Raw genomic sequence first — 139246 nt, forward strand, 5'->3', positions numbered from 1 at the left:
CCAGGACTAGGCACCCCCCTCAGGAACTTCACCATGGCGTTTTTGATCCAAGTGTTTTTTGTTTGTTTGTTTGTTTGTTTTTTTGAGACAGAGTCTCGCTCTGTCGCCCACGCTGGAGTGCAGTGACGCAATCTCGGCTCACTGCAAGCTCCGCCTCCTGGGTTCACCCCATTCTCCTGCCTCAGTCTTTCCGAGTAGCTGGGACTACAGGTGCCCGCCACCACGCCTGGCTAATTTTTTTGTATTTTTCAGTAGAGACGGGGTTTCACCGTGGTCTCGATCTCCTGACCTCGTGATCCGCCCGCCTCGGCCTCCCAAAGTGCTGGGATTACAAGCGTGAGCCACCGCGCCCGGCCAGCAACCTGTTTTTTTCTACCAAACTACGGTTCTGGACCACCTGTTCATAATCTCTTCTGCATGCATGCACACAGAAATAAATCAGTACAGCCCCACTGGGACCACTATCTGTAGCAAAAATCAGTCCTTTCACCTACATTGCACTCTCCCACCCTGGGATTTTTTTTTTTCTTTTAGCATTAATTTTTGTTTCGGGGTACTCAATGTGGGTTTGTTATACAGCTAAAATTGTGTCACAGGGATTTGGTGTGTAGATTATTTTGTCCCTGAGGTACTACCCATAGCACCAAACAGGTATGTTTTCTGATCCTCTGAGTCCTCGCACCCTCAGTGTCTGTTGTTCTTTGTGTTCATGTGTTCTTATTATTTAGCTCTTACTTATAAATAATAGCATGCATTTGGTTTTCTTTTTCTGCATTAGTTTTCTTTTTGGTTTGGTTTGTTTTTTGTTTTTGTTTTTTGTTTTTGTTTTTGTTTTGAGACGGAGTCTTGCTCTGTTGCCCAGGCTGGAGTGCAGTGGCACCGTCTTGGCTCACTGCAAGCTCCACCTCCCAGGTTGATGCCATTCTCCTGCCTCAGCCTCTCCGAGTAGCTGGGACTACAGGCGCCCGCCACCATGCCCGGCTAATTTTTTGTATTTTTAGTAGAGACGGGGTTTCACTGTGGTCTCGATCTCCTGACCTCCTGATCCGCCCGCCTCGGCCTCCCAAAGTGCTGGGATTACAAGCGTGAGCCACCGCGCCAGGCTGTTTTTGTTTTTTGGTTTTTTTTTTTTTTTGAGACCGAGTCTCGCTCTTTCACCCAGGCTGGAGTGCAGTGGCTCGATCTTGACTCACTGCAGGCTCCGCCCCCCGGGGTTCACGCCATTCTCCTGCCTCAGCCTCCCACTAGCTGGGACTACAGGCGCCCCCCACCTCGCCCGGCTAATTTTTTGTATTTTTAGTAGAGAGGAGGTTTCACCGTGTTAGCCAGGATGGTCTCGGTCTCCTGACTTCGTGATCCGCCTGCCTCGGCCTCCCAAAGTGCTGGGATTACAGGCTTGAACCACTGCGCCCGGCCTGTTTTTGTTTTTTGAGACAGAGTTTCACTCTTGTTGCCCAGGCTTGAGTGCAACAGCGTGATCTCCGCTACCACAACCTCCGCCTCCTAGGTTCAAGTGATTCTCCTGCCTCAGCTTTCCAAGTAGCTGGGATTACAGGCACGCACCACAACGCCTGGCTAATTTTGTATTTTTAGTAGAGATTTGGTTTCTCCATGTTGGTCAGGATGGTCTGAAACTCCCAACCTTAGGTGATCCACCCGTCTCGTTCTTCCAAAGTGCTGGGATTACAGGTGTGAACCCCCATGTCTTGATGTTTTTGCAAAGACTTGATTTTTTTTTTACTTATTAATTTATTATTATTATTATTATTATACTTTAAGTTCTAGGTGCATGTGCACGACGTGCAGGTTTGTTAGATATGTATACATGTGTCATGTTGGTGTGCTGCACCCATTAACTCATCATTTACATTAGATATATCTCCTAATTCTATCCCTCTCTGCTCCCCTCACCCCATGACAGGCCCTGGTGTGTGATGTTCCCCACCCTGTGTCCAAGTGTTCTCATTGCTTAATTCCCACCTATGAGTGAGAACATGCGGTGTTTGGTTTTCTGTCCTTGTGATAGTTTGCTCAGAATGATGGTTTCTAGCTTCATCCATGTCCCTACAAAGGACAAGAACTCATCCTTTTTTATGGCTGCATAGTGTATATGTGCCACATTTTCTTAATCCAGTCTATCATTGATGGACATTTGGGTTGGTTCCAAGTCTTTGCTATTGTGAATAGTGCCGCAATAAACATACGTGTGCATATGTCTTTATAGCAGCATGATTTATAATCCTTTGGTATATACTCAGTAATGGGATGGCTGGGTCAAATGGTATTTCTAGTACTAGATCCTTGAGGATTCGCCACACTGTCTTCCACAATGTTTGAACTAGTTTACAGTCCCACCAACAGTGTAAAAGTGTTCCTATTTCTCTGCATTCTTTCCAGCACCTGTTGTTTCCTGACTTTTTAATGATTGCCATTCTAACTGGTGTGAGATGGTATCTCATTGTGGTTTTGATTTGCATTTCTCTGATGGCCAGTGATGATGAGCATTTTTTCATCTGTCTGTTGGCTGCATAAATGTCTTTTGAGAAGTGTCTGTTCATATACTTTGCCAACTTTTTGTTGGCGTTGTTTGATTTTTTTTCTTGTAAATCTGTTTAAGTTCTCTGTAGATTCTGGATATTAGCCCTTTGTCAGATGGGTAGATTGTAAAAATTTTCTCCCATTCTGTAGGTTGCCTGTTCACTCTGATGGTAGTTTCTTTTGCTGTGCAGAAGCTCTTTAGTTTAATTAGATCCCATTTGTCAATTTTGGCTTTTGCTGCCATTGCTTTTGGTGTTTTAGTCATGAAGTCCTTGTCCATGCCTATGTCCTGAATGGTATTGCCTAGATTTTCTTCTAGGGTTTTTATGGTTTTAGGTCTAACATTTAAGTCTTTATTCATCTTGAATTAATTTTTATATAAGGTGTAAGGAAGGCATCCAGTTTCAGCTTTCTACATACAGCTATCCAGTTTTCCCAACACCATTTATTAAATAGGGAATCCTTTCCCCATTTCTTGTTTTTGTCAGGTTTGTCAAAGATCATATGGTTGTAGATGTGTGGTATTATTTCTGAGGTCTCTGTTCTGTTCCATTGGTCTATATCTCTGTTTTGGTAGCAACACCAGGCTGTTTTGATTACTGTAGCCTCGTAGTATAGTTTGAAGTCAAGTACCATGATGCCTCCAGCTTTGTTCTTTTGGAATAGGATTGTCTTGGCAATGTAGGCTCTTTTTGGTTCCATATGAACTTTAAAGTAGTTTTTTCCAATTCTGTGAAGAAAGTCATTGGTAGCTTGATGTGGGCATGGCACTGAATCTATAAATTACCTTGGGCAGTATGGCCATTTTCACGATACTGATTCTTCCTATCCATGAGCATGGAATGTTCTTCCATTTGTTTGTGTCCTCTTTTATTTCATTGAGCAGTGATTTGTAGCTCTTATTATTTTGAGATACATCCCATCAATACCTAGTTTACTGAGAGTTTTTAGCACGAAGTGCTGTTGAATTTTGTCAAAGACCTTTTCTGCATTTATTGAGATAATCATGTGGTTTTTGTCTTTGGTTCTGTTTACATGATGGATTACATTTATTGATTTGCATATGTTGAACCAGCCTTGCATCCCAGGGATAAAGCTAACTTGATCATGGTGGATAAGCTTTTTGATGTGCTGCTGGATTCAGTTTGCCAGTATTTTATTGAGGATTTTTGCATCGGTGTTCATCACGGATATTGGTCTAAAATTCTCTTTTTTTTGTCGTGTCTCTGCCAGGCTTTGGTATCAGGATGATGCTGGCCTCATAAAATGAGTTAGGGAGGATTCCCTCTTTCTCTATTGATTGAAATAGTTTCAGAAGAAATGGTATTAGCTCCTCTTTGTATCTCTGGTAGAATTTGGCTGTGAATCTGTCTGGTCCTGGACTTTTTTTGGTTGGTAGGCTATTAATTATTTCTTCAATTTCAGAGCCTGTTATTGGTCTATTCAGGGATTCAACTTCTTCCTGGTTTAGTCTTGGGAGGGTGTATGTCTCCAGGAATTTATCCATTTCTTCTAGATTTTCTAGTTTATTTGCATAGAGATGTTTATAGTATTCTCTGATGGTACTTTGTATTTCTGCGGGAAATACAACTAAAATGATAACTAAATACAACTAAAAATGATAACCCTTTATCATTTTTTATTGCGTCTGTTTGATTCTTCTCTCTTTTCTTCATTACTCTTGCTAGCAGATCAACTTTTGTTGATCTTTTCAAAAAACCAGCTCCTGGATTTATTGATTTTTGAAGGATTTTTTGTGTCTCTCTCTCTCCTTCAGTTCTTCAGACGATCGGTAAAAACAAACTTCTCCGAGCTAAAGGAACCTGTTCGATCCCATCACAAAGAAGCTGGAAACCTTGAGAAAATATTAGACAAATGGCTAACTATAACTGACCATGCAGAGAAGTCCTTAAATGACCTGACAGAGCTGAAAACCATGACCGAAGAACTACGTGATGAATGGACAAGCTTCAGTAGCCAGTGGAAAAGCTTCACTAGCCAATTTGATCAACTGGAAGAAAAAATATCAGTGATTGAAGATCAAAGGAATGAAATGAAGCAAGAAGAGAAGTTTAGAGATAAAAGAATAAAAAGAAGTGAAGAAAGCTTCCAAGAAATATGGGACTATGTGAAAAGACCAAATCTACGTCTGATTGGTGTACCTGAAAGTGATGGGGAGAATGGAACCAAGTTGGAGAACACTCTGAAGGATATTATCCAGGAGAACTTTCCCAACCTAGCAAGGCAGGCCAACATTCAAATTCAGGACATACAGAGAACACCACAAAGATACTCCTTGAGAAGAGCAACTCCAAGACACATAATTGTCAGATTCACCAAAGTTGAAATGAAGGAAAAAATGTTAAGGGCAGCCAGAGAGAAAGGTCGGGTTACCCACGAAGGGAAGCCCATCAGACTAACAGCAGATCTCTCAGCAGAAACTCTACAAGCCAGAAGAGAGTGGGTGCCAATATTCAACATTCTTAAAGAAAAGAATTTTCAACCCAGAATTTCATATCCAGCCAAACTAAGCTTCATCACTGAAGGAGAAATAAAATCCTTTACAGACAAACAAATGCTGAGAGATTTTGTCACCACCAGGCCTGCCTTACAAGAGCTCCTGAAGGAAGCACTAAACATGGAGAGGAACAACTGGTACCAGCCACAGCAAAAACATGCCAAATTGTAAAGACCATCAATGCTAGGAAGAAACTGCATCAACTAACGAGTAAAATAACCAGCTAACATAATGACAGGACCAAATTCACACATAACAATATTAACCTTAACTGTAAATGGGCTAAATGCTCCAATTAGAGACAGACTGGCAAATTGGATAAAGGGTCAAGATCCTGGCAGGTGCAGTGGCTTATGCCTGTAATCCCAGCAATTTGTGAGGCCGAGGTGGGTGGATCACAAGGTCAAGAGATCGAGACTATCCTTGATAACATGGTGAAACCCCATCTCTAGTAAAAATACAAAAAATTAGCCAGGCGTGGTGGCAGGTGCCTGCAGTCCCAGCCGCTTGGGAGGCTGAGGCAGGAGAATGGCGTGAACCCGGGAGGCAGAGCTTGCAGTGAGCCGAGATCACGCCAGTGCACTCCAGCCTGGGCGACAGAGACTTGATCTCAAAAAAAAAAAAGTCAAGACCCACATTGTGCTATATTCAGGAGACCCATCTCATATGCAGAGACACACATAGGCTCAAAATAAGGGGATGGAGGAGGATCTCCCAAGCAAATAGAAAAAAAAAAAAAAAAAGCAGGGGTTGCAATCCTAGTCTCTGAAAAAACAGACTTTAAACCAACAAAGATCATAAAAGACAAAGAAGGCCATTATATAATGGTAAAGGAATAAATTCAACAAGAAGAGATAACTATCCTAAATATATATGCACCCAATGCAGGAGCACCCAGATTCATAAAGCCCTTAGAGACCTACAAAGAGACCTAAGACTCCCACACAATAATAATGGGAGACTTTTAACACCCCACTGTCAACATTAGACAGATCAATGAGACAGAAAGTTCACAAGGATATCCAGGAATTTAACTCAGCTCTGCACCAAGTGGACCTAATAGACATCTACAGAACTCTCCACCCCAAATCAACAGAATATACATTCGTTTCAGCATCACATCACACTTATTCCAAAATTGACCACATAGTTGGGAGTAAAGCACTCCTCAGCAAGTGTAAAAGAACACAAAGTATAACAAACTATCTCTCAGACCACAGTGCAATCAAACTAAAACTCAGGATTAAGAAACTCACTCAAAACCGCTCAACTACATGGAAACTGAACAACCTGCTCCTGAACCACTACTGGGTACGTAATGAAATGAAGGCAGAAATAAAGATGTTCTTTGAAACCAATGAGAACAGAGACACAGCATACCAGAATCTCTGGGACACATTTAAAGCAGTGTGTACAGGGAAATATATAGCACTAACTGCCCACAAAAGAAAGCATGAAAGATCTAAAATTGAGACCCTAACATCACAATTAAAAGAACTAAAGAAGCAAGAACAAACACATTCAAAAGCTAGCAGAAAGCAAGAAAAAACTAAGATCAGAGCTGATTTTTTTTAATGGGTTTCATTGATGTTATTGCAGAGGACATGATTTTTTTTTTAATGGCCACGGAGTATTCCATGATGTTTATGTGCCATATTTTGTTTTTTATTAAATCTTTTATTTTATTTTATCTTTGGTTGCAGGGTCTCACTTATTGCCCAGGCTAGATTACCATGGTGTGATTTTGGCTTACTTTATTCTCGGCCTCCAAGGCTCAAGCAATTCTCCCTTACCTCATCTTCTCAACTACACGTGTGCATTACCATGCCTGGCCACTTTTTCTTTTTGTATTTTCCGTGTAGACAGGATTTTGCTATTTTTTTCAGGCTGGTCCAAAACTTCTAAGCTCAGGCAGTCTACCTGCCTCAGCCTTCCAAAGCTCTGGGATTGAAGGCATGAGCCACCACTTCTGACCATACCATATTTTCTTTATTGATAGGCATTTAGGGCCTGTCCATGTCTTTGCTACTGTGAATAGTGCTGCAATGAGCATGCATAACATGCATATGGATGTGCCTTTATAATAATTTATATTTCTTTTGGTATATACCCAATTATCAGGTTCCTGAGTCAAATGATAATTCTGTTTTGCCACACTGCTTTTTACAGTTGTTGAACTAATTTACACTCCCACCAGCAGAGTATAAGCTTTTCCTTTTCTCTGCAACCTTGGTAGCATCTGTTATTTTTTGACTTTTTTAAAGTAGCCATTCTGACTGATGTGAGGTGATATCTCATTGTGGTTTTTCTTTTTATTTATTTGTTTTTTTGAGATGGAGCCTGGCTCTGTCACCCAGGCTGGAGTGCAGTGGCACGGTCTTGGCTCATTTCAACCTCCGCCTCCCAGGTTTAAGTGATTCTCCTGTCTCAGCCTCCTGACTAGCTGGGACTACTGGTGCCCACCACCATGCCAGGCTGATTTTTGTATTTTTATTAGAGACAAGGTTTCACCATATTGGACAAGCTGGTCTTGAACTCCTGACCTTGTGATCTGCCTGCTTAAGCCTCCCAATGTGCTGGGATTACAGGTGTGAGACACCGTTCCTGGCTTCTTATTAATTTCTTTAATGATCAACATTGAGCTTTGTTTTTCATATGCTTGTTAGCCACATGTATGTCTTCCTTTGAAAAGCATCTGTTCATGTTTTTTGCCTACTTTTTAATGAGGTTTAGTTTTTTTCTTGTAAGCTTGTTTAAGTTCTTATTAATTCTGGATATTAGACCTTTGTCAGAGGCAAAGTTTGCAAATATTTTCTTTTATTCTGTAGGTTGTCTGCTTACTCTGTTGATAGTTTCTTTTGCTGTGAAGAATCTCTTTAGTTTAAATAGGTCCCATTTGTCAACTTTTGCTTTTGTTGCAATTGGATTTGGTAGCTTCATCATGAAGTGTTTGCAGGCTTCTATGTCTAGAATGGTAGCTTTTATGTTATCTTGCAGGGTTTCTTATAATTTTATGTTTTATGTTTAAGTCCTTAATTTTTCTTGAGTTGATTTTTGTATGTGGTGTAATTAAGGGGTTCAGTTTAAGTGTTCTACATGTTACTAGTTAGTTATTCCAGCACCATTTATTAAATAGAGAATTCTTCCCACATTTCTCTTGTCAGCTTTGTCAAAAATCTGATGTTTGCAAGAAGGTGGCATTATTTCTGGGCTCTCTATTCTGTTGCATTGGTCTTGTGCACCTATGAATTTTTTATAACATCTTTCTCTTCTGCTTTTCCCCCCCATAAACTTTTTTTTTTTTTTGGAGAGGGAGTTTCACTATTGCCAGGCTGAAGTGCAATGGCATGATCTTGGCTCACCACAACCTCCAACTCCTGAGTTGAAGCAATTCTCCTGCCTCAGCCTCCCGTGTAGTTGGGATTACAGGCGTGCTCTATCATGTCCAGCCAATTTTGTATTTTTAGTAGAGACAGGGTTTCTCCTTGCTGGTCAGGCTTGTCTCCAGCTCCCGACCTCAGGTGATCTGCTCACCTCAACCTCAGGTGTTAGCCACCATGCCCAGGCTAACATTCTTTCAAGTGCATCCAGTTTGCAAAACTTAGATCACCAAGAGTTCAAAAACTCCTTAAAAAGTTTCAAAAAAATTTTTCTTATTCTCTTTTTCCTTAAGGGATTTAGATTATGTGTAGATATTTTTCTCTGCTTTCTTGAAATATCTGTAAACCATATTAACCGTTAAATAAACTTGTCTTTTTTTTTTTTTACTTTAGATTATCTTTTCTAGTACATCTGATTTATTGGTTTATTTCTAATTTTAAAAAGTTTGTTTTTCTCCTTTTTAGGACTTTTTTTTTTTTTTTGGATGGAGTTTCACTTTTGTTGCCCAGGCTGGAGTGCAATGGCATGATCTTGACTCACCAAAACCTCCACCTCCCAGTTTCAAGGGATTCTCTGGCCTCAGCCTCCCGAGTAGTTGGGATTACAGTCGCGTGCCACCACACCCAACTAATTTTGTATTTTTAGTAGAAACGGGGTTTCTCCATGTTCCTCAGGCTGGTCTCAAACTCCCAAACTCAAGTGATCTGCCCACTTCAGCCTCCCAAAGTGCTAGGATTACAGGCGTGAACCACCATGCCCAGCCCATTTTTAGTCCTTTAAACACAAATGTGTTTAGATAAAAGCTTATTTTAAGAGCACACAGAAGCTTAGCAGAAACATAGGATTAAATTTAGCTGTACAGAATGATAAACACTACAAGATACTAAGTTTCTTTGAAAGTAACCTGATTATCCAAGGTAATTATCCAATATTTGCAGGCTGAAGTACTTACACAGCAAAAACAAAAAGAGTTCAGTGCATAAACTGAAAAGTAGTGTCTGTAGTTGTACTTGGCTTTCTATTGATTACTTCAGAACAATTAGCATAGTTATGTGTAGTGTTTGCAGACACTACACGTAACAATACATTCATATACATTAAACAGTTTTTTTTTTTCTTTGGGACAGAGTCTCACTCTTCCCCAGGCTGGAGTGTAGGGGCGTGTTCTGCTCACTGCAACCACTGGGACCCAGGCTCAAGTTATTCTCCTGCCTCAGCCTCCTGTAGCTGGGATTACAGGCACATGCCACCATGCCTGGCTAAGTTTTTGTATTTTTAGTAGAGATGTGGTATCTCCATGTTGGCCAGCTTGATCGTGAACTCTTGACCTCAGGTGATCCACACACCTCAGTCTCCCAAAGTGCTGGGATTACAGGCATGAGCCACAGAGTATTTTTTATAATAGTATGAATATAAAGCCACAATACTTGCTTTGAATGAATCACTTAAATGGTTATTTTAATATTGTTATTTACAATTTTGAAATATAAACTGTTTTAACTGAAGTATAGTTAAATTATTTTAAATGCCATATGCATTACTACTAGTTTATTAAAATTATTTATACTTAGGTATTAAATCTAATACTCCCAAAAATTTACTACCAAATTGTTACAGTTGATATTAGTCTGACATATTTATTAGTTTATTCAATAGGGCTAATTATAAGTAAACACAATTTTAGTATCTTTTATTTCACTCAGTTGGAATGCTGCTATTACAAATGAAATAAAGACAGGTGATGTGGCCACCCAAAAACCATGATAGCTCTTCAGTTAACTATGTTGGAAGTTCTGATATACTCCACAGTGTGAACACAGTCAGATTCTATTTCTTCATCAAAAAGTGTTGTTGGAAGTTGTCAGATATATTTCAATATAGAACCCCATTCAATGACTAGGAGATGAGAGAGCAGCAGAGATGGGAAAAAAAGCTTTATAAAATTCTTCTGAAATTCTGCCCCCTTCATAATGCTCATGTTTCTCATGCTGAGAGTAATTGTGCACTTTGGGTGGTTAGAGAGAAATTGCTTTTCGGGGAATATTTTCTGGCTGACTTGATCAATCTTATATCTAAACTGAGCTTTTTCTTAAGATCTTTTTAACTTTTCTCTCAAAATTATCTTGCTCAGAAGGAGATCTGTTTTTCTCTCCAATACTTTGGGTGTTTGTTTCGGAAGCCCTGTTAGTATCCCATGGTGTCTGAATGAGGTGGGCTGTCACAGTGAGAACTTTTGGAAATATCTCTATCTGGACTCATGCTGGAAATTCATCCGATTTTATTTCCATGTCACCATTATAATTAAAAGCGCGCTGAAACACTGGTCACATTCCCATTATTGTGAAGGTGCAATTCTGCTCACAAGACCTGCAGGCTCTTATGCAGCTCGGGCTTTCCTCTCTGATGTGACACTAGAGTGCTGCTGTAGGAAATGTGGTTCACATAAACTGATCTGTGCTCAAGGCTGTGCCTTAGTGGCAGATTTATAGAGGTCAAGAGAGGACATTAGCAACCAGGAAAAAGCAAGCAGGAGTGCTGTAGCCCAATGCCATGGAGCACAGAGCCACTGCTCTAAAATATAAACAGTCAAAATGATAGAATACTTTTCAATCATTTTTGTAGCAGAGTGAAATCCTACCTTCAGCAATTACCTGGCTTCAAGCTGCTAAACTACCTCCTGTTATGAAGACGTGAAAAGTTTATTTGTCATTGAATATAAACAATTAGCATATACAGATGGCCTCTTCAATCTCCAGGTGAATTTAGGATGAACTATGTATGACATGGTGCTGGAAATTCTTCTACTTGTGGACCAATTTTGGTGACCATTTTTCTGTCTCTGCAGTCTCTTAAACAGATTGACTATGATGCATGTCACATGAAACAGTTTTCTTTCTGTTCTATTATTGTGGAGTTTTTCTGGGGCTGGAGAAAATTCTTTTAATTATTTTTTCCAAACACTGTCTAATTACTAGACATGATATAAACACATAAGGTGCCAACCAGAATTTACTCTAGAGGGGACTTTCCCTTTCAGACTTCCAGTCAGCTCACACTTGTGCAACAAAGTGCATGCTGTCCCCTAAATATGCAGGCAGAATTGTGTTTCTGCCTATTTGGTATCTATAGTCCTCTACAGTCACTTCTAGAGAGACTAGACCAAATTTCTACCAACTTCACTGGGCAAAAATCAATCGTTTTATCTCAATGACTCTTGTTACCTTCAGACCTGAAACTGATTCAGAGACCATGGGGCCCACAAACCTAATCAGTGTAACGTGTTCATTGAGTACACATGCAGACATGAGAATCTCCACTTTCCCCTTTTTTCTCTTGGTAAAATGTTCACAAATGTGCAGGTAACACCTGCTGCTACTCCAGCCATTTGGGCCCTAAATCTGCAGCTCTACATTTTGTATCCAGGCCTTGAGATTGGGGAAATAGAAAATTTTTATCTAAAAATGCAAGTCCTTTTGGTTATCAAACTCAGACATTGAAATGAAAGTGCAGTTATGTCATTCTCCCCCTTTAGATTATGTATTCATCTCTTGAAACTTCACTATATGCCACAAGTAGATATATATTAAACTAATAATACCGCATTGGGTACTATATCTCTTACCCTAAGCCATAATGATATATGTCTAATTAATAACATGTTACTTCTTTAAATAAATAAAAATTTCTGACAACTCTATCAGCCTACTCTCTGTCTGTTTGTTTTTGTCTTTACAACTCCTCTTGCAAATACTGCTAATCAAAGTGTAGATTCCAGGCAACTTGAGTCTTTGCTCCCAGGTTATAATCCTTAAACTTCACCCAAACAAACTGTCTACTTATATTCATGTTGTGTCAGCTTTTTTTTTTTTTTTCATGTAGACTTATTACTTAGAAAGTGCAAGAGCAGCCTCTATTAGGGGGTCTCTTCTCTGATTGTACTCCACTTGCTGTAACACCAAAGGATGCAGAGCCAGGTGGGTCTTACCTAGAATCTGCAGATAAGGTCTGACTTCTGCCTGGGGTTTACAAAAAAGGATCAGACTGTAAGAGTGTCCAGGAGGAAATAGAATCTGATGGCAGAATCTGTAAGAGTAAATAAGCATTTTAGGAGTGAGACAGCAAGGCCACAAAATATCCAGAGCCATGTGCACAACTATATTTACCTGTAAAATGTGATACTGGAGTAGAGTATTTTCATTCTCTTACCCAAATGCTAGCAAATCAGAATGGGTGATCCAGGTTCTTGAGCTCCACCAAGGCAGTTCCATTTTCTACTTAGAATCAGCCTGAGTCTCTCCAGCCTGGCTTATCATTGAGACATCAGCCCATGGTCACTGGGAATTCTCTCACAATCATCTAGGTGTCTTTGAGGCATTTGGGAATATCCAGAGCAGAGTTGTGTCAGGTTGACAGGAGTGATTAATTCTGCTTCTGTCTCGGTGTAAGAGAAATCAGTCATCCTGTGTTCATCCTCTCATACAAGAGGTATCTTTGGTTGGTACTCAGATGAGAGTTTATCCAGTTTTCTGGTAGTTGGATGATAAACAAGGAGACCTGGAGACCCAAGTAGATAAACTTACTCCATTTTATATGGCCATTAAAAAAATACATGAAGCAGTCATGGTTCCTACAATCCAGAAACTTTTAGTCTAGACTAGCAACTTGATGAATAATTGAATTATGCATCATATGGTTTGTGCAATATATAGACGTGTCCAAAATTTTGGGCTTTATTTATGCCACTTTATGCTGTTGTGACTTCTGATATCTACACCTGAAGGTATATTTATGAACAGAACAATTTTTATTATAGTTTCTTTTTTTTTTTTTTTTTTTTTAGACAGAATCTCAGTTACCCAGGCTGGAGTGCAGTGCATGATCTTGGCTCACTGTAATTTCTGCCACTCGGGTTCAAGCCATTCTCCTGCCTCAGCCTCCCAAGTAGCTGAGATTACTGGGCACAGCCACGATGCCCAGCTAATTTTTGTATTTTTAGTAGAGGCAAGGTTTCACCATCTTGGTTAGGCTGGTCTTGAACTCCTGTCCTCATGATCCACCCACCTCGGCCTTTCAAAGTGCTGGAATTGTGGGACTTAGCCACTGCACCCAGCCGTTTAGTTTCTATTTCTTTTACCTTGCTAACTGTACATATTTATTTTCCAATAAAATTACCCTAGGAAACCTGAAGGGATTTGTTTAAATTGCATATTAGTATATAGTATAAAGTTGACAGGGCAGTGGCTAGAAAATATTAAAATTACAGAAACACTGGGATTTAAGTTTCTTTTAGGTAGGCTTAGAAAAACAAAACTGGAAGTGTCCCAGTGGCATAGAGAACAGAATTCTACAAAAGATCCTCACTCTGCCCCAGACCTGTTCAGATTCACCTTTTTTGGAGGCCTTATGTAGGTCCAGACCTACCCTGGAGTGTTGCCTCACAGAACGGATTGGCAGAGATCAGTTTTGGCTGGTGAATCCTGCAGCATTTCTAGAGCTGCTGCTCACAATTTCCTGAAATCCAAAAGCAGATAAATACAAAAAATAAAGTATGTATTTCAGGGTCTTCGTTTTTAAATTTTCTTTTTTTTTTCTTTTGAGACGGAGTCTCGCTCTGTCGCCCAGACTGGAGTGCAGTGGCGCGATCTCGGCTCACTGCATGCTCTGCCTCCTGGGTTCATGCCATTCTCCCGCCTCAGCCTCCTGAGTAGCTGGGACTACAGGCGCTCGCCACCACGCCCGGCTAATTTTTTGTATTTTTAGTAGAGACGGGGTTTCACCGTGTTAGCCAGGATGGTCTCGATCTCCTGACCTCGTGATCTGCTCGCCTCAAATCCTTGTAATCCCAAAGTGCATTGCTGGTGTCTGTGGCAGGGGAGGGCACCTGAGGACAGGAAAGAAGAAACTTATATTTTTATCTTTATAGAGCAGCACATTGTTCCCAAATACCTTCTGCTTTAAGGGACAGAAATGGGTGGACTTTTTCTGTCTTTTCTGCCAGTTGATGTCATGCTAGCAGGTAAACGTGATACTGACACCCTTAAAGGCATATTCTCAAGAGGCAGGTAAAAAAAACCAATTCCAAAAAAGTATTGCAACAAAAGGAAGCACCAAATAACTATAATATCTTTATGGCTTGCAAAAATATAGGCAGAGAAGGGCTTTCTTTTCTAGGGAAGAGCAAACAAGATTAGAAAGGAGGTGGGAGAGGAACGGCAAATGGAGAGTGAAAAAGTCAGATTTTAGGCTGGGTGCAGTGGCTCATGCCTGTAATCCCAGCACTTTGGGAGGCTGAGGCAGGCGGATCACTTGAGGTCAGGAGTTCGAGACCAGCCTGACCAACATGGAGAAACCCTGTCTCTACTAAAAATACAAAATTAGCCGGGTGTGGTGCATGCCTGTAATCCCAGCTACTCCGGAGGCTGAGGCAGGAGAATCTCTTGAACCTAGGAGGTGGAGGTTGTGGTGAGCTGAGATTGTGCCATTGCACTCCAGCCTGGGCAACAAGAGCAACACTCTGTCTCCAAAAAAAAAAAAAAAAAGTCAGATTTTAGATCAGAGAATGTCTTACCCTGAAATCAGCATGTTCTTAGGAGGGACATAAAATGGGGTTGTATGTTGACTCAGACTGAGGGTAGCTTGAAGTTCAGGAGCCTGAGAGAAGATAAACTTAAGTAAAGTTTGATTAAGAAATATTTTATTTTAGGCTGGGTGTGGTGGCTCAAGTCTGCAATCCTAGCACTTTGGGAGGCTGAGGCAGGGGGATCACCAGAGGTCAGCAGTTCAAGACCAGCCTGGCCCACATGGTGAAACCCTGTGTCTACTAAAAATACAAAAATTAGCCAGGCGTTGTGGCAGGTGCCTGTAATCCCAGATACTTGGGAGGCTGAGGTAGGAAAATTGCTTGAGCCCTGGAGGCAAAAGTTGCAGTGAGCCGTGATGGCCCCACTACACTCCAGCCTGGGTGACAGAGTGACATTCCATCTCAAAAAAAAGAAAAAAATCATAATTGATTTTGACCGCTGAAGGGAAATTCAGCTGTTTTTTGTTGTTGTTGTTGTTGTTTTTTTAATGAGAAAAAGGAGAAAATGTGCAGAGTGTGTGTCTGGCTGTGTGATAGGTAAGAAAATGGAGCATCATCTTAATCATAATGAGAAGAGTGTTTCTTTCCATAAACTGCTTCTGAAGCACATAAAGGAAGGAGAATTTTATTAATCACAAATATTTTTCATAGTTATCTATGTGTTTCATCTTTCCTCATCTCTTTTCTTTGTTCTATGCATTTCTTCCACTTGGCTTTTCCTGAGCTGCATCTTGCATATTAAACCAGTAAGCATAACTACAGTGTTTTGCTGAGTTCTGTGAGTAGCTCTACCAAATTATTGAGCTTCAGGGAAGTTATGGGTGTCCCCAGTTTTTAAACAGTAGCTCAGAACCATAGATGGGCTCATGGGGTTTGTGACTGTCATCTGCAGTGAGAACAATATTGTAGGACCGAGCCCTGAATCAGGGTCTGTGCTGACTCTGGATAGTGTTAGAATTCAAATGTTATACAATGAGTTGGTGTTGGAGAATTGTTTGATGTTCAGCAAACTCTACAGATTTGGTGCCAGAAAAAAGATATCATGGAGGCCTGGCCTGGAATAAAACTCTGGGTGTTTGGGAATGGGAGATTCTGCTCTCCTGTACAAAGATTGTCACACTGCCCATTGTCCTGTGATTCCAGGTCTTCTCCCAGGGTGACAGAGGACTGAAAACTTAGAGGAAAGGAGCTCTGATGACAGACCCCCTTTTCTTGCAGCTGCCATCACAGGATTCCCACCCACTCACAAACACACACACTAGACATTGACATGTCCACCCTCCTCCCAGGACTAGGCACCACCCTCAGTGACTTCACCACGGAATTTTTGGTCCAAGCATTTCTAGCCAAAAAGCCGAAAGTATCTACAAGTTTCCTTGCATATCCCCATCCCCGGACATAAAATCTGCAGCAGCAACCTGTTTTCTCCACCAGCCTAGGGTTCTGGCCCTCCTTTTCATAATCTCATCTGCCTACATGCACACAGAAATAAATCAGTTGACCCACCTGGTCAACTATCTGTAGCAAAAATCTGTCCATTCACCTACATTGCACTCTCTCTCACCTGGGGATTTTTTTTCTTTTAGCTTTTATTTTTGGTTCCGGGTACACATGTGGGTTTGTTTGTTTGTTTTTTTCTTTGAGGAGTCTCGCTCTTTCACTCAGGCTGGAGTGCAGTGGCGCGATCTAGGCTCACTGCAGGCTCCTTCCCCTGGGGTTCATGCCATTCTCCTGCCTCAGCCTCCCGCATAGCTGGGACTACAGGCGCCCGCCACCTCGCCCGGCTAATTTTTTTATATTTTTAGTAGAGACGGGGTTTCACCGTGTTAGCCAGGATGGTCTCGATCTTCTGACCTCGTGATCCACCCGCCTCGGCCTCCCAAAGTACTGGGATTACAGGCGTGAGCCACCGCGCCCGGCGTGGGTTTGTTATACAGCTAAAATTATGTCATAGGGATTTGGTGTACAGATTATTTTGTCACTGAGGTACTATGACATAGCACCAAATGATTATGTTTTCTGATCTTCTGAGTCCTCCTACCCTCCAGCCTCAACTAGGCCTGTGTCTGTTCTTCTCTTTGTGTTCTGTGTTCTTACTTCTTAGCCCTTATTTATAAATAATAACATGCAGTTGGTTTTGTGTTTCTGCATTAGTTTTCTTTTTTTGTTGTTTTTGGTTTTGTCTTGTTTTGTTTTTTTGAGAAGGAGTTTTGCTCTTGTTGTCCAGGCTGGAGAGCCATGGTACCATCTTGGCTCATCACAACATTTGTTTCCTGCGTTCAAGCGGTTCTTCTGCCTCAGCCTCCCCAGTAGCTGGGGTTACAGGCAGGCGTCACCACGCCTAGCTAATTTTGTATTTTTAGTAGAGATGGGGTTAATCCATGTTGGTCAGGCTAGTCTCAAACTCCCGACCTCAGGTGATTCACCCGCCTCGGCCTCCCAAAATGTTGGGATTACAGGTGTGAGCCACCATGTCCAGCCTCTGCATTCGTTTTCTAAGAATAATGGTCCCCAGATTCATCTATGTTACTGCAAAGGACATTTTTTAAAAATAGCTACCCAGTATTTTGTAATGTTTATATACCATATTTTGTTTTTACTAAATCTTTTATTTTATTTTATTTTTGGAGACAGGCTTATTGCCTAGGCTACAGTGCCAGGGCATGATATTGGCTTACTTTAGCCACAATCTCCCAGGCTCAAGCAATTCTCTCCTACCTCATCCTCCCTTGTAGCTGGGACTACATGCGTGCATTACCACGCCTGGGCAATTTTATATATATATATATATTTTTTTTTCCAGGGAGACAGGATTTTGTCATGTTGCCCAGGCTGGTATCAAACTTCTAAGCTCAGGCAACCCACCTGCCATGGCATCCCAAAGTGCTGGGATTACAGGCATGAGCCACAACATCTGACCATACCATATTTTCTTTATCTAGTCTATCATTGGTAGGCATTTGGTGCCTGTCCATGTTTTTGCTATTGTGAATAGTGCTGCAATGAACATGCATGTAGATGTGTCTTTGTAATATAATAATTTATATTTCTTTGGGTACATACCCAATTATGGGGTTGCTGGGTCAAATGATAATTCTGTTTTTAGTTCTTTGAGGAATCGCCACCTGCTTTTTACAGTTATTGAACTAATTTACACTCTCACCAGCAGAGTATAAGCATTCCCTTTTCTCTGCAACCTTACCAGCACCTGTTATTTTTTGATATTTAAAAAATAGCCATTCTGATGGGTGTGATGCAGTATCTCATTGTGGTTTTTCTTTTAATTTCTCTAATAATTAGCAATGAGCATTTTTTTCACATGCTTGTTAACTGCACATGTCTTCTTTTGAAAAGAATATGTTCATGTTTTTTTTTTCTACTTTTAATGAGGTTGTTTGGTTTTTTTCTTGTAAACTTGTTTGAGCTCTTAATAAATTCTGGATATTAGTCCTTTGTCAGAGGCAATGTTTGCAAATATTTTCTTTATTCTGTATGTTGTCTGTTTACTCTGTTGATAGTTCCCTTTGCTGTGAAGAAGCTCTTTAGTTTAAATAGGTCCCTTTTGTCAATTTTTGCTTTTGTGGCAATTGCTTTTGATAGACTCATCATGAAGTCTTTGCCAGTTTCTATGTCTAGAATGGTATTTCCTAGGTTATCTTGCAGGGTTTCTTATTTAAGTTTTGCATTTAAGTCTTTAATTTATTTTGGGTTGAGTTTTGTATATGGTATAATGAAGAGGTCCAGTTTCAGTCTTCTACGTAGTGCTAGCTAGTTATTCCAGCTCCATTTAAGAAATGGAGAATTCTTCCCACATTCCTCTTGTCAGCTTTGGCAAAAATCTAATGGTTGTAGGAGGGTGGCATTATTTCTGGGCTCTCTATTCTGTTGCATAGGTCTTGTTCATTCATGGATTTTTTATAACATATTTCCCTCTTCCGCATTTTCACCCATAAACATTCTTTCAAGTGCAGTATGCAAAATTCAGATGTCCAAGAGTTAAAAAATTTAAGAAGTTCCAAAAAAATATTTTATACCATGGAGCTAGCAAATTAAAACAGGTGATCCAGGTTCTGGAGCTCCCCCAGGACAGTTCCATTTTCTATTTAGAATCAGCCTGAGTCTCTCCAGCCTGGCTTATCATTGGGACATTAGCCCCGGGTCACTGAGAATTCTCTCACAATCACCTAGGTGCCTTTGAGGCATTTGAGGATGTCCCGAGTGGAATTATGTCAGGCTGACAAGAATGGTTAATTCTCCTTCTGTCTCAGTGTAAGAGAAATGAGTCATCCTGTTAGTTCATCCCCTCATACAAGAGGTGTCTTTGGTTGGTACCCAGATGAGAGTTTCTCCAGTTTCCTGGTACTTGGATGATACAAAAGGAGAAAATCTGGAGACCCAAATAGATAAACTAGTTGCTTCCCTTGCAGTGAGCTGAGATCGCGCCACTGCACTCCAGCCTGGGCAACAGAGCGAGACTCCGTCTCAAAAAAAAAAAAAAAAAAAAAAAAAGATAAACTAGTTGCTTCCATTTCATATGGTCATTAAAAAAAATCCATGAAGCAGTCATGGTTCTTACCATCCAGAAAATTTTAGTCTAGCTTAGCACCCAGATAAATAATTGAATTATGCATCATATGGTTGGTACAACAAATAGATATGCCCAAAATCTTAGGCTTTATTTAGGCTATTTCTTTATATTATTGTAACTTCTCATGTCTACACCTGAAGGGATATTTATGAACAGAAAAATTGTTATTATAATTTCTTTTTTATTTTTGAGATGGAATCTTACTCTGTCACCAAGGCTGGAGTGCAGTGGCACAATCTTGGCTCACTGCAACCTCTGCCACCCAGGTTCAAGCAATTCTCCTGCCTCAGTCCCTCGAGTAGCTAGGATTACAGGGGCCTGCCACTGCACCTGGTTAGTTTCACCATCTTCATCAGACTGGTCTCAAACTCCTGACCTCGTGTTCCACCCACCTCAGCCACCCAAAGTGCTGGGATTATGGGCATGAGCCACAGCACCTGGCCATATAAAATCTATTTCGTTTATGTTGTTAAGTGCGTGGTATTTATTTTCTAATAAAATTACCCTACAAAACCTGAAGGGATTTGTTTAAATTGCATATTAGTATATAGTATAAAGTTGACAGGGCAGTGGCTAGAAAAAATTAAAATTACAGAAACTCTGGGATTTAAGTTTCTTTCAGGTAAGCTTAGAAAAAACCAAAACTGTTAGTACCCCAGTGGCATAGAGAACAGAATTCTATAGGGTCCTCACCTTGTCCCAGACCTGTTAAGATTCACCCTTTTTGGAGGCCTTATTTAGGTCTGACCCTACCCTGGAGTCTTGCCTCATAGAACTGATTAGAAGTTATCAGAATTTTGGCTAGTGAATCCTGCAGCATTTCTAGAGCTGCTGCTCACAATTTCCTGAAATCCAAAAGCAGATAAATGGGAAAAATAAAGTATATATTGTAGAGCCTTAGTTTTTTAATTTTATTTTATTTATTTATTTATTTTTTTTGAGATGAAGTTTTGCTCTTGTTGCCCAGGCTGGAGTGCAGTGGCACGATCTCGGCTCACTGCAACCTCCGCCTCCCAGGTTCAAGCGATTCTCCTGCCTCAGCCTCTCAAGTAGCTGGGATTACAGGCATGTGCCACCGTGCCTGGCTAATTTTGTATTTTTAGTAGAGATGGGGTTTCTCCATGTTGGTCAGGCTGGTCTCGAACTCCCGACCTCAGGTGATCCACCTGTCTCGGCCTCCCAAACTGCTGGGATTACAGGCGTGAGCCACTGCACCTGGCCAGTTTTTAAATTTTCTATTAAAACCAGTGGTTGCAGAGGCATTCTCTTTAGCAACTTGTTTTCTATTCCTGCAGATCCAGTAGTTGCTCCACAAGTCACAAAAAAGTGAATATAAACAGAATAAAATTTTCTCTAAGCTACATTAAACTCTTCCTTTCTATATCTCTTTCATCTGCCTATATTTAGCTTTACTATTTACAGTTTTTTAAAAAATTTGATGGCAGAGAAACAGAAGAAATAAAAATGCTGGGCCCTTTATCTAAATCCTAAAAATTATTAAACCTTTAGTACGAGCTCCCAGAGTGTTATGAGAATTAAATTACATAATGAGGGATGACCAGCACAGTGCTCTGTGTCTTACTCTGTATCAGGTACTCATAGTACCTGCTTAATAAGCATTGCATTAGTACATGTGTACATGTTGTTTTTTAAATACAGGCTTATTCAGACATTGCTGCCTTTTGTTTCCTCTGTAAACTTTAAAGAGCCAACAAAGACTATAAAACTTTAGGATGGAGATGAGTTGTCCTTATTTGTACCAGAAGTATTTGGTTGTGACAAGAGTGCTAAGCGTAAGGGACCCTGGGCTTTGCCTGCTTTCTCCGATGTTAATAATGCTCCAAGGGGGAGAAACAACAGCATTGACAGGGGACTTGTTTAAAACACTCACTCTTGGACCCTTTTCAAACCTGCAGAATCACATTACATAAAGTGGGGCCAAAATTACCAGGTGATTTATAAGCTCGTTAAAGCTTGAGAGGCAATGCTTAGCTTAGTGGTTATCAGCCCAGGCTTCTCATGAGGATCACATGGCCAATTTGCAGAAATCTCTTGTGACCTCCCCACAGCTTCTGTTTATCATTCTCGGTGGAAGCATCTATCATGTTTTAATGAAGGGCCTCATGTGACTCTAAGGTTAGGCTAGAATCAGGTATGAGGCCTTCAAAATACATTCACGAGAGTTAAGCTCCACTTTTGGACTAAAGGGTGGTCACAGGGCCAGTTCTGTTTGGGTTTAGTGGGGACAGGTCAGTGTGGTGTATATTTCTATTACTGTAGCAGAAATTGCTAGTGTCCCCTGGCAGGGGAGGTCACCTGAGGACAGGAAAGGAGAAACTTATATTTTCAGCTTCATGGAGCATCTCATTTTTCCTGAACCTCTTCTGTTTTAAAGGACAGAAATGGGTGGACTTTTTCTGTCTTTTTCTGCCAGTTGATGTCATACTGGCAGGTAAACACCTTTAAAAGCATATCCTTCAGATGCAGGTGTAATTTGTCCAGAAAATCTCATCTGAGAAGGAATTCCAGAGAAGGGGAGAAAGAAAAAAAAGGCTTTTCTTCAGGTAAACCTGTGTCAGATGAAGACCTGTGTCCACTCTGCCTCCTGGACTGCCATGCATTTAGTACTTGCAAACCTTTACTTTTCTACTTGTATTTTTCCTCCCTAATAAGTTTGATTTAACTACTTGTTAAAATTCTTATGATAGTCAAGGGTCTCTGAAAAATATTTCTTTCCTATATTCCAGAGCCATCTCTGCATTCTGTACATCATAGCTTCTTATATGTCACGCAGGATTCTCAGCAAGGATTTATGATCTGCAATAGTAAAAATGTTCCTTTTGTGGCTATTGAACATGGAAAGATGTGGATACTCGAGATTTCTATTGGGGAAAACTGTGGTCCTTAGTAAAGATGGACAACATGTAATGTTGAGGCTCTATCTGTGTGTTCCATTAGCTCTATGCAGAACAGGATTAAGAAAATGCTTATTAAAATGGGATGGCATTTATTACCCAGAAAGTTCTGAAAAAACTTATTAGGAGATACCTGCTCTCTAGGGTGCTAAATGAAGCCTACTTAAAATTACTACTAAAAATTACAGAACATAGGAGTTATCTGGATGTTGAAGTTTGCATAAAACTGATGTTTCTTTATGGTTAAATTCAGACTATAATTTAGGTTTTTTGGGAAGAAATATTTCAACAGTGATGCTGTGCTCTCCTGTGTGCATTAGCACATCATAAAAATTTGTCCTCGTGCAGTTAATGGTTAATGATTCACTTGGTGAAATAGCTCTCTGACAGATTTTTTTCACTATAGGGTTAATTATTTTTCTCTTCATTATTAAGTGTCTTTATGCAGCTGATGTGCATAAACCATCACATTTAATCTGGCAGCTGTCCTTTTTTCTTATTTTTTCTTACTTATTTCTCTTTGGAAAATGAAGGCTTTTATCTTTGCTTACAGGCTAAAAAACTGGGAAAAACACAGGCTCTTCCACTTACTGGATGTTTGACAAAATATCCTTCTTGGGCCAAAAACATTGGCATTACTGGTGAGCTTCTTAGAAATTAAAAAAATCAGCCAAGTGCGGTGGCTCATGCCTGTAATCCTAGCACTTCGGGAGGCTGAGGCGGGCAGATCACGTGAGTTTGGGAGATCAAGACCAGCCTGGCCAAAATAGAGAAAACCCCATTTCTACTAAAAATACACAATTATCCAGGGATGGTGGTGCAGCCTGTAATCTCAGCTACTCAGGAGGCTGTGGCAGGAGATTCGCTTGAACCTGGGAGGCAGAGGTTGCAGTGAGCCAAGAACGCATCACTGCACTTCAGCCTGGGCAACTAGATCGAAATTCCGTCTCAAAACAAAACAAAATTTGAGAGGTGCCTTCTAACTCAACATGTCTTTTCCATCTGAAAAATATTCACAACTCATTCAGTATGATGTAAATATAGCACTCAAAAATGTACATGTTCATGTTCATGCCCTTAATTTTATACTTTATTATATGGAAAAATATATGAAATGATGTTGTGGATGTTATGCTCCTCTTTTTTTCTTAGAGTGAGAGAATATATTAGAGAATATTTCTGTGTTGAATATTATTTTATTGGATAATTTTAGTCCTATAAGTCAGAATCACTTCCCTTTACTCTCTCATTTCACCTTAAATCAAATTAAAAATTCCACCAATGGCGACTTGGTAAAAATATGTGTGTGTGTGTATGTGTGTGTGTGCATGTGTGTATGTGTGTGTGTGTGTGTGTGTGCATGTGTGTATGTGTGTGTGTGTGTGTTTCAGGAACCATTGCAATTTAGAGATGTAGCCATAGAATTCTCTCTGGAGGAGTGGCATTGCCTGGACACTGCACAGTGGAATTTATATAGGGATGTGATGTTAGAGAACTACAGACACGAAAGCCCCTTTTGTGCCCTGCGACATGCACAATAGCTATCTCTTCTGGCAATTGGAGATTGTTGAGGACACAAGCAATTAGCTCTGTATGAACTAAATCTTGGCCTCTACTCTTGATAAGACCCCTCTTCATCCAAATTTTCCCAAATGTGTGTGCCACCCCAAAGGCATACTTACAGTCAGTATAGATAGTTCCTTGTTGGCAAAGGCATACTTACAGTCAGTATACCTTTGGCTTTGTAAATGTCCTAAAGCTTGGCTGAGTGCAAACAGTTCACATGTTTGGGCAGACCAATCATTAGGCAGCCTTCCTGATTCTATTTCTTCAAGCGTCTCTCCATCAATCACTGAATACCTGTTATGTCTTTTCCTCTCAATCACCTGGGAAGACCCATCTATGAATAAGTGCCACCCTGTCTTGAAGGGAGTTTCTCCTAAGTCTGATCAAACTTTTGTATGGTAGTCAATCAGATCTAAACATACATGCTCTCATTTCAAGTTTGGATCCTCTGTTAAAAATCTTGCTGGATTAAGTGAATTATCAGTGGTAGTAAACTAATATTTTCTATTAGTCTAAATCTAGGTACGATATCCTCAATTGATATTAAATCATCTTTTTCCAGTAAGATAGCCTCATATTTTAAAATTATTATTTTCTTTTTTTTATTAATTTTTGCACACAAAACAATAAACATTTTCTAAAAATACATACAAAAAGATGCATATCAATCATATTAGAAAGGTTGCACATGGGAAGACGGGGAATAGAAATGGGGGGTGGGAATTAAAGAAAATAAATGAGAGAGGGACTTTGTATGGATCAATGATAATAACTCAATCCTCTATTTGACAAAGAAGAAGGAGAAGGAAGAGGAAGAAAAACAGTGGGATAAAGGATCAGAAAGGGAAGAAAATAGTAAAAATTAGAGTATGACTCCAGGGTAGACCTGTTTTGTTGTCGCTGGGTTGGTTGGTTAGTTTGTCTGTTGTATTTTTCATATGTTTTGCCATGTTGGCCAGGCTAGTCTCGAACTCCTAGCCTCAAGTGATCAACCCGACTCGGCCTCCCAGAGTGCTGGGACTACAGGCGTGAGCCACCACGTCCAGCCCCCACATTGCTTCTGGCCTCCGTGGTAGACCTCCCAGATGGGGCGGCCGGGCAGAGGCGCTCCTCACTTCCTCCCAGACGCGGCGGCCGGGCACAGGCGCTCCTCACATCCCAGACGGGGCGGCCAGGCAGAGGTGCTCCTCACATCCCAGACGATGGGTGGCCAGGCAGAGGCGCTCCTCACATCCTAGACGATGGGCGGCCGGGCAGAGGCGCTCCTCACATCCCAGACATGGAGGCCGGGCAGAGGCACTCCTCACCTCCCAGACGGGGCGGCCAGGCAGAGACGCTCCTCTCTTCCTAGACGGGGCGGCGGCCGGGCAGAGGCTGCAATCCCAGCACCCTGGGAGGCCAAGGCAGGCAGCTGGGAGGTGGAGGCTGCAGCGAGCCAAGACCAAGCCACCGCACTCCAGCCTGGGCAACACTGAGCACCGAGTGAGCGAGACTCCGTCTGCAGTCTCAGCACCTCAGGAGGCCGAGGCGGGCAGAGCACTTGAGGTCAGGAGCTGGAGACCAGCCTGGCCAACATGGCCAAACCGCGCCTCCAGCCAAAGGAGAAAAAGCAGGCAGCGGTGGTGGCGCGCGCCGGCAATCCCAGGCAGCCCGCATGCCGGGGCAGGAGAATCTTGGGAGCCGGAGGTAGGGAGTCTGCAGCGAACTGAGTAGATTCCAGCCTGGGCCACAGAGGGAAGAAAAGAAAGCTAGAAAGGAAGGAAGGGAAGGAAGGAAGGAAGGAAGGAAGGAAGGGAGGGAGGGAGGGAGGGAGGGAGGGAGGGAGGGAAGATATTTTAAAATTCTTGAGTCAGTGATCCACCTCCCTGCTTTCTGATTTAATATAGTTCTAACTTGGTGGGGAGGGCTTACTGTTAAATTTCCTCCAAAGGTTACCTTCCTACTTTCTTTGATAATACTGCTGTAGCTGCGATGGATTGGATACACTGGGGCCACCTATGAGTGAGTGGGTCTAAGACCTTTGACAAGAAGGCCATGGGCTGTCGGCGGCCTCCATGTTCTTGGGTGAGAATTCCTACGGCTATCCCATTATTTACATTAATGAAAAGGTGAAATGGCTTTTCTAGGGAGGGTAGAGCTAGAACAGGGTGGCTATGAGCATCCCTTTCAATTCCTCAATTTGCTGGATTTCTTGGGAAGTCCACAAGAAATTATCAGCCTTCCACTGGGCAAGTTTCTCATATAGAAGTTTACTCTTTCATGCATATGAGTCAAATCCATAAATGACAATATCCAATTAGTCCCAAAAATTTCCTGAGTTCTTGTTTAGTTTGAGGCAAGGGTAGGGAAACAATTGTCTTTCAAGTCCTATTTTTCATTTACCTGCACTGATTAGGTAGAAAGGTGATAAATTCACATTTAGGTCCCACCTCCAAATTTATCAAGAGCTCCTGGTGGGACTCAAAAGAAGTGGGGCCCCTGACTCCCCTATTGTTCCTCAAAAGTCATGAGTGAGAGTTTCTCTCTCTCTAGTTCAGGACACTCCTTCTTGAAGTGGCGTGTTTTTCCACACTGGTAACATCTATCTTGTCCTTCTCCCTTCTCAGTCTTAGCATTCTCTGCCCTTGCACCTATATACTCCTTAGGGGACTTATTAGTTGAGGACCTTGGCCCTCCAGATGGAGGCTTGGGTCCTCTTAAGACGGGTCTAGGCCCTTTATAATCTCTGGCACCTTGGAAGCCCTGCTGAGAGATATATGGATTTGGAGCCATCTGCTGGAAGGTAGATAACACAAGTTTTGTCTTTTTTTTTTTTTGTTTTTCCTCTTGTCTTCTGACATATACCTTTTGAGCCTCCCTAAGCAGTTCACTCAGGGGACGGTCCTCCCAATTTTCTATTTTTTGTAATTTTCTTGAAATTTCTGGCCAACGTTTAGTAACAAAGTGAAGTTTTAACATTCCCTGTCCAACGGGATTTTCCAGATCAAGACCTGACTATTGTCTCATTTGCTCCCTCAATCTATCTAAGAACTTAGCGGGTCCCTCATCTTTTTCCTGTTGAATATCAAATGCTTTAGAAAGATTCTGAGTTCGGGGTACTGATTCTCAAATTCCTTTTATTATCATCTCCCTTAGATCTTGCATGTTTTCTCAGTGATTTGCATTGTTATTGTCCCACCGAGGGTCGTGGGTGGGAAATTTATGGTCCACAGGAGGAACATTTTGACCGGGTGGCTGCTCACGTTCCCAAACCGCCATAGCAGCCCTCTGAATCATACTTCATTCGTCCCCTGAAAAGAGGATGCCCAAGATGGATATCAACTCTGCCCAAGTGCGTATCTGAGGCCCTAAAAATTGATCAATTTGATCTGCTACTCCATAAGAGTCATCCAGTAGTGGCTTAAGCTCCTTTTTTTACATTCCAGACCTCTGAACTAGTCGAGGGAGCATTTACAAAGCCAATAGCCCCCCCGCCTTGTGGTACCTCTCTTAAAGGAAAGAAAGTTGGGTCTGGCTCTTTGGGTGTGGAGGGAAATGGAAAGTTTTGAATATCTGTTTTACATTGCTCTATTTCACGTTGAAGCCCCTTAAAGAGGGATACTAAATAGGTTGGGAGGGGGCAGGCTCACAAGATGGTATATTCTGCAGAGTTGGGATTGTAAGGAGGGAGGGCAATATGAGCAGAAGTACCACAAGCAGAGGATGGATCCACAGCAGCAGCTGGGGGAATAGAACAGGCTGGGGCACTGCCTGAAGCAGCTGGGAAGTAACCCGCAACCACAGCCGGAGAGGCGGCACAGGCTGCGGCGTAACCTGAAGCAGCCGGGGAGTAACCTGAAACCGCAACCTGAGGGACGGCACAGGCTGCGGTGTGGCCTGAAGCGGCTGGGGAGTAACCTGAAAGCACAGCCGGAGGGATGGCACAGGCTGGGGCATAACCTGAAGTGGCTGGGGAGTAGAGTAACCTGAAACCGCAACCGGAGGGACAGGATTAGGGGCAGCCGGAAGAGTGACGCAAACAGGGGAGGGACCTGAGACGGGAACCGGAGGGTCGGGATTAGGGGTGCTGAACGAAGGAAGATGATTTAGAGGATCCCACGTGTTAGGTGTGGATTGTCTAGGCATGGGAACTTCTTCCCTTTTTAGAAGGGTTGGCTTCTGACTTTCTCCCTCCGGAGTCTAAAGGGTAAAGGAGAACTGGTCCCTGATGCCAGCAGAGGGCGTAATTGATCGCTTCCTGGGAGACAGGGCTGTTATCATTAACATGTTCGATTAAGAGCTGACAAATCCAGGCCGGGCGCGGTGGCTCATGCTTGTAATCCCAGCACTTTGGGAGGCCGAGGCGGGCGGATCACGAGGTCAGGAGATCGAGACCACAGTGAAACCCCGTCTCTACTAAAAACACCAAAAAATCAGCCGGGCGTGGTGGCGGGCGCCTGTAGTCCCAGCTACTCGGAGAGCCTGAGGCAGGAGAATTGCTTGAACGCGGGAGGCGGAGCTTGCAGTGAGCCGAGATTGCGCCACTGCACTCCAGCCTGGGCCACAGAGCGAGACTCTGTCTCAAAAAAAAAAAAAAAAAAAAAAGAGCTGACAAATCCGCCCCTCATTAGACCCAAATTTTGGCCAGAAAAGTGAGGGTTTAAGGATGGGTTCTCAAGCCCAAATAAAACAACAATATTTTATCGTCTGCTATTTTCGTTTATACTTGGTTCTCTCATTATCTTTCCAATACTTTAGCATAAGCCCTAAGGGGCTATCAGAAGGAATTTCATCACTCTGGAGACACTTTAATTTTCCTGTTTTACTTGAAACATTCCCCATCTTAGGGATTATTTGGTTGTGGGGGGCCCAACCACTCCTGTTAGAGATTTCTACCCTCCCCTTTCCTGGAGGCTTACTGAGGCTTTGGGGAAAAGGCCCCAATCCAATCTGTCTGGGATTTCTACCCTCCCCGTTCCTCTTTGTCTACTCTGTTTGCTCCCACCTCTAGTTGATAGATTGCAGCACGAGACCGCAGAGAAGACTCACTCACTCCACACCACCACAGTACATAGCCCCATTCACACACTCTCAACCTCCAAATTATCCCATCCACCCAGGATATATTTTGTCGCCTTCATGAAGTCTCCTACCTTATTCTGTGCACAAGAATTACCTAGTCCTCTTATTGCCATGGTCTTGCAAGCCTCTCCTACCTGCTTTGCTGATAATCCACATTTATTAATCACAACGGGTGTGTCTTGATCTCCCTCACCCTAGGGCCACTGCAACTAGACAGTAGGATGCATCCACTCTGGGTGGGGTGACCCAAGGCTCCCTTCCTAAAGGAGAATATTTGAGCCACAAAGTCGGGCGCCAGAACTGTTAGGAATAACCCTCAAAATCCTAAGGAAATTGAACACTCAAACAAAGGATTCTTAGCAAAGCAATTTTACTTCTGCCCAGAAGGATGCCTCCTTGTCCGGTTGTCATGAGAGCACACCTGAACAAAGGGGCATGAGAGACTTTATTCCTGACGCAAGTCGTACTCCTCTACCTTTTCCCCATTGGCTGGGGTCGGGTCGTACAATCTAAACTAATCCCGGCTGGCTAAACACTTGACTTTTTTTTTTTTTTTTTTAGGTAAGTGAGCATGTAAAAGAAAATGGAGAGAAAGGGGAAAGGGGTGTCTGTAATGAGCTAGAAAGTTAGTCCTCTTTCCAAATAAGGAAAGGAATGTGAGCTGGTACTGATAACGTCTGGTACTGTGGTGTGCCTGGGTATCTAACAAAGGCAAAAAGGGGAAAAAAGGAGGAAAATGGTGGGGGATACTATGAATTAAAGAATAAAAGATTGATCAGATTATTTGAAGAGAAACCTCATCATATCCCACAAGGGTAAATTCTTTCTCTTTTTTTATAGAATGTTTTTTAGCAATTTATTATTTGCATAAAAGAGTTTCAGGATCAGTCGCGGTGGCTCACGTCTGTAATCCCATCACTTTGGGAGGCCAAGTCAGGTGGATCACGAGGTAGGGAGTTCAAGGCCAGTCTGGCCAAGATGGTGAAACCCCGTCTCTGCTAAAAATAAAAAAAATTAGCCAGGCATTGTGGAGGGAGCCTGTAATTTAACTAATCAGTAGGCCGAGGCAGAGAATTGCTTGAACCAGAGAGGCGGACTTTGCAGTCAGCCGAGATTGCACCACTGCACTCCAGCCTGGGAAACAGAGTGAGACTTTGTCTCAAAAAAAAAAAAAAAAAAAAGAGTTTCAGATCCCGTTTATTTGGAAAATCTTCAGAATTTGCTAATTTAGAAAAGAATTTCTTCAATATGTTTTATCTTAATCCAAACTTCCCACATTCCTGAGATGAACTGTATTTTTCACTCTAAATTAGTGGTAATTCCAGAAATTTAGCGGCATAAAATATTGTTGCCCCCACCTGAAAATCTAATTGCCACCACCAATTTTTGATTTAGTAGTACCAGGTAGTAGAATTAAGAAACCTACAAATTGAAAGTTTAGAAATTTCTGTATAAATACGTATTTTGGTATTAATTTACTAGAATATTTTATCACATCCTGTCTGCTTAGCACGTTACTAGCTTGTAATTGGAGAATATGAGCAAGATTCATGTTATTTATTCTTTTTTTTTTTGAGACGGAGTCTCGCTCTGTCGCCCAGGCTGGAGTGCAGTGGCGCAATCTCGGCTCACTGCAAGCTCCGCCTCCCGGGTTCGCGCCATTCTCCTGCCTCAGCCTCTCCGAGTAGCTGGGACTGCAGGCGCCCGCCACCACGCCCGGCTAGTTTTTTGTATTGTTAGTAGAGACGGGGTTTCACCGTGGTCTCGATCTCCTGACCTCGTGATCCGCCCGCCTCGGCCTCCCAAAGTGCTGGGATTACAAGCGTGAGCCACCGCGCCCGGCCATGTTATTTATTCTTAATGAAACAGATATTGTTGTCTCTAAGCCAGACCTGATCACCTGCCTTTAGCAAGGAGAAAAACCTTTGACTATGAAGAGACATGAGATGATTGCCAAACCCTCAGGTAGCTGCAAGTGAAAATGAATACAATAGATGACACAGATAAGAGGTCCCAAGGTCAAAGAGAAAGCCAGTCCTTAAAATGTGATTAGAGAAGCTGTGTCCCAAAGGAAATAGTTCCTGGGCAGCTGTTTTTTGTTTTTTAATTTTGCTCTCTCAAAGGGGTATCTTCTGTCTTATGCTTTTTTTTGTTGTTGTTCTGAGATGAAGTTTTGCTCTTATTACGCAGGCTGGAGTGCAATGGTATGATCTTGGCTCACCACAACCTCTGCCTCCCGGGTTCAAGCGATTCTCCTGCCTCAGCCTTCCCAGTAGCTGGAATTACAGGCATGCACCACCATGCCCGGCTAATGTTGTATTTTTAGTACAGAAGGGGTTTCTCCATGTTGGTGAGGCTGGTCTTGAACTCCTGAAAACAGGTGACTTATCCACCTTGGCCTCCCAACGTGCTGGAATTACAGATGTGAGCCACCATGCCCAGCCCTGCCTTATGCTTGTAAATTCTCTAAGGATTCTACTTTTCTTTCGGTGAGCTTCCTTCAGGTTTACACTGAAAGCCAAATTCCTCTTGACATATAAGACATATAAGAGACATATAAGAGACTGCACAATCTGGCTTCTTTTTCATTGTTTTTGGGACTCACAAATATATGCATGATTTTAAGAAACTAAAACTATTTTTTAAGGTTTTTTTTGCATCAGATTTGAAATGTGTGAGAGTAGTTATTTCTGTTGCATTTTTTTGTTCATTTTTCTGCACAGTCCACTATGTTATTACTATATAGTCTTGAAATATAGTTTGAAATTATAAGTATGGTATCCTTCTGCTTTGTTCCTTTTCCTCATGATTTCTTTGGCTATTCAAAGTTTATTTTAATTTCCTGTAAATTTTAGAATTGTATTTTCCATTACTGTGAAAAAAATACAACTGCAATTTAGATAAGAAGTTTATTCAATCTATAGGTCACTTTGGATAATATGGTGCTTTAATATTTATTCTTTCAATCCACAGACATAAAATATTTTAAAATTTATTTGGATCTTCTCTAATTTTTTATTGATTTTTTTATTGTAAAGACTTTTTACCTCCTTGGTTAATTTTTTTCTCAGAAATTTATTATTTAATGTTATAGTAAATAAGATTTTTTTCTTCCTCTTTTTTTTTTTTTCCTTTTGAGATGGACTCTCCAACTGTCACCCAGGCTGGAATGCAGTGGCACAATCTGGGCTCACTGCAACCTCCACCTCCTGGGTTCAAGCAATTCTCTTGCCTCAGCCTACCGATTAGCAGAGATTGCCGGTGCCTGCCATAACATCCAGCTAATTTTTATATTTTTAGTAGAGACAGAGTTTCACCTTTTTGGCCACACTGGTCTCAAACTCCTGACATCAGATGATCCACCCGCCTCGGCCTCCCAAAGTTCTGGGATTGCAGCCATGAGCCACTGTACCCAGCCTCTTTCTCTATTTTATCAGATAGTTTAAGTGAAGGAAACCATACATATACTTGTATGTTAATTTTATAATTTGCTAATTTACTGAGTACATTTATTAGACAGGTTTTAATATACTGCTTATGGTTTTTTAAATATAAAATTGTATAATCTGCAAACAGCAACTTTTTATCATTTTTCTTTAATTTCAATGGATTAAAAAATTTTTTTTGACTAATTCTTCTGCAACATACTTCCGGTGCTAGATTAAAATAGAAGCGTTGACAATGGGCACAGTATAGTTTTGTATTGCTGTCTGAAGTTGATGGAGCAAACACCTCTTCAAGTTTTCATGCACTGATTTTAGAAGATAAAGATCTTCTTTTGTTGGTCCCTTAGGATGATGAAATCCCCCCTGAATTTGTAGTGAAGAGAGGTTGTAGCTTGGTCACAAGGCTGCTGGGACTGCACTAGGGTCCACCTTTAGTTGGCTTGTTACAGGGGCTTGCGTAATTGTAATTCCCAGTTTATTTTTGGACAGACTGCAAATCTTTCAGGACTTTGCTCCATAGGGCAGACATAAGGAATGTTTTTGAAGTTGGTTCTGCATATGGTGGGCCTTGTGTCAGGATGTAGATGAATATGGCTTTCAGTGATTATTTTTTCAAGTAACTCTGTAGGTTTCTATGTAAGCAGGACTGGCCATGAACTATGGCTCAGGTAACTAAAACTGAGTCACTGAACCACTTCAGGCACCCCTGTAAAGGCCAAGGTCTGCAGGCCTGCCTACATGGCTGTAAATGTGTGCCTTCCTCCAGGTCTCTGGAATGGCAAGACCTCTGCCAGACTGTGGCTGGAGGAGTTTTGGATGATTACAGAGTAAGTTCAGAATTCTTTGTGGGACCAAGTTGGGTGAACCCTATCCTGGTCTGTAGCCAAGAACAGGGGTCCTGTAGTTTTCCACCTGAATGAGGGCCTGCCTTCTGAATAGAACACTTCTCAAACTTAAGCTTTAACAGAGTTTCACAACTCCCTCCCTGGATCTCAAATCTCTCATAGAGACACTTATTTTGGAGATGACATCCTGCTACATAACCCAGGCTGGTCTCAAAATCCTGGCCTGAAGCTGTTCTCCATCATTATTGTACCATGTAGCTGTCATTAGAAGTGTGAGCCATAATGCCTGGTTTTCTAATAAAGGCATTTATTTATTTCTCTGAGACTCACTCTCTCATTCAGGCTGGAGTGCAGTGGTGCCATCTCACCTCACTGCAACCTCTGCCTCCCGAGTTTAAGCAATTCTCCTGCCTCAGCCTCCTGAGTAGCTAGCATTACAGGTGTGTGCCACCACGACCACCATTTTTTTTGGTATTTTTAGTAGAGACAGGGTTTCACCATGTTTGCCATGCTGGTCTCAAACTCCTGACCTCGTGATCTGCCCATCTCAGCCTCCCAAAATGCTAGGATTAAAGGCATCAGCCACCATGTCCGGCCAATAAAAGCATTTTTGTCAGGGATAGCTGATGTTTTTTGCTGTAAGGGGATATAAAATTAGGGCACTTTTAATCTTTCATCTTACTGATGTCACTCTCCCTATACATTTTGACTTTCTATTTTCTGTTTCAAATTTGTCTGTAATTTCAGATTTAGATATTTAGGACAATATGCTAGAATTTGCATGTTATGCATGAAGTAAATTACATAATTAGTAGGAACTCCATATTTATCAAAATAGTTACTTATAAATTTAAGTTTGCTTCAGGCAAAAAGGAATTACAGGATTTTCATCTACTTTCTTCAGCCTATATCTAAAGAATAACATAGTTTATTTCCTAATATTTTCTTTCACATATCAGAGTGCCTAATCCTATTCTGCAAAGTATATTTTCTATGTTTAACAATTTAAGGCTATTCTTTGCTTCTAAAGTTGGATTGCAGCAGTTTCATTTTGTGTGAGAATAGCATATATTTTAAATATAACAAGTAACCCTAGTTTCTTTTAAATGCTTATTTATTAAAAGCTTCTCTTTAGAATCTTCTAATTTTTTGAAAAAAAAGAAAAGGTTTTGGCTGGGAGCGGTGGCTCATGCCTGTAATCTCAGCACTTTGGGAGGCCAAGGCAGGTGGATCGCGAGGTCAGGAGATCAAGACCATCCTGGCCTAACACGGTGAAACCCCATCTCTACTAAAAATACAAAAAATTAGCTGGGCGTGGTGGCGGGCGCCTGTAGTCCCAGCTACTTGGGAGGCTGAGGCAGGAGAACAGCATGAACCCCGGATGCGGAGCTTGAAGTGAGCCGAGATCGCACCACTGCACTCCACCCCACCTGGGCAACAGAGAGAGACTCCGTGAAAGTTTTCTGCTGCTTTTGTTATCTACATAAACAAAGATATCACCTGCAAATAATAATTAACTAATTTCCAGTTTTATTCATTACAAATATTAACATCTTTTTTTCTGGCTTATTTTTCCTTTCTGCACCATTTTATATATTCACACACACATAGGACAATAAAATATATCCAATAATTTAATTTTGGTTGAATTTTCGTATTTTTAGTAGAGACAGGGTTTCACTGTGGTCTCGATCTCCTGACCTCGTGATCCGCCCGCCTCGGCCTCCCAAAGTGCTGGGATTACAAGTGTGAGCCACCGCGCCCGGCGAATTTTCATTAAAATAAGTGTTAACTATGATTATTTGTTTTCTGTTTGAAAAGGGCTTTTATTGTTGTACTCAAAGAGTGTTGTTTCTGGAGACAAAGCTGCCTGTACTTTAATAGGCAGATTCTGAAAAAAATTTGAAACATAAGCCATAAAATTTTATATTAATAAATTCAAGACAAAGCAGAAAGCATAGATTTGCTTTCGGCATTCTCAAGGTGCTTAGTTTTTTATTAGCCACCTTATTAAAATAATTTGTTTTGTTCCAATAATTGTTCTTCTGAAAATACATACAATCTCATGCTCACACAAACACACTCCATAATTTTCTTACACCTAAGGTTTATCTTCAGAGTAATATGTGTATATATAACTCATGTAAATTAACACTAAAAGTCTACGTTTGCAGGCAGAGACCACATGTTCAAAGAAAACCATATAACAAACATTTATTAATAATTTTTCAGTATATGTATGATTTCTATTTCTTGTTTTCTTGAGATTGAGTTTGTCACCCAGGCTGGAGTGAAGTGGTGCAATCTCAGCTCACTGCAACCTCCAGCTCCCAGTTTCAAGTGAATCTCCTGCGTCAGCCTCCAGGCATGCACCACAATGCCCAGCTATATTTTTTATTTTTAGTAGACGAGGTTTCACCACGTTGGCCAGGCTAGTCTTGAGCTCCTGACCTCAGGCAATCCACCTGCCTCAGCCTCCCAAAGTATTGGGATTACAGGCATGAGCCACTGGGCCTGGCTGTATTTTATTTATATTTCTGTATAATTTTTATTATGTTCATAAAAATAACCCTGTAGTCAATAACAATTTATTGTACATTTTAAAATAACTAAAAGTATATAATTACACTGTTTGTAATACAAAGGATAAATGCTAGAGGTGATGGATACCTTATTTACCCTAATGTAATTACTACATATTGTAGGCCTGAATCAAAATATGCCATATAAAGCATATAGACATGTACTATATACCCACAAATACTAATAATAAATTTCAATAAGAAAAGAGAATAAAAATTTAACCAATGGGAACAATATTCTTAAATTCACTTGCTGTTTAAAGCCACTGGCAAAGTGATTACTAGAGACGTTATTCCATTATGTACCAAATAGTATACTGCTACCATCTTTTACCTACACCTTTGAGTAAGGTGGGATAGGTTAGTGGCATAATAATGCTTCATTAAATGCACAATAGTCTTAACATGGTAAAAAACATAAAATTAAATTCACACATAATCTAACAATTTTTAAATGTACTGCATTTTATTACATAAAAGTACAATAAGTAAAATACACTAATTTAGTTTAATATACTTTTATCTATAATTTCTCTCACTATAATGTAGAAAAGTATTACTCTGAACACCTACCTATACATTACTTAATATAGGTTAACTACAATGAGCCTCTCCACTTATATTTTCATCAGACATATTACATTTTAATGTCCTTACTTTTATAGAAAAGGTCATAAATGCCCAATTAATAAAAAAGTATCTCTAATATCTCTGATGCAGCAAAAATTGAACACATGCTTTCACATGTGAATACAATAAGAAAAAAGTAACAGCATAAAGTAATTTGAAAGCTGTATTACGTCATTATTCACTTTTCAGAAAAATTTTTTTAAGGAAACAAATATACTTTTTTTTTGAGATGGAGTCTTGCTCTGTCGCCCAGGCTGGACAATGGTGTGACCTCAGCTCACTGCAACCTCCTCCTCCTGGGTTCAAGCAATTCCAGTTCTCTGCCTCAGCCTCCCAAGTAGCTGGGATTATAGGCGCCCACCACCACACGTCTAATTTTTGTATTTTTAGTACAGACAGGGTTTCACCATCTTGGCCAGGATGGTCTTGAACTCCTGACCTCGTGATCCACCTGCCTTGGCCTCCCAAAGTGTTGGGATTACAGGCGTGAGCCACCATGCCCAGCTGGAACAAGTATACTTTTAATGTAATTACAATGCTTCCAAAAATCTACTTTTAAAGTTATACACAAATAAATTTCTTTTTTTTTTTGGAGACGGAGTTTCGCTCTTGTTGCCCAGGCTGGAGTGCAATGATCTCGACTCACCACAACCTCCACCTCCGGGGTTCAAGCCTCCTGAGTAGCTGGGATTACAGGCATGTGCCACCACGCATGGCTAATTTTATATTTTCAGTAGAGACGGGGTTTCTCCGTGTTGGTCAGTCTGATCTCAAACTCCCGACATCAGGTGATCCTCCCACCTTGGCCTCCCAAAGTGCTGGGATTACAGGCATGAGCCACTGTGCCCGGCCACAAATAATTTATCTAAAAAGTGTTTCCAAACTCATTACATTTGCAGGAATCTTCTTCAATATACATTCCCTGATGTTGCACAAAGCTTGGCAACCGCTTTAGGGTTTCCTTCTAATACAAAATGTGGGCAATAAGATCTGTAATACAAGCAAAGGTACTACAAACCCCTTTATATTTGTAATGCTTGCCTTCAGAATCAACACTCTTCTTCACCTTAAAGGTTTATATTTTCTGAAATATTTTTTCACAGTAATTGCTCTTTTATTTTTATTAACTATGAACCTTCTTACGTTGAGTAAGATGTGATAGGCATTAATGGCTTTTCCATATTCTTTATATTTGTACAATTTTTCTCAAGGATAATAGCTTTCCTGTGAAATACGGTGTAAGCATGATTAAAAGTTTTGCCACATTCTTCATACTTGTAGGTATTTTGGAATTATGAATTACCTGACCTACAATAAAGTGTGGCAACCACACAAAGGCTTTGTCACATTTCATACATTTATTTGGTTTCACAGTAGTATAATTTTTTTATGCATAGAAAAGTTGGAGGTGTTGGGAAAAGCACTGTCGCATCTTTCAGGTTTGTAAAGTTCCTCTTCACCATGAATTATCGCCATGTCTAAGAATTAAGAGCATGTGGCTGAGAAGTGAGGCTAATGCCTGTCATCCCAGCACTTTAGTAAGCCAAGGCGAGTGGATCACCTGAGGTCAGGAGTTTGAGACCAGCCTGGCAAATATGGCAAAAGCCCATCTCTACTAAAAATACAAAAATTAGCTGGGCATGGTGGTGGGCACCTGTAATCTCAGCTACTCGGGAGGCTGAGGCAGGAGAATGGCTTGAACCCAGGAGATGCAGGTCGCAGTAAGCCGAGATCATGCCATTGCACTCCAGCCCAGGTCACAGGAGTGAAACTGCATCTCAAAAAATAAATATATAAAAATAAAAGAATTGAGAACTTGTTATAGGCTTGCCACATTCTTCACACTTGTAGGGTTTCTGTCCAGTATGAATTAATGTGTAGTAAGGGTTGAGAACTTCCTTAAAAAGCTTTGTCAGCCAGGCACAGTGGCTCATGCCTGTAATCCCAACACCCTGGGAGGCCAAAGCAGGCAGATCACCTGAGGTTAGGAGTTTGAGACCAGCCTGACCAACATGGAGAAATCCCATCTCTACTAAAAATACAAAATTAGCCAGGTGTGGTGGCGCATGCCTGTAATCCTAGCTACTAAGGAGAGTTACTTGAACCCAGGAGGTGGAGGTTGTGGTGAGCCAAAATTACACCATTGCACTCCAGCTTGGGAAACAACAGTGAAATTACCTCTCAAAAAATAATAATAATAATAAAATAAGGCTTTGTCACGTTCTTGGTTTCGGTCCAATATGAATTCTCTTATGTTTATTAAGGTCTGAGGACCAGTTAAAAGCTTTGCCACATTCTTTACATTTGTAAGGTTTCTCTCCAGTATGAGTTGTCTTATGTTCAGTTAGATTTGAGGATGTAGTATAGGCTTTGCCACATTCTTCACATTTGTAGGGTTTCTCTCCAGTATGAGTTCTCCTATGTTTATGGAGGCCTGCAGACCATGTAAAGGCTTTGCCACATTCTTCACATTTGTAGGGTTTCTCTCCCGTATGAATTATCTTATGCATAGTAAGGTGTGAGGAACGGGTGAAGGCTTTGCCACATTCTTCACATTTGTAGGGTTTCTCTCCCGTATGAATCTTCTCATGTTTACTAAGGATTGAGGATGAAATAAAGGCTTTGCCACATTTATCACACTTGTATGGTTTCTCTCCAGTATGAATTTTCTTATGTGAAGAAAGAGTTGCAGGATGGTTAAAAGCTTTGTCACATTCTTTACATTTGTAGGGTTGCTCTCCAGTATGGATTATCTTATGTGTAGTAAGGGTATAGGGGTACTTAAAGGCTTTGCCACATTCTTCACAAATGTAGGGTTTCTCTCCAGTATGAATTTTCTTATGTGTAGTAAAGGTAGAGAAGTACTTAAAGACTTTGCCACATTCTTCACATTTGTAGGGTTTCTTTCTAGTATGAATTATCTTATGTGTAGTAAGGTGTGAGGACCGGTTGAAGGCTTTGCCACATTCTTCACATTTGTATGGTTTCTCTCCAGTATGAATTTTTTTATGTGTAGTATGGGTTGAGGACTGATTAAAAGCTTTGTCACCTTCTACATATTTCAAAGGTTTTTTTTTAGTATGTCTTCTTTTATGTCTTTCTGAATTTGAAAACTGATGAAAGACTTTCCCATATTTACCACACTGAAATGTTTTGCTCTGGGTAGTTGTCAAACATTGGTTAAGTCCATTATAACCTCTTTTGTGTACCTTACACTCATCCACGCTTTCACAGCCTTTTTTAAAGTGTAAATTGCCATGTCCACATTTTTCAAATTCTCTCATTATCACTTTCTGGAAAGAATCTTTTATGTTCTGCTTTGGCCAAAGGTCGTGGGCAAAATGAGAACACATAACTGAAAGAAACAATAAGAACACGTTACTTCAATTGCTAGACTCAGATAAATATACTTTACAAATCTAACCTATAAAATTATACAAACTACATAAGCAAGATGACATAGCAAAATGCCACAAGCTGTAATTTCTTCCTGGACATATAAAGGTAACAAAAACATACTGACCAAAATACATTTGTAAAAAATTTATAAATGAGTTACGTGTGTGAAAGTCCCCAGGTGAGCACAATGCAAACAGTGACATAGAAGATAAAGAAAATTCTGTTACTTATATGCAACAGCTCTTCCTGCTCTCCAGTATAACATTGTGCCTTTAGAAGTAAATTGCCAACCTGGTGCAGTGGCTCACGCCTGTAATACCAGCACTTTGGGAGGCTGATGTGGGTGAATCACTTGAGGTCAGGAGTTCAAGGCCAGCCTGGCCAAGATGGTGAAACCCCATCTCTACTAAAATTACAAAAAGTTAGCCAATCATGGTCATGGGCAGCTGTAATCTCAACTGCTCAGGAGGCTGAGACATGAGAATTTCTTGAACCCAGGAGACGGAGGTTGCAGTAAGCCAAGATTGCATCACTGCACTCTGGCCTGGGGCCAGAGCAAGACACCATCTCAAAAAAAAAAATTTTTTTTAAAGTAAATTGCCAACAAGGCATGATAGCTCATGCCTGTAATTCCAGCAATTTGTGATGGCAAAACATGAGGATCACCTGAGGCCAGGAGTTTGAGACCAGCCTGACCAACATGGTAAAACCCCATCTCTACTAAAATACAAACAAATTAGCCACGCGTGGTTACAGGTACCTGTAATCCCAGCGATTTGGGAGGCTGAGGCAGGAGAATTGCTTCAACTGTGGAGGCAGAGAATGTAGTGAGCCAAGATCATGCCACTGCACTCCAGAATAGGTAAGATTCAGACTCTGTTTCACACATACACACAAAAATGTAAATTGCCAACTCCTAGTTTCTTTTTTAAAAAACAAGAAACATTGGCACATACATCTTTATTTCTGTCTTCTGGGGGCTTTTTTAGACACCAGATAATGTGTCCCATGACATAAAATGCTGAAAAAAATGGTGATGTACGTTGGAATGACAGTTTGAGTTTGCTAAGTCTAAAGGTAAATTATAGAGAAGCAGAGAAACGGCAGTACCCCAAACAGGGAATGGGTGTAGCAAGTGATTACTGACTATTAAGAAGAAATATGAATAAGCTGATTTAACCAAATAATAGACACAAAATTTTACACAAGACACATCCTAAAAACATGTTTGAGACATTCCCAGAATCTCTAGCCAAGACAATTGATTTCAGACTACACCAGGACAAAGCTATGTTATAAAGATTGTAACAGGTAGCTTTTTGTTAATTTCCAAATCTCTATCAAAGATTATAATGTATACCAAATATTAGAACATGGCCCCACCGAAAAAACTATAAAATTTTCAAAAGCAACCATAAAAAGTATATAAAGTAATTTTTAAAATTCCAGATGAATTGAACAGCCCAGTGTTGGTGGCTCATTTCTGTAATCCCAACACACTGGAAGATCAAGGTGGGAAAATCACAGGAGGTCAGATGTTTGAGACCAGCCTGGCCAACATGGTGAAATGCTGTATCTACTAAAAATACAAAAATTAGCTGGGCATGTTAGCACGTGCCTGTAATCCCAGCTACTTGTAAGGCTGACACAGGAGAATTGCTTGAATCCGGGTGGGAAAGGTTGCAGTGAGTGGAGATTGTACCACTGTACTGCAGCGTGGGCAACAGAGCAACACTGTCTCAAAAATAAAATTAAAAAGGCCAGGTGTGGTGGCTGATGCCTGTAAACCCAGCACTTTAGGAGGCTGAGGTGGGTGGATAATTTGAGGTCAGCAGTTCAAGATCAGCCTGGCTGAGATCACACCACTGCACTCCAGCCTCAGTGACAGAAAAAGACTCTGTATAAGAAAAAAATAGAAACCCAACTACTGAAGATCAGAAAAATGAGAATAAAAAGAAATACTAAAATACCAAAAAAACAAAAATTGTGGATATAAAAAATATAAAAAACTGAAAAATTTATTAAAAGAAAATATGATGTAAATATGAAAAAGCTGAACAAACTTAGATACACACAAATATATTTATAACAAACACACATATAAGCAAAATTTCAAAAATCACATATAAGAATAGAATTTTGGGTGCTGCAAGATAAAAATGATGTTCCATTTATAAGCAGTCTCATGAGATAACCAGAGAATTTTTTTTTTTAGACAGAGTTTCACTCTTGTTGCCCAAGCTGGAGTGCAATGATGCAATCTTGGCTCACTGCAAACTCTGCCTCCTGGGTTCAAGCTATTCTCCTGCCTCAGCCTCCTGAGTAGCTGGGATTACAGGCGTGCGCCACCATGCCTGGCTAATTTTTTGTATTTTCAGTACAAACAGGGTTTCACCATGTTAGCCAGGCTGGTCTCGAACTTCTGACCTCAGGTGGTCTGCCCACCTCGGTCTCCCAAAGTGCTGGGACTATAGGCATGAGCCACTGCAACTGGCACCAGTGAATTTATTTAAAACATTCTTGCACATCAGAAAAAAACTGTGATATAGCTAAAATTATAATAATTTTTTTTAAAAAGCTGTCAAATGGGAATAATGCCATCAGCAAAATTGTACTACCAAATAAAACAAGTGCTTCTAAAATAACCAAATCCTGAGAAAGTATATTGGCACTGCATAAACCATACACGTCAAAGATGCTAAAAGGAGTTTCTTCCACTGAAAATAACATAATGCAAGAAAACAACAGATAATCTATGAAAATACGTAACTTTCTGGAAAAGATATCCACATACACAAAAATGGAATTTCTTACTTAACATTGTCATAATGGTACAGAAAACATTTTTAATTACTCTCTAAATTTAAAAGATAAAAGTATAGAAATATTGTTAACATCTGTTAATAAATATACAACATAAAGGCCCAGCGTGGTGGCTCACGCTTGTAATCCCAGCACTTTGGGAGGCTGAGGCGGGCGGATCATGAGGTCAGGAGATCGAGACAACGGTGAAACCCCGTCTCCACTAAAAATACAAAAAAAATTAGCCGGGCGTGGTGGTGGGCGCCTGTAGTCCCAGCTACTCGGAGAGGCTGAGGCAGGAGAATGGCGTGAACCTGGGAGGCGGAGCTTGCAGTGAGCCGAGATTGCGCCACTGCACTCCAGCGTGGGCGACAGAGCGAGACTCCGTCTCAAAAAAATAAAAAAATATAAAAATAAAAAATATAATTAGCAAAATCAGTAACAAAGTTGAAGGCAAATGTAATGATGAAGAATTTCAGTATGTAACTGAAGTTAATTTTTTACCACATTCAAATATATTGTTGTGTCTTTTAGAGGTTTCATGTAATCCCCCATGTTACCACTAAGATAATAGCTGTATAGATACACAAAATAAAATAAGAAAGAAACTGAAAGCATATCAATACAAAAATAAAAAAAACAAAAAAGAAAACGAGTGACGAAGATACAAGAATCAAATACAACATTTAATAAAAATAACAGTAACTTTTTCTATTTCAGAAAATGATTTAAATATATATATAATCATCTTTCCAATCAAAAGACATATTTTTTTTTTATTTTGTGAGATGGAGTGTCTCTCTGTTGCCCAGGCTGGAGTACAGCATTGTGATCTTGGCTCACTGCAACCTCCGCCTTCTAGGTTCAAGCGATTCTCCTGCTTCAGCCTCCTGAGGAGCTGGGATTATAGGCACCTGCCAGCATGCCCGGATAATGTTTGTATTTTTTAGTAGAGACAGCGTTTCACCATGTTGGCCAGGCTGCTCTCGAACTCCTGACCTTCTGATTCGCCCACCTCGGCCTCCTAAAGTACTGAGAACACAGGCATGAGCCACCGTGCCTGGTGGAGGTTACAGTGAGCCAAGATTACACCACTGCACTCCATCATGGGCAATAGAGTGAGACTCAGTTTCAAAAAAAAAAAAGATGGTACATAAAAACTTTTAAGTTTTTAAATAAAATATAAGAAACATTATGTAAATCTGCATAAATCTGTTAATAGATACACCATATAAAATAATTTTTATGTCAATAACAAACCATAAAATATAGAGGCAGTTTTTGTAATCAATTGAAGTTATGAGATTGAAACATATTGTTTTAACTTCAAGATGTATGTAATCTCCAGTTTTCAAGATGATTACAAAGATAATATTTATAGAAAGTATGCAAAAGAAGATAATGAAAGCATGCCAGTACAAAATAAAATGAAAATTAAGAAAGTAAAACAGGAGATGAGAAAAATATAACTACTAGAAACACATAAAACAATAACAATCTAACTGCTAATGACAACTTTGTTTATTGATTGTAAATATAAATTAATTATATTACTTAATAAAATCAAATGTAATCTTAGGACTTTGGAAGGCCAAGGTAGGCTCATCACTTGATCCTATGAGTTCAAGACCAGCCTGGGCAACATGGCAAAACTCTGTCTCTACAAAAAATAAAACCTAGATGGCTATGATGGCAAATACTTGTAACCCAGCTGTTTGAGAGGCTAAAATGAGAGGATCATCTGAGTTTTGGAGGTTCTGGCAGCAGTGAATCATGCAAATCAGCCTGGTTGACAGAGTGAGACCCTATCTCAAAGTTAAATGAGACCGGGCGTGTTGGCTGATGCCTGTAATCCCAGCACTTTGGAGGCAGAGGCGGGCAGATCACCTGAGGTCAGGAGTTTAAGATGAGCCTGGCCATCATGGTGGAATCCCATCTCTACCTAAAATACAAAAAAATTAGCTGCGCATGGTGACAGGTACCTGTACTCCCAGCTACTTAGGAGGCTGACAAAGGAGAATCACTTGAACTTGGGAGGTGGAGGTTGCAGTGAGCTCACACCATTGCACTCCAGCCTGGGCAACAAAAGTGAAACTCTGTCTCAAAATAAATACATAAACAAATAAATGCATATGAAGGAAAAGCTATAGAATGCCTCAGTGGTTTCTTTAAAAGCATACAGTATGCTGCCTACAAGAGACTCATTGTAGCATTGAGTCAAATAGGCTGAAATTAACAGAAGGAAAAAAATGTGTATTTCATAAAAATAGTAACCACAATTGAGTGAGGTGGTCATAATTATATTAAACATAATATGCTATAGGTCAACTACTACCATTGGACAAAGAATGATATTATATTATGGTAAAGTGAGTTAATTTAACAGGAATCTGTAACTATATTATTTATCTATCTATATGTATATGTAAACATAACATCAGGGCTCCAAAATATATAAAGCAAATATTGACAAAAGTGAAGCAAGACATACATAGCAACATAAAAATTGTAGACATCAAGACCCCATTCGCAACAATAAATAGAAAATTCAGAGAAAAAAATGAGAAACAGACAACTTATGCAACATTATAGACCATATTATTTTGCATACAGAGGAATACTTGAGACTGCATAATTTCTTTTTCTTTCTTTCTTTTTTTTTTTTGAGACAGAGTCCTGCTCTGTCACCCAGGCTGGAGTACAGTGATGCAATCTCAGCTCACTGCAAGCTCCGCCTCCCAGGTTCACGCCATTCTCCTGCCTCAGCCTCCCAAGTAGCTGGGACTACAGGCGCCCACCACCACACCTGGCTAATTTTTTTATATTTTTAATAGAGATGGGGTTTCACCGTGTTAGCCAGGATAGTCTCGATCTCCTGACCTCATGATCCACCCACCTCAGCCTCCCAAAGTGCTAGGATTACAAGTGTGAGCCACCACACCCAGCTGAGTGCATAATTTTTTCTTTTTTTTTTTTGAGATGGAATCTCGCTGTCGCCCAGGCTGGAGTGCAGTAGAGCGATCTCAGCTCACTGCAAGCTCCGCCTCCCAGGTTCACACCACTCTCCTGCCTCAGCCTCCCCAGTAGCTGGGACTATAGGTGCCCACCACCATGCCCGGCTTTTTATATTTTTGGTAGAGACGGGGTTTCACCATGTTAGCCAGGATGGTATCGATCTCCTGACCTCGTGATCCGCCCGCCTCAGCCTCCCAAAGTGCAGGGATTACAGGCAGAGCCACCGTGCCCAGCTGAGTGCATAATTTTTAAAGAAAAATAATTTATGTGGCTCACAGTTTGACAGACTATAAGAAGTGTGTGCAAGCATCTGCTTCTGGTGAGGGTCTCAGGAAACTTACAATCATGGTGGAAGGTAAAGAGTAATTGGACATACTATATGTTAATGAAACAGAGCAAGTGTGAGGTGAAGGATCCAGGTTCTTTTAATGAACCAGCTCTCATTTGAATTAATAGAGTGTAAAGTTTTGGTTACCAAGAGGATGTACCATGCCATTCATGAGAAATTTGCCTCCATGACACAAACATGTCCCACCAGTTCCCACATCCAACATTGAAGATTTATTTTGCAGCATGAGGTCTGGAGAACATGAACATGGAAGCCATATTATAGACCAACAAGGCTTCACAGACACATGCAAAACTCTCCAGTCAAAACCAAGATAATACACAATATTCTTATTTGCATCTGGTTTAATCTGTTAGGACACATACCAAGTTTTATTAAATTTAAAAGTACTGACTGGGTGCAGTGGCTCTTGCCTATAATCCTAACACTTTGGGAGACCTAGGTAAGAGGATCCATTAGGGCCAAAAGTTTGAGACCAGCCTGGACAACATAATGAGATCCTAACACTACAAACAAGCAAACAATTAGCCAGACATGGTAGTGCATGTCTGTAGTCCAAGCTGCTCAGAAAACAGAGGTGAAAGGATCACTTGAGCCCAGGAGGCTGAGGCTATAGTGAGCCAAAATTATGCCACGGCACTCCAGCCTCGGTGTTGGTAAGATCTTGTCTCAAAACAACAACAAATCAATTTAAAAATACTAAAATTATACATTGTGTTTTCTAACAAAAACTGAATGACACTAGGAATTAAAAGCAAAAGGCAAACTGGCAAATTCAAAAATATGTGAATATAAAACACACTCTTCAACATATTCTTGCTCAGAGGTCAAAAAATTTTATTCTTCACAGATGTCAATACAACCTACAGTTAAAGAGCTCAGAAATGAACCCTTCTATATATGATCAAATGGTCTTTCAAAAAGTTGCTGTAAGTACAAAATAGAGAAAAGTAATATCTTCAAAAAATGATGTTGAAAACTGAATATCAACACTGATAAAATAAAGTTGGGTTATTTCCTTGAATGGTACAAAAATATATTTTAAACAAAATACTTAGACATAAAGAAAATAATAAATCTATTAGAAAAAATACAGGAAAGAGACATGACATTGGTCTTGCCACCATTTTCTTAGATATGACATTAAATGCATAAGCAACAAATACAAGAAGAGTTTAAATACACTAGACATCAAAATTTCTGCACATCGAAAGAAAATTCAAAAGTGGCAACATCCCTCAGAAAATGGATGAAAACATTTGCAAATTTCATGTGAAGTTAATATTCAAAATAAGTAAACAACTCTTAAAACTAAACAATAAAGTTGAATAACTTGATTTAAAAATGAACCAAAAAAATTTTCATCAAAAAACTACACAAATGGGAAAAAGCATTAGAAAGAATGCACAAAATTACTGATTTGTAGAGAAATAAAAAAAACACAATGACAAACAAAATCACCTCATATCCATTAGAATGGCCACTGTAAATTTTTTTAAAAACACCCAATCTGTTGATGTTGCAATAAAAATGAAACCCATGTTGCTTGTTTCTGGAAAACAAAGATGCAGCCATTATTTAAAAATGTTATAAATGTTCCTCACTTATTATATCTATTTACAAAATACATAACACAGGCCAGGCCCAGGTGCTCAAGCCTGTAATCCTAGCATTTTGGGAGGCCAAGGTGGGCAGATTACCTGAGGTCAGGAGTTTGAGACCAGCCTGGCCAACATAATGAGCCCCATTCTACTAAAAATACAAAAAATTAGCTAGGTGTGTTGGTGGGCGCCTGTTATCCCAGCTACTTGGGAGGCTGAAGCAGAATTGCTTTAACCCAGGAGGCAGAGGTTTCAGTGAGCTGATATCGCACCACTGCACTTCAGCCTGGGTGACAGAGAACCCATCTCTAGAAAAAAAGAAAAGCAACAGAGGACCTGGAAGACATATTTGAAAATCCATGCTTATTGCACCAGTATTCACAAAAGCCAAAAGGTTGAAGCAACCCAGATGTCTCTTGATTTATAAACATATCAAATATGTAACATATACATACAATGGAATATTATTCCATCTTAAAAAGAACAATCTTGTCACATTTTAAGATGAACATTGAGAATATTATGTCACTTGAATTAATCCAGTAACAAAATTATGGATATCTTAAGTGGTCAAATCATAAAACAGAAAAGTGGAAGTTTTGCCTGTCAAGGGTGAGAGAGAGGGTAAAATGAGCAGTTGTTATTTAATGGGTATTGAGTTCTAGTTTTACAAGAAGTAAAGTATCTAGAAGTCTTTTACATAACAATGAGAATATACTTAACATGCCTGAAATGAACAGCATTTTTTTTTTTTGAGACAGGGTCTCACTCTGTCATTCAAGCTGGAGTGTAGTGGTACAACTTTGACTCCTCCTCAATCTCCCAAGTAGCAGGTACCACAGCTGCATACCACCATGCCTGGCAATTATTAAATTATTTTTATAAAGAGGGGTCTCCATATCTTTCCCAGGCTGGTCTCAAAATTTTGGGCTCCAGGGATCCTCCTGTGTTGGCCTCCCAAAATCCTGGGATTACAGATGGGAGCCACAACCATGCCTGGCCCTGAAAATGTACACTTGAATTAAGATGGTAAATTTTATGTTATGTGTTTTTAAAACAATTTTTTTTAAAGAAAAACTGAAAAAAATCCAGAATTATAAATCTTTCTGAAAATTACCTTCAAATCAAACAAGTATTTCTCTCACAAAAGGAAATATATATTCATCATTAAACACATGGTGAAAAAAAGACTATCTCCATGACTACTCACTTAAACAAGATAGTTTATGGTCAATTCTGCCTATATAGAAACCCACCCAGTTATCTGAGGGAATGCTCTCTGATACTCAATAAAAGCCATACTCATCAATATCCAGATATAAGGCCCACCATATGCAGATCTGACTACAAAAACATGCCCTAGTGTCTTAACTACTGAGCAAAGCCCTGAAGGATATGCAGTCTGTCCAAAAATAAAATGAGAATTACAACTACCCAAGCCCCTGTAACAAGCCAACTAAAGGTGGACCCTAGTGCAGACCCAGCAACCTTGTCACCAAGCTATACCCCCTCTCCACTACAAATTCAGAGGGCATCTCATCACCCTAAGGGCCCAACAAAAGATCTTTACCTTCTAAAATCAGTTTATAAAAACTTGAAGGCCAGGCATGGTGGCTCACACCTGTAATCCCAGCACTTTAGGAGGCCAAGGCGGGTGGATTACGAGGTCAGGAGATCGAGGCCATCCTGGCTAACATGGTGAAACCCTGTCTCTACTAAAAATACAAAAAAATTAGCCAGGTGTGGTGGTGGGCGCCTGTAGTCCCAGCTACTCGGGAGGCTGAGGCAGGAGAATGGCGTGAACCCGGGAGGTGGAGGTTGCAGTGAGCTGAGACTGCAGCACTGCACTCCAGCCTGGGCAACAGAGTGAGACTCTGTCTCAAAAAAAAAAAAAAAAAAAAAAAAAACTTGAAGAGGTGTTTGCTCCATCAAATTTAGGCACCAATACAAAACTATATTGTGCCCATTGTCAATGCTTCTATTTTAATGTAGCACTGGAAGCATGTGGCAGAAAAATTAGTCAAAGAAATAAAAAAATCCATTGAAATTAAAGAAAAATAAGTAAAAAGTTGCTGTTTGTAGATCGTACAATCTTATATTTAAAAATCAATAAATAACATTAAAACCTGTCTAAAGTGATAAGTACACTCAGTAAATTAGCAAAATAGAAAATTAACATACAAGTATATGTATGGTCTCATACACTTAAAACAAACTATCTAATAGAGGAAGAAAAAAATCTTATTTACCATAGCATTAAGTAATAAACTTCTTAGAAAAAAAAAGGAGGTAAAAAATCTTTTTTTTTTTTTGAGATGGAGTCTCGCTCTGTCGCCCAGGCTGGAGTGCAGTGGCGCAATCTCGGCTCACTGCAAACTCCGCCTCCCAGGTTCACGCCATTCTCCTGCCTCAGTCTCTCCAAGTAGCTGGGACTACAGGTGCCCGCCACCACGCCTGGCTAATTTTTTGTATTTTTAGTAGAGATGGGGTTTCACCGTGGTCTCGATCTCCTGACCTCGTGATCTGCCCGCCTCGGCCTCCCAAAGTGCTGGGATTATAAGCGTGAGCCACTGTGCCCGGCAAAAAATCTTTACAATAAAAAAACTATGGGCCGGGCAGGGTGGCTCACGCCTGTAATCCCAGCAGTTTGGGAGGCTGAGGTGGGTGGATCACGAGGTCAGGAGTTCAAGACCAGCCTGGCCAACATGGTGAAACCCCATCTCTACAAAAAATACAAAAAAAATTAGCCGGGCATGGTGGTATGCACCTGTAATCTCAGCTACTCAGGAGGCTGAGGCAGAGAATTGCTTGAACACAGGAGGCAGAGTTTGTAGTGAGCCAAGATCATGCACTGCACTCCAGCCTGGGCAACAGAGCAAGACTCCATCTCAAAAACAAAAAACAAGAAAAACTATGAAAATATTAGAGAAGATCCAAATAAATTTTAAAATTGCCATATTATCCAGAGTGATCTATAGATTCAATAAACTTCCTATCAAAATTGCAGTGGTATTTTTTTCATGGTAATGGAAAATACATTTCTAAAAGTTACATGATACTAAAATAACTCTGATAGCCAAAGCAATCTTGAGGAAGAAGATCAAAGCAGAAGGATATCATACTTATAATTTGAAACTGTATTTCAAGCCTATATAGTAATAAAAACAGAATGGACTGTGCAGAAAAAAATGAATAAAAAATGCAACAAAAACTAGTACTCTCACACATTTCAGATCTGATACAAAAAGACAACTTAAAAAACAGTTTTAGTTTCTCAAAATCATGCAGATATTCATGTGTCCCCAGGACAATGGAAAAACAGCCAGATTGTGCAATCTCTTATAAGCCATAAAGAGGAATTTGGCTCTCACTGTGAACTTGAAGGAAGCTCACCGAAAGAATAGTAGAATCCTTAGAGAATTTAAAAGCATGAGACAGAAGATGTCCCTTTGTGAGAGAAAAATTAAATAAATAAATAAATAAAAACAGCTGACCAGGAATTATTTCCTTTGGAACACAGCTTCCCAGATAAGGACTGGCTTTCTTTTTGACCTTGGGACCTCTTATCTGCGTTGTCTGTTGTGTTCATTTTCATTCGCACCTACCTGGGGGGTTGGCAATCATCTCATGTCTCTTCATAGTCAGAGGTTTTTTTCCTTGCTCCAGACAGGTGATCAGGTCTGGCTTAGAGACAACAATACCTGTTTCATTAAAAATAAATAGCATGAATCTTGCTTATATTCCTCAATTACAAGCTAGTAATGTACTCAGCAGAAAGAATGTAATAAAATATTCTCATAAATTAATACCAAAATACTAATTCATAACAAATTTCTAAATATTTAGAAAATATTTTCAACTTTAAGGTTTCTTTTTTTTTTTTTTGGAGATGGAGTAAAATAATTAAAAAGTTGCTGTTTGTAGATCATACAATCTTATATTTAAAAAACCATAAGCAGTACTTTAAAAACCATAAATAGGGCCGGTTGCAGTGGCTCATGCCTCTAATCCTAGCACTCTGGGAGGCCAAGATGGGTGGATCACGAGGGCAGGAGTTCGAGACCAGCCTGGCCAACATGGTGAAACCCCATCTCTACTAAAATACAAAAAGCCACATGCGGCGGCACGCGCCTGTAGTCCCAACTACTCAGGAGGCTGAGACAGGAGAATTGCTTGAACCCAGGAGGCGGAGGTTGCAGTGAGCTGAGATCATGCCATTGCACTCCAGCCTAGGCAACAGAGTGAGACTCCATCTCAAAAAAAGAAAAAAAAAAACATAAACAGTACCTTAAAACCTTTCTAAACTGAAAAATACACTCAGTAAATTAGCAAAACATAAAATTAACACACAAGTATATGTATGGTCTCAAACACTTAAGCTAACTGATAAAATAGGGAAAGAAAAAAATCTTATTTACTACACCATTAAATAATAAATTTCTTTAAAAAATTACTAAGAAGGTAAAAAATCTTTACAATAAAAACACTATGAAAAAAAGAGAAGATCCAAATAGATTTTTAAATTGCCACATTATCCAAAGTGATCTATAGATTCAATAAACTTCCTATCAAAATTAGAGCAGTATTTGCTCTTCTTGCCCAGGCTAGAGTGCAATGGCTCGATCTCAGCTCACCAAAACCTCTGCCTCCTGAGTTCAGGGGAATCTTCTGCCTCAGCCTCCGGAGTAGCTGGGACTACAGGACTACCCCACCATGACCGACTAATTTTGTATTTTTAGTATAGATGGGGTTTCTCCATGTTTGTCAGGCAGGTCTCAAACTCCCAACCTCAGGTGATCTGCCCGTCTCAGCCTCCCAAAGTGCTGGAATTACAGGTATGAGCCACTGCGCCTGGCCCTGCATGTAGGCTTTTAAAATTTACTACCTGGTACTACTGAATCAAAAACTGGTGGTGGCAATGAGATTTTCAGGTGGGGGCAACACTATTTTATGTCACTAAATTTCTGAAATTACCACTAATTTAGAGTGAAGAATAAAGTTCAACTCAGCAACATGGAAAGTTTGGATTAAGATGAAACATCTTGAAGAAATTCTTTTCTAAATACACAAATTCTGAAGATTTTCTGGAAAAAGGGCATCTGAAACTCTTTATGCAAAGGATAAATTACTAAAATCATTCCACAAAAAAGAGAAATAAAACTTTTGGGGTTTTTTTATGAATTATGTATTTAAGTTATCCTCACCAAGGAAGACCAGGTGTCTGTAGTTCTCTAACATCACATCCCTATATAAATTCTGCTGTGCAGTGTCCAGGCAATGCCACTCTTCCAGAGAGAATTCTACAGCCACATCTCTAAATTGCAATGGTTCCTGAAAAACACACAAACACACACATTTTTACCAAGTTGCCATTGGTGGAATTTTTAATTTAAGGTGAAATGAGAGAGTAAAGAGAACTGGTTCTTACTTATAGGATTGACTAAAATTATCCAATAAAATAATTTTCAACACAGAAATATTTTCTAATGTATTCTCTATCTCTGAGAAAAAAGAGCAGCCTAAGATCCACAACATTAGTTCATATAATGATATTTTTCTAGATAATAAAGTATAAAATTAAGGGCATGAACATGAACATGTACATTTTTGAGTGCTATATTTATATCACACAGAATCAGTTATGAATATCTTTCAGACAGAAAAGACATGTTGAGTTAGAAGGCATCTCTCAAATTTTAACATGTACAATAAGCTGATGACCTTCTTATGCAGGATTTTTTTTTTCCAGAAGATCTGGCATAAAGTCTGATTTTTTGAATTTCTGACAAGCTCACCAATAATGTTAATGTTCTTGTCCCAAAAACGATATTTTGTCAAACACGCAGTAAGTGCAAGAGCCTATGTTTTTTTTTCAGATTTTCTAGCCTGTAAACAAAGATAAGAGCCTTCGTTTTCCAAAGAAAAATATTTTTAAAAAAGAGAGCTGCCAGATTTAATGTGATGGTTTATGCATATCAGCTGCATGAACATAATTAATAATGAATAGAAATAATTATCTCTATAGTGAAAAAAATCTGTCAGAGCTATCTCACCAACTGAATCATTAACCATTAACTGCACTAGGACAAATTTTTATGATGTGCTAATGCACAGAAGAACACAGCATCACTGTTGAAATATTCCTCCCAAAGAAAGTAAATAAAATCTGAATTTAACCATAAAGAAACATGTTTTATGCTAACTTCAAAGTTTTCGATAACTCCTATGTTCTGTAACTTTTAGTAGTAATTTTAAGTAGGCTTCATTTAGCACCCAATTCATTTAGCACCCAAGAGAGCAGGTATCTCCTAATAATTTTTTTCAGAACTTTCTAGATAATAAATGCCATTCCATATAAAAAAGCATTTTCTTAATCCTGTTCTGCATACAGCTAATGGAACATACAGATGAAGCCTCAACATTACATGTTCTCCATCTATACTAAGGACCACAATTTTCCCCAACAGAAATCTTGAGTATCCACATCTCTCCATGTTCAACAGCCACAAAGGGAACATTTTTAATATTGCAGATTATAAATTCTTGCTGAGAATTCTGCATGGCATATAAGAAGCTATGACATAGATAATGCAGAGAAAACTCCGGGATATAGGAAAGAAGTATTTTTCAGAGACCCTTGACTATCATAAGAATTTTAAGTAGTTAAACCAAACTCAGGGAGGGAAAACACAAGTAGAGAAGTGAAGGTTTGTGAGTACTAAACTCATGGGAGTCCAGGAGGCAGAGTGGACACAGCTCTTCATCTGAGACCCGTTTACCTTAAGAGGAGCCATTTTTTTTTTCTGCTTCTCCTCTGGAATTCCTTCTCAGATGAGATTCTCTGGAAAAATTACACCTGCATCTTGAGAACATGCCTTTAAAGGTATCAGCAGCACATGATTACCTGCTGGCATGACATCAACTGGCAAAATGACAGAAAAAGCCCATCAATTTGTGTCCTTTGAAACAGAAGAGATTCAGGGAACAATGAAGTGTTCCATGAAGATAGAAATGTTTCTCATTTCCTGTCCTCAGGTGCCCTCCCTGCCACAGACACCAGCAATTTCCAGTAATGGAAATATGCACCACACTGATCTGTCTGTACCAAACCCAAACAGAACAGGCCCTGTGATCACCCTTTAGTGCAAAGGTGGAACTTAACTCTCATGATTGTATTCTGAAGCCCTCATACTTGATTCTGGCCTCACCTTAGAGTCACATGAGGCCCTTCATTAAAACAACATGGATGCTGCCACCCAGAACAATAAACAGAAGCTGTGGGGAGGGCACAAGAGATTTCTGCAAATTGACCATGTGATCCTAATGAGAAGCCTGGGCTGATAGTCACTAAGCTAAGCATTGCCTCTCAAGCTTTAATAGGCTTATAAATCACTTGGTAATTTTGGCTCCACTTTATGTAATGTGATTCTGGAGGCTTGAAAAGGATCTATGAATGGGTGTTTTAAACAAGTCCCCTGTCAATGCTGAAGTTGCTTTCTCTTGGCTCATTATTAGCATTAGTTAGAGAAAACAGGCACAGCACAGGGTCCCTTACACTTGGCACTCTTGTCACAACCAAATACTTCCGATACAAATAAGGACAAGGCATCTCTACCCTAAAGTTTTATATGCTTTGCTGGCTCCTTAAAGTTTACAGAGGAAACTGAAGGCAGAAATGTCAGAATAAGTCTGTATTTAAAAAACAACATGTACACATGTACTACTGCAATGTTTATTAAGCAGGTACCATGTGCTCAAGAGAATGATACAGAGCACTGTGCTGGGCATAACACAGTCTGTGATTTATTTCTCATAACACCCTGAAAGCTGGTACTAAGGGTTTAATAAACTTTAGGATTTAGGTAAAGTGTTCAGCATTTTTCTTCTTCTGTTTCTCTGTCATCAATTTTTTTAAACACCATAAAGAATAAAAGCGAAATATAGACAGATGAAAGAGATAGAAAGGAAGAGTTTAATGTAATTTAGAGAAAATTTTATTCTGTTTATGTTTACTTTTCTGTGACTTGTGGAGCAACTACTGGATCTGCAGGAATAGAAAACAAATTGCTAAATAGAATGTCTCTGCAAGCACTGATTTTAACAGAAAATTTAAAAACTAAGACCCTAAAATACGTACTTTATTTTTTCCTTTCATCTGCTTTTGGGATTCAGAAAATTGTGAGCAGCAGCTCTAGAAAGGCAGCAGGATTCACCAGCCAAAACTCTGATCTCTACTAATCAGTTCTGTGAGGCAAGACTCCAGGGTAGGGTCAGACCTAAATAAAGCCTCCAAAAAGCATGAATCTGATCAGGTCTCAGGCAGTGTGAAGACCTTATGTAGAATTCTGTTCTCTATGTCACTGGGGTGCTTCCAGTTTTGTTTTTTCTAAGCTTACCTAAAAGAAACTTAAATCCCAGAGTTCCTATAATTTTAATCTTTTCTAGCCACTGCCCTGTCAACTTTACACTATGTATTAATACACAATTTAAACAAATCCCTTAAGGTCTTCTAGGGTAATATTATTAGTAAATCAAAATGTACACTTTAGAAGGTAAAAAAAAAAAAGTAGAAATTTTACAGCTGGGTGCACTGCCTTACACCTGTAATCCCAACTCTTTGTGAGGCCAAGGTGGGTGGATCACGAGGTCAGGAGTTCAAGACCAGCCTGACCAAGATGGTGAAACCTCGCCTCTACTAAAAATACAAAAAATAGCTGGGCACAGTGGCTGGGGCCAGCAATCCCAGCTACTTTGGAGGCTGAGGCAGGAGAATCGCTTGAACCCAAGTGGCAGAAATTGCAGTGAGCTGAGATCGTGTCACTGCACTCATGCCTGGGTAACACAGTGAGATTCTGACTAAAGAAAAAAAAATTATAATAACAATTATTTTGTTCATAGATATCCCTTCAGATGTAGAATTCAGAAGTCATAACAGCATAAAGTGGCCTAAATAAAACCCAAGGTTTTGGACACATCTATGTATTGTGCCAACCATATGTTGCATAATTCAATTATTTATCCAGTTGTTGGTCTAGACTAAAAGTCTCTGGATTGGAGGAACCATGACTGCTTCATGTATTTTTTAATGGCCATATGAAATGGAAGCAACTAGTTTATCTATTTGGGTCTCCAGATCTCCTCCTTGTTTATCATCCAAGTACCAGGAAACTGGAGAAACTCTGATCTGGGTACCAAAAAAGACACCTCTTGTATGAGGGGATGAGCAAACACAGGATGACTCACTTCTCTTACACTGAGACAGAAGCAGAATTAACCACTCTTGTCAGCCTAACACAATTCTGCTCTGGACATCCTCAAATGCCTCAAAGACACCTAGGTGATTGTGAGGGAATTCCTAGTGAACCAGGGCTGATGGCTCAATGCCCTAAGCCAGGCTGGAGAGACTCAGGCTGATTCTGAATCGGAAATAGAACTGCCTTGGTGGAGCTCCAGAATCTGGATCATCTGTCCTGATTTGCTAGCTCTTGGATAAGAGAAAGAACAAAAACACTCTACTCCAGTATCACATTTTACAGGTAAATATAGTTGTGGTCATGGCTCTGGATATTTTGTGGCCTGATCTCTCACTCTTGAGATATTTATTTACACTTACAGATTCTGCCATCAGATTCTATTTCCTTCTGGAGCCTCTCAGATAACTGTAGCAGGTCAATGAACAAGATGTGAAAAATCTCAAAATGCCACACTCCCAAATGGAGGCTGTAAGATATCTTGACAACTTACAATACAGAAAATGACTTTTGTTAATTTTCTGTACATTCTCTATCCAAAGTCTGGCATTTTTTTTTAAATCCCAGGCAGAGGGCAGACCTTATCTGCAAATTCTAGGTAGGATCGACTTGGCTCTCCATCCTTTTGTGTTACACCAAGTGGAGTACAGTCAAAAGAGAGATCTCCTCATAGATGCTGCTCTAACACATCCTAAATAATAAGGCTACATTAAAAAAAAAAGGTAACACAACATGAATATAAGTAGACAGTTTATTTGGGTCAAGCTTAAGGGTTATAACCTGGGAGCAAAGATTCAAGTTGCCTGGAATCTACACTTCAATTAGTAGCATTTACAGGAAGATATGTAAAGACAAGACAGGGACAGAAAGTGGGCTGATGCAGAGTTGTTTGTCAAAAGTTTTTATTTATTTACATAAATAACATTGATTATTGATTGGATATCTATCATTATGTTTTAGGGTATGGGATATAGTGTCCAATGTGGCATTATTAGTTTAATTTATAGTTACTTGTGCCAATAGTGAACAGTTTCAATAGATGAATACATAGTTCAAAGTGGGAGAAAGACATAACTGCACTTTCATTTTAACATATTTCTGAGTTTGATAACCAAAAGAACCTGCATTATTTAGATAAAAGTTTTTTATTTCCCAAATCTCAAGATCTGGATTCAAAATATAGAGCTGTAGACTTACGGCCTGAATGGCAGGAGGAGCAGCAGGCGTTACCTGCACATTTGTGAGCATTTTAGCAAGAGGAGGAATGTGAAAGTAGAGATTCTCTTGTCAACAAGTCTACTCAATGCACACACGTTACTCTAACTGGGTTTGTGGGCCCCATGGTCTCTGAATCTGTTTCAAGTCTGAAGATAGAAGAGTCATTGAAAGAGATAAAATGATTGATTGCTGCCCTATGAAATTTGTAGAAATCTAATCTAGCCTCTCTAGAAGTGACTGTAGAAGACTATAGATAACAAATAGAGACACAATTCTGCCTGCATATTTAGGGGACAGCACGCACTTTGCTGCACAAGTGTGAATTGACTGGAAGCCTGATAGGGAAAGTCCTCGCTAGAGTAAATTCTGGTTGGCACCTTATGGGTTTATATCATGTCTGGTAATTCTAGACAGTGTTTGGAAACAATAATTAGAAGAACAATTTTCTTTGGCCAGGCGCGGTGGCTCACACCTGTAATCCCAGTACTTTGGGAGGCTGAGACAGGCAGATCATGAGGTCAGGAGATCAAGACCATCCTAGCTAACACAGTGAAACCCCGTCTCTACTAAAAATATAAAAAATTAGCCAGGTGTGGTGGCGGGAGCCTGTAGTCCCAGCTATTCGGGAGGCTGAGGCAGGAGAATGGCATGAACCCAGGAGGTGGAGCTTGCAGTGAGCCGAGAAGGCACCACAGCACACTCCAGCCTGGGTGACAGAGCAAGACTTTGTCTCAAAAAAAAAAAAAAAAAAAAAAAGAACCATTTTCTTCGCTGGGCATGGTGGCCCATGTCTACAATCCCAGGACTTTGGGAGGCCTAGGCGGGTGGATCACCTGAGGTCAGGAGTTCTAGACCAGCCTGGCCAACAGGGTAAAACCCCATCTCTACTAAAATTACAAAAAAAATTACCCGGGCTTGGTGGGAGGCACCTGTAATTCCAGCTACTCAGAGGGCCGAGGCAGGAGAATCGCTTGAACCCAGGAGGCAGAGGTTGCAGCCAGCCAAGATCATGCCATCACACTCCAGCCTGGGGGACAAGAGAGACTTCGTCTCAAAAAAAAAAGAACAAATGTTTACAGCCCCAGAAAAACTCCACAATAATAGAACAGAAAGAAAACGTTTTGGCTGGGTGTGGTGGCTCATGCCTGTAATCCCAGCACTTTGCGAGGCCGAGGCAGGCAGATCACCTGAGGTCGGGAGTTCGAAACCAGCCTGGCCAACATGGAGAAACCCCGTCTCTACTAAAAAATACAAAAATTAGCCGGGCATGGTGGCATATGCCTGCAATCCCAGCTACTAGGGAGACTAAGGCAGGAGAATCACTTGAACCCGGGAGGCAGAGGTTGCAGTGGGCCGAGATCCCACCACTGCACTCCAGCCTTGGCCACAAAGCAAGACTGTCTCAAAAAAAAAAAAAAATTTTTTTTAACTCCCTCTTTTTGCAGACTTCATATTAGCCTTAGCTTGGAGTCACTAGGTTCAAGCTTTAATTTCCATGTCAGTGTTACTCCCTTGGTTTTTGAAACTAAGTGTTTGAAAAATCCAGTGAAATTACTCAAACACAGTGTTTACATAAAGGAAGAAAATTTTAAGATTCTTACTTTTTTTTTTTTTTTTTTTTGAGACGGAGTTTCTCTCTTGTTGCCCAGGCCGGAGTGCAATAGCGCGATCTCGGCTCACCGCAACCTCCTCCTCCCAGATTCAAGCAACTCTCCTGCCTCGGCCTCCCGAGTAGCTGGAATTACAGGCATGCGCCACCATGCCCAGCTAATTTTGTATTTTTAATAGAGACAGGGTTTCTCCATGTTAGGCCGGTCTCGAACTCCCGACCTCAGGTGATCCGCCTGCCTCGACCTCCCAAAGTGCTGGGATTACAGGCGTGAGCCACCGCGCCCGGCCCTTTTTTTTTTTTTTTGGGAAGGAGTCTTGCTCTGTCGCGCACACTGAAGTACGATGGCGCGATCTCAGCTCACTGCAACCTCCGCCTCCTGGGTTCAACAAATTCTCGTGCCTCAGCCTCCCAAGTAGCTGGGATTACAGGCTCCTGCCACCATACCTGGCTAATTTTTGTATTTTTAGTAGAGATGGGGTTTCACCGTGTTGGCCAGGATGATCTAGAACTCCTGACCACAGGATCCTCCTGCCTAGGCCTCTCAAAATGCTGGGATTACAGGCGTGAGCCACCGCGCCCGACCAGGAAGGGGTTTTTAACCCCAACGTAGTTTTTGTTTTTGTGTCCTTCCCCTATTGGCTGGGGTCAGACCGCACAATCTAAGCTGATCCCGGTTAGCTTAGACCCAAACTTTTTCCAAACAGGATAAACGCGCGATTTGCGAGAAAAGGAAAAGGGAGAAAAAGGGGTAGGGTTGATTTACAACTTTTACAACTTCTGACCAGGAAGTTGAGTCTTTGAAGAGGACCTTAGTTGTCCTAGCAACCCTTTACCTCAAGTGATCCGCCCGCCTTCGCCTCCCAAAATGCTGGGATTACAGGCGTGAGCCACCGCGCCCGGCTTCGTAAATTTTTAACGGGAGAAAAGAGAAACTGTGAACCCCACGGACCAAAGCTCTTCCGAATCGTGAACCCGCACCCCGAGTCAAGATTCTCCCCTGACGACCTTCTCGTGGTTCCCGCACAATCTGGGAGAGACCTGAAGCTGCGGGTGCAGAGCTGCTGCCCAGAGAGGGTGCCAGGCCAGGGCACAGTCACTGCACAGGGAAGAGACAGGACGCCCCGGGACCGGCTGTCAGCGCAGCCGCCATCTTATGGCTGGAGGGGACCCAGCTGGGTAAGGAGAATTCCGGACGCAGATTGTGGAGCTGACTACGGGGAGGCCTGAGTCCCTCCACAGCCACTTCCCATCAACCAGTCCCTCCCCTCTCTCAGGATGTCGAACAGGCACTCTCACCATTTCTAGGCTTCCAGGGGGTCCCGACATCTTGGCTGTGGATCTCCCAATACCTACAGGACACAGGGCCACAGAGGGTGGGCCTCTAGGACACCGAGTAGTGATGAGAAGACCTAGAGCTCCAGATGCAGCGAGAGACAAAGGCCGCGCCAAACCCGGAAGCCGTCCTCTTTGCTCCACCTGCCTGCCTGATTGGACGGTTTCCAGCCCGGCGTCTCTCATTGGATAATGCTTAAGGCCCTGCCCACTCAGCCGCTGAGTGACAGAAGATGTGATCAGATGCTGGGCTGAGCGATGAAAGAGTAACAGCCTAAGCTGCAGCCTTTTCAGACAGGGCTTCCTCCCTGAACTGAGCCAGGCCCACCCTAGAGCATAGGAAAATTCTGTATCTTTTTTACTGTCTCTCTTTTTGCATGTATTCAAAAGGTGAACAGAAGTATTTCGCTGTCATATTAATAATACATAAAATTTTTGTTCGAGAGAAAATCAACTTTGACTTTGGTAATAGTGTATTATCAATACTAAAGCTAATTTTAATAAAACCTTGTATATAAATCAGATTTGTCACTTTTGACTTCTCAAGATTTACACATATATTTCATAATCTCTTGTAATTTTTTTAACTTTTTATATTTTATCTACATTCTTTTTTTCAATTTGAAACAACCTTTAAGTAATTTCAAATTTGTTACAGGAAATAGAAATCATTTAGACCAGGCACAGTGGCTCACGCCTGTAATTCTAGCACTTTGGGAGGCCAACGTGGGCGGATAACTTGAGGTCAGGAGTTCAAGACCAGCCTGGCCAACATGGTGAAACCCCATTTCTACTAAAAATACAAAAAATTAGCTGGGTGTGCTGGTGCGCACTTGTAGTCCCAGCTACTCCGGAGGCTGAGGCAGGAGAATCGCTTGAACCCAGGAGGCGGAGATTGTGTAACAGCCCAAGGGGTTTAGCTTGCCTTTTGTCTAGACAGAGTTGATTCATAAAGACAGGCCTTTTGCCTAGACAGAACCCGTTCATCAAGACAGGGGAATTTGTGGAGGAAAAGTTAAATACTAATTTTGAAATAAATTGAACATGGACACAAACAACGGTCACCAAGTCTCAGAACCGGATGTGTGACCCCCTTGAGGCATTCATGTAATGTCGTTTCAGAGAAATCTCTGTTTCAATCTATTCCTATATGTTGTTATTGAAAAACAAGATAACGTTTTTGTGTTCCTTGAGCCCAGTCGCAAAGGGCCCTGGTGACTGGGCCTCATGCCAAACATTTCAGCTCCATCAGGTCATTTATGTTCCTCTCCAAACTGGTTATTCTAGTTAGCAGTTCCTCTAACCTTTTATCAAGGTTCTTAGCTTCTTCAAATTGGGTTCGAACGTGTTTCTTTTTTTTTTTTTTTTTTTTTGAGACGGAGTCTTGCTCTGTCACCCAGGCTGGAGTGCAGTGGCCCGATCTCGGCTCACTGCAAGCTCCGCCTCCCGGGTTCACGCCATTCTCCTGCCTCAGCCTCTCCGAGTAGCTGGGACTACAGGCGCCCGCCACCACGCCCGGCTAATTTTTTTGTATTTTTAGTAGAGACGGGGTTTCACTATGGTCTCGATCTCCTGACCTCGTGATCCGCCCACCTCGGCCTCCCAAAGTGCTGGGATTACAAGCGTGAGCCACCGCGCCCGGCCCGAACGTGTTTCTTTAGTACAGCAGAGTTTGTTATTAACTGTCTTCTGAAGCCTACTCTGTCAATTCATGCATCTCATCCTCTTATGTTCATCTCCAAACTGGTTATTCTAGTTAGCAGTTCCTCTAACATTTTATCGAGGTTCTTAGCTTCTTCAAATTGGGTTCAAACATGTTTCTTTAGCTCTGCAGAGTTTGTTGTTAACTGTCTTCTGAAGCCTACTTCTGTCAATTCAGGCATCTCATCCTCTGTCCAGTTCTGTACCTTGCTAAAGAGACATTTTGATCATTTGGAAGAGAAGAGGCACTCTGGCCTTTCAGCAGTTTTTTGTTGATTCTTTCTCATCTTCATGAGTTTGTCTGGTTTCGATCTTTGAGGCTGCTGACCCTTGGATTTTTTTTTTTTTTAACAGTCTCTCTCTCTGTCACTGAGGCTGGAGTGCAGTGGCATGATCGCGGCTCACTGCAAATTCTGCCTCCCAGGTTCAAGTGATTCTCATGTCTCAGACTACCTAATAGCTGGAACTACAGGCATGCACCACCACGCCTGGCTATTTTTTTGTATTTTTTAGTAGAGACGAGGTTTCACCATGTTGGCCAGGCTAGTCTCGAACTCCTGACCTCAAGTGCTCTGCCCACCGCCTCAGCCTCCCAAAGTATTGGATTACAGGTGTGAGCCACCATGTGTGGCCTTGAATGAGGTTTTTGTGGGTACATTTTTTTCTTGTTGATGCATTGTTGCTTTCTGTTTGTTTTTCTTTCAGTGGTCAGGTCCATCTTCTGTAGTGCTGCTGCAGTTTGCTGGGGGTTCACTTCAGGACCTATTCATCTGGTTCACTCCCATGCCTGGAGATGTCACTCAAGGAGGTTGGAGAACAGCAAAGAAGAGTGTCCGCTCCTTCCTCTGGGATCTCTGACCTCAAGAGGCACAAACCTGATGCAAGTAGAATCGCTTCGTTATAGGGTGTCTGACAACCCCTGTTGAAGGGTCTCATCCAGTTGGGTGGCACGGGAAGCAGAACCCACTTACTGAAGCACTTTGACTGTCCTTTGGTGGAGGGGGGTGTTTTGCTGGGGGAAAATCTACTCATCTGGGCTGCTCAAATTCTTCAAAACTAGCAGGAGGAAAGCCTAAGTCTGCTGGTCCACAGAGACTGCAGCCACCCCTTCCCCTAGGGTTCTGCTCTGATCTTTGTTATTTCTTTTTTTCTAGTGGGTTTGGGTTTGGCTTGTCCTTGTTTCTCTAGTTCCTTGAGGTGTTATCTTAGATTGTCTACTTATGCCCTTTCAGACTTTTTAGTAGGCACTTGATGCTATGAACTTTCCTTTTAGCACCACTTTTGCTGTATCCCAGACATTTTGATAGATTGTGTCTTTATTATCTTTCAGCTCAAAGAATTTTTAAATTTCCATCTTGATTTCATACAGCAATCATTCAGAAACAAGTTGATCCTAAATTTTATTTTTATTTAATTTCCATGTATTTATTTAATTTCCACGTATTTGCATGGTTTTGAGGGTTCATTTGGGGTTGATTTTCACTTTTATTCCACTGTAGTCTGAGAGAGCAGTTGATATAATTTTGATTGTCTTAAATTTATTGAGACTTGTTTTGTGGCCTATCATATGTCTGTCTTAGAGAATGATTCATATGCTGATGAATGAAATGTATATTCTGCAGTTGTTGGGTAGAACATTCTGTAAATATTTGTCAAGTCCATTTGTTCTACGGTATAGTTTAAGTCCATTGTTTTTGGTTGTTATTGTTGACTTTCTGTCTTGATGACTTTTCTAGTGCTGTCAGTAGAGTATTTAAGTTCCCCATTATTATTGTGTTGCCATTTATCTCGTTTCTTAGGTCTCGTAGTAATTGCTTAATAAATTGGGAGCTCCAGTGTTAGGTGCATATATATTTAGGATTGTGATATTTTCCTGTTGGACTAGTCCTTTTATCATTATATAATGTCCCTCTTTGTCTTTTTTTATTTTTAACTTTTTGCTTTAATGTCTGTTTTGTCTGATGTAAGAATGGCTACTACTGCTTGCTTTTGGGGTACATTTGCATGACTATCTTTTCCCAACCCTTTACCTTAACTTTATGTGAGTTTTTATGTGTTGGGTGAGTCTCTTAAAGACCACAGATATTTGATTGGTAAACTCTTATCCATTCTACCATTCTGTATCTTTTAAGTGGAACATTTAGGCCACTAATCACTATCAATTATACCACCACACATTATAATGCCAGTCATTGCAAGGCTTGAACAGGTAATCAATTCATCCGCATTCAAGTTTTCAGTTGTAATAAAAATTTTGGGCTGTTGATCTTCCTGGTGATTAAATACTCTGTCAAGAGACAGCAGAGGTGGATGAGCATCAACATGGAAAACAGCAATAATGGTAGTGTGTGCACCAGGATTCAGATATCTTCTCAGTATTTTTTTCCCCAAATCTCTTTATTCCCAATTAACCAATTGTTTTGTCACTATTGGAGCATCCAGGTAGTAAGACCATTTGCTACTGACCAAGAGTTGGTATACAAGTGAAAAATCCCTCTGGCTTCCTCCTGAATAGCTTGGAGGATGGCTACTAGTTCAGCCAACTGGCTGCTCCCACCCCTTCCTTCATCAGAAATGCTTACGTTTTTAACAGGATTATAAGCCACGGCCTTCCAGCATCGGGTCCCACCAATGTGTTTGCTGGATCGATCAGTAAACCAAGCATGTTTATGATCCTCTGGGCTTAGTTCTTTAAAGGAACTGCACCACTGAGCGGGTGGGGGGCGGGGGGGTTTCCTTCCCTATCTGCAGCACTTCCTCAGTGGTTTCCTGAGCTGGCAAGTTTTGTCCATCCTCATGTAAAAATGATACCCCCTTTGGTTTTGGCTTAGCCTGGTCTTCTATGTTGTATTTCCATTTTATGATGCTACTTTCTTGGGCATGCCCTATTTGGTGAGTTTTGGGGGAACTCATGACTCAAGTCATAATAGGAATTTCAGACCTTATAAAGACATCATGGTTGAAGCAGAGATGTTCCTTTTCCAGCAAAGCCCAAGAGCAAGCTAACAGTTGCTTCTTGAAAGGGGTATAAGCTTTGCTGGCCTCTGGCAGTTTCTGGGTCCAAAACCCAAAATGTACCCTCTTCCCATCTTGTTTCTGCCTAAGGCTCCAATTAGCATGTTGATTTAGGACAGTTACTTGCAGTTCTACTGGCCCATCCCATATGGGCCATAGATCCAGGGCCAGTTGCACTTCTTGTTTAGCTTGTTCAAAAGCCATGCTCTCTTTCTCTCTCCAGTGAAAGTCATAGCATTTTCTAGTGACTACATGTCAAGGTTGTAATATGTTACCCAAGTGGGGAATATGATGTCTCCAGAATCCGAACAAGCCAATAAATTTCTAGTCCTCCTTTTTAGTGGTAAGGGTTGCAATTTTTAGTATTTTAGCCTTAGTCTTTGGTAAAATGGACTATTTCCCTGCATTTCAAAAGATGCCAAGGAATTTTATAGTTTGTGCAGGATACCAAGGAATTTTACAATTTGTCCTTGAATTTTACTAAGGTTAATTTCCCATCCTTGAGATAGGAGCTGTGTTTTTACTTGCTCCAAACCCTGACTGACTAGTTCTTCAATTTCACCCTGACGGGGCCATTGGAACAGCTGCTTTTTTCATCAATAGGCTGATATTTTTGAGTTTGAACAGTCACGACATAGGCCTGGCATTGGGCCAGGGTCAGTCTGGAAGTCAGGTTAGCATTTTTCTTTTCCAGCTTTCATTTCTCTTGTAGCAACTATCCCCTATCTTGATACATTAACTTACAAGCAGTAAGCAAACACCATTCACTCAGGGAGATCCCCTCAGCATCTCCTTTGGTGACTGGAATCCCCTGCAGCACTTCACATGTAGCAGGATGAGCTGCAGACAAAACCTCTCAGACACCGAGTTGTAGAAGGAAGGGCTTTATTCAGCTGGGAGCATCGGCCAGCTACTGTCTCAAAATCTGAGCTCCCCGAGTGCACAATTTCTGCCCTTTTAAGGGCTCACAACACTAAAGATTTCTTTTTTTTTTTTTTTTTTTTTTTTTGAGACGGAGTCTTGCTCTGTCGCCCAGGCTGGAGTGCAGTGGCGCAGTCTCGGCTCACTGCAAGCTCCGCCTACCAGATTGACGCCATTCTCCTGCCTCAGCCTCTCCGAGTAGCTGGGACTACAGGCACCCGCTACCACGCCAGGCTAATTTTTTGTATTTTTAGTAGAGACGGGGTTTCACTGTGGTCTCGATCTCCTGACCTCGTGATCCGCCCGCCTTGGCCTCCCAAAGTGCTGGGATTACAAGCGTGAGCCACCGTGCCCGGCCTAACACTAAAGATTTCACATGAAAGGGTCGTGATTGATTTGAGCAAGCAAGGGGTACATGACAGGGGCTGCATGCAGCAGTGGTCAGGGAGGAATAGAACAGGGCAGGGAGTTTCACCATGTTCTTCTATACACTGTAAGGAATCTATGAATAACATCAGCTTCTAAATCATAAGTTGATTTTTAACTACTGGGTTTAGGCCAGGCAGGCCCAGGCCTGGTTTCAGGCCTGGTGCCGGGCTGCCTGTCTTTGGTTTTATTTCCTTGTTGTTTTTACTGAATATAAAAATATAAAACAAGGTGAGAGGGTCTTTCTCTCCTCTCACATGCACAGTCAATGGTTTAAGTTGCGCTAATTTAGATTCTCAATTCTTACAAAGGCCACTTTCCCTGAACCATTCAATCACCAAAAAGGAGAACTGGGGGTGTTGGACGCAGAGGAAGTGGGGGTCCTGACCAACTCAGTATACCACTGGAGGCTATATGAGCAAACAGAAAACTCTTCTCATGAAAGCAGGATGTTGGAAAACTGACAAACTGCATCTGCTGCCAGAAGGGGTGCTGAAGGCAGATACGCCCCAGGCGCAGTGTTCCTTGTGGTTATCTATAGGAACATCTGAAGCCTGTTGTACAAAGAAAGCGATTATATGTACCTCTGATAAATCAAGCAGCTGACCAACCATTACCTCTCCCTCCCTATTGATTCTACCTAATAAATACTAAGGCCTGTAGAAACAAGGAGCCCCCAGCCCCTTCTTTTTTTTTTTTTCTGAGACCGAATCTCGCATTGTCACCCAGGCTGGAGGGCAGTGGCGCGATCTCAGCTCACTGCAAGCTCTGCCTCCTGGATTCCCTCCATTCTCCTGCGCAGCTCCCCCGAGTAGCTGGGACTACAGGCGTCTGCCACCACACCTGGCTAAATTTTTTTGTATTTTTAGTAGAGATGGGGTTTCACCGCGTTAGCCAGGATGGTTTCAATCTCCTGACCTCGTGATCCGCCCGCCTCAGCCTCCCAAAGTGCTGGGATCACAGGCATGAGCCACCGCACCCTGCCTGACCCCTTCTTTTAAAACAAATCTTTTGTCTTTGTCTTCATTTCTGCATTCGTCCCCCTTCGTTCAATCCTGTAGGAACTGACAGTGACATTGGGGAGTTCCCATCCCTGGATTTGGGAATTCCTCAAGTTTCCAGCCCTGTCCTTGTGGCCAAAAAGTGGCACAGTTTGGTTTTCGAATCCTGTTTGTGATGCCAAAAATATTCTGTGTGGGAAACGTTCAAGGGGAGAAGAAAAGACACACACACAATATCTTTAATGGTAAATAAGCTTTATGCCACGTAAATGCAAATGCAGATATAATTAGCAAATAATATAATAAGCAAATCAATGTAATAACCAGATTGATATAACAAATATGTTGATATAATACGCAAACTGCAATGGGAAGAGGAGAAAGGAAAAGAGATATATATATTTACACTCACCAGACTATGGAGGATTCACCACCCGACTGGGAAGCAATAGCTTGGGCTCCAGAGTCAGCCACTCATTCCTGCACAGAGGAGGAGGGTCTAATGAAGCTTCAGCACAGTCTGATACCCTAGCTCTTTTGTAACGAGTTGTTTGGCATAAGGCCCAGTCACGAGAGCCATTTGCAACTGGGGCCAAGGAACACAAAACTGTCAACTTGTTTTTGTGATTGTCTATTGTTTTTCAACAACTGATGTATAGAAATACATTGAAATAGAGATTTCTCTGAAACAGCACTGAATGAATGCCTCAAGGGGCTCACATGACCTCTTTGAGAACTTGGTGACTATTGAGTGTGTCCACGTTCAATTAAGTTCAAATTTAATATTTAACTTTTCCTCCACAAATTACCCAGTCTTGATGAATCAGCTTTGTCTAGGCATAGGGAAAGGTGAATCCCTTGGGCAGTTACACAACCTGCCTTCTGGGTTTAAGCAATTCACCTGCCTCAGCCTCCGGACTAGCTGCATCTACAGGTGTGCAACACCACACCCAGCTAATTATTTGTATTTTTAGTAGAAATGAGTTTTCACCATGTTGGCCAGGCTGGTCTTGAACTCCTGACCTCAAGTGATCCACCCACCTTGGCCTTCCAAAATGTTGGGATTACAGGCACTTGCCAGCAAACCTGGCCCTAAATGACTTCTTTCTATCTCCTATAACAGTTTGAAATTACTTAAAGCTTGTTTCAAATTGAAAAAATAAAAAGAATTTGGATAAAAATAAAATGTAAAGAGTTTTTAAAAATTACAAGAGATTACAAAATATATATGTAAAACTGGAGTAGTCAAAAATGACAAATTTGATTTATTTATAAGGTTTATTAAAATTAGCTGTAGTATAGATAATACACTATTACCAAAGTAAAAGTTGATTTCCTCTTGAACAAAAATTTTATGTATTATTAATATGACAGCAAAATACTTCTGTTCACCTTTTGAATATATTCAAAAAGAGAGAGAGTAAAAAAAAAGAATTTTCCCATGGGCCTGGCTCAGCTCAGGGAGGAAGCCCTGCCTGAAAAAGTCTGCAGCTTAAGCTGTAATTTTTTTTTCCCTCAGCCCTCATCACATTTTCTGTTACTCAGGGCCTGAGGGGGCGGGGGCCTTAAGCATTATCCAATCAGAAACGCTGGGCTGGAAACCGTCCAATCAGGCACGCAGCTGGAGCGAACAGGACATCTTCAGTGTTTGGTTGCGGCCTTTGTCTCTGGCTGCAGCCTGAGCTCTGGGTCTTCTCTTCACTGCTCTGTGTCCTCTGCTCCTAGAGGCCCAACCTCTGTGGCCCTGTGACCTGCAGGTATTGGGAGATCCACAGCTAAGACGCCAGGACCTCTTGGAAGCCTAGAAATAGTGAGAATGCCGGTCCCACATCCCGAGTGAGCGGGAGGGGCTGATTGGAACTGGTGAGAAGTGGCTGCGGCAGGACTCAGGCCTCCCCTCAGTCAGCTCCACAATCTGTGCCACACGTTCTCCTTGCCCAGCTTGGCCTCAGTCCCCTTCAGCCCTAAGATGGCGGCTGCTCCGACAGCCGGTCCAGGGGTGTCTTGTCTCTTCCCTGCGCAGTGACTGTGCCCTGGCCTGAAACCCTCTCAGGGCAGCTCTGCACCGAGAGCGCCGCGTCTCTCCCAGATTGTGCGGGGACCACAGGAGGGTCTTCGGGGGAGAATCCTGACTCGGAGTGTGGGTTCATGAATGGGAAGAGCTTTGGTCTGTGGGGTTCACAGATTCCGTTTTCTCTTATTAAAAATTTGTGGGGACGGGTGGCCAGGTGCGGTGGCTCATGCCTGTAATCCTAGCACTTTGCCAGGCCGTGGCGGGCGGATCACGAAGTCAAGAGATGGAGACCATCCTGGCCAACATGGTGAAACCCTGTCTCTACTAAAACACAAAAATTAGCCAGACATAGTGGCGGGCGCCTGTAGTCCCAGCTACTTGGGAGGCTGAGGCAGGAGAATAGCTTGAACCCGGGAGGCGGAAGTTGCAGTGAGCCAAGATCGTGCCACTGCACTCCAGCCTGGGCAACAGAGCGAGACTCTGTCTCAAAAAAAAAAAATTTATGGGGCCTGGCGCAGTGCCTCACGCCTGTAATCCCAGCACTTTGTAGAGCCGAGGCAGGTGCATCACTTGAGGTCAGGGGTTCAAGATAAGCCTGGCCAAAATGGGGAAAACCCGTCTCTACTAAAAATACATAAATTAGCTGGGTGTGATGGTGAATGTCTGTAGTCCCAGCTACTCCAAAGGCAGAGGTGAGAGAATTGCTTGAACCCGGAAGGCGTAGGTTGCAGTGAGCTGAGGTCGCGCCACTTCACTCCAGCCTGGGCAACAGAGCAAGACTCTGTCTAGAAAAAAGTAAATTATGGGAGTCACTGCAAAAAAATCAAATAATTAATCAAAGAGTGATTCAAGAATTGTAGAGCACCCAGCTACAGTTTGTAGTTTGTGGTCCATGGGAGGGGCTTGAAGGAAAGACATTTTTTTTTTACTTTATTTTTTTATTTATTTATTTTTTATTATTAATTTTTTTTGCACACAAAACATTTTCTAAAAATACAAACAAAAAGATGCATATCAAACATATTAGGAAGGTTGCACATGCGAAGACGGGGAATAGAAATGGGGGGTGGGAATTAAAGAAAATAAATGAGAGAGGGACTTTGTATGGATCAATGATAATAACTCAATCCTCTATTTGACAAAGAAGAAGGAGAAGGAAGAGGAAGAAAAACAGTGGGATAAAGGATCAGAAAGTGAGGAAAATAGAAAAAATTAGAGTATGACTCCAGGGTAGACCTGTTTTGTTGTCGCTGGGTTGGTTGGTTAGTTTGTCTGTTGTATTTTTCATATGTTTTGCCATGTTTGGCCAGGCTGGTCTCGAACTCCTAGCCTCAAGTGATCAACCCGCTTCGGCCTCCCAGAGTGCTGGGACTACAGGCGTGAGCCACCACGTCCAGCCCCCACATTGCTTCTGGCCTCCGTGGTAGACCTCCCAGACGGGGCGGCTGGGCAGAGGTGCTCCTCACTTCCCAGACGGGGCGGCTTGGCAGAGACGCTCCTCACTTCCTAGACTGGGTGGCGGCCAGGCAGAGGCGCTCCTCACTTCCCAGATGATGGGCGGCAGGGCAGAGGCGCTCCTCACATCCCAGACAGAGCGGCCGGGCAGAGGCGCTCCTCACATCCCAGAGGGGGCGGCCGGGCAGAGGCGCTCCTCACTTCCCAGACCATGGGCCGCCGGGCGGAGGTGCTCCTCACATCCCAGACCATGGGCAGCCGGGCAGAGGCGCTCCTCACTTCGAAGGAAAGACGTTTGTAAAATCAATGATGAAGAAAACCAAATTCAACAATTGGTTAGGTATACTTACCTAGCTTCTTAATTTGTACAATCAAGGTGGAAATTTCCTGGTTATGTAATCAGAGCTTATGTGGCAGTTTATAGTTGTTTAAGCCTGAAATTTGTTTCCCCAAATATAGTAATTTATTAACAAATCCACTTGAGTTTACATTTTTTTACAAGTAGGAATCCGAGGACTAGAGCCTTCTCAGTCTAATTGCCTGCTGCTCAATTATTTTCACAATCCACAAGGGACTGATTTTCCCTGGCATTTTTCACATGTGTCCCCAGCAGGGCCTCAAGTGTACCCCATGTTCCTCAATCATTGTTTAAAGCATTGCATAGCACTATTGAAAAGATTTGTTTTCTGTTTTTAAATGTTTCCCATGAGAAGAAAGCAAAGAATAACCCTCTGACACTGTATTGTAAAAAATATCTGTGCCTTTTTTTCTTTTATTTTTTCCAGAGAACTTACCAGAATGTTTTTAGGTTCAGATTACCCTCTGGAAACATTATAGGGTGATGTGACCTCTGCTAACCTTCAGTTTTATTCTGGGCCTGGGTTTTAGTACTTTCTGGGGATAAACAAAGATACCCACTATGGCTATGTCTGCTAAAATGTCTAACGGATATTAGCCCTTGGGTCATTTTCTCCCTCAGGACCACCTGAAGTATAGAGTGTAGCCTCTCAAGGGAGCAGGTGGCAGCCTTGGGGCTGAAAGTCATCTCCCGGTATACTTTTTTTTTTTTTTTGAAAAGCTAGCCCCTTGAGACATGAAGATTGTCTTCACCCAACCTAACTTCCATTTCTTGGAGACACGTTGTTGGTCATCCAATCAGATGCTGGTATTGAGGGGAAAACAGATAATTTCTGTCCCCTGGATGCTCTTGGGAGGAGGGAAAGAAAAATAGTAAAAAGTTTGTGAAAAAACACTTCAAAAGACAAAAGAAAATGACCCCAGTGAGATGGCGTAAAAACTTACAAAGTAAAATGCACCTGGGGCACTCACTGGGGTATAGCGCTTTGTCTCCTGAGAGGGTGGTTATTGAGCATGTGAACAGGATGGGGTGGGTGATTGGATCTGTACCTTGAAAAGATTTGTTCACTTATTTTGACCTCAGGTGTTTTTGTTGTTGATTCTGCTTTTTTTTTTTTTTTTTTTTTTTTAGACAGTCTCACTCTGTTGCACAGGTTGGAATGCAGTGGCTTGATCTCGGCACACTGCAACCTCTGCCTCCTGGGTTCAAGTGATTCTCATGCCTTGGCCTCCTGAGTAGCTAGGACTACAGGTGTGCACCACTGTATTTGGCTAGTTTTTGTATTTTTAGTAGAGATGGACCAGGCTGGTCCCAAACTTTTACTCTTTTTTTTTTTTCTTTTTTTTTTTGAGATGGAGTTTTGCTCTTGTTGATCAGGCTGGAGTGCAAATGGCATGATCTTGGCTCACCGCAACCTCTGCCTCCCAGGTTCAGCCTCCCAGATTCTCCTGCCTCAGCCTTGGGCTGTGCCACCACTCCCGGCTAATTTTTATATTTTCAGTAGATATGGGGTTTCTCCATGTTGGTCAGGCTGGCCTCAAACTCTCCACCTCAGGTGATCCGCCCACCTAGGCTTCCCAAAGTGCTGGCATTACAGGCGTGAGCCACCGCGCCCTGCTCAAACTTTTAATCTTAATTAATCTGCCTGCCTTGGCCTCCCAAAGTGCTGTCATTAAAGTGAGCCATGGCACCCACCTGCATCAGTTTTTTTAACTGTAATTTGCATTTTATTAGTAGGGCTTGAAAGGTAAGAAAATATTTACAAAGAAAATAAAAGAGATGAGTTTCAAAAAATTAATATTTAATCATATATTCCATTTGTTAATACCTCTCATTGACATTTTTCTTTCCAAGAGTGAGTTTAGGAATTTTCTCAGGTGTGGTTTTTATGTCTTAGTGATTTCAAACAGAATTCTAAGCCTTAGCTTTATAATGCTAGCTACCAAGGGAAAAAATAGGGAAAATCTCTCTTCCATTTTGGCTCTAGACAATGAATATATTTTCATAGGAAAATGTGGTAGATAATTGATGAGTTACACAGATTCATCAAAACATCAGTTCCTCTTTTTGCAGGGTAAATTTGTGACAGTGAATATCTCCATTCTATATCCTGTTGTCTTGATTTCTGAGTTTAGTGCTAAATTGTATGTGATGAAATGTGGTAACTTCTAGAAGTGTTCCCATATGACTAATTTTTTACTACACTATTTTTTAATATAAATAATAAAATAATACATATATTGTCTGAAAGAAGTAGATATATTTGTTTTTCTTATGGAGGCATAAAATGCAAGCACCTTAGCCAGGTGCAGTGGCTCACGCCTGTAATTCCAGCACATTGGGAGGCCAGTGCTGGTTGATTACTTGAGGTCAGGAGTTTGAGACCCACCTGCCCAACATGGTGAAACATTGTCTCTACTAAAAATACAAAAATTAGCTGGGTGTGGTGGAGCATGCCTGTAGTCCCACCTACTTGGGAGGCTGAGGCAGAAGAATAGCTTTTACCCAGGAGGTGGAGGTTGCAGTGAGCCGAGATCCAGCCATTACATTCCAGCGTGGGTGACAGAGCGAGATTCTGTCTCAAAAAAAAAAAAAGTAAGCACCTTAAAATTTCCTTTTCTTACGTAAAAGCTGTGAGTAATTTCACTGGATTTTTCAAACACATAGTTTTGAAAACCAAGTGAATAACTCTGACATGGAAATTAAAGCTTGAACCTAGTGACTCCAAGCTAAGGCTAATATTAAGCCTGCAAGAGGAAGTTATTAAAGGCCCAGTTAGTTCTTTCTGAGGAGCCATCCATGCAGATGTCTCAGCCTGCTCACCCCAGCCATAGAAGAAGCCTTTATCCTGAGAGAAGCTACAGAGCCCTGGAAAGCTGGGGTCCCACAGGCAGGTGCAGTTAAGGTTAAGATGAAAGGAAACTGGGAAGCTCTTACTGATGATGAGGTTTTTATTTTTTTGAGGCAATTTCTAAACTTTGTAAAATAAAAACATTAGATTTATGTAAAAAAAAAAATGAATTCCAGGCCGGGCACGGTGGCTCACGCCTGTAATCCCCGCACTTTGGTAGGCCGAGGCGGGCGGATCACGAGGTCAGCAGATCGAGACCATCCTGGCTAACACGGTGAAACCCCGTCTCTACTAAAGAAAATACAAACATTTAGCCGGGCGTGGTGGCGGGCACCTGTAGTCCCAGCTACTTGGGAAGCTGAGGCAGGAAAATGGCGTGAACCCGGGAGACAGAGCTTGCAGTGAGCCGAGATCACGCCACTACACTCCAGCCTGGGCCACAGACCGAGACTCCGTCTCAAAAAAAAAAAAAATTGAATTCCAAAAAAAGTATTGCAATAGGAGGAAATACCAACTAACTACAAGATCTTTATGGCTTGCAAAGATGTAGGCATAAAAGATCTTTCTTTCCCAGAAAGGAGCAAACAAGACTAGAAACGAGGTGGGAAGGGAATAGCAAATGGGGGGTGTAAAAGTCAGATTTTAGATCAGAGGATGTCTTACCCTGAAATCAGCATGTTCTTGGGAGGGATGTAAAATGGGGTTGTATGTTGACTCAGACTGAGGGTAGCTCAAAGTTCAGGAGCTTGAGGAGGGAGATAAACTTAAGTAAAGTTTAATTTAAAAATATTTAATTTTAAGCCAGGCTGGTGGCTCACGCCTGTAATCTCAGCACTTTGAGAGGCCGAGGCAGGCAGATCATCTGATGTCAGAAGTTTGAGACCAGCCTGGTCAACATGGTGAAACCCTGTATCTATTAAAAATACGAAAATTATTGGGAGCCTGAGGCGGGAGGATCACCTGAGGTCGGGAGTTCAAGACCAGCCTGACCAACATGGAGAAACCCCATCTCTACTAAAAAAAAAAACCAAAAAATTAGCCAGGCATGGTGGTGCATGCCTGTAATCCCAGGTACTTGGGAGGCTGAGGCAGGAGTGAGGTGGAGGTTGTGGTGAGCTGAGATTGCACCATTGCACTCTAGCCTGGGCAACAAGAGTGAAACTCTGTCTCAGAAAAAGCCCAGAAAACAAAAAGCCAGGTGTGGTTTTGGGCTCCTGTAATCCCAGTTACTCGGGAGGCTGAGGCAGGAGAATTACTTGTACCTGGGAGGCGGAGGTTGCAGTAAGCCACAATCACGCCACTGCACCCCAGCCTGGGCAACAGAGTGAGACTCCATCATAAAAAAAAAAAAAAAAAAAAAAAAAGGTTATCTTTTATTTCGACCACTGAAGACAAATTCAGCTGATTTTTTTAAATAACAAAAAGGAGAAACGGCTGGGCGTGGTGGCTCACGCCTGTAATCCCAGCACTTTAGGAGGCCGAGGCGGGCAGATCACAAGGTCAGGAGATCGAGACCATCCTGGCTAACACGGTGAAACCCCGTCTTTACTAAAAATACAAAAAAAAAAAAAGTTAGCTGGGTGTGGTGTTGGGCGCCTGTAGTGCCAGCTACTCCGGAGGCTGAGGCAGGAGAACAGCGTGAACCCGGGAGGCAGAGGTTGCAGGAAACCGAGATCGGGCCACTGCACTCCAGCCTCGGCGACAGAGTGAGACTCCATCTCAAAAAAAAAAAAAAAACGAGAAAATGTGCAGAGTGTGTGTCAGCCTGTGTTTTAGGTAAGAAAAGAGAGCACCACTTAAGTCATAATGGGAATGGTGTTTCCTTCCATAAACTTCCTGGAGCACACAAAGGATGGAGACTTTATTTATTTATTTATTTATTTATTTATTTTTTTTTGAGACAGAGTCTCGCTCTGTCTCCCAGGCTGGAGTGCAGTGGCACCATCTCGGCTCACTGCAATCTCCGCCTCCCGGGTTCACGCCATTCTCCTGCCTCAGCCTCCCGAGTAGCTGGGACTACAGGTGCTTGCCACCATGCCCAGCTAATTTTTTGTATTTTTAGTAGAGACGGGGTTTCACCGTGTTAGCCAGGATGGTCTCAATCTCCTGACCTTGTGATCCGCCCGCCTCGGCCCCCAAAAGTGCTGGGATTATAATCGTGAGCCACCGCACCCGGCCTAGGATGGATAATTTTATTAATCACAAATATTTTTTAGGATTTTGTGTTTCATCTTTTTCCATCTCTTTTATTTGTTCTATGCATTTTTTCCATTTGGCTTTTCCTGGCCTTCATCTTATATATTAAACCGGTAAAGATAACTACAGTTTCTTGCTGAAACTGTAGGCCTCCCCATTAACATTCTTTCAAGTGCATATAGTGTGCAAAATTCAGATGTCCAAGAGTTCAAAACTCTTTAAAAAGTTCCAGCCGGGCGTGGTGGCTCACGCTTGTAATCCCAGCACTTTGGGAGGCCGAGGCGGGCGGATCACGAGGTCAGGAGATAGAGACCACGGTGAAACCCCGTCTCTACTAAAAATACAAAAAAATTAGCCGGGCGTGGTGGCGGGCGCCTGTAGTCCCAGCTACTCAGAGAGGCTGAGGCAGGAGAATGGCGTGAACCCGGGAGGCGGAGCTTGCAGTGAGCCGAGATTGCGCCACTGCACTCCAGCCTGGGCGACAGAGCGAGACTCCGTCTCAAAAAAAAAAAAAAAAAAAGTTCCAAAAATTTTTTTGCTATTCTCTCTTTTCTTAAGGGATTTAGATTATATGTAGATATTTTTCTCTGCTTTTTTGAAATATATGTAAATCATATTAAGAGCTAAATAAGAGCAGGGTGCGGTGGCTCATGCCTGTAATCCCAGCACTTTGGGAGGCCGAGGCAGGCAGATCACGAGGTCAGGAGATAGAGACCATCCTGGGTAACACGGTGAAACCCCTTTTCTACTAAAGAAAATACAAAAATTTAGCTGGGCATGGTAGCAGGTGCCTGTAGTCCCAGCTACTTGGGAGGCTGAGGCAGGAGAATGGCATGAAGCCGGGAGGCAGAGCTTTTGCAGTGAGCTGAGTTCGTGCCACTGCACTCCAGCCTGGGCGACAGAGCAAGACTCCATCTCAAAAAAAAAAAAAAAAAAAGAGCTAAATAAATCTCACTCCAGACTATCTTTATCTAGTACTTCAGATTTATTGCTTTGTTTTTGGTTCCGAAAAGTTTAGTTTTTTCATGTTTAGTCTTTTAAAGTAGATACAGGTTTGTTTAGATAAAACCTCATTTTAAGAGCACACAGAAGCTTAACACAAAGATAAATTTAGCAATACAAAATGATAAAGACTAAAAGATATTAAGTTTCTTTGATAGAAATCTGATGATCCAAGGTAATTATCCAGTATTTGCAGGCAGAAGTACTTACACTGCAAAAGCAAGAATAGTTCAGTGCATAAACTGAACAGTGGAGTCTGTAGTTGTGCCTTGCTTTCTATTTATTACTTCTGAACAATTAGCATAGTTATGTGTGGTGTTTGCAGAAAACCTGCATTCATAAAAATTAAATAGTATTTTCTTTTTTTTTTTTGAGACAGAGTCTCACTCTCTTGTCCAGGCTGGAGTGCAGTGGCATGATCATGGCTCACTGCAACCATTTCCTCCCATGTTCAAGCAATTCTCCTGCCTCAGCCTCCCAAGTAGCTGGGATTACAAGCATGCACAACCACCCTGGGTAAGTTTTATATTTTTAGTAAAGATGGGATCGGGAACTCCTGACCTCAGGTGATCTACCCACCTCAGCCTCCCAATGTGCTGGGATTACAGGCATGAGCCATAAGCAGTATTTTCTACAATAGTATGAATATAAAGCCCCAATACTTACTTTGAATGAATCACTTAAATTGTTATTTTAATATTGTTATTTATACTTTTGAACTATAAAGTGCTTTAACTGAAGTATAGTTACAATTTTTAAAAATGCTACATACATTATGACTAGTTCATTAAAATTATTCATACTTAAATATTTATATCTAATATAATATCCAAACAAAATTTATTGTTACGATAGATATCAGTATGACATGCTTATTACTTTATTCAATAGGAATAATTAAAAGTAAACAAAATTTTGGCATCTTTTATTTCCCTAAATTGGAATGCTGCTATTACCTGACAAATAAAGACAGGTGATGTGGCCACCCAAACACCATAATAGCTGTTCAGTTAGCTATGTTACAAGTTCTAATATATTCCACTATATGAACAAAGTCAGATTCTATTTCTTCATCAAAAAGTGTTGTTGGAAGTTGTCAGATGTATTTCAATATAGAACCCCCATTCAATGGCTAGGACATGAGAGAGCAGCAGAGAAGGAAAAGAAACTTTTATAAAATTCTTCTTAAAATCTGCCGCCTTTCTTCATAAAGCTCATGTTTCTCATGCTGAGAGTAGCTGTGCACATTAGGTGTTTAGAGAGAAATTTCTTTTAGGGGAGTATTTTCTGGCTGACTTAGTCAATCTTATATCTATTCTGAGATTTTTTTAAAATCGTTTTAACTTTCTTGTCTCAAAATCATCTTGCCCAGATGGAGATCTGTTTTTCTCTCCAATGCTTTGTTTCAGAAGCCCGATTAGTATTCCATGGTGTCTCAATGAGGTGGGCTGTCACAGAAAGAACTTTTGGAGCTATCTCTATTTGGACTCATGCTGGAAATTCAGCAGTATTATTTCCTTGTCACCATTATAAGTAGAACCTGAGATTGCAACATTGGTCTTATTTTGATTATTGTGAAGGTGTAATTCTACCCAGGAGGCCTGCTGGCTCTCCTCCTGCAGCTCAGGCTTCCCTCTCTGATGTGACACTAGAGTGCTGCTGTGGCAAATGGGATTCACATAAAATGTGAGCTGTGGTTTGGGCTGTGCCTCAGTGGCAGATGGCAGAGGTCAAGGGAAGACAGTAGCAGCCAGGAGAAAGCAAGCCGGAGTGCTGTAGCTCAGTGACAGGGAGTACAGAGACATGGCTCTAAAATGTAAATAGCCAAAAAGATAGAACACTATTCAACCACTTTTGTAGCAGAGTGAAAGCCTAAGTTCAGCAGACACCTGGCTTCAAGCTACTAAACTACCTCCTGTTATGAGGATATGAAAAGTTTATCATCATTGAATATAAGCAATCAGCATACACAGATGGCCTCTTCAATCTCCAGGTGAATTTAGGATGAACTATTTATGACATGGTGCTGGAAATTCTTCTAATTGTGAACTAATTATGGTGACCATCCTTCTGTCTTTGCAGTCTCTTAAGCAGATTGAGTATATGGGTGTCACATTCAAGTTTAATTGTGTAATAAAAGCATTTTCTTTCTCTTCTATTATTGTGGAGTTTCTCTGGGACTGGAGAAAATTTTTCTTTTAATTATTGTTTCCAAACACTGTCTAGAATTACCAGACATGATATAAACACATAAGGTGCCAACCAGAATTTACTCTAGAGGGGACTTTCCCTCTCAGACTTCCAGTCAACATACACTTGCACAGCACAGTGCATGCTGTCCCCTAAATATGCAGGTAGAATTGTGTCTCAGCCTATTTGTTATCTATAGTCCTCTACAGTCATTTCTAGAGAAGCTAGACCAAATTTCTACAAACTTCACAGGACAGCAATCAATCATTTTACCTCTTTCAATGATTCTTGTATCTTCAAGCCTGAAAGTGATTCAGTGACTATGGAGCCCAGAAACCCAATCAGAGTAACATGTGTGCATTGAGTAGACATATAGACATGAGAATCTCCACTTTCCCCTTCCTCCTCTTGCCAAAATGCCCACAAATGTGCAGCTAACACCTGCTGCAACTCCAGCCATTCAGGCCCTAAATCTGTAGCTCCCAATTTTGAATCCAGGTCTTGAGATTTGGGAAATAAAAAACTTTTATCTGAAAAATGCAAGTCTTTCTGGTTATCAAACTCTGAGAGACATTAAAATGAAAGTGCAGTTATGTCTTTCTCCCACTTTGAACTATTTATTCATCTCTTGAAAATGTTTGCTATTGCCACAATTAGCTATAAGTTAAAATAATAGTGCCATATTGGACATTATATTTCATACCCTAAACCATAATGATATATATCTAATCAATAATCAAAGTTACTTCTTTAAATAAATAAAAATTTCTGACAGACAACTTTGTATCAGCCCACTCTCTGTCCCTCTCTTGTTGTCTTTACAAATCCTTTTGTAATTGCTGCTAATCAAAGTGTAGATTCCAGGTCTCTGTTTCATCTGTAAACTTTAAAGAGCCAGAAAATAATATAAAACTTTAGGATGGAGATGGGTTGTCCTTATTTGTGCCAGAAGTATTTGGTTGTGACAAAAGTGCTAAGGGTAAGGGACCCTGAGCTGTGCCTGCTTCTCTAACTAATGCTAATAATGAGCCCAGGGAGAGCAACATCAGCATTGACAAGGAACTTGTATAAAACAACCATTCCTGGACCCTTTTCAAGCCTCCAGAATTTTGTGGCCAAAATTACCAAGTGATTGATAAGCTCGTTAAAGCTTGAGAGGCAACAGTTAGCTTAGTGATTATCAGCCCAGGCTTCTCATTAGGATCACATGGCCAATTTGCAGAAACCTCTTATGCCCTCCCCACAGCTTCTGTTTATTTTTCTGGGTGGAAGCATCCATGTTGTTTTAATGAAGGGCCTCATATGGCTCTAAGGTGAGGTCAGAATCAAGTATGATTGCTTCAAAATACATTCATGAGAGTTAAGTTCCAGCTTTGCACTAAAGGGTGGTCACAGGGCCTGTTCTGTTTGAATTTGGTAGGGACAGGTCAGTGTGGTGCATATTTCCATTACTGTAGCAGAAATTACTGGTGTCTGTGGCAGAGGAGGGCAACTGAGGACAGCAAAAGAGATACTTACATTTTTATTTTCATGGAGCAGCTCATTGTTTCTGAGTCTCTTTGTTTTAAAGGACAGAAATGGGTGGACTTTTTCTGTCTTTGTTTTTCTGCCAGTTGATGTCATGCTAGCAGGTAAACATGTGGTACTGACACTTTTAAAGGCATATCCTCAAGCTGGGGGTGTAATTTGTTCAGAGAATCTCATCTGAGAAAAAATTCCAGAGGAAAATGAGAAAGAAAAAAATGGCTTTTCTTCAGGTAAACAGGTGTCAGATGAAGAACTGGGTCCACTCTGCCTCCTGGACTGCCATGAATTTACTACTCAAAAAGCTTTCCTTCTCTGCTTGTGTTTTTGCTCCCTAATGAGTTTGGTTTAACTACTTGTTAAAATTCTTATGATAGTCAAGGGTCTCTGAAAAATGTTTCTTTCCTATATCCCAGAGCCTTCTCTACATTCTCAACGTCATAGCTTCTTATATGCCATGCAAAATTCTCAGCAAGAATTTATGACCCATAACATTAAAAATGTTCCCTTTGTGGCTGTTGAACATGGAAAGAAGTGGATACTCAAGATTTCTATTGGGGAAAACTGTGGTCCTTAGTAAAGATGGTGGACATGTAATGTTTAGGCTCCATCTGTGTGTTCAATTAGCTCTATGCAGAACAGGATTAAGAAAATGCTTATTTAGGCTGGGCACAGTGGCTCACACCTTGTAGTCCTAGCACTTTGGGAGGCTGAGGCAGGTGGATCACCTGAGGTCAGGAGTTCGAGACCAGCCTGACCAACATGGTGAAGCCCCATCTGTACTAAAAATACAAAAAACAAAACAAAACAAAAAACATAGCTGGGCATTGTGGCACATGCCTGTAATCCCAGCTACTCGGGAGGCTGAGGCAGGAGAATCGCTTGAACCCGGGAAGCGGAGGTTGCAGTGAGCCGAGATTGCACCATTGCACTCCAGCCTGGGTGACAAGAGCGAAACTCTGTCTCAAAAAAAAAAAAAAAATGCTTATTTAAATGGGATGGCATTTATTACCCAGAAAGTTCTGAAAAAAATTATTAGGAGATACCTGCTCTCTAGGGTGCTAAATGAAGCCTACTTAAAATTACTACTAAAAATTACAGAACGTAGGAGTTATCTGTGTTTTGAAGTTTGCATAAATTCAGACTATAATTTACTTTTTTGGGGAGGAATATTTCAAGAGTGATGCTGTGTTCTTCTGTGTGCATTAGCACATAATAAAAATTTGTCCTAGTGAATTTAATAGTTAATGATTCAATTGGTGAAATAGCTCTCTAATTTTTTTTCACTATAGAGTTAATTATTTTTCTCTGTATTAGTAAGTATGTTTATGCAGCTGGCGTGCATAAACAATCACATTCAATCTGACAGCTGTCCTTTTTTCTTATTTTTTTCTACATATTTTTCTTTGGAAAATGAAGACTCTTATCTTTGTTTACAGGCTAGAAAAAGTGGGAAAAACACCGACACTTCCACTTCCTGGATGTTTGACAACATATCCTTCTTGGGCCAAAAACATTGGCATTACTGATGGGCCTGTTAGAAATTCAAAAAATTGGCCGGATGTGGTGGCCCATGCCTATATTCCCAGCACTTTGGGAGGCTGAGGTGGGCAGATCACCTGAGGTCAGGAGTTCGAGACCAGCCTGACAAACGTGGAAAAATCCCATCTCTACAAAAATACAAAACAAAAAAAAAATTAGCCGGGCATGGTGGCACATTCCTGCAATCCCAGCTATTCAGGAGGTTGACGCAAGACAATTGCTTGAATCTGGGAGGTGGAGGTTGTGGTGAACCAAGATTGCACCATTGCACTCCAGCCTGGGCAACAAGCATGAAACTCCATCTCAAAAAAAAATTATAAATAAATAAATAAATAAATAAATAAATCAGACTTTATTCCAGATCTTCTGGGGAAAAATAAAAAAAAAAAACCCTGCATGGGAAGGTCTTCAGCTTATTGCACATATTAAAATTTGAGAGGTGCCTTCTAACTCAACTTGTCTTTTCCTTTTGAAAAATATTCACAGCTCATTCCGTATGACGTAAATATAGCACTCAAAAATGTACATGTTCATGTTCATGCCTTTAATTTTATACTTTATTATCTAGAAAAATATCACATATGAACTGATGTTGTGTATCTTATGCTGCTGTGTTTTCTCAGAGTTAGAGAATACATTAGATAATATTTCTGTGATGAAAATTATTTTAGTGAGTCTTACAAGTCAGAACAATTGTCTTTACTCTCTCATTTCACCTTAAGTCAAATTAAAAATTCCACCCATGGCGACTTGGTAAAAATGTGTGTGTGTGTTTTTCAGGAACCTTTGCTATTTAAAGATGTGGCCATAGAATTCTCTCTGGAGGAGTGGCATTGCCTGGACACTGCACAGTGGAATTTATATAGGGATGTGAAGTTTCAGAACTACAGAAACTTGATCTTCTTTGTGAGTATAACTTTAATATATAATTCATAATATACCCTAAAAATTTTATTTCCCTTTTTTGTGGAATTTTCTTAGTACTTTATTCTTTTCATAAAAGAGTTTCAGATGCCCTTTTTCCAGAAAATCTTCAGGATTCTTTCATTTAGAAGATAATTTCTTCAAGATGTTTAATCTTAATCCAAACTTTCCACACTCCTCAGTTGAGTGTATTCTTCACTCTAAATTAGTGGTAATTCCAGAAATTTACTGGCATGAAATATTGTTGCCCCCACCTGGAAATCTAATTGCCACCACCAATTTTTGATTCAGTAGTACCAGGTAGTAAAATTAAGAAACCGAAAAAGCCAAAATATTTTCTAAATATTTAGAAATTTCTATTATGAATTAGTATTTTGGTATTAATTTACTAGACTATTTTATTACATCCTTTCTGCCTAGCACATTACTAGCTTCTAATTGGAGAATATGAGCAAGATTCATGGTATTTATTTTTAATAAACTGGTATTGTTGTCAAGGAAAAAAAAACCTTTGACTATGAAGAGACATGAGATGATTGCCAAACCCCCAGATAGGTAGAGTGAAAATGAATACAACAGGCTGGGTGCAGTGGCTCACGCTTGTAATCCCAGCAATTTGGGAGGCCTAGGCAGGTGAATTACAAGGTCAGTAGTTTGAAACCAGCCTAACCAACACAGTGAAACCACGTCTCTACTAAAAATACAATAATTAGCCAAGCATAGTGTCATGCGCCTGTAACCTCAGCTACACAGGAGGCTGATGAAGGAGAATCGCTTGAACCCAGAAGGTAGAGGTTGCAGTGAGCCGAGATTATGCCACTGCACTCCATTTTGGGTGACAGATTAAGACTCCATCTCAAAAAAAAAAAAAAAAAAAAAAAAAAAAGAAGAAGAAAATGAATACAATAGACAACACAGATAAGGGGTCCCAAGGTCAAAGAGAAAGTCAGTCCTTAAATGTGATTTGGGAAGCTGTGTTCCAAAGGAAATCATCCATGGAAAGCTGTTTTTGTTTGTTTGTTTTTAATTGGCTCTCACAAAGGGGCATCTTCTCTCTGATGCTTTTAAATAAGGATTCTACTTTTCTTTCAGTGAGCTTCTTTCAGCTTCACAGGGAGAGCCAAATTCCTCTTCATGGCATGTAACAGACTGCACAGGCTGGGCGTGGTGGCTCACACCTGTAATCCCAGCACTTTGGGAGGCCGAGGCATGTGGATCACCTGAGGTCAGGAGTTTGAGACTAGCCTGGCCAATATGGTGAAACCTTGTTTCTACTAAAAATACAAAAATTAGCCAGGCATGGTGGTGGGTGCCTGTAATCCCAGCTACTAGGCAGGCTGAGGCATGAGAATCGCTTGAACCCAGGAAGCAGAGTTTGCAGTGAGCCGAGATTATGCCACTGCACTCCAGCCTGGGTGACAGAGTGAGACTCCGTCTCAAAAAAAAAAAAAAAAAAGAGACTGCACAATTTGGCTGCTTTTCCATTGTTTTTGGGAGACACAACTATCCACATGATTTTGAGAAACTAACGCTATTTTTTTTAAGTTCTCTTTTTGCATCAAGTCTGAAATGTGTGAAAGTAGTAGTTTCTGTTGCATTTTTTTGGTTCATTTTTCTGCACAGTACATTCTTTTTTTATTACTATATAGTCTTGAAATATAGTTTGAAATTTTAAGTATGATATCCTCCTGCTCTGTTCTTTTTCCTTGTGATTGCTTTGGCAATTGAAAGTTTATTTTAGTTTCATGTAAATTTTAGAATTGTATTTTCCATTACTGTGAAAAAAAATCACTGCAATTTTGACAGGAAGTTTATTGAATCTATAGATTACTTTGGATAATGTGGTACTTTAATAATATTTATTATTTCAATCCATAGACACAGTATTTTAAAATTTATTTGTATCTTCTCTAATTTTTTTATTTTTTCTTTATTGTAAACACTTTTTCCCTCCTTGGTTAATTTTTTCCTCAGAAATTTATTATTTAATGCTTTAGAAAATAAGATTTTTGCAGTGGCTCATGCCTGTAATCCCAGCACTTTGGGAGGCTGAGGGCAGGCAAATCACAAGGTCTGGAGATCGAGACCATCCTGGCTAACCCGGTGAAATCCCGTCTTTACTAAAAATACAAAAAATTAGCTGGGCATGGTGGCATGTGCCTGTAGTCCCAGCTACTTGGGAGGATGAGGCAGGGGAATCACTTGAACCTGGGAGGCTGAGGTTGCAATGAGCCTAGATTGCACCACTGCACTCCAGTCTGCTGGCAGAGCTAGACTCCGTGTCAAAAAAAAAAAAAAGAAAAACAGTAATAATGGTATTGTGTGCCAGGATTGAGATATCTTCCCAGTATTGCTTTCCCCAAGCCCTTTATTCCCAATTAACCATTTATTTCATTGTCATTGGGGCAGTGAGCCGAGATCGCGCCATTGCACTCCAGCCTGGTGAGAGACTGAGACTCAGTCTCAAAATAAATAAATAAATAAATAAATAAATAAATAAGATTATTTTCTTCCTCTATTTTATTAGATAGTTTAAGTGTATGAAACCATACATATACTTGTATGTTAATTTTATATTTTGCTAATTTACTGAGTGTATTTATTAGTTTAGACAGGTTTTAATGTACTGTTTATGGTTTTTTTAAAATATAAGATTGCATGATCTACAAACAGCAGCACTTTAATTATTTTTCTTCAATTTCAATGGTTTTTTTATTTCTTTGACTAGTTCTTCTGCCACGTACTTCCAGTGCTACATTAAAATAGAAGCATTGACAATAGGCACAATATAGCTTTGTATTGGTGTCTGAATTTGATGGAGCAAACACCTCTTCAAGTTTTCATATACTGATTTTACAAGGTAAAGATCTACTTTTGTTGGGCCCTTAGTGTGATGAGATCTTCTCTGAATTTGTAAAGAGGGGTTGCAGATTGGTCACAAGGCTGCTAGGTCTGCACTAGGGTCCACCTTTAGTTGGCTTGTTACAGGGGCTTGGATAGTTGTAATTCCCATTTTATTTTTGGACAGACTGCAAAATCTTCAGAACTTTGCTCCATAGAACACATACTGGGGCCTGTTTTTGCAGTCGAGTCTGCATATGGTGGTCCTTGTATCAGGATGTGGATGAGTATGGCTTTGGGTGAGTACCAGAAAGTATTTCCTCAGGTAACTGTGTGAGTTTCTTTTTTTTTTTTTTTTTTTTTTTTTGAGACGGAGTCTTGCTCTGTTGCCGAGGCTGGAGTGCAGTGGCACAGTCTCGGCTCACTGCAAGCTCCGCCTCCCGGGTTCACGCCATTCTCCTGCCTCAGCCTCTCTGAGTAGCTGGGACTACAGGAGCCCGCCACCACGCCCGGCTAATTTTTTTTGTATTTTTAGTAGAGACGGGGTTTCACCGTGGTCTCGATCTCCTGACCTCGTGATCTGCTCGCCTTGGCCTCCCAAAGTGCTGGGATTACAAGCGTGAGCCACCGCGCCCGGCCGTGGGTTTCTATATAGGCAGAACTGACCATAAACTGTGGCTCAGGTAACTGAAACTGAGTCATTGAACTGTTTCAGGGACCACAGTAAAGACCAAGGTCTGCAGGCCTGCCCACATGGCTGTAAATGGGTACCTTCTTCCAGGTCTCTGGAAGGGCAGGACCTATCCCAGGCTGTGGCTGGGAGGAGTTTGGGATGGTTACAGAGTAAGTTCAGAATTCTCAGTGGGACCACGTTGGGTGAACCCTATGCTGTCTGTAGCCAAGAACAGGCATCCTGTAGTTTTTCACCTGTATGAGGGTCTGCCTTCTGAGTAGAACACTTCTCAATGTTAAGCTTTAACAGCATTTCACAACTGCATCCCTGGATCTCAAATCTCTCTTAGAGGCACTTATTTTGGAGACAGAGTTTTGATACATAACCCAGGCTGGTCTCAAAATTTTGGCCTGAAGTTCTCCAACCTTAATGTACCATGTAACTGTCATTACAGATGTAAGCCATAACGCCTGGTTCTGTCATAAGGGCATTTTTCTCAGGGATGGCTGGCAATTTTTTGCTAAAAGGGAATATGAAAATGGGGGACTTTTGATCTTTTCATCTTACTGATGTCACTCTCCCTATACATTTTTATTCTCTATTTTCTATTTCAGATATTTTATTTTTTAAATTTTTATTTATTTATTTATTTATTTTTGAGATGGAGTCTTGCTCTGTCATCCAGGCTGGAGTGCAGTGATGCAATCTTGGCTCACTGTAACCTCCGCCTCCTGGGTTCAAGCAATTCTCCTGCCTCAGCCTCCTGAGTAGCTGGGACTACAGGTTCATGCCACTATGTCTAGCTAATTTTTTGTATTTTTAGTAGAGGCAGGGTTTCACCATGTTGGCCAGGCTGTTCTGAAACTCCTGACCTAATGATCTGCCCATGCAGCCTCCCAAAGTGCTGGGATTACAGGCATGAGCCACTGCACCCGGCCTCATTTGTTTTAGAGATAGGGTCTCACTCTTGTCAAACAGCCTGATTTGCATGGCTCACTGCTGCCTGAACCTCCCAAACTCAGATGATCCTCTCATTTCAGCCTCTCAGGTATCTGGGTTAAAAGTATGTGCCATCACACCCAGCTAGCTTTTTTGTATTTTTTTCTGGAGACAGAGTTTTGCCATGTTGCCCAGGCTAGTCTTGAACTTCGGGGATCAAGTGATCAGCCTCCCTTGGCCTTGCAAATTCTTAAGATTACATTTCATTTTATTAAGTAGTTTAATTCATATTTGAAACAACTGCTTAAAGGAATGAAGTTGTTATTACCAGTTACATTGGTATTGTTTTATGTGTTTCTAGTAGTTATATTTTTCTCATTTCCTGTTTGACTTTCTTAATTTTCTTTTTCTTTTTTTTTTTTTGAGACAGAGTATTTCACTATTGTTGCCCAGGCTGGAGTGCAATGGCACGATCTCTGCTCACCGCAACCTCCGTCTCCCAGGTTCAAGCGATTCTCGTGCCTCAGTCTCTCAAGTAGCTGAGATTACAGGCATGCACCACCATGCCCGGCTAATTTTGTATTTTTAGTAGAGACAGGGTTTCTCCATGTTGGTCAGGCTGGTCTCAAACTCCCAACCTCAGATGATCCGCCCGCCTTGGCCTCCCAAAGTGCTGGGATTACAGGCATGAGCCACCGTGCCCGGCCTGACTTTCTTAATTTTCATTTAATTTTGTACTGCCATGCTTTGATTATATTTTATTTTCCCTTGCATACTTTCTATAAATCTTTGTGATAATCTTGAAAACTGGAAATTACATACATCTTAAAGTTAAAACAATATATTTTAATCTCACAACAACTTCAATTGAATACAAAAACTCTGCCTCTAGGCTGGGCGTGGTGGCTCACGCTTGTAATCCCAGAACTTTGGGAGGCCAAAGTGGGCGGATCACGAGGTCAGGAGATCGAGACCATGGTGAAACCCCGTCTCTACTAAAAATACAAAAAAAAAAAAAAATTAGCCGGGCGCCTGTAGTCCCAGCTACTCGGAGAGGCTGAGGCAGGAGAATGGCATGAACCCGGGAGGCGGAGCTTGCAGTGAGCCGAGACTGCGCCACTGCACTCCAGCCTGGGTGACAGAGCGAGACTCCGTCTAAAAAAAAAAAAAACCAAAACCTCTGCCTCTATATTTTCCAGTTATTGATATTAAAATTATTATTATTGTTATTATTATTTTGAAATGGAGTCTCTCTCCATTGCCCAGTCTGGAGTGCAGTGGCCTGGTCTTGGGTCACTGCAAACTCTGCCTCTTGGGTTCAAGCAATTTTCCTCAGCCTCCCGAGTAGCTGGGATTATAGGTGCCCACCACAATGCCCTGCTAAATATTTTTTTGTAATTTTTAGTAGAGATGGGGTTTCACCATGTTGGTCAGGTTGGTCTTGAACTCCTGACCTCGTTTATATGGTGTTTCTATAACAGATTTATGTGGATTTACATTTTTTTAATTCTATAGGAGAACTTTAAAGGTTTTATGTACCATCTTTTTTTTTTTTTGAGACTGAGTCTCGCTCTATTGCCCAGGATGGAGTGCAGTGCTGTGATCTTGGCTCACTGCAACCTCTGCCTCATGGGTTCAAGCAATTCTCCTGCCTCAGCCTCCTGAGTAGCTGGGATTACAGGTGCCTGCCACTGCGTCTGGCTAATTTTTTGTGTTTTTAGTATAGATGGAATTTCACCATGTTGGCCAGGGAGGGGGTTCTAGTTAAAACAATTTTACAGAAATAAAGTAGGCAAAAAGTTAAAAGGATAAATGGTTACAGGAAAATAAACAGTTCCACGTGCAGGGGCTTCAAGACTATTACAAGGTGATAGACTAGGGGCCTTGAGCATTATCAATCAGACGAATTCCTGGGAATTGTGGATATAGCTTGCCACAGTATCTTATCAGTTAATTGCATTCTTGGATGTGCTGGGAGTCAGCTTGCACAAGTTAAGTCCTTGAGGAAGGGGCTGCCAGTGAAAGAGCCAAGATGGAGTCTGTCTGGCTCTCTTAGCTAAGGGAGAGTCAATTCAGGTGGAAACAAGGCTAGGTGATTAAAGGAAAAGGGAGACTCTAAAAACAGGGTTAGTAAAAACAAGGTTGGGCATTACATATGTATATGTGTATATAACATCAGGGATCCAAAATATATAAAGAAAATACTGACAAAAGTAAAGCAAGACATACATGACAACATAAAAATTGTAGACATCAAGACTCCATTTGCAATAATAAATAGAAAATTCAGATAAAAATAAACAAAATTTAGATAACATTATAGACTATATTAATTATTTTACATATAGAGGAATACTTGAGAGTGCATAATTTTTAATAAAAAAATTTTATTTGGCTCACAGTTTGGCAGAATATATAAGAAGTGTGTACCCATATCTGCTTCTGGTGAGGATTTCAGGAAATTTAAAATCATGATGGAAGGTAAAGAGTAACTGGACATATTATATGGTAAGAGGCAGAGCAAGTGTGAGGTTAAGAAGCCAGGTTCTTGTAATGAACAAGCTCTCATTTGAATTAATAGAATGTAAATTTTTTGGTTACCAAGAGGAGGTACCATGCCATTCATGAGATTTGCCCCCATGACACAAACATGTCCCACCAGATCCCACATCCAACATTGAGCATTTATATTGAAGCATGAGGTTTGGGCAACATGGACATCCAAACCACATTATAGACCAACTAGACTTCACAGACACATACAAAACTCTCCAGTCAAAACCAAGATCATACACAATATTCCTATCTGCATCTGGTATATTCTGTTCTGAAACATACCAAGTTCTGTTAAATTCAAAAATACTGACTGGGTGCAGTGGCTTTTGCCTATAATCCTAACACTTTGGGAGATTGAGATAAGAAGATCCATTGGTGCCAAAAGCTTAAGACCACCCTGGGCAACATAGTGAAGTCCTAACACTACAAACAAGCAAACAATTAGCCAGACATGGTAGTGCATGTCTACAGTCCTACCTACTCAAAAAACTGAGGTGAAAGGGTCCCTTGAGCCCAGGAGGCTGAGGCTACAGTGAGCCAACATTATGCCAATGCACTCCAGCCTTGGTGATGATAAGATCTTGTCTCAAAACAACAACAACAATCATTTTTAAAAGACTAAAATTATACACTGTGTTTTCTAACAAAAACTAAATGAAACTAGGAATTAAAAGCAAAAGTCAAACTGGCAAATTCAAAACTATGAAAATATGAAACACTCTTCAACATACTCTTGCTCAGGGGTCAAAAATTTTCATTTTTCAAAGACGTCAATACAACTACGGTTAAAAGCTACAGGACATAAACAATGTGATACTGACACAAAGTTAAATTGATGAAAGAACAGAATAGAGCTCAGAAATTAACCCTTCTGTATATGATCAAGTGATATTCTACAAAGTTGCCATGAGCATAAAATAGAGAAAAATAATCTCTTCAAAAAATGATGTTGAGGCTGGGCGTCATGCCTGTAATCCTAGCACTTTGGGAGGCTGAGGTGGGCAGATCACTTAAGTTCAGGAGTTCAATACTAGCTTAACCCTCATGGTGATACTCCATCTGTACTAAAAATACAAAAAAAAACTAGATGGGCATGGTGATGTGTGTCTTTAATCCCAGTTACTCAGAGGCTGAGGCAGGGGAATCACTTGAACCCAGGATATGGAGGTTGCAGTGAGGCGAGATCATCCCACCACACTCCAGCCTGGATGAATGAGCAAGACTCTATCTCCAAAAAATCAAAATTAAATGGTGTTGAAAACTGAAATCAGTGCTGATAAAATAAAGTTGTACTATTTCCTTGAATGATACAAAAATATTTTTTAAATAAAATACATAAAAATACTAACAAATCTTTTAGAAAAAATATGGGAAAAATATGTAACATTGGTCTTGGCACCATTTTCTTAGATCCAAAATTAAATGCATGAGAAACAAATGAAATGACAGAAAAGTTTAACTACACTAGACTTCAACATTTCTGCATACCAAGAAAGAATTCAAGAGTAACAACATCCCTTAGAAAATGCGTGAAAACATTTTCAAATTACATGTGAAAGGAGTTAATATCCAAAATACATAAACAACCCTTAAAACTAAACAGTAAAAGCTGGGCGCGGTGGCTCACGCTTGTAATCCCAGCACTTTGGGAGGCCGAGGCGGGCGGATCACGAGGTCAGGAGATCGAGACCACGGTGAAACCCCGTCTCTACTAAAAATACAAAAAAATTAGCCGGGCGTGGTGGTGGGCGCCTGTAGTCCCAGCTACTCGGAGAGGCTAAGGCAGGAGAATGGCGTGAACCCCGGAGGCGGAGCTTGCAGTGAGCCGAGATTGCGCCACTGCACTCCAGCCTGGGTGACAGAGCGAGACTCCGTCTCAAAAAAAAAAAAAAAAAAAAAACCAGTAAAGTTGAATAACTTGATTTAGAAATGAACAAAATTTTCATTAGATAAGTATACAGATGAGAAAAAGCATTTGATGGGACACACAAAATTACCAATTTGTAGAGAAATAAAAAAAAACACAATGACAAACAAAATCACCTCACACCCATTAGAATGGCCATTATAATTTTTTTAAAAAACACCAAATCTCTTGATGATGCAATAAAAATGAAACCCATGTTGAATGTTAGTGGCAAACAAAAATGCAACCATTATTTTAAAATGTTATAAATGTTCCTTATTTATAAACCGATATCCAAAATATGTAACAAAGGCCAGGCCCAGTGGTTCAAGCCTGTAATCCTAGCAATTTGGGAGAGTAAGGGCGGGCAGATCACCTAGGTCAGGAGATTGAGACCACCCTGGCCCCATCTCTTTTAAAAATACAATAAGTTAGTTAGGCATGGTGGTGGGTGCCTATAATCCCAGCTACTCATAAAGTTGAAGCAGGAGAGTCACTTGAACCCAGGAGGCGGAGGTTGCAGTTAGTTGAGATCACACCACTGCACTCCAGCCTGAGCAACAGAATGAGACTCCATCTAAAAAAATAAAAAGCAACACAGGACCTGGAAGACATATTTGAAAATCCATCTTTATTATGCCAGTATTCATAAAAGCCAAAAAACCGAAGCAACCCAAATGTCTCTTGATTTATAAACATATCAAAAAATGTAACATATACATAAAATGGAATATTATTCCACCTTAAAAAGAACAATCTTGTCACATTTTAAGATGAACATTGAGAACATTATGTCACCTGAATTAATCCAGTCACAAAATTATGGATACCATATGATTCCACTTACATGAGGTATCTTAAGTAGTCAAAATCATAAAAATAGAAAGTGGAAGGTTTGTCTGTCAAGGGCTGGAGAGAGGGTAAAATGAGCAGTTGTTATTTAATGGGTATTGAGTTTCAGTTTGACAAGATGTAAAGTTTCTAGAAGTCTTTTGAATAACAATGTGAATATACTTAACGTGCCTGAAATAAACAGCTTTTTTTTTTTTGAGACAGGGTCTCACTCTGTTACCCAAGCTGGAGTGTAGAGGCACAATTTTGACTCCCCATCAATCTCCCATGTAGCTGGGACCACAGCTGCACACCACCATACTTGGCTATTATTAAATTTTTCTTACAGAAAGTTGTCTCCATATGTTACCCAGGCTGGTCTCAAACTTTTGGGCTCCAGGAATCCTGTCTTGGCCTCCCAAAGTCCTGGGATTACAGATGACAGCCACAACCACACCTGGCACTGAAATGTACACTTCAATAAATTTAAGATGGTAAATTTTATGTTATGTGTTTTTAAAACAATGTTTTTAAAGAAAAACTAAAAAACATCCAGAATTATAAATCTTTTTGAAAATTACCTTCAAATCACAAAAATGTTTCTCTCACAAAATAAAATATATTTTAATCATTAAACACATGGTGAAAATAAGACTATGTCTATGACTACTCACTTAGACAAGATACAACTACCATGGGAAATCAGCTAAGAAAGAATATGAGATAAGCCGTAACTAAAATTGGGGTCATATTTATAGATAAACACACATACATATGTAATCTGACTGTGATAGAGATGCATAATTTATCTCTTAGTTAAACCTCAAATTGACTTACAGCATACAAAAAGAATTGCAAATTCTCTAAAATTATACTACATAAGTAAAACCAACAGACACAATAAACTGACGTTAAGAAACCTACACTGAGGCGGGGCACTGTGGTTCATGACTATTATCCCAGCACTTTAGGAGCCTGAGGCAGATAGATCACAATGTCAGGATTTCGAGATCAGCCTGGCCAATATGGTGAAATGCCGTCTCTAATAATAACACAAAAATTAGCAAGTGGTGGTGAGTAGTCACAGCTGCTCAGGAGGCTGAGGCAGAAGAATGGCTTGAACATGGAGAGCGGGGTTTTCAGTAAACTGAGATTGCACCACTGCACTTTAGCCTGGGTGACAGACGGAGACTCCATTTCAAAAAAAAAAAAAAGGAATGTACACTGAGGAAACACACTAATATAGAACGTCAAAGCAATAATAAGAGAAATGTTTACTCATAAAATCTGGTATGCCACGTCAATGTATCATTTTAAAAACTTTGTCAGGCTGGGCACAATGGCTCATGCCTGTAATCTCAGCACTTTGGGAGGCCAATGTGAGCAGGTAACCTGAGGCCAGGAGTTTAAGACCAGCCTGGCCAACGTGGTGAAACCCCATCTCTACTAAAAATACAAAAATTAGCCAGGCATGGTGGCACATGCCTGTAATTCCAGCTACTTGGGAAGTTGAGACATGAGAATTGCTTGAATCCAGGAGGTGAAGGTTGCAGTGAGTCAAGATCGAACCACTGTACTCCAGCCTGTGTGAGAGAAGGTAACTACTCAAAAAACAAACAACAACAACAATTTATTTTGGTAACTGCAATATTTAACTGTTACTATGTACTCATTATATACAGGTATTTTGAATCATTGGCATGCACTTTGTGGCAGTAGCATTTCAGAGAATATGCAGTAAAATTATAAATAGAATATTCTAATGAGAAACTTGTAATAAATTAGCATTTAAAAGAAACTAGAGTTGCTTTTTATATTTTAAATACATGCTATTCTTACACAAAATAGAACTGCTGTAATCCAACTTTAGAAGCAAATAATAGCCTTACATTGTTAAATATAGAAAAATATATATTTTTTTCAGAATAGGGTTAGACCCTCTGATATGTAAAACAAATGTTAGGAAATAAAATGTTATTATTTAGATATAGGCTGAAAAATGTAGATGAAAATCCTATAATTCCTTTTTGCTCCAGCCCAGGATTTTGAGACCAACCTGGGTTATGTAGCAAGACGCCATCTCCAAAATAAAGGCCTCTAAGAGAGATTTGAGATCCAAGGATGCAGTTGTGAAACGCTGTTAAAGCTTAAGATTGAGAATTGTTCTATTCAGAAGGTAGACCCTCATTCGGGTGGGAAACTAAAGGAACCCTCTTCTTGGCTACAGACCAGGTTAGGGTTTACCCAACTTTGTCCCATTGAGAATTCTGAACTTAATTTATAACCATCCCAAACTCCTCCCAGCCACAGTCTGGCAGAGGTCCTACCATTCCAGAGACCTGGAGGAAGGCACACATTTACAGCCATGTAGGCAGGCCTGCAGACCTTGGCCTTTACTGTGGTCCCTAAAGTGGTTCAATGACTCAATTTCAGTTACCTGAGCCACAGTTTATGGCCAGTTCTGCCTACATAGAAACCCACACAGTTACCTGAGGAAATGCTTTCTGGTACTCAGTCAAAGCCATACTCATCCACATCCTGATACAAGGCCCACCATATGCAGACCTCACTGCAAAAACATGCCCTAGTGTCTGCCCTATGGAGCAAAGTCCTGAAGGATATACAGTCTGTCCAAAAATAAAATGAGAATTACAACTACCCAAGCCTCTGTAAGAAGCCAACTAAAGGTGGACCCTAGTGCAGACCCAGCAGCCTTGTGACCAATCTGCAACCCCTCTTCACTACAAATTCAGAGGGCGTCTCATCACCCTAAGGACCCAACAAAAGCAGATCTTTATCTTCTAAAATCAGTTATGAAAACTTGAAGAGGTGTTTGCTTCATCAAATTCAGACACCAATGCAAAACTATTGTTGATGCTTCTATTTTAATGTAGCACTGGAAGTATGTGGCAGAAGAATTAGTCAAATAAATAAAAAAATCCATTAAAATTGAAGAAAAATAAGTAAAATTTGCTGTTTGCAGATCATACAATCATATGTTTGAAAAACCATACACAGTACATTAAAACCAGCCTAAACTAACAAATACACTCTGTAAATTAGCAAAATATAAAACTAACATACAAGTATATGTATGGTCTCATACACTTAAAACAAACTATCTGATAAAATAGAGGAAGAAAAAATCTAATTTACTATAGCATTAAGTAATAAATTTCTGAGAAAAAATTAAGAAGATAAAAAATGTTTATAATAAAAATAATGAAAACATTAGACCGGATCCAAGTAAATTTTAAAAGAGTTTATGTCTATGGATTGAAAGAATAAATATCATTAAATTGCCATATTATCCAAAGTGATCTATAGATTTAATAAACTTCATATAAAAATTGCAGTGGTTTTTTTTATAGTAATGGGAAATAAACCCTAAAAGTTACATGAAATTAAAATAAGCTTTGATAGCCAAAGCAATCTGGAGGAAAAATAACAAAGCAGAAGGATATCATACTTATAATTTGAAACTAAATTTCAAGACTATATAGTAATAAAACAGAATGGACTGTGCAAAAAAAAAATGCAACAGAAACTACTACTCTTACACATTTCAGACCTGATGCAAAAAAAGAACTTAAAAAATAGTTTTAGTTTCTGAAAATCATGCAGATATTTGTGTGTCCCCAAAACAATGCAAAAGCAGCCAGATTGTGCAGTCTTTTATATGCTATGAAGAGGACTTTGGCTCTCACTGAACTTGAAGGAAGCTCACCCAAAGAAAAGTAGAATCCAATGTCCCTTTGTGACAGCAAAATTTAAAAAAAGAAGAAAAAAGTGCCCAGGAACTATTTCCTTTAGAACACAGCTTCCCCAATCACACTTTATGGACTGGCTCTCTCTTTGACTTTGGGACCTCTTACTGTGTCATCCGTTGTATTCATTTTCACTTGCACCTACCTGGGGGTTTGGCAATCATCTCATGTCTCTTCATAGTCAAAGGTTTTTTTTCTTGCTCCAGATAGGTGATCAGGTCTGGCTTAGAGGCAACAATACCTGTTTTATTAAGAATAAATAACATGAATCTTGCTCATATTCTCCAATTACAAGCTAGTACTGTGCTCAGCAGAGAGGAGGTGATAAAATATTCTAGGAAACTAATATGAAAATACTAATTCAAAACAGAAATTTATAAATATTTAGAAAATGCTTTCAACTTGTAGTAGGTTTTTTTTTTTTGGAGATGGAGTTTTGCTCTTGTTGCCCAACCTATAGTGCAGTGGCGCAATCTCGTCTCACTGCAACCTCTGCCTGTCAGGTTCAAGTGATTCTTCTCCCTCAGCTCTGAAGTAGCTGGGATTACAGGCATGTGCCACAATGCCTGGCTAATTTTTCATTTGTAGTAGAGAAGGAGTTTCTCCATGTTGGTCAGGCTGGTCTTGAACTCCCGACCTCAGGTGATCCATCTGCCTTGGCCTCCCAATGTGCTGAGATTACAGGCGTGAGCCACTGCATCTGGCCCTGCTTGTAGGTTTTTAAATTTTACTACTTGGTATACTACTGAATCAAAAATTGGTGGTAGCGATTAGATTTTCAGGTGGGGACAACAATATTTTATGCCACTAAATTTCTGGAATTACCACCGACTTAGAGTGAAGAATACAGCTCAACTCAGGAATGTGGAAAGTTTGGATTAAGATGAAATATCTTGAAAAAATTATTTCCTAAATTAACAAATTCTGAATATTTTCTGGAAAAGGGGGCATCTGAAACTCTTTTATGCAAAGAAAAAATTACTAAAAAAACATTCCACAATGAGGAGAAATAAAACCTTTAAGGTATATTATGAATTATGTATTCAAGTTATTCTCACCAAGGAAGACCAGGTTTCTGTAGTTCTCTAACATCACATCAGTATACAAATTGCTCTGTGCAGTGTCCAGGCAATGCCACTCCTCCAGAAAGAATTCTATGGCCACATCTCTAAATTGCAATGGACCCTGATAAACACATACACACACCCACACACACATTTTTTTTTTTTTTTTTTTTTTGAGATGGAGTCTTTCTCTGTCCCCCAGGCTGGAGTGCAGTGGTGCAATCTCGGCTCACTGCAAGCTCCGCCTCCCTGGTTCACACCATTCTCCTGCCTCAGCCTCCAGAGTAGCTGGGACTACAGGTGCCTGCCAACGCGCCTGGCTAATTTTTTTTGTATTTTTAGTAGAGACGGGGTTTCACCGTGTTAGCCAGGATGGTCTCGATCTCCTGACCTCGTGATCCGCCCGCCTCAGCCTCCCAAAGTGCTGGGATTACAGGCTTGAGCCACCGCGCCCGGCCCACACACACATTTTTACCAAGTGGCTATGAGCAGAATTTTAATTTAACTTAAGGTGAAATGAGAGAGTAAAGACAACAGATTCTGACTTACAGGACTGACTAAAATTATCCAATAAAATAGTTTTCAACACAGAAATATTCTGTAATGTACTCTCTTAACTCTGAGAAAAAACAGCAGCATAAGATCCACAACATCAGTTTATTTATGATATTTTTCTAGATAATAAAGTATAAAATTAAGGACATGAACACGAGTATGTACATTTTTGAGGGCTATATTTACATCATACAGAATGAGATGTGAATATTTTTCAGACAGAAAAGACATGTTGAGTTAGAAGGCACCTCTCAAATTTTAATATGTACAATAAGCTGAAGACCTTATTATGCAGGGTTTTTTTTTTCCTAGAAGATCTGGAATAACATCTGGTTTTTTGGAATTCTAACAAGCTCGCCAATAATGTCAATGTTTTTGGCCCAAGAAGGATATTTTGTCCAATATCCACTAAGTGGAAGAGCCTATGTTTTTGCCAGTTTTTCTGGCCTGTAAACAAAAATAATACCTTCATTTTTCTTTTTTTATTATACTTTAACTTTTAGGGTACATGTGCACAACGTGCAGGTTTGTTACATATGTATACATGTGCCATGTTGGTGTGCTGCACCCATCTTCATTTTTCAAAGATAAATATGTAAAAAAAAATAAGAAAAAAGACAGCTGCCAGATTAAATGTGATGGTTTATGCACATCATCTGTATAAAGATACTTAATAATGAAGAGAAAAATAATTATAGTGAAAAAAATCTATCAGAGAGCAATTTCACCAAGTGAATAATTAACCATTAACTGCACTAGGACAAATTTTTATGATGTGCTAATGCACAGAAGAACACAGCATCACTGTTGAAATATTCCTCTCACAAAGTAAATAATATCTGAATTTAACCGTAAAGAAATGTGTTATGCAAACTTCAAAGTACAGATATCTCCTATGTTCAGTAATTTTTAGTAGTAATTTTAAGTAGGCTTCATTTAGCACCCTAGAGAGCAGGTATCTCCTAATAATTTTTTTCAGAACTTTCTGGGTAGTAAATGCCATCCCATTTAAATAAGTATTTTCTTAATCCTGTTCTGCAATAGAGCTAATGGAACACACAGATGGAGCCTCAACATTACATGTTCTCCATCTTTACTAAGGACCACAGTTTTCCCCAATAGAAACCTTGAATATCCACATCTTTCCATGTTCAACAGCCACAAAGGGAACATTTTTAAGATTGCGTGTTGTAAACAATTGATCGGAGTCACAGAGAAAATGAGCACTCAAACAGAGAACGTCTAAGCAAGGCAAATTTACTTCTATAGAAGGGTGCGTCTCGCAGATGGAACAATGGCGAGAGTACACTTGGACAAAGGAGGGGAAGGGGGTCTTATCCCTAACACTGCTAGTCCCTACTGCTGTGTTTTTTCCCATTGGGTAGAATTGGACTGCACACTCAAAGCTAATTCCAATTGGCTATTTTAAAGAGAGCCGGAGTGGCAGGGTGAGTAGTTTCATTGGGAAAGATAGTTACAAGGCAGGTGACTAGGGGTGGCCTATCATATGTCTATCTTGGAGTATGTTTCATGTGCTGATGAATAAAATGTATATTCTGAAGTTGTTGGGTAGAATGTTCTGTAAATATTTTTGTTAAATCCATTTGTTCTAGGGTATAATTTAAGTCCTTTTGTTGTTGTTGACTTTCTGTCTTGATGACTTGTCTAGTGCTGCCAGTAGAGTATTGAAGTTTCCCATTATTATTATGTTGCCATTTATCTCAGTTCTTAGGTCTAGTAGTAATTGCTTAATAAATTGGGAGCTCCAGTGTCAGGTGCATATATATTTAGAATTGTGATATTTTCACGTTGGACTAGTCCTTTTATTACTATATAATGTCCCTCTTTGTCTTTTTTTTTTTAACTGTTTTTGCTTTAATGCCTGTTTTGTCTGATCTAAGAATGGCTACTACTGCTTGCTTTTGGGGTACCTTTGCATGGAATATCTTTTTCCAACCCTTTACATGTGAGTCTTTATGTGTTGGGTGACTCTCTTGAAGACAGCAGATATTTGGTTGGTAAACTCTTAACCATTCTACCATTCTGTATCTTTTAAATGGAGCATTTAGGCTGCTAAATTAGAGGCATCTAGGCCAGTATTCACTATGCATTATACCACCATACATTATAATGCCTGTCATTGCAAGGCTTGAAACACGTTGTAATCCATTCATCCGCATTCAAGTTTGCAGTTATAATAAAAATTTGGGGCCGGGCGCGGTGGCTCACACCTGTAATCCCAGCACTTTGGGAGGCCGAGACGGGCAGATCATGAGGTCAGGAGATCGAGACTATCCTGGCTAACACGGTGAAACCCCGTCTCTACTAAAAATACAAAAAATTAGCCGGGCGTGGTGGCAGGCGCCTGTAGTCCCAGCTACTCTGGAGGCTGAGGCAGGAGAATGGCTTGAACCCGGGAGGCAGAGCTTGCAGTGAGCCGAGATCGCGCCACTGTACTCTGGCCTGGGTGAAAGAGCAAGACTCCGTCTCAAAAAAAAAAAAAAATTTTTGGCCTATTGATTTTCCTAGTGATTAGATAGTCTATCAAGAGAAAGCAGAGATGCATGAGCATCAACATGGAAAGCAGTGATCATGGTAGTGTGTGCACCAGGATTCAGACATCTCCCCAGTATTGTTTTCCCCAAACCTCTTTATTCCCAATTAGCCATTTGTTTCATTACCATTGGAGCATCCAGGAGGTAAGACCATTTGTTACTGACCAAGTGTTGGTATACAAGTGACAAATCCCTCTGGCTTCCTCCTGAATAGCTCGGAGGATAGCTACTAGTTCAGCTAACTGGCTGCTCCCACCCCTTCCTTCATCAGAAGGAATCCTGTTTTTAACAGGATTATAAGCCACAGCCTTCCAGCATTGGGTCCCAACAGTGCATTTGGTGGATCCATCAGTAAACGAAGCATGTTTCCGATCCTCTGGGCTTGGTTCTTTAAAGGAGTTTCCCATTGGGCAAGGGGGGTTTCCTTCTCTATCTGCAGGACTTCCTTAGTGGTTTCCTGAGCTGGCAAGTTTTGTACATCCTCGTGTAAAAATGATACCCTTTTTGAGGCCAGGTGCAGTGGCTCACACCTGCAATCCCAGCACTTTGGGAAGCTGAGGTGGGCGGATCATGAGGTCAGGAGTTTGAGACCAGCCTGGCCAACATAGTGAAACCCCATCTCTACCAAAAATACAAAAAATTAGCCAGGCATGGTTGTGATGCCTGTAATTCCAGCTACTTGGGAGGCTGAGGCAGGAGAATGGCTTGAACCCAGGAGGCAGAGGTTGCAGTGATCCAAGATCACGCCATTGCACTCCAGCCTGGGTGACAGAGTGAGACTCCATCTCAAAAAAAAAAAAAAAAAAAAAAAAAAAACCCTTTTGGTTTTGGCTTAGCCTGGTCTTGTATGTACCATTTCTATTTTATTTATTTATTTATTTATTTATTTATTTATTTATTTATTTATTTATTTTATTTTATTTTATTTTATTTTTTCTGAGGCGGAGTCTCGCTCTGTCGCCCAAGCTGGAGTGCAGTGGTGTAATCTTGGCTCACTGCAAGCTCCGCCTCCCGGGTTCACGCCATTCTTCTGCCTCAGCCTCCAGAGTAGCTGGGACTACAGGCGCCCCCCACCGCGCCCGGCTAATTTTTTGTATTTTTAGTAGAGACGGGGTTTCACCGTGTTAGCCAGGATAGTCTCGATCTCCTGACCTCATGATCTGCCCATCTCGGCCTCCCAAAGTGCTGGGATTACAGGCGTGAGCCACTGCGCCCGGCCCATTTCCATTTTATGATGCTACTTTCTTGGGCATGCCGTATCTGGTGAGTTTTGAGGGAATTCATGACCCAAGTCACAGTAGGAATTTCAGGCCTCGTAAAGACATCATGGTTGAAACAGGAGTGTTCTGTTTCCAGCAAAGCCCAATAGCAAGCTAACAATTGCTTCTCGAAAGGGGTATAAGTTTTGCCAGCTTTGCTTTTTAGTCATTTATTCTTTGCATGAAAGAGTTTCAGATCCCCTTTTTCCAGAAAACTTTCAGAATTTTTTCATTTAGAAATGAATTTATCTTAATGTTTTATGTTTTATCTTAATCCAAAAGTTCCACATTCCTGAGTTGAGCTGTTTTTTCACTCTAAATTAGTGGTAATTCCAGAAATTTAGTGGCATAAAATATTGTTGCCCCCACCTGAAAATCTAATTGCAACCATTAATTTTTGATTCAGTAGTACCAGGTAGCAAAATTAAGAAACCTACAAACTGAAAACGTTTTCTAAATATTTTAAAATTTGTTATAAATTAGTATTTTGGTATTAATTTACTAGAATATTTTATTACATCCCCTCTGCTGAGCACATTACTAACTTGTAATTGGAGAATATGAGCAAGATTCATGTTATTTATTTATTTATATTTTATTTTATTTTATTTTTTTGAGACGGAGTCTCGCTCTGTTGCCCAGGCTGGAGTGCAGTGGCGCAATCTTGGCTCACTGCAACCTCCGCCTCCCGGTTTCACGCCATTCTCCTGACTCAGCCTCCTGAGTAGCTGGGACTACAGGTGCCCATGTTATTTATTTTTAATAAAACAGGTATTATTGTCTCTAAGCCAGACCTGATCACCTGTCTGGAGGAAGGAAAAAAACCTTTAACTATGAAGAGACATGAGATGATTGCCAAACCCCCAGGTAGGTGCGAGTGAAAATGAATACACAGATGACACAGATAGAGGTCTCAAGGTCAAAGAGAACGCCAGTCCATAAAGTGTGATTTGGGAAGCTGTGTTCCAAAGGAAATAGTTCCTGGGCAGTTTTTTTTATTTTTATTTTTATTTTTTCTCTCTTCTGTCTTATGATTTTAAATTCTCTAAGGATTCTACTTTTCTTCTGGTGAGCTTTCTTCAAGTTCACAGTGAGAGCCAAAGTCCTCTTCATGGCATATAAGAGACTGCACGATCCGGCTGCTTTTCCATTGTTTTGGGGGTACACAAATATCTGCACACTTTTGGAGGCCAAAACTATTTTTTTAAGTTTTTTTCTTCATCAGGTCTAAAATGTGTGAGAGTAGTAGTTTCTGTTGCATTTTTTTGTTCATTTTTCTGCACAGTCCATTCTGTTTTTCTTATATAGTCTTGAAATATAGTCTGAAATTATAAGTTATGATATCCTTCTGCTTTGTTCTTTTTCCTCAAGATTGCTTTGGCTATTCAAAGTTTATTTTAGTTTCACGTAAATTTTGGAATTGTATTTTCCATTAGTGTAAAAAAAAAACTGCAATTTTGATAGGAAGTTTATTGAATCACTTTGGATAATATCTCACTTTAATAACATTTATTCTTTCAATCCATGGACATAAAATATTTTAAAATTTATTTGAATCGTCTCTACTTTTTTCATTGATTTTTCTATTATAAAAATTTTTACCTCTTTAATTTTTTCTCAAAAATTCATTATTTTATTATTATTGTATTATATTTTATTTTTATTTATAATTATTTTATTTTATTTTATTATTTTTTATTATGAGGAGAGAGGCCATTTCTCTTACTGTCTCCTGTCTCCAAAGAAAAGAAGGAAGTAAAAAATGAAAAATAACAGACAGATCCGTGCCTCTGGCCAGGCCTGTAGGGTAAAGATTAGCCCCCACCCTAATCGCTTGTGCTCTCTATAGATCACAGACAATGGCATGGAGAAATACTTGCCTTACTTACCCCCACCTAGTCACGTACCCCATGCTTGCTCAATCTATCACGACCCTGTCATGTAGACCCCTTAGAGGTGTAAGCCCTTAAAAAGGCCAGGAACTCTTTCTTCGGGGAGCTCGGTTCTTGAGAGGCAAGTCTGCTGACACTCCAGCTGAATAAAGTCTCTGGGGAGCTTGGTTCTTGAAACACAAGTCTGCCGATGCTCCAGGCCGAATTAAAGCCTCTTCCTTCTTTAACCCAGTGTCTAAAGAGTTTTGTCTGCAGCTCATCCTGTGACAATTATTTTATTATTATTTTTATTATTTAAGATGCTTACCTTCCTCTACTTTTATTTATTTATTTATTTATTGAGATAAAGTCTTGCACTGTTGCCCAGGCTGCAGTGCAATGGTTCTATCTCAGCTCACTGCAATGTCTGCCTCCTGGGTTCAAGTGATTCTCCTGCCTCAGCATCCCGACTAGCTGGGATTGCAGCTTGCCACCATCACACCCAGCTCATTTTTGTATTTTTAGTAGAAATGGGGTTTCAACATGTTGGCCAGGCTGGTCTCAAACTCCTGACCTCAGATGATCCAACCTCCTTGGCCTCCCAAAGTGCTGAGATTACAGGTGTGAGCAACTGCACCCAGCCTCTTTCTCTATTTTATCGGATAGTTTGTTTTAAGTGTATGAAACCATATATATAATTGTACGTTAATTTTATATTTTGCTAATTTACTGAGTGTATTGATTAGTTTAGACAGGTTGTAGTTTGTATTTTTTTAATATAAGATTGTATGATCTACAAACAGCAAAGTTTTACAATTTCAATTGATTTTTTTATTTCTTTTTTATTTTTATTTCTTTTTTTTTTTTTTTTTTTGAGGCGGAGTCTCACACTGTTGCCCGTGCTGGAGCTCAGTGACATGATCTCGGCTCACTGCAACCTCTGTCTCCCAGATTCAAGGAACTCTCCTGCCTCAGCCTCCTGAGTAGCTGGGATTAAAGGTGTCTGCCACCACACCCAGCTAATTTTTTGTATTTTTAGTAGAGACAGGGTTTCACTGTGTTGGCCAGGCTGATCTTGAATTCCTGACCTTGCGATCCACCTGCCTCGGCCTCCCAAAGTGCTGGGATTATAGGCATGAGCCACCGTGCCCGGTCTGGATTTTTTTATTTCTTTGACTAATTATTCTGCCACATACTTCCAGTGCTGCATTAAAATAGAAGCATTGACAATGGGCGCAATATAGTTTTGTATTGGTGTCTGAATTTGATGGAACAAACACCTCTTCAAGCTTTCATAAACTGATTTTAGAAGGTAAAGATCTTCTTTTGTTGGGCCCTTAGAGTGATGAGATTCTCTCTGAATTTGTAATGAAGAGGGGTTGTAGCTTGGTCACAAGGCTGCTGGGTCTGTACTAGGGTCCACCTTTAGTTGGCTTGTTACAGGGGCTTGGGTTGTTGTAATTCCCATTTTATTTTTGGACAGACTGCATATCCTTCAGGACTTTGCTCTGTAGGGCAGACACTAGGGCATGTTTTTGCAGTCAGGTCTGCATATGGTGGGCCTTGTATCAGGATGTGGATGAGTGTGGCTTTCACTGCATATGAGAGAGCATTTCCTGAGGTAATTGGGTGGGTTTCTATGTAGGCAGAACTGGCCATAAACTGTGGCTCAGGTAACTGACACTGAGTCATTAAACTGCTTCAAGGACCACAGTAAAGGCCAAGGTCTGCAGGCCTGCCTACATGGCTGTAAATGAGTACCTTCCTCCAAGTCTCTGGACTGGCAGGACCTCTGCCAGACTGTGCTTGGGAGGAATTTGGGATGGTTACAGAGTAAGTTCTGAATTCTTACTGGGACCAAGTTGGGTGAACCTGTCTTGGTCTGTAGCCAGTAAGAGGGGTCCTATAGTTTCCCACCTAAATAAGGGCCTGCCTTCTGAATAGAACACTTCTCAATCTTAAGCTTTAACAGCGTTTCACAACTCCCTCCCTGGATCTCAGATCTCTCTTAGAGACACTTATTTTGGAAATGGCATCTTGCTACATAACCCAGGCTGGTCTCGAAATCCTGGCCTGAAGCAGTTCCATAACCTTAATGTACCATGTAGCTGTCATTACAGGTGTGAGCCTGTAATGTGTTGTTCTCTAATAAAGGCATTTTTGTCAGGGAAGGCTGACATTGTTTTGTTGTAAGGGGATATGAAAATGAGCACTTTTAGGGGGGAGGGACAGCATTAGGAGATATACCTAATGCTAAATGACGAGTTAATGGGTGCAGCACACCAACATGGCACATGGATACGTATGTAACAAACCTGCACATTGTGCACATGTACCCTAAAACTTAAAGTATAATAATAAGAAGAAAAAAAAAAGAAAATGAGCACTTTTAGTCTTTTCATCTTACTGATGTCACTCTCCCTATACATTTTTACTTTCTATTTTCTACATCAAATTTGTCTGTAATTTTAGATTCAGACATTTAGGACAATATGCTAGAATTTATGCCTGAAGTAAATTAGATAATTAGTAGGCACTCCATATTTACTAAAATAATTACTTATAAATTTAAGTTTGCTGCAGACAAAAAGGAATTATAGAATTTTCATCTACTTACTTCAGCCTATATCAAATAATACCATAGTTTTTTTCCTAATATTTGTTTTACATATCAGAGGTTCTAACCCTATTCTGTAAAATAGTTATATATATGTTTTCCATATTTAACAATGTAAGACTATTCTTTGCTTCTAAAGTTGGATTGCAGCAGTTTCATTTTGTGTAAGAATAGCATATATTTAAAACATAAAAAGTAACTCAAGTTTCTTTTAAAGGCTTACTTGTTGAAAGTTTCTCATTAGAATCTTCTATTTATAAATATACTGCATGTTCTCTGAAATTTTACTGCCACACAGTGCATGCCAATGATTCAAAAGATCTGCATTTGATGAGTATACAGTAACAGTTACATATTGCAGTTACCTAGACTATATATATATACACATATATATATATACATATATATATATACATATATATGTGTATATATATATATATATATATATTTTTTTTTTTTTTTTTTTAAGACAGAGACACGCTCTGTCACCCAGCCTGGAGTGCAGTGGTGCGATCTTGGCTTACTGCTACCTCCATTTTCTAGATTCAAGCAATTCTCATGCCTCAGCCTCCCAAGTAGCTAGGATTAGAGTTATGTGCCACCATGCCCAGCTAATTTTTGTATTTTTAGTAGAGAAGGGTTTCACCACATTGGCCAGGCTGGTCTTGAACTCATGACCTGAGGTGATCCACCTGCATTGGCCTCCCAAAGTGATGAGATTACAGACATGAGACACCGTGTCCAAACTGACAAATTTTCATAATGATACCTCAATGTTGCATACCAGAGTTTATGAGTAAACATTTTTCTTATCACTGTCTTGCAGTTCCATGTTAGTGTGTTTTTTTCAGTGTAGTTTTTCTTTTTTTTTTTTCCTTCAGGTTAGGTAAATTCAATCAGCTACTTAGCTCAGTGAAGATTTATTCAAACCAAGCCACACACCACATCACATTTTTTTTCCATAAATGTAAAAATGTTTTTAATAGCCTGGCACCTGGGTGTTTTTAATTCTGGTCTCAGTAAACCAGCCTAGTGAGGTTTTGTTCATGTATCTAGGAACTGCCAGAAATGCTTGACAACAGTTGGCTGAGCCTTCCTTGCAAACAAGATTTGACCTGGCAAATAAGAGCCACCTATGACACTTCAGTGAATGTTCACTATCACCCATTTGAAATGTGGCCAAGTACCATGTACCATTATATTTGCTTCCATCATCACCATCTGTCTACTAAAAGGAGACCTAGACTTTTTTTTTCATTACCATAAATACCCAACTTCTGCCACAAAGACAAAAAGATAAGAGTGTGATTTTACATCATACGCTCTTGGGAAAAAAAATAGAGGTCTTGTCTTGGTGGAAGTTCTAAAGAGCGGGTGAGAGACTAAATGACTACCAGGAGCTAGATAATTGCAGTTTTACTATCAAATGTTCATTTTCATTTTTACACTGTCTCAAGTTATGTTAATATGAAGTAATAACGTTTATCCAGGAAATTTCAAAAAAACTTATTTTTTCATCAGCCATAATAGTAATCAAAGACAGAGAAATGAAGGCTTTTACATGTCATAATTTATATTTTAAAATTAAAATGCTTCTAGAAATAAAAAAGGAAAGGAAGAAAGAAATATACAAACAAATCAGCCTGGTCAACATGGTGAAAGCCTGCCTCTACTAAAAATTTATTACCAAAAAGCCAGATTACTCACAATACCGAAGGTATGGAGGAAATCAACCTAAGGTGTCCATCAATAGGTAAATGGAAAAAGAAAATGTGGTGTATGTACACAATGCAATGCTATTCAGTCCTTAAAAATAAGAAAGTCTTGTTATTTGCAACAATATTCATGAACCTGAACGATATTATGCTAAGTAAAATAAGCCAGCACAGGAAAACACAAAAACTTTTTTTGTTTTGTTTTTGAAATGGAGTTTTGCCTAGGCACGTGATGGTTCAGTGGTACCATCTCGGCTCACTGCAACCTCTGCCTCCTGGTTTCAAGTGATTTTCCTGCCTCAGCCTCCCCCATACCTGGCATTACAGGCACGCACCACCACTCCTGGCTAATTTCTATATTTTTAGTAGAGACAGTGTTTTGCTATGTTGGCCAGGCTGGCCTCGAACTCCTAACCTCAAGTGGTCCACCCACCTCAGCCTCTGAAAGTGCTGAGATTACAGACCACCGTGCCCAGTCCACATAATCCTATTTCTATGTAAAGTGTAAAAAAAAAAAAAAATTAAACTCACCAGGCGCAGGGGCTCACGCATGTAATCCCAGCACTTTGGAAGGCCAAGGTGAACAAATCGCGAGGTCAGGAGCTCGAGACCAGCCTCACCAACATGAGGAAACCCCACCACAACTAAAAATGCAAAAATTAGTCAGGCATGGTGTCACACACCTGTAATCCCAGCTACTCGGAAGGCTGAGGCAGAATCGCTTGAACCCAGGAGGTGGAGATAGCAGTTAGTCGAGACCATGCCGCTGCACTCTGGCCTGGTCAACAGAGCGAGACTGTGTCTCAAAAAGAAAAAAATTTAAACGCGTAGAAGCAGAGAGTAAAATGATGAAAAAAAATCCCCTATGAGGTTTTTGTCTAGTTAGGAAAGCTTCTTCATGATCTTTCAGGGATTATATTTTCTTCCATCTTCCGCATCCTCCTGTTCTTCAGCCAATAAATGAAAAAAGATACAGAGAGGACACATTTGCTTTTTATCCACTTCATTTCCACTCACTATTAGTCAATGTGGTTACAGCTGAGAATAGCAGTTTTCTGGCAGGACAGCCACTTCTCAGCAATAAACAGCACACTGAAAAAAAAAGTATAAATCCTTCATCCTTCATAGCGGGCGGTGGCCAAGGGGGCGGTGGTCAAGCCTGTAATCCAGCACTTTGGAGGCCGAGGCGGGCGGATCACGAGTCAGGAGATCGAGACATCCTGGCTAAACAGTGAAACCCGTCTCTACTAAAAATACAAAAATTAGCGGTGTGTTGGCGGGCCTGTAGTCCAGCTATCGGAGGTGAGGAGGAGAATGGCGGAAGGGAGGGGAGCTGAGGAGCGAGATCCAGCCTGGGGCACAGAGCAAGACTCCGTCTCAAAAAAAAAAAAAAAATAAATAAAAAAAAAATCCTCATAAAAAGCTAATGAACTTTTTTTTCCCTTGAAACTTTAAAATCTCTCAAAAACTGTTTATTATACAGGTGAATTTTGATAGTCATGATGGGCTTATCGGTAGGATTTCTGGTAGCGAGCACGGGCACCAGGGCCTCCAAACTTTTTGGACTCGCAGCCACGGGGATCAGCTACCAGCAGGGTCCGGTCATACTGGATGAGGATGTCTTTCATCACCTTCTTGGAAGCCTCATCAACATATTTCTGGTAATAGGCCACCAGGGCTTTGGAGATGGACTGACGGATAGCATAAATCTGGGCCACGTGACCACCACCCTTCACACGGACACGGATATCCACACCAGCAAATCGCTCCTTGCCAAGAAGCAGAACTGGCTCCAGCAGCTTGTATTGTAGCGTCCGCGGCTCAATCATTTCCAGGGGCCGCCGGCTCAGCTTGATGAGACCATTGCCGCGTTTGCAGTGCGCCACAGCTGTGGCTGTCTTCTTGCGTCCGAAGACTTGCACCGACTGCAGCGGGCCCTTGGACTGCATGGCTGCGAGCGTGGACTAGAGAAGCTCACCGCGCAGCGCTGCAACCAAAAAAGGCAAAAAGATAATGCACTTTAAGAAAAACAGGCATATGCATCACTAATGCTTGCGGTAAAATAAGTATTCATTTTGTTGATTGCTATTGAGCTCCGGTAATATTTAACCAAAAGCTAGCAGCAAATATATTACAAGCAATTGACAAAAACATATTATTATTTTAAAATAAAGAATATACTTTGTGAATTGGTTTTGTTTTGCCCCAATATAATTAAGAATATATGAACATTCACACGGTAAATTAGGTCTCACTTATTTCATAATAATATGTTTTATGGGATTTCATTGACATTTAAGTGTCTGAATTATCTGGAATATTAAAATTTTTCGTGAACCTAAATTGAATACTATAATCTTTTACTAAAAGCTTTTCTGAGGCAGAGTAAGATTTATATCATTTTATTATCATATGGAAGAAGTGTGTTAACCATGTTTTCAGTAATCCCTCTGAACACAGCATTCTCAGTTCCCAGCAGGCACCCTGAGTCACTCAGGGGAAATTGGTTTCTCTGTAAAGAGGCAGAAGAAAATGCTGAGTGGAGGTGCAGCACACTGCACAGCAATGCTTTCCACATGCACCTGTTAGGGTCTTAATTTAATTGGGCTGATATTTGCATGGCTAGATACTTATTGAATTTAGTCATACTATTTTTTAGCAGCTAATGGCATCTGTTACCCATTAATTTTATACATTTGCTTTTTGAAAAACAAATCTTTTGTTAATTTACTCTAATTGAGACTAAATTTACGATTTTCAATTTTTCAATGTTAAAGCAAATCAGAGAATAGCAATGTGTGTATATAGTGTGCATTTTCCTGCCTATCAAAATTTTCCCTTCATTGCATTGGAAACCCAAGGAAGCCACCTATAAAATACTCCCTTTCAACACTTTGGCCTGAATTTTAGATTTCAGAAGGTAAAAACAATGACTGAGGAAAGCCAAAATCTTGTTTTTGTTTCTTGTTAGTCATCTGGCCATTTCCAAAAGCATGGCAATTATGCCAAGCCGTTGAAAAGATGTGGTTTTTATTAATTTTATCTATTTCAAATGTTTTATCTATTTGTTACTTTTATCATGTTAATTTAAAAGAAACTACATAACCAATCATGCATTCAAGAAATCTTCATATTAAGGTGTTTACACTTTAATCTTGTATTAAAGTATAATAGAATCCTCTATTATTAGAAGTTAATTATTTGTGAATTCATTGTTCTTAAGGTTTTTCAAATGTGAAAACAAACAATTAGGTATGATTTGAAATAAGTTCAATTCTAGGACATTACCCACTGGTATTCATGGTATTTCTGTAATGGATGGTGTAAATGCAGACATGCTGATTGAATTAGAATGAGTTCAGCATTATTGGTAGACTATTGGTATCCTAGAGGCTGATCATTCACTACAGCTTACTAAATGTAGTTCCATAATGCCAGAGAGCACTTTTACCCAGGTTACCATTTCCTCCCATTAATGTGGTTCTGTTGTGGTCTCCTGCTTCTCTTAAGCTATCCCAGGTGAGAGGTGATTATTTCTTGCGTGAATGAGACTCTCTTTTTTTCCCTGTCATAGGATCCTTATATTTTCCCTACTGGAAGCAACATGCAGAAGAGCAGGAATGATAACAATGTACAAATATGTCTTCTGCCATGTGGCCACCATAAGCAGCTTGCAACATGTTCCACCAAGAAGTCACTTACTTTCAGGCCAGCAGGGGTGTTTTTCTATGACGTGTTTCTTTCTCTCAAAAGCACCTCTGATTAAGTTTAGCACAATCAGGATAATCTCCATTTTGATAAACACAAAGGCAACACATGAGTAACCTAATTTCATAAGTAATTTCCCACCACAGTCACACATGTTTTTACACTCAAGAGGAAAGTATTACACAGCAGGTGTGCAACAGACTGGGAATCCAGGCTATTATCTTAGAATGTTACCTACCCACTTGAATAAAATTTTAAAATAGCCTTTCTGCTGTTTTGTTATCTACATAAACAAAGACATCATGTGCAAATAATAATTAACTACTTTCCAGTTTTATTCATTACAAATATTAGCTAACATCTTTTTTTCTGGCTTAAATTATTTTTTCTTTATGTACCAATTTATACATTTGCACACACATAGAACAACAAAAATATATCCAATTATATAATTTTGGTTACATTTTCATTAAAATAAGTGTCATAAATAATTTTTTTGTTTGTTTGAAGAGGACTTTTATTGTCGTACTCAAGAATGTTATATATGGAGACAAAATTGCCTGTGCTTCAATAGGCAGATTCTGGAAAGAATTGGAAACATAAGCCATAAAATTTTACATTAATAAATTCAATACAAAGCAGAAAGTATAGATTTGCTTTCAACATTTTGAAGGTGTTTTCTGTTATTCACCAAATTAAAATAAGTTGTTTTGTTTCAATAATTGTGCTTTTCTTCTGAAAGTATGTACCAACGCAAACTCACACAAACATACATACTCACTTTATATTTTTCTTACACCTAAGGTTTACCTTCAGAGTGATATGTGTATATTTCTCTCTACGAAAATTAAAACTAAAACTCTGTGTTTGCAGGCAGAGAGACCACAAGTTTATAGAAAACTGTGTAACATAACAAATATTTATTAATAATTTTCCAGGACTCAGAAATGTTGCCTAGGCTGGAATGCTGTGGTGCAATCTCGGATCACTGTAAATTCCACCTCCCAGGTTCAAGCTATTCTCCTGCTTCAGCCTCCACGTAGGTGCTCCTATGCCTGGCAAATTTTTGTATTTTTAGTAGAGACAGGGTTTCACCGTGTTGGCCAGGCTGGACTTGAAATGTTGACCTCAGGCAATCCAGCTGCCTTGGCTTCCAAAAGGGTTGGGATTACAGGCATGAGCACTGCATCTGGCCATATTCTTTTTATATTTCTGTATAGTTTTTATTATGACCATAAAAATAACCCTGTGGTCAATTAAAATTTAATTGTACGTTTTCAAATAACTACAAGTGTATAATTACACTGTTTGTAATACAAAGGATAAATGCCAGAGGTGATGGATACCTTATTTACCCTAATGTAATTACTACATATTGTAATTCCTGAATCACAATATGCCATATAAAGCATAAACATATACACATACTATATGCCCACAAATACTAAGAATAAATTTCTGTAAGAATAAAAATTTAACCTATGGGAAAAATATTCTTCAACTCAATTACGGTTTAAAGCCACTGGCAAAGTGATTACTAATGATATTATTCCACTATATACCAAATAGTATACTGCTACCATCTTTTACCTACACCTTTGAGTAAGGTGGGATAGGTTAAAGTTAGTGGCATAATATGGCTTCATTAAATGCAAAATAGTCTTAATATGGTAAAAAATAAAATAAAATTAGGCCAATCTCAGCACTTTGGGAAGGCGGGGCAGGTGGATCACTTGAGCTCAAGAGGTCAAGACTAGTCTGACTGATATGGTGAAACCCCATCTCTACTAAAAATACAACAATTAGCTGGGCATGGTGGCATGCACCTGTAGTCCTTGCTACTTGGGAGACTGAGGCAGGAGAATCGCTTGAACTCGGGAGGTTAAGGTTGCAATGATCACACCGAGATCACACTGCTGCACTCCAGCCTGGGTGAGAAAGCGGACTCCATCTCAAAAAAAAAAATAAATGGACACAACAAAATTAACTTCACACACAATCTAACGATTTTTAAATGTAGTTACATTTCATTACATAAAAGTAAAATTAGGCCAGGCGCGGTGGCTCACACCTGTAATCCCAGCACTTTGGGAGGCCGAGGCAGGTGGATCACGAGGTCAGGAGATTGAGACCATCCTCTCCAACATGGTGAAACCCCGTCTCTACTAAAAATACAAAAAATTAGCCAGGCGTGGTGGTGGGTGCCTGTAGTCCCAGCTACACGGGAGGCTGAGACAGGAGAATGGCGTGAACCTGGGAGGCAGAGCTTGCAGTGAGCTGAGATCGCACCACTGCACTCCAGCCTGGGCGACAGAGTGAGACTCCATCTCAAAAAAAAGAAAAGTAAAATTAGTAAAATACAGTAATTTAATATACCTTTAACTATAATTCATAATTTATCTCACTATAAAAGTAGAAAAGTATTACTCTGAACACTACCTTATACATTACTTGATATAGGTCAAATACAAAGAGATTCTCCACTTATATTTTCATCATGCATCTTACATTTTAATATCCTTTCTCTTTAACAGAAAAGGTTATAAAGAATGCCCCATAAAGAATCTGTAATACCTCCATGAATCCAGCAACCAATGGATCACATCATGGCATTCTACATGTGAAACAATAAAAATAAAAAAACATGCTTATCAAATGAAAGAAAAAAAAATAAAAAACAAAAAAAAAAAAAAAAAAAAAAAAAAAAAAAAAAAAAAAAAAACATGAATACAATAGAAATAAAATAACAGCATAAATTTGAAAGCTCTATTACATCATTATTCACTTTTCAAAAAATTTTTTTCAAGAAAGCAAGTATACTTTCAATATAATTACAACACTTCAAAAAACCTTTTAAAGTCATATATAAATTATCTAACAATTTTTGTTGTGCATTCTTTTTTATACTCAACACTCTGATTTAGTGTAATGTCTGAAGTGTCAGTGCCTTAGTTATTCTACTGTAAATTCTCTGATATTTACATGGAATTCATTTTGAATTAAATATTTTTTATATTTACTGTTTCTGCAAACATATATTTTAGTATCAACTCTCTGGTATTTTCTAAGCTGTAGTTTTTGAAAAAAAAATATGTTTCCAAATTCATTACATTTGCAGGATTCTTCTCTAACAAAATTCCCTGTTGTTGAACAAAGCTGGAGCAACTGCTTCAGGGTTTTCCTCTAGTACAAATGTGTGCAATGAAATCTGTGATGCAAGTAAAGCTACTACAACCCCCTCTATATGTGTAATGGTTGTCTTCAGAATACTCTTCTTCACTTTAAAGGCTTCTATTTTCTGGAAGATTTTTTGAGCATAATTGCACTTTAAATACTTTTATTAACTGTGAACCACCTTCTGTTGGGTAAGATGCGAGTAGGCATTAATGGGTTTTCCATATTTTTTATAATTGTAAAATTTTTCTCAAGGATACTAGCTTTCCTGTGAGATAAGGTGTATGCACTGATTAAAAAGTTTTGCCACATTCTTCACACTTGTAGGAGTTTTGCCAGTATGAATTATCTTACCTAAAATCAAGTGTTGCAATCATATAAAGGATTTGTCAAATTTTCTATTATTTCTAGGGTTTCACACTAGTATAATCATCTTTATGTACAGAAAAGTTGGAGGTGGTGGTAAAAGCACTGTCACATCTTTCAGGTTTGTAGAGCTCCTCTTCAGCATGAATTATCGCCATGGCTCTTAAGAACTGAGAACTTGTGGCTGGGCGTGGATGCTCATGACTGTAATCCCAGCATTTTAGGAGGCCAAGGTGGGCGAATCACAGTTGGAGACCAGCCTGTTAAACATGGCAAAACCCTGTCTCTACTAAAAATACAAAAATTAGTTGGGCATGGTGGTGGGCACCTGTAATCCCAGCTACTCTTGAGGCTGAAGCAGGTGAATGGCTTGAACCAGGAGGAAGAGGTTGCAGTGAGCAGAGATCGTGCCATTGCACTCCAGCCTGGGTGAGAAGCATGAAACTCCTTCTCAAAAAAAAAAAAAAAATTGACAACTTGTTATAGGCTTTGCTGCATTTTTCACACTTGTAGAGTTTCTGTCCAGTATGAATTATGTGTAATAAGGGTTGAGAACTTCCTTAAAATGATTTGTCACATTCTTTATTTTTGTAGGAGTTATGTTTCATATAAATTCTCATATTTAGTAAGAGTTGAGGGGTGGTCAAAGGCTTTCCAACAGTTGTCACATTTATAGGGTTTCTCTCCAGTATGAATTATCTTATGTTTATTAAGGGTTGAGGAACATTTCAAAGATTTGCCATGTTCTTCACTAGGTAGTCTTTCTGTCCAATATGAATCCTCTTATGTGTATTAAGGTCTGTGGACAAGTTAAAAGCTTTGCCACGTTCTTCACCTTTGTAGGGTTTCTCTCTAGCATGACTTATGACTAGTAAGCTGTGAGGAGCGCTTAAAGGCTTTGCCACATTCTTCACATTTGTAGGGTTTCTCTCCAGTATGAATTATCTTATGTGTGCTAAGGGCTGAGGAGCGCTTGAAGACTGTCACATTCTTGACATTTGTAGGGTTTCTCTTCAGTATGACTTATCTTATGTGTAGTAAGCATTGAGGAGTGCTTGAAGGCTTTGCCACGTTCTTCACATTTGTAGGGTTTCTTTTCACTATGACTTATGTTTATAAAGGAGTGAGGATGAAATAAATGCTTTTCCACATTTATCACATTTGTAGGGTTTCTCTCCAGTATGAATTCTCTTATGTGTACTAAGGATTGAGGAGAACTTTAAGGCTTTGCCACATTCTTCACATTTGTAGGGTTTCTCTTCAGTATGACTTATCTTATGTACATAAAGGATTGAGGATGAAATAAAGGCTTTGCCACATTTATCACACTTGTAGGGTTTCTCTCCAATATGAATTCTCTTATGTGCAGTAAGGGTGAAGGAATAATTTAAGTCTTTGCCACATTCTTCACATTTATAATGTTTCTCTCCAGTATAAATTATCTTATGTAAAGTAAGGTGTGAGGACCTGTTGAAGGCTTTGCCACATTCTTCACATTTGCAGGGTATCTCTCCAGTATGAATTTTCTTATCTGTAGTAAGGGTTGAGGACTGGTTAAAAGCTTTGCCACATTCTATACATTTGAAAGGTTTTTTTTCCAGTATCTCTTATGTCTGTTTGAATTTGAAAATATATGAGAGACTTTCACATATGTATCACATTGAAATATTTTGCTCTGGGTAGTTGTCAAACATTGGTTAAGTCCATTATAACCTCTTTTGTGTGCTTTACCCTCATCCACACATTCACGACCTTTTTTTAACTCTAAATTGCCATATTCATATTTTTCATATCTTCTCAGTATCACTTTTTGGAAGGAATCTTTTAGGCTCTGCTCTGGACAAAGGTCTTGGGCAAAATTAAAACACATAACTGAAAGAAACAATAAAACACATTACTTCAGTTGCTAGATTCTGATAAATATAGGTTACATTTACAAATAAAATTAGCCAGGCATGATGGTGGGCAAATTCCAGCTACTTGGGTACTTGGGAAGCTGAAGCAGAGAATTGCTTGAGCCTGGGAGGTGGAGATTGCAGTGAGCCAAGATCACACCACTGCACTCCACCCTGGGCAACAGAGCGAGACTCTGTCTCATAAAAAGAAAGAAAGAAAGAAAGAGGAAAGAAAGAAAAGAAAGAAGAAAGAAGAAAGAAAGAAAGAAAGAAAGAAGAGAAGAAGAGAGAAGAGAGAAAGAAAGAAAGAAAGAAAGAAGAAAGAAAGAAAGAAAGAAAGAAAGAAAAAAGAAAGAAAGAAATAAAGAGAAAGAGAAAGAAAGTTTCCAGCCAGGCTCATGCCTTTAATCCCAGCACTTTGGGAGGCCGAGGCAGGTGGATCACCTGAGGTCAGGAGCTTGAGACCAGCCTGACCAACATGGTGAAACCCCGTCTCTATTAAAAATACAAAATATTAGCCAAGCATGGTAACAGGTACCTGTAATCCTAGCTACTTGGGAGGCTTAGGCAGGAGAATTGCTTGAACTGTGGAGGTAGAGAATATAGTGAGCCAAGATCATGCCACTGCACTCCAGCCTAGGGAACAGAGTGACACTCTGTCACACACACACACACACACACACACACAAATGTAAGTTGCCAACTCTTGTTTTGTTTTTTTTTTTAAAAAAAGAAAAACATTGGCACATACATCTTTATTTCTGGCTTCTATGTGCTTTTTAGACACTGGTTAATGTCTCCCATGACATAAAACGCTGAAAGAAGTGGTGATATACATTGGAATGACAGTTTGAGTCTACTGAATCTAAAGATAAATGTTAGAGAAGCAGAGAAACTGCAGTAACCCAAACAAGGAATGGCTGCAGCAAGTGATTACTGATTATTAAAAAAAAATTAATAAGCCAATTTAACTAAACAATAAACACAAAATTAGACAAGACACATCCTAAGAACATGTTTGAGAAATTCCCAGAATCTCTAGCCAAGACTATTGATTTCAGACTATGCCAGGACAAAGCTATATTATAAAAAGATTGTAACAGGTAGCTTTTTGTCAATGTCCAAATCTCAATCAAAGATTACAATGTACACAAAATATTGGAGAAACATGGCCCAATGAAAAAAATTTCAAAAGCAACTATAAAAAGCATATAAAGTAATTAATTTTAAAAATTCCAAATAAATTGAACAGGTCAGGGTTGGTGGTCATTCCTGTAATTCCAACACAGAGAGGTCAAGGTGGGAAAATCACATGAGGTCAGGAGCATGAGACCAGCCTAGAGAACATGGTGAAACCCTGTATCTACTAAAAATGCAGAAATTAACTGGGCATGGTGGCATGAGCCTGTAATCCCAGCTGCTTGGGAGGCTGACACACAAGAATTGCTTGAACCTGGGAGGGGATGGTTGTAGTGAGTGGAGATTGTATCACTGCACTGCAGCCTGGGCAACAGAGCAAGACTGTCTCAAAAATAAAATATAATATGCTGGGCACAGTGGTTCACGCTGTAATCCCAGCAATTTAGGAGCCTGAGGTGTGTGAATCATTTGAGGTCAGGAGTTCAAGGTCAGCCCAGTCAACATGGTGAAACCCTGTCTCTACTAAAAATACAAAAACTTAGCCAGTCATGGTGGAAAGCAACTGTAACCCCAGCTACTCAGGAGACTGAAGCAGGAGAATCGCTTGAACCTACGAGACGAAGGTTGCAGCGAGCCAAGATTGCACCACTGCTTCCAGCCTGATGGAAAATGACTCCAACTCAGATTAAATAAATAAATAAATAAAATATAATAATATTCAGTAAGTGAAATGCAAACACAGACAACTACTGAAGATCAGAAAAATGAGGATAACAACAAGAAATATTAAAATAACAAAAAATAAAAGTTTTGGATATAAAAATTACAAAAAGTAACTGAAAAATTTCTCAAAAGAAAAAATGATGTAAACATGAAAAGGCTGAACAAACTAGGATACACATAAACATATTTCTAACAAACACATATATAAATAAAATTTCAAAATTCACATATAAGAGAATTTTCGGAGCAGCAATGTAGGCAGATCTAATGATGAAGAGTTTTTGTATACAATTTAAGTTAATTTTTTACCACATCCAAATATATTGTTGGATCTTTTAGAGGTTTTATATAATCCCCCATGGTACTACCAAGAAAATATCTGTAGAGATACACAAAAGAAAATTTTTAAAAACCTGAAAGCATATTCATACAAAAAAAAACGCATAAAAGACAGAAAGGAAAATGAGAGACAAAGATACAAGAATCAAATAAAATAAAATAACATTAGTAAGCTTTTCTCTTTCAGAAAACTACTTAAAATTATATATATAAAATTATCTTTCCAATCAAGAGGGATTCTTTCAATAAAAAGGTTTATTAAAAATTTTGTGAAATTAAGATTTAACTTGCCTTTCTACAAGAGTCAGTTGAGATCTAATAACAAAAAAAGACTGAAAGTGGCAAGATGGAAGTAGAAATTTCATGTAAATATTAACCAAATGAGAGCAGAAGAGGTCACAATAGTATTACACAAGCTACATCTTAAGTCAAAAACTGTCATATTTTATAAAATGTACTTTAAGTCAAAACTTCAAAAAGACAAAAAGACGTTAAACAATATGTAGATTCATTCACTGGGAACCTATGACAAATTTGTTTATACGTGTGTGTATTTGTGTGCGTGAGTCTCTCAAATTAGGGTTTCAAATATATAAAGCAAATACTAAGAAAACGGAATAAACACATAGAGAGAAATATAATTATAATAGGCTATTTCAGCAACCCATTTTCTGTTATAATAATAAAACAAGACAGAATATTAGTAAGGGAACAGGGGACTAGAAAACAGTAAAAAACAATTATTTCTAATGAAGGGATAGAGAACACCCCTCAACAACATCAGGATACACAGCCTTCTCAGTAGCTCATACAATTTTCTTCTTTATGGACCACCTGTTAGGCCAAAAACAAAGTCTTAACCAATTTTCTAAAGCTGAAAATTAATAGCTTACTTTCTATGACAAAAATGGAATTAGAGTATAAACCAATAATACAAATAATAAATGTACAAATATATAGAAATGATACAACACATATTCTAACAATTATTAAGATAAATATTGATGACATTATGCAAAATGAGCCAGCCACAAACAGACAGATATTGTATAAGATATATAAGTCAGTTATGTTCTTTGAAACAGAAAACAATGTGGTGTTTGAAGAGTGGCACGAAATGGGAAGAATTGGTAGTTGTTTCATGTGTATAGAGATTTAGCTTTGCAAGATAAAAACATTCTAGTGATATGTTGCATAACAATGTCAATATAATTAATATGAACAAACTGAATATTTAGAAATATACACTTCTCACTCTGTCTCCCAGGCTAAACTGCAGTGGCAAAATATCGGTTCACTGCAACCTCCACCTCCTGGGTTTAACCAATTCCCCTGCCTCAGCCTCCTCAGTAGCTGGCATTACAGGTGTGTACCACCACACCTGGCTAATTTTTTGTATTATAGTAGAGACCATGTTTCCCCATGGTGGCCAGGATGGTCTCGATCTTCTGACCTTGTGATCTACCCGCCTCAGCCTCTGAAAGTGATGGGATTACAGGCATAAGCCACCCCGCCCGGCCTAGAAATATTTTATTATAAATTCTGTTATTTTTTGACACATAACACATAAGTAAAAATAAACAATAATTACCTAAAAGAGATACAGAGTTAGTATTGTTTTGAAATTATCTTCAAATCCAAAAGTGTATCTGACACACAAAAATAAGATAGATTCACAAGAAAATTGATGTTGAAATTAGGAGTTTTTTTGAGACCAGGTCTCCCTCTCTCGCCCAGGCTGGAGTGCAGTGGCGCAATCTCGGCTCACCGCAAGCTCCGCCTCCCGGGTCACGCCATTCTCCTGCCTCAGCCTCCCGAGTAGCTGGGACTACAGGCGCCCGCCACCACGCCCGGCTAATTTTTTGTATTTTTAGTAGAGACGGGTTCACTGCTGTTCTCCCCTCTCCTTTTCCTCCCCCTAGGGAGCAGCCAGCGGGAGTGGAGCTTAGCCTCGTTCTTCCCCTGAGAAGAGGGGAAAGGGAAGTTCTAACTGTTTTTCCTACTGCTAGAGGAGTGTGTGAGGTCCAGTCTCCCCTTAATGGGAATTTTTCACCTTTTTGTAACCTCTAAGGCATCCTGACTAAGGAATACTTTACCACTCCCTGGTGGCTTTTCTTCCCTTACTCCCCACTAAGGAATGCCTTACTGCCTCTGTGGCTTCTCTTTCCTTGGTATGTCCTAACCAAGGAATGCTTCACCACCCTGCTGCTTTTCTTTTCTTAGTCTTGACTACCAAGGAAATAATTTACCAGCTCCTCTGGCATTTCCTCCCTTGGCTCACGCATGAGGTTGCCTAGTCCACGTGGTATATGAGGGTCCTTTACTCTAGGTCACTGGCTGGTTTTTTCCTGCATTGCTGAGAGCCCAGGTTTGTTTGTCACACCAAGTAGATCTTGATTCCTTACCCCTGAGGCTGCTGCAGTGAGGCAGTGGGGTGCCTCCTCATAAGAGAGGACTGGAGACCCCCCGGAGGAGAATGACTCCCCATATGGGCCACCATTTTGTTATAAGTAAAATATTTATTTAGAAATAGAATGCTTGTTCCTCAGTACTACAAGGAAAAATCAGGATTCAGACAAAAATTTTCTCAGCAAGGCAAATTTACGTTCTGCAAAAGGGTGCTCCTTGCAGATGGAATAATGGCAAGAGCACACCTGAATAAAGGAGGGAAGCAATTTTTATCCCTTACGCAGCTTGTCCCTGCTACTGTGTCTTGTCTCCATTGCCTGGAGCCAGACCTCACAATTTAAACTGAACCTATTGGCTAACAACTTAAAACTTTTCTAAATAGGTAAAAGCAATGAAGAACAAAGGAAAAGAGGAAGTTGCTTATGAAAAGACTTAGAAAAGTAGTAATATTCCCAAATAAGGAAGGGGCATAAGCTGCAAGCTGGGACATGACTGGAAGCACATGCAGCACAGATATCTTGATTAAAGTACAAGGACATAGAGTGTACTATGTGCCTGTGAGCATATGAAGCACAGACATGTTGGTCTCAAACTCCTGACCTCAGGTGATCCACCCACCTCAGCCTTCCAAAGTGTTGGGAATTACAGCCTTGAGCCACCACACCCGGCCAGGCACTTTCTTCTGTGAGATTTAGAAACAGATATAAAACATGTATATACGAAAACATATACAAACACAAAGGCTTATATGCACATCTAATTAATGTCAATTTGTGAGCATGTATTGAAAAAAAAAGCCCAAAAGAAAAGTAAGAGGTCATTACCTTATTCTCCTCAAGACACAAATTCAATCAATGAACCTAGCCCATGTGATTCTAGTCAGCCCCAGTTAGCTCAGCCCAAGTGATTCCAATCAGCCAATCAAATTACCCCAATGATACCAATTAGTCTATTATATCACTATAGGTGAATCCAATTAAACAATTAGATTAGCCCAAGGTGATTCCAATCAGCCAATTTTCTTAGCCTAGGTAGATTCAATCAGCCAATTATCTAAGCAGTGACTACAGATTTATCAAAACAGGCCCAAACTAGTGGATGTGAAGAGCACATACTTACATTGAGAAGGATTGCAGGATGCTGAAATGCACACCTGAACGGCATGTATAATGTGGCTTTGCTGTCAGCTGATTTCTGAGGCCTATGCTATTGAAGGTGAAGGTTTTTTTGTTTATACAAACAATATTGTACAAATATGTTTCATTCTGAAATGCTATTGAGTAAAAGAGATTGGAAGTAATTATATATCTGCATAATTTGTGCCAAGTGATTGAAAATCATCTTTTGGGGAATATTTCTTGTATACATAAATATTTACACAGACATACTCATCCTGTATGTAAGTTTTAAAAATCTATTTACCTGGCCGGGTATGGTGGCTCATGCCTGTAATCCCAGAAATTTGGGAGGGCAAGGCAGGTGGATCACCTGAGGTGGGGAGTTCAAACCAGTCTGACCAACATGGAGAAATCCTGTCTGTACTGAAAATACAAAAATTAGTCGGGCATGGTTGCACAGACCTGTGATCCCAGCTACTGGGGAGGCTGAGGCAGGAGAATTGCTTGAACCCAGGAGGTGGAGGTTACAGTGACCCAAGATTGCACCATTGCACTCCAGCCTGGGCAACAAGAGTGAAACTCCATCTCAGAAAAATAAAAATGAAAATCTATTTACCTGTGTGTGTGTGTGTGTGTGTGTATCCCAATATCAATATTTTTATTTATATTTATAAAGAATAAAGATGTAGAATGTGGAAGTATTGACAAATATTGGTACTAATAGTAATACAGAAAGAAACTTTCATACATGTATAAACTTGTTTGCCTTATAAACTATATCTAGAATAGTACACAAATAGAGGTATGCTCTGACATACATTCTGCTGCATTTAACATAAAAGAAGAAAGCACTGGTCTTTGTTGTTGATTTCTGTGAGATGTAAATGCACTAAGGCCATGGGAGTCATTAATTGTCATGTCAAGGTTGACCCCTACTCTATGTTGTATATATGGCCAGAGATAAACCAGCCCAAGTCCAAAGGCACACACCTACATTTGAGAATGCTTATTCTTCTTTATTACAACTTTCATCAGGACAAGCCTCCCTGTTTTATCCTATGAGTGTGTGATGTAAAAGTACAATCTTGTGTTTTTGTCTTTGTGGCTAAAGTAAGGTTTTTTTTTGTTTTTTGGTTTTTGGTTTTTGTTTTTTTTAGATTGAGTCACACTCTGTTGCCCAGGCTGGAGTGCAATGGCATGATCTTGGCTCACTGCAACCTCCACCTCCCTGGCTCAAGCAATTCTCCCACCTCAGCCTCCCTAGTAGCTGGGATTACGGGCATGCACCACCACGCATAAATTTTCTTTGGCCCCTATTGTTATTAATTTCTCCTTTTCAGCAGAAGAAAAGATAGGAACTGCAGTTGGGGGAGGAAGGCAAGGGGTTAAGTGAAACACAGGCATTTGACAGGAAATGGCAGCCTGTTTGGCTATTTGATCTGCAAGGTTATTCCCTCAGCTTTCAAAGGAGGTATTTTTTTGATGTCCTGGAACAAGGACAATAGCTATTTCTTCTGGCAGCTGGAGATTATCTAATACTTTGGTGATTACATCTTTGTGGACCAAGTCTTGGCCTTTACTATTAATAAGACCTTGTTCAGTCCAAAATTTTCCCAAAAGTATGAGCTACTCCAAAGGCATATTTGGAATCAGCATAAATAGTCCCTTCTTGATTTTGCAAGTGCTTTACAGCTTAATTTAGTGCAAACAATTCATATGTTTTAGCGGACCAATTATTTGGCAATCTTCCTGACACTATCTCTGCGAGAGCGCGACCTGTTCACCATCAATTACTGAGTGTCTGTTATGCCTTTTTCCTTCAATCACTGGAGAAGAGCCATCAAGGATTAGGTGTTGTCCCATTTTGAAAGGGATCTTAAATCAGGCCTGACTTTCGTGTGATAATTAATTAGATCTAAACACTTATGCTCTGGCCCTTTTCGATTTGGGTTCTCTGTTGGGAAACCTGCTGGGTTAAGTGAATTGTCAGTGGTTAATGTTAAGTCATCTCTTTTTAATAAGATAGCTTCATACTTAAAAATTCTCGAGTTGGTGAGCCATCTCCCTGCTTTTTGGTTCAAGATAGTTCTAACTTGATGGGGTGTGCTCACAACTAACTTTCCTCCAAAGGTTCCTTTCCTACTTTCTTCAGTTAACAAGGTGGTAGGTGCAATGCATTGAACACATTTGGGCCACCCACAGGTTAGTGGATCTAAAATTTTTGATAGGAAGGCTACAGGTTGCCGATGCCCCTGGTGTTCCTGGGTAAGTGCTCCTAGAGCTACCCCCTTGTTCATATTAACGACAAGGTGAAATGCTTTCTCTAGGGAAAGTAAGGCTAGACAGGAGCAGTTATAAGTTGATGTTTAAGTTCTTCAACCTGGTGGATTTCTTCAGAAGTCCACAGGAGAAGGTTAGGCTTTTCTTGGGTAAGCTTTAGATATAAAGGTTTTGTCCTTAGGGCCTATGAGTCATTTCATAAGCGACAATACCCAACTAATCGTAGAAACTTTCTGAGCTCTTGCTTAGTCTTAGGCAAAGGCAATGATACGATTCCTTCAACTCCTTCAGGCCCTATCCTTCATTTGTCTTTACTTATTAAGTATCCCAAGTACTTCAATTCTGGATCTACTAATTGAAGCTTTCCCTTTGAAACTTGTAACCCTCCTCCTTGCAAACAGTTAAGGACGTGGATGGAAAAATCAGTCACTTGTTCTACAGCCTCACCAGTTATAAGAAGATCATTTATATATTGGAGCAAACATATGTGTTTGGGGGTAGAAATCCGTTCCAGAACCTGTTCTAAAATTTGGCCAAAGGTTACGGGAATCTGTGAATGCTTTTTTTTTTTTTTTTTTTTGAGATGGAGTCTGGCACTCTCGCCTGGGCTGGAGTGCAGTGGCGCGATCTCGGCTCACTGCAAGCTCCGCCTCCTGGGTTCACGCCATTCTCCTGCCTCAGCCTCCCGAGTAGCTGGGACTACAGGTGCCCACCACCACGCCCAGCTAATTTTTTTTTTTTTTTGTATTTTTAGTAGAGATGGGGTTTCACCAGATTAGCCAGGATGGTCTCGATCTCCTGACCTTGTGATCCACCACCTCAGCCTCCCAAAGTGCTGGGATTACAGGCATGAGCCACCACGCCCGGCAAATCTGTGAACTCTTGGGGCAAAACTGCCCATGGCTACTGTTGCTTCCATGCAGAATGAGGATCTTACCATTCGAAAGCAATTATGTCCCAGGTTTTTTCAGCCAAGGGGCATGCCCAGAAGGTGTCTTTTAAGTCTATTACTGTAAACCATTGATGGTCATATGGGATTTTGCTGAGGATGGTGTAAGGATTAGGGACAATGGGATGAGTAGCCTAAACTGGTTGATAGCTCTGAGGTCAGGTACTAGTTGGTATGACCCATCTGATTTCTTTACAGGCAGTATTGGGGTGTTATAAGGGGACATACAGGGTTCAAAGAGCCTGTCCTAAATGAGACCTTCAATTATGGGCTTCAAACCAATTCTGCCTGCTAGGGGAATGGGATATTGCTTTCTTCTTACTATTTTCCCAGGGGTTTTGAACTTTATGTGTATCGAAGGGACTTGAAGTCTTCCCCAATTTCTTTCTCTTGACCAGACATCAGGATGAATGTATTTTTCATCCACGGTAATAAGTAGGTTTAATGAAGTGAGGAATCCCTCTAGGCCAACACGTAAGCCTATAACTAGTTTTAACATTAAGTCCCTTCCTAATTGGTTAATTCCTGCCTTAGGTCAGGGATTAATAAAAACTTAATATGAGTTGATCGGTTTTTGTATCTGACTTCTGTTTCCTCTAGGATTTTGGCTTTACATCCTTCTCCCTTTACCCCTGAAAGAGAAAGTTGTTCCAAGGAGCAGGTGATATCAGATGGAGGGAAACAAACGGAGGAGCGGGCTGCTTCTGAATCTACTAAAAAGGTTATGAGCTCATATTTGGGCTCCACCTCTAAATTTATCAAGAGCTCTTGGTGGGATTCGAGAGAAAAATACATAGCCCCTGACCCCCCTATTCTTCCTCAAAAGTCATGAGTGGAATAACTTCTTTTCCTTCTCCCAGTTGGAACATTCCCTCATGAAGTGACCTACTCTACCACATTTAAAACACTTATCCTGTCCTTCCTCTTTTCCTACTCTAGGATTCTTTGGTTTTGCTTCCCTATGCCCTTTATAAAGGGCCCAACAGATGGAAGGCTTGGATCTTTTATAGGTTTTGGTCCCCTCAAGCTTTGTTTAGAAGTGTATGGGTTTGGAGCCCCCTGCTGGAAGGTGGATAACATAAATTTTGCCTTCTGGTTTTGCTTCTCTTCATCCCTCCTCACATATACTCTCTGAGCTTCTCTGAGAAGCTCACTCAAAGGATGGTCTTTCCAATTCTCTATCTTTCGTAATTTTTTCGAGATATCTGGCCAACCATTGGTGACAAAATGAAGCTTTAGCATTTCTTTCCCTAGTGGGTCTTCTAAATCTACGTCTGCATATGTTCTCATTTGCTCTTTCAGTCTATCCACGAATTCCATAGCCCCTTCATCATTCCCTTGTTGAATGTTGAATGCTTGGGAAAGATTTTGTTTTTGGGGTACTGACTCCCAAATTCATTTTATTACCATTTGCCTAAGGTCTTGCCTATTTTCCCAGTGAGCTGCATTGTTATTACCCCGTTGGAGGTCTTGGGTGGGGAATTTTTGGTCCACAGCCGGAACGTTTTGACCAGGAGGATGTTCATGTTCCCAGACTACCACAGCAGCCCTACAGATCATGCTCCTTTCTTGCCCTGAAAAGAGGAAGTCCAGGATGGACATTAACTCGGCCCAAGTGTATAACTGAGGTCCTAAAAATTGGTCAATTTGATCTGCCACTCCATAAGTGTCATCTAACAGTGGCTTGAGTTCTTTTTTTTAAATTTTGAACTTCTTAGCTAGTTAAGGGAGCATCCATGAAGACAATGGCTCCCCTCCTTAGGACACCTCCCTTAAGAGGAAGAGGGTTGGGGCTGACTCCTTAGAGGCAAGAGGAAAAGGGAAGTTCTGAATATCCTTTTTACATTGTTCTACCTCACACTGGAGTCCTTTTAGGGAATGGTACTTAGGCTGGTAAGAAGCAGGCTCATGGGATGATAATTCCCAATAATCAGGCTTGTAGGGAGGAGGGGATTTGGAGTGGGGTCTGGGGCAGCAGCGGCTGCCTAAGAAGGGGGATCGGGGGTACTGAGCAGAGGAAGATGATCTAGGGGATCCCATGCATTGGAGTCTTTAGGCATTGGAACCAGCTTATCTTTCAGAGGTGCTAGATCGAGCTTTCCCCCGGTTGTCTTTAAAGGAAAAAGGAGGATAGTCCTTGTCTCCAACAAACAACATGGTCCAGCTCTTCTTGAGTGGCTGGACTTTTATCATTCACATATTGGATTAAAAGCTGACACATCACATCCTCATTTGACCCAAACTTTGGCCAGAAGACTAAGGGTTTGAGGATGGGTTCTTGGGTCCAAATAAAACAGCAACATTTTTATCATTTGTTGCTTTTCCTTATGCTTAATCCTTTCATTATCTTTCCAATACTTTAACATGAAACCTAGGGGACTATCAAGGGGAATATCATTGCCGTTAGCTTTATCCTTTTTACTCCCTGTCTTACTTGGGATATTTCCCATTTTGGGTGTTGGTCAGGCTCAATCTGTCGTACTAGAGATTTCTTGCCTTTCCTACCTTGGAAGGCTGGGGGGAGGCTCAACCCATTATATTAGAGATTTCTTGCCTTCCCTCTCCTGAGAGGCTTAGCCCCACCTATTGGAGGTCTCTTGCACTCTTCTCCTTTTGCTTTGTCCTCTCTGGCCACTTCCCCAGAGGGAATTTAGGTCCCTTTTAGCATTGGCGGGTTCAGTATAAGCTCCTGACCTGGACTGCTTTACAGGAGGGCCACGATAAGCTGTATGAGGTGACCATGGAACCGCAGATTGGACTCCCTCACTCTGCACTCAATGTCCTTGAATCTCATTCATGCACTTTCAACGCACCTGCAACGTTTCTTACCTTGGTCTGTGCACAGAATTACCTGGTCACCACAGTGTGTGAGGATCCTTCTGCCCGCATTGCTGATAGTCCATGTTTATTCATCACTCCAGGGGAAGTCTTAATCCCCTTGCCTCTGAGGCCATGGCAACAAGGCAGTGGGACACATCTCCTCATTAGAGATGATCAGGGACCTCTCCCCAGAGGAGAAAGTGAATCCCAGACAAGGCCCCAAGATCATTGGAAATAAATGCTTGGTGCCGCAAAGAAGAATAAGCACTCCAGCAGAAAGGTTTCTCAGCAAGGCAATTTACTTCTGCAGACGGGTGCCACTTGCACCTGGCGTGGTCACAAGAGCACACTGAGCAAGGTAGGGCAGGGGTTTTTATCCCTAATGCAGCAGATCCTGTAGCTGTGTCCTCTCCCCATTGGCTGGAGTCCTACTGCACAATCTAACTGACCTGATTGGCTACTATTTAAAATTGAATAGGGCTAATTAGGTGGGAAGGGAGAGGCTGTCCGTTACAGTACAAGGCATGTCACCCAGGGTGGAGTGAAGTGGCATGATCTTGGCTCACTGCAACCTCCATACCCCAGGTTCAAGCAATTCTCCTGCCTCAGCCTCCCAAGTAGCTGGGATTATGGTGCCCACCACCACTCCCAGCTAATTTTTGAATTTTTAGTAGAGATGGGGTTTCACCATGTTGGCCAGGCTGCACTCAAACTCCTGACCTCAGGTGATCCACCCACCTCAGCCTCCCAAAGTGCTGGGATTACAGGTGTGAGCCACTGCACCCGGCCTATATGCTATTTTATAGTAAAATGCCTACCTCCAATATCTAATGATATCTATATTAGAACAAAATTAAATTTCTAAATTACCTTAAGGACAATTGATATTGATAGTATATTGAGTTTTTCTGCCTAAGAACATGGAAGTTTTCTATTTGCTTATGTCTACATTCATATATTGTATGAACATTCTGTCTTTTCTGATATTCTGTAAACGTTTTTGTAATACGGATTCCTAGATAGTTTATTTTATTCTTCTATAAAGTAATCTGAGACACAATAAAATTGTAAAGAGTTTGAGTAGGAGCAATTGATTAATTATAGGACACCAGTCTAAAAGAGGTTTAGTGCTTCATTGACAGTGTAAGAGGCAACTATTTATTGGGAAAATGTAGAAACAAAATAAATTATTTAATTAGTGGTAGTTAGAAACTTGTTTCTTCTCGGCTTTTTGTTTCTTTGCCTTGTTGAAAAGTTCCTAGTTTTTTTTTTTTTTTTTTTTTTTTTGAGACGGAGTCTCGCTCTGTCACCCAGGCTGGAGTGCAGTGGCGCAATCTCGGCTCACTGCAAGCTCCGCCTCCTGAGTTCATGCCATTCTCCTGCCTCAGCCTCCCCAGTAGCTGGGACTACAGGCGCCCGACACCAAGCCCAGCTAATTTTTTTGTATTTTTAGTAGAGACGGGGTTTCACCGTGTTAGCCAGGATGGTCTTGATCTCCTGGCCTCATGATCCACCCGCCTCGGCCTCCCAAAGTGCTGGGATTACAGGTGTGAGCCACTGCACCCGGCCCCAGACTTTTATTTTTTAAATACAGATAAAGTCATTTATATGATGAAACACTGCATTATTTCAGTGTAAAATGCCAATAGAAAATATACAAAATAAAAGAACATAATATATAAAATAACAATGCCTGTATTAGATTTAATAGCCTACAATAAAATAAGATCAATTGAAACCTATAAAATGGAAGAGTTTAAAATTAGGCAGATATTATGAACCAGGTGAGGAAAAAATACATGTGTCAATAAGTACTTAATGTATCTTGTCTTAGATTTTATATTAAATAATAAAAAGTAAAAAAAAAGTAGCATGGTAATTTCACCATGATTTTATCAAACCGCAAAAAATAGAAACACTTCTCTATTACAGAATGCTAATTGGTTTGTATCCACTAATTTGTGGATATCCGTCCTCCCTGGACTCAGGCTGAGAGAGTAAAGAGCTTCAGCTTTTTCTGAATTTAAGGGGGAGAATATAAATATACATATTCATTTTGATACATTGTACAATATACAAACATATATGCATGATTACATGCTAATTTTTTTTCTGATTATAAAGAAATGCATAACTGTCATAAGGTATCCAAAAGACATCAAATGTCTTACATGAAATATAACACATGAAATGTCAGTAATCTTGGCCCTCAAGAAAACCCAGAGTTCGCCATTCTGAGTACATTGTTCAAGTTTTTTTCCTAGGACCACCGCAGGTTCTGTGATTTACTACTACAATGAGTGTAAAAGTGTCTGAGAAGTAGCAGGTCTTTATTTTTTTCTGCAGGAGCTATATTTTCTGTTTCCAGAGTATTTGAAATGTTTGTTTTTCAGTGCTGTAAAGAAATAGCCCTTGAACATAAATTTAATTTGTTTAGTAAGGGCATTTTTACTTCCTGCAGAAAGGGTATACTCACCAGCAGTTTTGCCATGAGAGTACATTGAACAAAAGAGACAGGGTTATTTATAACCTGATGTATCCACCCTGCTGCTGGAATGGGACCTCACATTCTGTATTTTTCCCCATTGTTTAGCAACTTAGAACTTTTTAAAAGAGGCAAAGGCAGAGGAGAACAAAGGAAGTAGGAAGTAACTTGTGGAATGCTGAGAAAGGTAAAAACACTTTTAAATAAGAAAGAGGAACAGGCTATGACCTAATGCTTGCTTGGACCAGCATAAGCATGCCAGGGCAAATATTTAGGAGCACAGTTCTTTGAATAAATTTTGCTTCTAAGAGAAGTTACTATTTATTCATAACTAGATGGGGAGGAAAGTCTTTAAAGAGGAACCTCTACTTTACTTTTTACACAGAGTCCAGGATCTGTAAGGCCCTAGTTGCTAAAAAAAATCTCCCAGTTTCCTTCCCAGGGAAGACTGTGTTAATCCATCCTGTTTCTTCTCACCTTGGAAGAGTCAAGTTCTTGCCTAACCTAGCAGTGCTGTTTCTGGCTTTGAGTTTAGTTTCTTTGGAATTACCCTCATTTGGATTGGGCTGCGGTAAAGAGGAGTTTAGGTGACTCTCCTCTTTCTAGGCACAGAGCCCCGTAGTCTATCCCTAACCTGTATTTGTGGGTCATTCTCTCACCTGAGGCTCTTCAGCCAGTGTCAAGAATGAATATGAGGAACATAGCTCTTGGGGATGATTGCCACATTTCTCAAAGCCCCCTGAGGGCTACAAGCCATTTCCCATCCTCAATCTCAAAATGAAACCCAAACAAAAGTACAGATTAGTATCCCTGATCACACACCAACAAAACACATTTATTTTGTGATTTATTTTCTCCTGATCACCATTATGGTTGAATGCCTCTTTATGCTAGAAAAGTCCATGTGTATTTCTTTTACTATAGCATGTTTTCATAGGTTCTGTGTGTTATTTTTATTAAGTTCATGTTTTTGCTCTTCATTATTAGAAGTTCCTACCATATTCTATTTGCATGCCATTTCTCCCACATTATTCTAGAAGGCTGAAGGCTGTCGACACATCCAAAAATAGATCTGTCCTGAATATTTTCTCACAAGTCAGCCAGCTGTCAAGACACCTGAGTTGTGATTCTTTCACCTGGCAGAGCCTCTCGTCAAAACATGAACTGAGCTTCCTCTTATCTTATGGACAGCCGATGCATGGAGGTGGATTTATGAATCAGCCTCATGCTGCACTCGAGCAGTTTGGCCAGGACTCAATGCCCATTGCCAAGATGAAAATCAGCAAACTATCAGTTTGCTTTTATGATGTTCTCTAGCCTACAACCAAGACACTTATCCTGGCCACTTCTTCAACTCTGACATAAGGTTGTGCTGATATAAATGCAAACCCAGCTCTGTGTCTACCAAACATCTATGTGGCTAGGACTGCAAATGGAGCATTTAAGCACCAGGCAAGAGGTCTTCCCAGTTTCCAACCAGACTTTGTAGAATTTCCCCAAAATACTGACTTGGCCTCTTTCAGACCCTATCTCCCAAAGAGAATCAGAGAGGGGCTCTGGAAGCCATTTAGACTGTCTGGCCTCTTCCCTAGTGAAAATGGACTTGGATACAAAAAGGCAACTTACTGACCTCAAAGATACCAGCCCAGATACTGAGCATTGACCTCCTGCCTCCCCAGGACAGACGTCATCTGAGCCAGATCAAAGCCCACACTCTTCCTCCATGTGCACCTTTCAGACATGTTCCAAAACAGCCCTCCAGAATTGTCTGGAGATGGGACAAGAGGTGATGGAGCTCCAGGTTCAGAATGGCTGCCTCATCCCTCCCTCCTGAAAAGTCTATACCTGCTGATTAGAGCTCTCACACCTTAAGGGGCTTAGCCCTCCCTGAGTAAGTGTTCCCTAAGAGGACCTTCTGGTCTTTTTCTACTCTAAGCAGAGTGCGCAGGAATGACACCCTCTATGCTGGGGAATATACGACCTCCACTCCCACACGACTTGGCTGACTGATGAACTGATGCCCTGAAGAGGAAAAAGAAGCAGGAACAGTCTGTTTCCCCAACTGTGATGTCTGTGCAAATGGAGGAACCCCAAATAATATTGGGCAGTAGACACACAGGCACTGCCTAATAAAATTAAGGAAATTTAAGTTGAATGTAAAGGGAACTTATATGTCATATACAAAATTTAAGTTAGTGAATTTTAGAAGAAAACTTTGTAAGGGCATTAACATATAATTTTAATATTTAATTTTAATAACATAATTTTAATAGGAAGCTATAAAAATTATCTATACTTACTGTGTAAACGACTGAATTTTGGGTAACTATGTAAAGGCCATCTATGGGCTTCAAAAGCTATCTGCTACTGGCCGGGCGCGGTGGCTCAAGCCTGTAATCCCAGCACTTTGGGAGGCCGAGGCGGGCGGATCACCAGGTCAGTAGATCGAGACCATCCTGGCTAACACGGTGAAACCCCGTCTCTACTGAAAATACAAAAAAAAAATTAGCCGGGCATGGTGGCAGGCGCCTGTAGTCCCAGCTATTCGGGGGGCTGAGGCAGGAGAATGGCGTGAACCCAGGAGGTGGAGGTTGCGGTGAGCCGAGATCGCGGCACTGCACTCCAGCCTGGGGGACAGAGAAAGACTCCGTCTCAAAAAAAAAAAAAAAGCTATCTGCTACTTAATGTTATAAGACATTTACTTTCAAATATTTGCTGTTTTTAACCAGTGCCTTCTCATGATATGAATTTTCTTTTTTTCTTTTTTTTCCTGTGATGGAGTCTCACTCTGTCACCCAGGCTGGAGTGCAGTGGTATGATCTCGGCTCACTGCAACCTCCGCCTCCCAGGTTCAAGCGATTCTCCTGCCCCAGCCTCCTGAGTAGCTGGGATTACAGGCGCCTGCCACTGCGCCCGGCTAATTTTTGTATTTTTAGTAGAGACGGGGTTTCACCATCTTGGCCAGGCTGGTCTTGAACTCCTGACTTCGTGATCCACCCGCCTCGGCCTCCCAAATTGCTGGGATTACATGCGTGAGCCACTGCGACCATTCCTATATGAAAATGTTTTATTATGCGGGAGCATTTCTATGAAAACAATAGTAGGAATTTTGCCAATTTGGGTTATTAAAATAATAAAAATTTTTGGTGAGTTTATATTTTTCTTAACCAAATGCTCCTACAGATAGCATATTGCACAGATGTTTTGATTTGTCCTTTCACCTTAGGTCATTTTTTCTTAATTTTATTCATCCAATTGTATTTACTTTAGATAAAAGAGACATTGTAGTTACCATGTGCTCTATGGATCCGTACTTTGTTAGAAATACGAATTTTCAGTCCAAACTCAGACCTATTTTATAAAAATCTAGATTTTAAATAATACTTTGAGGCAACTTGTGGGCACCTTAATGATTGTTAAGTGGAATAATTCTGTTCTTAAAAGAGGAGATGTTTATATGAGTGAGTTGATTTGTCCAAAAGGTACAGTTAAGATCATACCTTTCAATGTGTATACATTTTACCTTAAAAAAAACTAAAAAATTAATAAAGGGATGGGAAATGGGTTGAAATATCAATGAAACAAAAATGGCACATGTCAAGTTGCTGTTAAAGCTGGGTGACAGGTCTATTATACACCTTCTTTGTATTTTGTGTATGTTTTTAATGCTCTGTAATAAAACACTTGTACAAAATGACAAGTTGATCTACACTTAGCTCTTAAGCTCTTACTTTTGCAAAGAGAAGGAGAAAGTGACTGTCGGGCATGAGCAAGTCTGATTCTATTTCTTGGTTACACAAGTTTGGTTTGTAATAATTCATCAAGCTTTCCATAAATATTTTGCACATATATTTCTGTATGCATGCTATACATCAATCAAAGTTTAAATATTACATGTTTGCATAATAGTTATAAATTAATATTTGAGAATAATAGTAATGCTTTATTTTGTTTTCTTTTAAAGGCAGACATGTGGCCGGGTGCAGTGGCTCACGCCTGCAATCCCAGCACTTTAGGAGGCCGAGGCGGGCGGATCACCCGAGGTCTGCCCAAGGTAGTGAAACCTCGTCTCTACTAAAAATACAAAAAATTAGCTGGGCGTGGTGGTGCGTGCCTGTAATCCCAGCTGCTGGGGAGGCCGAGGCAGGAGAATAGCTTGAACCTGGGAGGCAGAGGTTGCAGTGAGCCGAGATCTGTGCCACTGTACTCCAGCCTTGGCGACAGAGCGAGACTGTCTCAAAAAACAAAAATAAAGTAAGATAAGATAAAATAAAATGGACATGTGTGCTCAGGGCACCATCAGATGTATATTAATATTCTGAGAAGTTATTGATTCATGTTCTAACATTTGGGTGACACCCTAGGTCTTTTAATTTTCACCTCAATTGGGTAAGTAGCATGGTTTGTTTTTTTTGAGACAGAGTCTCGCACTGTCGCCCGGGCTGGAGTGCAGTGGTGCAATCTCAGCTCACTGCAACCTCCGCCTCCCAGGTTCGAGCGATTCTCCCGCCCGCACCTCGGCCTCCCAAAGTGCTGCGATTACAGGCGTGAGCCACGGCGCCCGGCCAGTAGCATGATTTTAACTTTTTGGGATGTGATTTTGTTTTCAGCAAGGTTCTCCCCCGAAAATGATGCTCACCGGGTCCGGGGCACACAGCACAGTGCCCTGTGCATAGTATGCACTGAGCACACATGGAACCAGGTTCAATCAGGAACAAAGCGAGTAGCAGAGGTTGGTTCTGCAAAGTATAGTAAGTGGGAAATGAGTTAAGATTGCAAGGTCACAACTCAGCAGCAAACGTTTTTACATGCATTTGAAAAACCATTTATAACTAATTCATGAAAACTGTTGGTGAAGGCCAGGCGTGGTAGGTCACACCTGTAATCCCGGCACTTTGGGAGGCCGAGGTGGGTGGATCACGAGGTCGAGAGATCGAGACCATCCTGGCCAACATGGTGAAACCCTGTCTGTACTAAAAATACAAAAAATTAGCCGGGCGTGGTGGCAAGCGCCTATAATCCCACCTACTTGGGAGGCTGAGGCAGGAGAATCGCTTGAACCCGGGAGGTGGAGGTTGTAGTGAGCCGAGATCACACCATTGCACTCCAGGCTGGGCAAAAAGAGCGAAACTCTGTCTCAAAAAAAAAAAAAAAAAAAAAAAAAAACCCGTTGGTGAAAAGCAGTGGTTTGGGTACTTGGCTACACACTGTAATCACCCTGAGAGCTTTAAACCACATTGTTGCCCAGATCCAACTCCAAGGATTCTAATTTAATTGGTTTGTTGCAACGTGGGCTTCAGGGATTTTAAGTTTCCATTCTGTCCCGCCCCGACAGTCATTCTCCACACACCCTCCCCCTCCGCCACCCCCCCTCCACGAAGTCTCACTCTGCAATGGCGTGATCTCAACTCACTGCAACCTCCACCTCCCACGTTCAAGCCATTCTCCTGCCTCAGCCCCCCGAGTAGCTGGGATTACAGGCGTGTGCCACCATGCCCGGCTAATTTTTGTATTTTTAGTAGAGACAGGGGTTTCACCATGTTGACCAGGCTAGTCTAGAACTCCTGACCTCAGGTGATCTGCCCGTCTCAGCCTCCCGAAATGCTGAGATGACAGGCGTGAACCACCGCTCCCAACCCCGCAGGTGATTTTTATTTGCCAGGGGTAAAAAGCACTGGATCTGATGAGGAATGTATTAGCTGTGAGTGATTTTCATGTATGCTGCGGGGATTTGCCCCATGGCAACTCTGGAGACTGGGGTTTTAGAAAACAACCTTGCTGTGTTAAAAATTAGAAGATGACTTCAAGACATACTTAGCTGCTTGGCTAAATTGCAGAAAGAGAAAATGCCTTCTTCAGAGATCTTTTTTTTTAAAAACTGGGTTTCACTCTGTCACCCCAGCTGTAGTGCAATGGTGTGATCTCGGTTTACTGCAGTCTTGGCCTCCCAGGGTCAAGTGATCCTCCCGCCTCAGCCTTCTGAGTAGCTAGGTCTACAGGCGTGCACCACCAGACTTGGCTAAATTTTTAATTATCTTTTGTAGAGATGGGGTCTCGCTATGTTGCCACAGCTGGTCTTAAACTCCTGGCCTCAAGTGATGTTCCTGCCTCAGCCTCCCTAGTAGCTAGAACTACAGACACAGGCTACCACGCCTGGTTTCTTTTTTAAAATGTGGCTACTAGAAAATTTAAAATTCATATGTGCCTCACAGTTTATTTCTTAGAGAATTGCCTCCCTTGCAACATCTTAGGCTGCCTGCTCAAAAGACTGGAGGCTAGCAAAATGATGAAATCTGAGATTTTAAAATAATTGTCATTATATTATTTCCATTTGTAAATAAC

General features: G+C 40.4%; 3 protein-coding genes and 2 pseudogenes across 6 annotated transcripts; 2 read left to right on the top strand and 3 right to left on the bottom strand.

The window, feature by feature from the left end:
• Positions 1–21152: 21152 nt before the first annotated feature.
• Positions 21153–31687, top strand: LOC105740307 (annotated as a pseudogene).
• A 4270-nt stretch (positions 31688–35957) lies between these two features.
• On the bottom strand, positions 35958–61351 carry LOC100584655 (zinc finger protein 486). Of its 3 annotated transcripts, none has more exons than XM_030820301.1 (4): positions 61247–61351; positions 53021–53147; positions 51422–51517; positions 35958–40005 (listed from the first exon to the last, which is right to left on the bottom strand). In XM_030820301.1, exons 2-4 carry the CDS (start codon positions 53052–53054, stop codon positions 38867–38869), a joined length of 1269 nt encoding a protein of 422 aa, XP_030676161.1. In that variant the 5' UTR covers positions 53055–53147; positions 61247–61351; the 3' UTR covers positions 35958–38866. The 3 variants fall into 3 exon arrangements, with proteins under 3 accessions (XP_030676161.1, XP_003275911.2, XP_030676162.1); XM_003275863.4 differs by having other exon boundaries at positions 61194–61351; XM_030820302.1 differs by lacking the exon at positions 61247–61351 and adding an exon at positions 59215–59256.
• Positions 61352–82407: 21056 nt separating this feature from the next.
• LOC115837029 (zinc finger protein 506-like) lies at positions 82408–104417 on the top strand. Its single transcript, XM_030821764.1, has 4 exons — positions 82408–82476; positions 84206–84330; positions 104065–104166; positions 104369–104417. Exons 1-4 carry the CDS (start codon positions 82408–82410, stop codon positions 104415–104417), a joined length of 345 nt encoding a protein of 114 aa, XP_030677624.1.
• A 6524-nt stretch (positions 104418–110941) lies between these two features.
• Positions 110942–111505, bottom strand: LOC115836961 (annotated as a pseudogene). Its single transcript, XR_004031981.1, has one exon. The product of XR_004031981.1 is annotated as a 40S ribosomal protein S16 pseudogene (transcript).
• A 6341-nt stretch (positions 111506–117846) lies between these two features.
• Positions 117847–118628, bottom strand: LOC105740308 (zinc finger protein 90-like; the record flags this gene model as incomplete). Its single annotated transcript, XM_030821765.1, is given in 2 exon segments — positions 117847–118352; positions 118355–118628. Coding segments are annotated over 2 exon segments (780 nt in total), but the record flags the coding sequence as incomplete, so codon positions are not given.
• Positions 118629–139246: the final 20618 nt, after the last annotated feature.

This window comes from Nomascus leucogenys, chromosome 10 (genome assembly GCF_006542625.1).
Source record: "Nomascus leucogenys isolate Asia chromosome 10, Asia_NLE_v1, whole genome shotgun sequence".
Classification (NCBI taxonomy): Eukaryota; Metazoa; Chordata; class Mammalia; order Primates; family Hylobatidae; genus Nomascus; species Nomascus leucogenys.

What these genes read in the sequence shown, in the direction of transcription:
- LOC100584655 (XM_003275863.4), bottom strand. Translation starts at nt 61,223, where the DNA reads ATGTCGGGACCCCCTGGAAGCCTAGAAATG. An exon ending in CCCCTGGAAGCCTAGAAATG is followed by an intron (nt 53,148 to 61,193) that starts GTGAGAGTGCCT and finishes TGTGTTTTTCAG; the next exon opens with GAACCATTGCAATTTAGAGA. An exon ending in GATGATTGCCAACCCCCCAG is followed by an intron (nt 40,006 to 51,421) that starts GTAGGTGCGAAT and finishes TGTTTCTTTCAG; the next exon opens with TTATGTGTTCTCATTTTGCC.
- LOC115837029 (XM_030821764.1), top strand. Translation starts at nt 82,408, where the DNA reads ATGGAAAGAAGTGGATACTCAAGATTTCTATTGGGGAAAACTGTGGTC. An exon ending in TTAGTAAAGATGGTGGACAT is followed by an intron (nt 82,477 to 84,205) that starts GTAATGTTTAGG and finishes TGTGTTTTTCAG; the next exon opens with GAACCTTTGCTATTTAAAGA. An exon ending in TACAGAAACTTGATCTTCTT is followed by an intron (nt 84,331 to 104,064) that starts TGTGAGTATAAC and finishes TTTTAATAAAAC; the next exon opens with AGGTATTATTGTCTCTAAGC.